We start from the raw sequence: 127,027 nt of genomic DNA, 5'->3' as shown, positions 1-127,027 counted from the left end.
TGTGGCCTTTCTCTGTGGAGTTTGCATGTTCTCCTTGTGTTTGCATGAGCTTCCTCCCACATTTAAACACATGCAGGTTAGCTGAATTGGGAACTTTATAATTGCCCAGGTCTTCCTTGCAAAACAGGTATCGATCTCAATGGGACAAACCAGGTGAAATAAAGGTTAAATAAAAAAAAAAAAAAATAGGATCATGTTCTCAGATTTGGAGGTGCTGATCCTCATCCCAGTCGCATCAGATTCAACCTTTCACTAGCCCAGTACTCATCGTCACTATCTGATGCGGCCAACAGAACCACATCATCTGCAAACAGCAAAGATGCTGTTCTGAGGTGGTGCAAACTGGACACCCTCCAATCCCTGCCTGTGCCTTTAAATCCTGCCCACAAACATCACAAACAAGATTGGTGGCAAGGGGTAGACCTGATGGAGTCCAACATCCACTGGAAATGGGTCTGATGAAATGTAGAGAATAATGCTGACCAGAACTCCTACTTTGGTCATTGAGAGACTTTATCATATGTTGCAGCGAACCCAGTACCCCAAACTCCTGCAGCACCTCCAAACAAGACACCTCAGGGTACCTGGTAGTAGGAATTTCCCAGTCCACAAAACATATGTAGACTGGTTGGGCATAATCCACTGTTCCACAACCAGGATGGAGTATGCTTTGCTCCTTCTGGATCCAAAGTTTGATTATTGGTCTTAGTCTCCTCTTGAGCACCCTGGCATAGGCTTTCCCAGGGAAGCTGAGAAGTGTGATTCCTCTATAACTGGAACATACTGTCAAGTACCTTTTTTTAAAAAAAATTTGGGAGCCACCACCTCAATTTACTAATTCAGAGGCACTGTCCAAAACATCCATGCGTCATTGCACAGGCATGCCAGCCATGACAGCCCAGCGATATCCTCCTGACTACCAGGAAACACACACACACACACATATATGTGTGTGTGTGTGCCTTTTTTTTTTTTTAGCTATTTAAGGGTTTTTATTAAAGTTGAGTATTTTTTATGTGAATTGATGCTTTAGAGCGATACGTGCATTATGGGACATGTGCAGCATGGGATAAGTGCAGGATGGGACAATGACAATGTGGGATCACTGCAATACGAGTTATGTTTTTCTCTGAGCTTGTCTTCCCCCTCAATCTCCTGATGTTTTTAATATTTACTGAAGTATGTGTGTGGGTAAGTTATGTGTGAGGGTGGGCATTGTTTTTGAGGATGCACAAGCAAATTTCTGGGTGCTGATTGCTGTGCAATGACAATAAAGGTGATTCTGATTCTGATGTCCTGGTAGCAATGGGGAGTCATGGTTGCACCCACCACAGCATGGAAATGCCCCAGATCCCGTGGCATCCACACAGGTGGAAAATTGGTTCATACCAAGTTCTCAAAAATAATCATCTATCCATCAGCCCCTTGGCCTTCTCCAGCTACTGGGGTCCTCAACATTGAGGCACCTATGTGTTGCCTCAATGTTGTGTGCACAGAGAAAAGTGCTTGAATGAATGTGTGCACAGAGAAATGTGCTTGATGGCCAAAATGCTATAGCTAACATTCCCTCAAAATGCAAGTGACACTCCTCATCTAAGTCATTCATTTGACGCAAACACATTCGAGCTGTACCTGAGGATCCTCTGAAGAGACCTTGTATGAAAGACTTCCAGTCATCATGATGTGTCACACAAAGTCTCACAACTGTACAGTAAGAAAGGAAGCACCAGGACCTTAAAGACTTGGACCTTTGTTCCCCACTAAAAATACCAGCATCACCAAACACCTCTATATGACTCCATATGCTTTTCCCAAGAATCTACAGAGGTCTGCAGGGTGAATCTACGAGCTACATAGTGACTCTACTGAGCTACAGGTTAGCTGGCCACTAGAGGTGGGCGGATCAATCCTAATATCGATAATATCGATACCAACGCTGGTACTGATATTGAACGATCCCCATGTAAAAAGATTGATACTCAAGCTTTTTTTCTCTCCCGCACGCACTGACTGCTGCGCACGCAGATTCATCAAAGTCTACACTGTCTGTAAGAGCAGCAGCGCTGCACTGTGTCACACAACACAGGGCAGCGCACCCTCCCCCCTCTGGTCTTTTGTTGTTGCGCCATCATGTGGCTCAGCGGTGCCAGCGAATTTTGTTGTGGTGTGTTAATTTTGTTGTATTGTGATTTGTCAGCCCTCTACCTCAGGAGATTTTGTTTTGTGTTGAGTGATATTTTTTAAACAAAAATGTTGATTGTGATAATAAAGGTTTTTGTTGTCATGTACAGTGCTTGGCGAAATTCTATGCTAGGCCTTTTGGATCCTTTGGATCTATGAAGCTTAAATATGAAACGTATCAGTATCGATATTGGCGATACTGGGCCTGTATTTACTTGGTATTGGATCAATACCAAAATTCCTGGTATCGCCCATCTCTACTGGCCACCTTATTGAGGCTGTCTAGTGTTGAAAGGCTGAAACACCCTGTGATTCAAAGTACACAACTGATGACGTGTCCTGAAATTTACATCCTTCCCATGTCTGAGGAACAGCTCCTATGCCACTCTCAATATCAAGGCAAACCTCATGTCACTACCATCCATTGGCACAATGGACAGTTTACCATCACATCCTGTGTTTCATGTGTCTCATCAGCCTTGAGTGATATGATGTGAAAATTCATGGTCTGCATGTTATGTTGGCAAAAATCACAAAGGGTGCCCTCAGTAGACTTAAGACTGGCACTCAGAATGCACTGGCTTGCGATTACGTTATACTGCAGCTTTTATGAATGACTGAAATTTAAGTTGACCACTTCATTTCAAAACACAGTTGTAAATCAGATATTCAGCGTTAAGATTTTGAATGTTTTCTGAATGAATTGAACTTGAACTGCCATGAAAATGATTTGTGCCTAAAGCTTATGCATCTGTACTTTTTGTTTTTTCTTCCTTTCTTCTTAAGTGAGTTGCTGTTGTTCATGTTGTATTTCTGTACAGTACCTTATGTAAAAGTACTTTGAGTCACTGTATGAAAGCGAAATAGGTTGTCTTTGCTATTCCCCAAGCACGCACGCACACGCACACACACGCACACACACACACACACACGCACACAGGAACATTTAGTGGGAGTCATGAAGTGGTTGTGCTTCACCATCTGTTTTGTGTATATTTATAGCGCTGTCTACACATCTGGGGACTTTAAGTAACATTGGCAAGTATTGTACCTCCTTGGCAAAAACAAATGTCAAAGCACTCACTAGTCACTATGAATCATAGCTGCTTCTTAGGCAAACTGTGCAAAGATAGTCAACTTCATTTCATTTGTTGTTCATATACATCTATTCCTACATTTAAGGCCTGCAATACATTGCAAGAATAGTTGGGATGGGGCAATTTATTCTAAATATAAAGCTTGAATCATCACTATTACAGCCAGTTTTCTGAAGACAAGTCAGTGGATGAATATACTACGTGAACATCTGCAAGTCACCGAATATGAGATGTACGTTACGCTACTCAATGCAGACAATATCAATCAGCACAGAGCGCACGCTCTGTTTTAGTATAACACCGTGCAAAATACTGTTTGTTTCAATCAGTTACATTATTGTCTGTGCCTTCACCATTCAATCATCGTGCCTCACTGAATTCTGCTGTAACCACCAGAATCGCAGTGTGTCTCTTTCAGACAATATCAAGCAGCGCAGTTTGCATGCTCTGCAATACTCATGTGTGAGAGGGAAAGGGGAAGATAGAAGTAAAGCCATCTTGGACTTCATTTACATCAATCATTAAGAAATACAAACACTATAGCACTGTTTGGTAAATCTGTGTCAAGTAGGTAGTGAGACGAGTGAGTAAAGCCACCGAGACAGCCATGCCAGCTGTTAAAGAATTACCTATAGCCTTTTGTTGTTATGAGTGTAGAAACTGTTGCATCCACATCCACTACTTCATGTTGGAATGGAGCAGAGAAGGATTGCAAAACAGGAAAACTGATCCAATCTAGGCTTGGGTTTCCTGTGCCTTCTGGCAAACTCCAGCTGAAATTTTGAATTTTCTTTTTAAGAAAATCTTCCTCTATACCACTTAATCACAAAGCTGTAGAACTGGTGATGCAACAAAGTTCCATTGTGTACAGTTCCTCCAACCACAAATGCACAAACCCACAATTCCTTCAGAAGTATCTGGGTGGCTTCCCTCACAAGTCTCCTTCCAGAACAGTCACTTAGTTTTTGAAAACTGCCTACGTGACACAGATTTACGAAACAGTACCATACTATTTGTATCAGTCTCACCAAACGCCTCTGTCCAGTGAACTCTTGTCTCCATAGACCTTTTCCAGGTGTATCTAGACCTCATAGACAGAGGACCCAGAGACTCAAAGTCACTGATGAGATAAGTGAATGTCTCTACAAATTCAGCACTTTCACCGCATACAAATAAATGTCTGATTGCTGAGTCTAGGAAAGTCCCTGAAAGCCTGGGTCTTAGTCTTGATCAGTATTGGAGGTCTTGAGACCAAGTTTTGGATGCCTAGGTCTCGCTATGTAATGACTACGTCTTGGCCTTGGCATTGTCTGGCCACAAAGAATAAGCCAAAGTTTTTTTTATGCTGTTCCCAACAAACAAAAAAGTGCCTGTCACAGTAACTTGCACTCAGTGGTCAATGTGCACAATGAATGTGTTGTTTCCTAGTCACCACAGTACTACACAGACTGACACATGCTGCTCTATCCTACATCTACATGTAAAAATCCAACCAAAACAGCCTTGTCACTACCCAAACATTATTATATTCGTTTGTTCGGGTATGTCTGTGATACAAACACATTGTGTCATGAAAGTATTCTAATGATGACAGAGGGCCGCATCCAACTCACTTGGCTGTACCTTGAAATTACAGAAGTCTATGGGTTGGCGCAGAACTTACACCGAGCGCCCTCTGGTGGCCATTTTTGGCCAATGAAAACATCACCAAGCTCAATACAAATACATGTAAGGGCCAGGTCACACAGCACACGGCGATAGCTGAACGAAGGAAAAAAGTCACAAATTGTCAACAAAAAGTGCACGAATGTGCCTGCACTTCTCCCATCACTGAAAAGCCTGTGAGTTCACAGCACATCAAAGAACGAAACAAAACCGAAATTAACAAAAGAAAAACTAAGCGAATGGCGACCTTGATGCTTTAAATAAAATCAGAATGAAACATTCATGATGACGTGACTTGACAGCGGGTATCAGACTGAGCGCCAGCCTGTGATCATTTCTGCAGCCAGTCTGTGCTGTCCACGGCACCTGCGAGATGTGGTTGTCTTAACAACAGGTTTGTCTTCACTAAAACAATGTGTGTGCACATGCACGTTTCAGCCAGAGATGCCTGCAACGTGCATAAATAGTTAAAGTAGCTGATAAAATGTCCTTGCCTGTATGAAAACGATGCTTTTCATCCCACACACTGACGAGTCATATTCAGCTCATCTGAGCTATAGTTATTGATCTGTTCAGATATCATCAATGTTCATGCAAGATGTCGGACTTGGGAGGTTGGACGAAGTTGGACGACAATCAAACAGAACCCTGACTGTACAGGAACTATGCAAAAGATGAGGAACCGTCAACACAGAAAGCAAAACGTAATACGGACTAATTGAGGTTGTTAGTTTGACACTTCTGATGAAGCACCAGCTACAGGAACAAAGCTGGACGATGGTTAAACGATGTCTCCAAAAGTCAAGGTCAGATTTCTTGTTTTGTTTTGGCTTCGGTGTCCTTCGTTAGTGCCTTGTGACCGGGGCTTAATTTGGTCACTTTTCAAAGGGGTCAGACTCATCATTAAAGTCAATTTAATGTACGATGGTTCATTTCAGGTCAGCTTGGTGTATAAATCTATCGTTCCAGGCAATGATACCTGTCAGCTGGCTGTTAGAAGCAAGTTAGCGACAAAACAAAACCCGCAGATTTCAATAGACAATCAATGCAGCCCGAGCATGTTTTCATCGAGGGAGCACTCGCGAAAGTACAAATTCTCACCTTCGGATTCACCAGTTTGCAGGAAGTGACATATACTCATGCCAACCCATGGGAACAGGCTGCAGCAACTACAATAGAATCTGTATAATACAATGCCTTGGGCTCAGGTTGTTGTGACTAGGTCTTGGCGTTGGCCTCAGAGATCCAGGCCTTGGTCTTGGGGAAGTTGTATTCAAATACAACACTGGTCTTGATCCAGGACCATCAGAAACCCAACACTGATTCCTCACTGAACTTCTCAAATGCTTCAGTCGGGGTATACATTGATTTAGTAAAGATCAGATGATTCTATGAATCAGAGCAAAGCTGAACACCAGACGTTATATTCCAGACATGATTAAAAAAATTCTCATGACCAACATTTCAGACAAGTCAGGGGACAGAAACCACACTTTAAAGTGGTTCTTATATAAAAGTGCGCCAGCAGGTGTCACCCAGGAGTGCGATTCGATGAACCCTGAAATACTGAAACAATTTCCGATACAAAGTTTCATAAAGGTTCACTGGCCGTTCAGCTGAATGTGTGACTGTCCAAAAAGATGCCTGACAAAATACACACGAGTGCGTGAAGATTTTACAAAGTAAAGATGCGCTAAACATGAAAAATAATGTCATCCATTTTAAAGCCTGTTTAAATATCAAACTGTCGTAACGTAATTTATTTCCACTCGTTTGTTTATTTGCGAAGCCAGCAGGCGACGACGAAGTTGTTACTTGGGTCCTTTTCGCTACACGAGGATATCTGTTCATGCCTCCCAGTAGGCGCAGCGTTTGTCGTATTTTTTGCTTTTTAAGTTGCTTAAAAGCTTAATTTCCGCATGGAAACAGATACAAATTCAGGCTCCGACGCTGTTGTGGGCACAAGTGAAACAGACGATTTCGTGAAAGTAAAGTCTAAAAAGAGTCAGAAGCGAAAACGTGACGGAGCGGATATGGAGACGGAAGATTCTGGAGCCAGCAAGAGGCCGCAGTTTGCGCCGATTTCAGGCGATAAATTAAAGGTTGGATTTTATAAGACATGGCATTAAAAATACTGGGCTATGGGTGTTTAAATTTATCAGGCTGATACAGTAAGTGTATTTAATTTACAGGCGTTTTTATTACAGAAAGGATCTCATCCAAACTGACTAGTGGAGTATTTTCGGTGATTTCGAATCATTTATCGAGTAGAAATGTCAAACATTCTGTGGTTTATGCTGTTTTTCATTGTTTTGTGTATAAATTGAATATGTGGATTGGCTAGGATAGGTGTTTGTGTGTCTCCACCCCCCCATAGAGGTGCCCCAAGGCTCAGTGCTGGGACCCCCTTCTCTTTGCCATATGTACTACCTCGTTGGGTCCGATGGCCTCATAGTGAACTCACCCCACTCTAGTAACACAATATTTCAATTGTGATATGTTCATGTAATGAATTATTTATACACACCAGTGGCATAATGCACTGTTATTATTTGACGTTTGTTATTATATGATGCTTTAAGGTAGGGGGATGTAATTGTCAGGTAAAAAGCCCGTTAATGGGAGAAGCAAGGAGCACTGCCCAGTTCTATACATCATACTGACAGGTCCCTAACTTTAAACTAGTCATTCTTAAATATTTTAAAAAATAACCATGGATAGCTAGGCCTAAATGGTTATTTGAAAGTATTGGAAGATGGGAACATTACAACCCCTGGCAATAATTATGGAATCACCGGCCTCGGAGAATGTTCATTCAGTTGTTTAATTTTGTAGAAAAAAAAGCAGATCACAGACATGACACAAAACTAAAGTAATTTCAAATGGCAACTTCCTGGCTTTAAGAAACACTATAAGAAATCAGGAAAAAAAATTGTGGCAGTCAGTAATGGTTACTTTTTTAGACCAAGCAGAGGGAAAAAATATGGACTCAATTCTGAGGCATAAATTATGGAATCACACTGTAAATTTTCATCCCCAAAACTAACACCTGCATCAAATCAGATCTGCTCGTTAGTCTGCATCTAAAAAGGAGTGATCACACCTTGGAGAGCTGTTGCACCAAGTGGACTGACATGAATCATGGCTCCAACACAAGAGAAGTCAATTGAAACAAAGGAGAGGATTATCAAACTCTTAAAAGAGTGTAAATCATCACGCAATGTTGCAAAAGATGTTGGTTGTTCAGTCAGCTGTGTCTAAACTCTGGACCAAATACAAACAACATGGGAAGGTTGTTAAAGGCAAACATACTGGTAGACCAAGAAAGACATCAAAGCGTCAAGACAGAAAACTTAAAGCAATATTTCTCAAAAATTGAAAATGCACAACAAAACAAATGAGGAACGAATGGGAGGAAACTTGAGTCAACGTCTGTGACCGAACTGTAAGAAACCGCCTAAAGGAAATGGGATTTACATACAGAAAAGCTAAACGAAAGCCATCATTAACACCTAAACAGAAAAAACAATGTTACAATGGGCTAAGGAAAAGCAATCGTGGACTGTGGATGACTGGATGAAAGTCATATTCAGTGATAAATCTCGAATCTGCATTGGGCAAGGTGATGATGCTGGAACTTTTGTTTGGTGCCGTTCCAATGAGATTTATAAAGATGACTGCCTGAAGAGAACATGTAAATTTCCACAGTCATTGATGATATGGGGCTGCATGTCAGGTAAAGGCACTGGGGAGATGGCTGTCACTACATCATCAATAAATGCACAAGTTTATGTTGATATTTTGGACACTTTTCTTATCCCATCAATTGAAAGGATGTTTGGGGATGATGAAATCATTTTTCCAAGATGATAATGCATCTTGCCATAGAGCAAAAACTCTGAAAACATTCCTTGCAAAAAGACACATAGGGTTAATGTCATGGCCTGCAAATAGTCCGGATCTTAATCCAATTGAAAATCTTTTATGGAAGTTGAAGAAAATGGTCCATGACAAGGCTCCAACCTGCAAAGCTGATCTGGCAACAGCAATCAGAGAAAGATGGAGCCAGATTGATGAAGAGTACTGTTTGTCACTCAAGTCCATGCCTCAGAGACTGCAAGCTGTTATAAAAGCCAAAGGTGGTGCAACAAAATACTAGTGATGTGTTGGAGCTTTCTTTTGTTTTTCATGATTCCATAATTTTTTCCTCAGAATTGAGTGATTCCATATTGTTTTCCTCTGCTTAGTCTAAAAAAGTAACCGTTACTGACTGCCACAATTATTTTTCTTGATTTCTTAGAGTGTTTCTTAAAGCCAGAAAGTTGCCATTTGAAATGACTTTAGTTTTGTGTCATGTCTGTGATCTGCTTTTTTTCTACAAAATTAAACAACTGAAATGAACATCCTCCGAGGCCGGTGATTCGATAATTTTTCCCAGGGGTTGTATATGATCAAGAGAGAGTGTTACCCAGATTGTGAAGAAAGCTGCTGGTGAAGAATAAAAACACACTGTTGAAACTATATGGGGACCTGTGAATGATGGCAGTTAGTCTACCCTGAACATTCTCTCTTTGAAGTACAAAACCATGGTTCAAACACTGATAAATGAGTTCTAAAACTACAGACCTGGATTAGTGAAAGTAACTCTTATGCAAGAATGTGCTACACAGTAAAATTTCAGTATAAGGAGACTCTTATCCTGGAAAATGAGGAACTATATAAAAACGTTTTGCAATGTGTTTTTTGTCAAAGTGGAGTGACTTCACTTGGGGTGAGTTCGCAGTGGGGTGACTTCAATCACTACCAGTCTGATGAACCATTATCATCGCTTCTCGTGTCACTACTATGCAGATGATATCCAACTCTATAGCTCCTCACACAGGAGTGTGTGTGTGGTGTTTACTGTCCGCCACAAATGCACTGCACAATGCCACAAGTGTTTTGAATATGAATGAAACACTAGAGACGTGGTTTGCTGCCTTACATGCTGTCTATGTGACAGGCTAGAAAGCACCAAGTTGTTCAGAAAATCCAAATCCATGACAAAATGAAACTTAAAAAGAGACATGATGACACACTGGCCAGAAAGCATCAACTGACACCCAGGTTACACACTACTTAATGGCGAATACAGCACACCAATGGTTGCCACTAGCAGGCTGTGCACGCATCTTTGTGAGAGGGTCTTGCTGGTTATTGCTGCCAGATGACTCCACTGTCTTGACACAGATCTCGGGTTGTCTCTCAGATGTATCTTCATAGATGGAGGAACACTACCTTCAAGTAAATCTCTCTAATGGCTGGTTCACATGGCAAGATTTTAAAATTGTTTCTAGGTCTCCAATACTTGAGAGAAAACACACAAGGAGATAAAAAATAAATAAAATCATACATCTAGTAGTTTTAGTCATACACTGTGTGGTGTGCAGCGACATGGCAAAGACAACACACCACACACGAACAGATTTCACACATGAACATTCCCAGGTCAGACAGGAAATCTTGCAAGACCTCTTGACTTCAAACTTTGTTTGTGGTCGGGGGACACCACGCTGTGATATTGGGTCAGGACAGTCCAACATGTTGAATATCCACGATTTGCGGTCTGAGTGCTCCTGACGTCCTTTCGAGCAGACTATAGCGCTCTTAATGCACCACACATGGCAGGAATATTTGATAAAATTATCTTTATCACCATCATGATAGTCGGGGCGTCCTTAAGCTTGTTGGAAGGGGAAGATCGGGTCTGAAATCGGCCTAATTATCTTGCCGTGTGAACCAGGCATAAGGCTGGTCTTCTTGACCAAACAGTCTTTTGCTCACAGTACCAACATAAATATCGCCTCTCTATTTCTCACTTCAACTAGCGGCAAGAAACCTGGGTGTCAGCATAGAACAAGACCCTGTTGAAGTTTAAAATTACTATTTTAAATAAATGCAGCAGCAGCAGTTTGACACTGAACAGTGATCAGCACTCTGATGAGATGCAGTATTTACTCAAAGTTCCAAGTGTTCCAGTGCCTATATATGTCAGGATAGTTTTGATGGTGTTGATTTTAGGGAGAAGTTAAATAATTTTAAAGTTTGTTTTTTTTTTTCTTTCACCACCAAGAAAAACTGCTTTTTCATGTTTTTAGGGACCCAATGAGGTGCGCAAAATCCCAGTTCCAGCTCACAGATACACCCCGCTGAAGGAAAACTGGACAAAGATTTTCACACCAATTGTTGAGGTCCTCCACCTTCAAATCAGGTTCAACCTCAAAACTAGAAACGTTGAAATCAGAGTAAGATTCCTCCCCACCGTTAAATTTTATAATTTTTAAAATTCTTTTTAAAACAAGAGAATATTATTTGTGCTTGTGTTTGTTGCAGACGTGTAAAGAGACGCAGGACATCAGCTCCCTGACAAAAGCAGCAGATTTTGTTAAAGCATTTGTGTTAGGATTCAAAGTTGAAGTAAGTGTGTGTGTGAGTGGCAAGTGGTTAGTGTGCTTGCTTTCAGTGTGGAAAGTTCCCAGTTCAAACCTCACCCCTGTCACATTTCTCTGTGTAATGTGGAGTTGCATCAGGAAGGGCATGCGGCATAAACCTTGTGCCAAATTCAACATGCAGATCCACCTTGGATCTGTTGTGGCCAAGGAAGGAGTGACTTACTTATATACATATAAAAACAGAATTTGTGAACCCACCTACCATGATTGGCAATATGACAGTAATTATGCCACAATACCTCCCAGTTTTATCAGAAAACCTCACCTGGGTTGGTGGAAGCTGGTTTGATTTATAAGTCAGTAGTCAGGAGTAGATTTTCGTGGAGGCAGAAGAGGAAATTTTGTGGCTTTGCCTGCTGATCACAATTCACATTCATTAACAAGGTGATAAAGCAGACCTGTTTTTAATGTTGCTGAATGGATTCTAGACTGTATTGTCCAAGTGGTAATAATAATAGTTGCAGTTATCCAGCTGAACAGTGGTGTCAGTGACTTTGGTGCTGCTGTTGTTTGTGCTCACATGCAGCTGTGGTATCAGCTGGATGATGCTGTGGATAAAATCTTGTCAAGAGCACTCGCTAAACAGAAAAATGGACTTGATCAGTATTTTATCTTTTCCCCATGTGGTTTGGGGCACAGTCTCAGTTGGACCACACCACAGAACACCTGCAAGTTGGGCAAATCCTGACCAGCAGGCAGGCCCTAGCCATGCCCGAGCGCTCACTTTGTGAGTTCACCCAAAATGAATCGTTCCATTGCTGCCAGTTTTACTGTTGATTGGGTACAGTACTTTTATGACTTTAAAAACCCACTTGTTTGGGCACTGCCCTCTGTCATGAACTTGTGGCACCCTTTTTTTTTTTAACCTTCTGTACACTGCCACCTTATTCAGAGACATGTCAGTGAGACACATGCGTTGTGGGGAAAATGTTTGGGTGTGTTGCATAGCGGGACGTCATAGGTGGGTTCAGTCCTTAACTCAAAAAGTGAGGGAAGAATTTTAAGTTTTGTGGAGATGGTGAGTCATTGAGGAGATGAGTACATGTTGGTCATCTACCCCCCCCCCCCCCAATTAAAAAAAAAACATTCTTTCTGAAAGATTGACTTTATGGCATCACAAAGATTTTATGGGTATATAAATATCAGCATTCTGTCAGTTGGTGGAGAAACTCACCTTCTGGCTGATCTCCGGTGAATGTCACAGACTTCAGTGTTGTTCTGGCCTTGTTGCCAAGGTGACGCCCACGCTTTTGTCTTCACAGGATGCCCTTGCTCTCATCAGATTGGACGAGCTTTTCCTGGAAAGCTTTGATGTTACGGATGGTAAGAAGCAGCCACGGTGACCATTGTTCTGGAACTCTTCACAAGTCTCCTAATGAGCTGCAAACTGAACTCCATCTGAGCTCTGCGTTTAAAGTGTTTCCTCCTTTCGTCTCATAGTGAAACCTCTGAAAGGAGACCACTTGTACAGAGCTGTCGGCAGAATAGCGGGTAAAGGAGGGAAAACCAAATTCACGATTGAAAATGTCACAAAGACTCGAATCGTTTTAGCAGATACGTGAGTACATTTGTGCTTTATGATGAAAACATTCTAAAGATGATTTTGTAAAGGTTTTTCTGAAACTTAAAACATTTAAAACCTTTGTACTCCACTGTTTATAATTAGTATGTGCTTTTATTTTAAATGAATTTTTATGATGTACAGTAGTGTTCAGAATAATAGTAGTGCTATGTGACTAAAAAGATTAATCCAGGTTTTGAGTATATTTCTTATTGTTACATGGGAAACAAGGTACCAGTAGATTCAGTAGATTCTCACAAATCCAACAAGACCAAGCATTCATGATATGCACACTCTTAGGGCTATGAAATTGGGCTATTAGTAAAAAAAGTAGAAAAGGGGGTGTTCACAATAATAGTAGCATCTGCTGTTGTATATGGCTTATTTGTTGTAATTGTCTTTTTTGCTTTAAATTGGAAAGCACTGTAATTTGTCAATTGTTTTATACATTTGTGTATGTGTACACGTGTATGCTCATCACAAAACATTGTTCCGCCTCTTTGTTTTAGGCCATAAGTCTGTGGAAATCTTTGACGGTCATAATTATTTAACACTCTCCATCTGTCAACAGAAAAATTCACATTTTAGGCTCCTTCCAGAATATCAAGATGGCTCGAACAGCAATCTGTAATCTGATTTTAGGTAAGAGGCAAAAGCTCTTAAATTGATCCCGGTTCGGCAGTTTTGATGTCTGAGGTCCGTTTGTTCTTCATCTCCATGTACAATGCTGAGAAGTGACCTTTTAACCCTTTTTTCCTCGTGCAGGAAGTCCACCTTCAAAGGTTTACGGAAACATCAGGATTGTTGCCAGCAGGGCAGCGGAGAGATTCTAAAAACTGATTGGCTGCTGTCTGCCTTCTTCCTTTCATGCTACTTTGTTGGTTACTCAGATTTCTGTGTAATAAGCTCGTGACGGGGAAAAAAATGTGAGACATCTACAAATGCTGTGCCGGTATCTGGAAATATGACTAAATAAAATCACTATGAACTCTAGAGTCACTGAATTTTTTTTTTTTTAATAAACTTTCCAATAATTTATCTAAATGTTGCTGAGCTGCAAGTGCTGTTCTTACTTTAATGGATATGCATCCCAGGTCGTCACTGTTAAAAACATTTTCTGTACCTTGGAAAAACCAGGAGCATGTGGAGAATATGCACAGCAGGAGCAGAATAGGTGCCCTCTGCTGGAAAGGATGCCTGAGGGTGTCTGATGCACTGGGGTCACCTGTCATCGTGCTATGGTCATGTTTAAAATTTTTTTTTTTTGACTGCAAATTGAACAAACTGCTAGATCATACCACCTTTCTGGGGTGTATAGCTGTGAAAGACCATTGGTTGGAAAGTTAACTTTCATGTTGTTGAACCTGTACTTGGCTAATATTTAGCATTTAAATGAGTAGTTAAGAGATTATTAGTTGTGCAAATGATTAATCATGTCGTTTCTGCAGCAGTGCAACCAAACCCAACGCTGAAGTCTCAAGTCGCAGAACGATGCTCAGACTTTATGATGACAGAATACAGACATAAGTTATCAGCCACGTCTGAAACTCTGCTCAGTGCTTCAAGGACTTGAACCGACACTGGGACTGCAGCTAACGATTACCTTCATGATCGATTAACCACTTTATTAGGGTGACCAATGTTACCCAGAGCCAAAGATGACTCCTTCAAATTTCTTGTTTTCTCTACAGCCCTTTACTGCCAGATAAGAGGGGGAAAAAAAAAAAGCTCTTAAAGCAGCAAAAATACGAGTCGTATTTACACAAGCAGCTGAAATAATTTGGATTTTTTTTTTTAAAGCAGCCAAATCAATTTTCAAAATAGATTATCGAATTAGCCAGAGTGACATCAGGGTTTTGTAGTTGGTCCAGTGTGTGAACAAGATGACTAAAACATGGATTTTTACTTAACTTTGAAATCAACTTTTGGAAACGATCAGACAAAAGGTCAAGAAAAACAAAAAACATTTTCCAAAGATATTTCCACAGCCAATAGGGGTGGAGTGATGATCTGAAGTTTATATCCATCCATCCATTTTCTTCCGCTTTATCCGGAGTCGGGTTGCAGGGGCGGCAGCTCAAGCAAAGCCGCCCAGACCTCCCGATCCACACATAGCTCCTCCGGCGGAACCCCAAGGCGTTCCAAGCCAGCCGAGAAATTTAGTCCCTCCAGCGTGTCCTGGGTCTTCCCCGGGGCCTCCTCCCAATAGGACGTGCCCGGAACACCTCTCCAGCGAGGCGTCCAGGGGACATCCGGAAAAGACGCCCGAGCCACCTCAACTGACTCCTTTCGACATGGAGCAGCGGCTCGACTCTGAGCTCCTCCCGAGTGACCAAGCTCCTCACCCTATCGCTAAGGGAGCGCCCAGCCACCCTGCGGAGGAAACTCATCTCGGCCGCTTGTACTCGCAATCTCGTTCTTTCGGTCATGACCCAAATCTCATGACCATAGGTGAGGATCGGAATGTAGATCGATCGGTAAATCGAGAGCTTTGCCCCCTACTCGGCTCTCTCTTCACCACGACGGTCCGATACAGCGACCGTATCACTGCAGATGCTGTACCGATCCATCTATCGATCTCATGCTCCATCCGTCCCTCACTCATGAACAAGACCCAGAGATACTTAAACTCCTCCACTTGAGGCAAGGACACTCCACCGACCTGAAGAGGCCAAAGCACTTTATTCCGGTCGAGAACCATGGCCTCGGATTTGGAGGTGCTGACTTTCATCCCGGACGCTTCACACTCGGCTGCAAACCGCCCCAGTGCATGCTGAAGGTCCTGATTTGATGAAGCCAACAGAACCACATCGTCCGCAAACAGCAGAGACGAGATTCTGTGGTTCCCAAAGACCCCCTCTACACCCTGGCTGCGCCTAGAAATTCTGTCCATAAAAATAATGAACAGAACTGGTGACAGAGGACAGCCCTGGCGGAGGCCAACGTGCACTGGAAACAGGTTTGACTTACTACCGGCAATGCGAACCAAGCTCCTGCTGCGGTCGTACAGGGACCGGATAGCCCTTAGCAAAGGACCCCGTACTCCCGGAGCACTCCCCACAGGGTGCCCCGAGGGACACGGTCGAACGCCTTCTCCAGATCCACAAAACACATGTGGACTGGTTGGGCGAACTCCCATGAACCCTCGAGCACCCGATGGAGCGTGTAGAGCTGGTCCAGTGTGCCACGACCAGGACGAAAAAAATCAGAGGTTCGACCATCGGTCGAATTCTCCTCTCCAGTACTCTGGAATAGACCTTACCGGGGAGGCTGAGGAGTGTGATCCCCCTATAGTTGGAACACACCCTCCGGTCCCCCTTCTTAAACAGAGGTACCACCACCCCGGTCTGCCAATCCAGAGGCACTGTCTCCGATCGCCACGCGATGTTGCAGAGGCGTGTCAGCCAAGACAGTCCCACAACATCCAGAGACTTAAGGTACTCAGGACAGATTTCATCCACCTCAGGAGCCTTGCCACCGAGGAGCTTTCTAACCACCTCGGTGACTTTGGCCTGGGTAATGGATGAGTCCGCCTCTGAGTCCCCAGTCTCTGCTTCCTCTTCGGAAGACGTGACGATGGGATTGAGGAGATTCTCGAAGTACTCCTTCCACCGCCCGACAACATCCCCAGTCAGGGTCAACAGCTCCACACCCGCACCGTAAACAGTGCTGGTGGAGAGCTGCTTTCTCCTCCTGAGGTGTCAGACGGTTTGCCAGAATCTCTTCGAGGCTGACCGATAGTCCTCCTCCACAGCCTCCCCGAACTCCTCCCAGACCCGAGATTTTGCCTCTGCGACTGCACGGGCTGCGGCACGCTTGACCTGCCGGTACCTGTCAGCTGCCTCTGGGGTCCCACCTACCAACAAAGATAAGTAGGACTCCTTCAGCTTTACGGCATCCCTTACTTCCGGTGTCCACCACCGGGTTCGGGGATTGCCGCCGTGACAGGCACCAGAGACCTTGTGACCACAGCTACGAGTGGCCGCATCGACAATGGAGGTGGAGAACATGGTCCACTCGCACTCCATGTCTCCAACCTCCCCCGGGATCAGGGAGAAGCTCTCCCGGAGGTGGGAGTTGAAGACCTCACTGACAGAGGGTTCCGCCAGTCGTTCCCAGCAGACCCTCACGATACGTTTAGGCCTGCCAGCTCTGACCGGTTTCCTCCCCTCCCAGCGGATCCGACTCACCACCAGGCTGTGACCAGTCGACAGCTCTGCCCCTCTCTTCACTCGAGTGTCCAAGACACGTGGCCGAAGGTCAGATGACACGACTACAAAGTCGATCGACCTCCGGCTCAGGGTGTCCTGGTGCCACATGCACTTATGGACACCCTTGTGCTCGAACATGGTGTTCGTGATGGACAAACTGTGACTAGCACAGAAGTCCAACAACTGAACACCACTCGGGTTCAGATCGGGGAGGCCGTGCTTCCCGATCACCCCCCTCCAGGTCTCGCTGTCACCGCTCACGTGGGCGTTGAAATCCCCCAGGAGAACAATGGAGTCCCCAGTCGGAGCGCTATCTAGTACCCCTCCCAGGGACTCCAGGAAGGTCGGGTACTCTGCACTGCTGCTCGGCCCGTAGGCCGAGACAACGGTGAGAGACCTGTCCCCGACCCGAAGGCATAGGGTCACGTCCCTGAAGTTTATACTGATAAGCAAATGTTATTGTCAGTCCATGAGCCTGTTGTCAATTTTGACCTAATCAGTGTGACCTGCTACACAAACGTGGCCATCAGTGGTAGCTGTAGCCAGCTAGAGGTCAATGAAGGATTACACGGGTCTAAGTTTCAAAATGCTCCAATCATGTAAAAAGTGTACCACATTATTTGTTCATGAAGATGCCAACCCCCGGCGTGCAGTGTTTGTGTCGGCCCCCTGACACCTTTCTTTTTTTTTTTTTTTTGGGTGGGTGGTACTACAGGAACCCATACAAATTGTCCACGGAACTCTGAGTTATCCAATTTAATTTTCAGAAAGAAAACAAACCCGGGAGAGTTGGTATTTGCAGTATTTTCAACATTTCAAAGTTTATTTAAATTTTATTTAATCTTCATAAGTATCAAGTTTCCAACAGTCCCACAGCATAAGATGCAGCATGCAGAAAAACGAACCAAAAAAAAACACCCCAAAGAAAAGAAAAACGGTTGTCAAACTTAAAAATCTTTTTCTGATATTCCCACACAAACTAAAAAGAACCCAAACAACCCCTCAGAGAAGAAGAAGCACTTACAAACTAAAGCGCGGTCTGAACTATACAGAGAACAGAGAGCCAGAACTGCATTGAACCAATACTTATATACAAAAGAAAGAGAGAAGAAACAAAAACATCTAATTTCCCCTTTAAGCTGAGTACAGTGTGTGGCAGTTTGAGACAGGATCAGATACGCAACCGTTACTGGAATAGAAGCATCTGGCTGACCCGAGTAAAATACAAAAAGATACATGTAGTTCAGTTCATTTGGATTATCTCTCATAATATGTGTACATTTACCAAAGTTTGGCAACATCCATATTGTATACCATTAAATTCTTAAATATATTAACATCACCATCCATGTGTAAACAAGAGGATTATTTTAAAAATTGATCTACATGCACAACAAAAAAAATATATTTCCATGTCATGCAAGCACAGGGAGGCCCAAGCCGTGCAGAGCTTTGGGGTAAAAAGACACCAGGGCGCTCCGGATTCACATCTCTGACGCAAAACTCCACTTCAAGCCAGCGGTCAGCCTCCGAAGCCAAACATAAAGTTTATCCCAATGCCGTGTTTTTATTGGGTTTATTTTCCCTCCCGAGCAGGAAGCATTTTCACCCTTTGAAATTTTAAATGCTTTCTCCTCATTCAAATTAGCGGCTGGGGAAAAGGAGGCGGGGCTAATGAAGTGACTGTGACAGAAAGAAGCCAACTTTTGAAATGTACACGTTCTGAATTAAAAACTTTAAAAACAAACAAACATATACAGTCTAGCCCATTGCACACGGATCACGCCAACAAGTTAAGTGTTCCGTGTCTGGAGAAACCGACCCGTCCCGCATCAGAGCGTCTGTCGCTGCACACGTGCCAATTTCCCAAAACACAAAGAAAAGAAAAAATGTTGCCTGCAAATTAAAGTCTCTAAAATCTCCATGTGCTCAACCAAACAGTGCACGGCGGCAACGGTATTCCATACCTCCCTTTTCTCACGGAGCCTCTTTTAAAGTTCTGATTCCATGTGCGTGTGGGTAGGTGGGTGCACAACTTATTGTTGCGTTAGATGTCGTTCTGACTGAAGATGCAAAAATAAAAAAAAAAATACTCAGCAAAAATGTCGCAGCCACAAATCGGTTTGGAAAGACATTTTCTTGGCTTTAATGTAACCTAGCTATAATTTCATTATCAGGAAATATAAATGTGACTGAAGCATAAATAAAAAGTTGTTTACAAAAAGAAAACAGCTGTGCGTAATCACGCAAATCGAACTGCTCAAGTGTACAAGGACAAAAAAAAAAAAAAAAAAGTCAAATTTAGCCTGTAAAGTGATTTTAAAGAATTTGAAGCGTCACAGTCGGGATTGTGTGGCGGTGATGATGGGTGATAACTTGGGACTAGTTACTGGATATGTTCTGGTTGGCACTTCATACCCTACGTTGTAGTTGTACTGTAAGTCAAATGTTAATATACTATACACATCCCCTCACCAAACAACCATAGATATACTTATTTTCTTCTTTATAAAAGACAAGAACAAAAAAATAAATATCAAAAACAATTAAACAAAAAAAAAAAGATGAAATATGAACAAGCCAACCAGCCTCTTTGTTACGCCCCCTTTTCCTCCCTCATCCAAAAAAGAAAACCAAAATACAGATGCTCTCGCCAATGATGAATGACGTCCTCCAGTCTCTTAAAGTGCTGCGGCCGGGTTATTGAGACGATTCGCAGTTCAATAACACTTCAAAGTTGGCTTCACGAGGCCTGTGGGTTTTTTTATGTTTTGTTTTTTAAGAAAAGAGAGAGAGAGAGAGAAGGGGGGGAGAGGGGGAAGAAGAGAATACTTCCATTGAGTTGCACAGAGTGTTTTGCCGGACGTCGAGCAGATCTTCAGAGATGGTGGAGAAAGCGAGTGTTGAGAAAGGGGGGGGGGGGGGGGGGTGCCAGTGAGCGGAGCAGCGCTCACACGTCCACCACCATCTTTTTGTGTATATCGAGGCCGCCCACCACCTGGAGAGCAAAGGGAGGAAACGCAGACGTTACTCCAAACAGGCGGGTGGCAATGGAAAAACAGTCACGTTTTAAATGTTTGACAGATAAACATGAAACCAAAAACATGGTCCTTATATCCATCAGCACTCTATAACAATAAAAACTACAGTGTGTAGGACAGGAGTGCCCAACCTAATTTGAACTAAGATCAACTTTTAAAGCTGAAAGTGTATCGAGATCTACCAAACCATATCGAAAGCCACAGCATAGCCACAATTTATTGTGCACCAATGCAGTAGTGTTCAGAATAATAGTAGTGCTATGTGACTAAAAAAATTAATCCAGGTTTTGAATATATTTCTTATTGTTACATGGGAAACAAGGTAGGTAGAACAAGTAAATTCAGTAGATTCTCACAAATCCAACAAGACCAAGCATTCATGATATGCACACTCTTAAGGCTATGAAATTGGGCTATTAGTAAAAAAAAAAGTAGAAAAGGGGGTGTTCACAATAATAGTAGTGTGGCATTCAGTCAGTGAGTTCGTCAATTTTGTGGAACAAACAGGTGTGAATCAGGTGTCCCCTATTTAAGGATGAAGCCAGCACCTGTTGAACATGCTTTTCTCTTTGAAAGCCTGAGGAAAATGGGACGTTCAAGACATTGTTCAGAAGAACAGCGTAGTTTGATTAAAAAGTTGATTGGAGAGGGGAAAACTTATACACAGGTGCAAAAAATTATAGGCTGTTCATCTGCAATGATCTCCAGTGCTTTAAAATGGACAAAAAACCAGACACGCATGGAAGAAAACAGAAAACAACCATCAAAATGGATAGAAGAATAACCAGAATGGCAAAGGCTCACCCATTGATCAGCTCCAGGATGATCAAAGACAGTTTGGAGTTACCTGTAAGTGCTGTGACCGTTAGAAGACGCCTGTGTAAGTAAGTCCCTTCGGCTGCTCCCTTGTTTGCACTCGGGGTTGCCACAGCAAATCCAAGGTGGATCTGCATGTTGAATTTTACGCCGGATGCCCTTCCTGACGCAACTCCACATTACATGGAGAAATGTGGCAGGGGTGGGATTTGAACCCGGAACCATCTGCACTGAAACCAAGCACATTAACCACTTGGCCACCACCCCCTTTAGAAGACGCCTGTGTGAAGCTAATTTATTTGCAACAATCCCCCGCAAAGTCCCTCTGTTAAATAAAAGACGTGCAGAAGAGGTTACAATTTGCCAAAGAACACATCAACTGGCCTAAAAAGAAATTAAGGAATATTTTGTGGACTGATGAGAGTAAAATTGTTCTTTTTGGGTCCAAGGGCCGCAGACAGTTTGTGAGACGACTCCCAAACTCTGAATTCAAGCCACAGTTCACAGTGAAGACAGTGAAGCATGGTGGTACAAGCATCATGATATGGGCATGTTTCTCCTACTATGGTGTTGGGCCTATATATCACATACCAGGTACCATGGATCAGTTTGGATATGTCAAAATACTTGAAGAGGTCATGTTGCCTTATGCTGAAGAGGACATGCCCTTGAAATGGGTGTTTCAACAAGACAATGACCCCAAGCACACTAGTAAACAAGCAAAATCTTGGTTCCAAACAAAATTAATGCCTCGCAGATGTGAAGAAATCATGAAAAACTGTGGTTATACAACTAAATACTAGTTAAATGATTCACAGGATTGCTAAAAAAGCAGTTTGAAAATAATAGTTTTGAGTTTGTAGCGTCAACAGCAGATGCTACTATTATTGTGAACACCCCCTTTTCTACTTTCTTTTTTTTTTTTTTTTTTTTTTACTAATAGCCCAATTTCATAGCCTTAAGAGTGTGCATATCATGAATGCTTGGTCTTGTTGGATTTGTGAGAATCTACTGGTACCTTGTTTCCCATGTAACAATAAGAAATATACTCAAAACCTGGATTAATCTTTTTAGTCTTTTTAGGGGAGGTGATGGTCTAGTGGCTAAAGTGTTGGGCTTGAGTCCAGAAGATCATGGGTTCAAATCCCCACCTGACTGGAAAAATCACTAAGGGCCCTTGGGCAAGGCCTTTAATCCCCTATTGCTCCTGGTGTGTAGTGAGCGCCTTGTATGGCAGCACTCTGACATCGGGGTGAATGTGAGGCATAATTGTAAAGCGCTTTGAGCGTCTGACTCAGATGGAAAAGCGCTATATAAATGCAGTCCATTTACCATTTAGTCACATAGCACTACTATTATTCTGAACACTATTGTATATTAACAATTTTCTGGGACAAAGCTAAAGTTTGAACAATAATAATACATTATTGAAGTAAATGTGCATGGTGCAAAGAATAAGCACAAGTAGGCCTAGGACTGGACTGTAACAACAATTTTTTTCAAAAATTGGACATAACTTTTTCTTCTCCAGACCTTCATGTTGGCATGTGGTTTACTCAGGTTTATGTTTGTTTAGGGTTTTTTTTGCTTTTATTTCACGCAAAACATTTTAGTCTTGTCTTTTTCATCAACAATAATTGCATGTTAATTTCGTTTTAGCCTTTTAGAACACTGACAGTGTTCTCATTTTTGTCATTAAAAAAATGGTTGTTGACGAAGCTATTTCGTCTCGTTTGATTAAATTAACACTATAAATCAGTGCTTCAGGTTTACTATGAGTGATTTGCAGTACTTATGAAAAACAGCAAATCAGCACCCGATGTGTAGTTTAGAAATCCTTTGCTTGCTAATCTCATCCTCACAGTTTATCCTTGTTTGGTTGTAGACCCTCCGATTGAAGCGGGAGAGTCGGTTCATCAAGACTATCAACAAAGGCAATGCAGAATCCAGTATAGCACCACTTACAGTTCTTGGGTAGTAACAATCCGATCAATACAACTGCAAGATTATGAACGGACCTTTCGTGCAGCAGACTTTCCTTCCAGTTAACTTTTGAGTTGTCAAACTGGTTTCTGGTGTTTTTGCAGCAGCACTGAAGTGGAAATACACCATCAGGCTTTGGACAGGATCTATTTTTATCTCCAGTCTTATTTTTACCCTCTTTGTTGCCGTTTCTTTGACCCTTCAGGAACATCGCAAGCGTAAAATCATGTCAGACAATCTCTTTGTTAAACCTCGACGTGTTTGAGCAGTGGCGCTTTTGTTTTATAAAAAGGAGCTCATGTTCTCGCGCTCCATCCTGAAAATACGCTCCCACAAGGCCGAGAGCCTTTTTAGTTCAAGGCTCCGGAGATGCAGTCGTCAAATTTGGGCCTCGTGTCTGTCAGAGCTGCTGTCTGTCATTTATGGAAACGTCTCGGGGGCGAATCAAACTCCGAGAAAAGTCACGTGGGCGATACTTTTAAAACAAGCGGGCAGTAATTGCTTGGAAGAAGACTTCAAGCTCAAAGATTTACAATGAGTGTTCAAAACAGGTTAAATCAAGGCAGCAAAAACACCACAGCAGCAAAATCTTAAACGTCTGGTTGTTGGTTTTGATTTGGAATGCTTTCGCACTTCGCAAATTTAATCAAATAAAATCTCAGAATTTTGAGTAGAGCATGCCTAGAATGTCTAAAATGAATTTGTCGCAACTTAACTCAAGTATTTCCACATTCCCTTTTTGACATATAAAAAGTATAAAATGTCTAAGAAAATTTATAATGAAAATATCTTGCAGTTTTCTTTAAATTTATGTTCCTTTATGAGAACCTGCTTCAAAATTTAATGAACCCTGTTCAGGTCCAAAATCATCACCTTTCATAAAAATCAATATTTTTTCCCCCTAGGCTTTGGATAGGCCTAGGCTGCACACTGTAAAATGCATTGAGTGAATGAATAAACGGATGGATAATATATAGATGATATAAGATGAATCAATATATAGATATAAGATGAATCAATTTTCCCCCTCCAGTGTGTTCATGACTCAAAAACACTAAATGTCACTATCTGGAACGTCTCCAGATTAAAAGGGCATAGTGATGGGAACTGATTAAAATCTGGTGAACTTTGATGCGTGAGCAAAATCCAATGAGCAATTTTGTTTTGCTTACATAATATCCCATAATTCTGCTGCCACCTGCTGGATGGATGGTGGAAATTAGGAGCAGGTGTGGTTGTCACAGTGGAGCTTGCAGGACAGATACTAAAAATCAGAGAAATAACCTAGAAGAATAAATAAGCAAATAGAATAAGAGTGTTTCACTGCAGCTATATCCTGAAACGTGACAAGCATTCCTCCACACAACCCTACAGAAAGGATTTAGTTGCAAAAGAAAGTGAAAGTGATATAGGCGTGGTCAGTCGAGGTACGCCATGAGTTAGTGAGTTTCTTCACATAGATTTACTAAGTCAGATAAATAATACTTTCATTTCCAATTGTTTCATAGTGGGTACGTTCCAAAATTAAACATGGACACTAACTTGGACAACTACAACTCTTCAGAAAGGATTTTATATGAGCAGAATCAAAGACATTTCTTCCTTCTCTCGGTCTTAACGTGTGGTTATGAAGTTTGTCACTTTCAAAGACGAGACTTGGCAGCCACCAAGGCCGCCACTGTGTGCGAGTAATTCTAGTTACAAATAGAGATGTGGGGTAATTAGCGTTCTGCTAATCAGTCTAAATGTTGACGCATAATTAACCACCTGTTAATTTAAGGTGGTGAAGAATCAGAAAGCTGTTTTTTTTTTTTTTTTTTAAATGTCCAGTAACGCCGTCCGTTGTAATTTCTTCATCTTAGAAATCTAGGCAGATTAGCGTTTCTACTTTTGCGGAGCGGCGCATTGGTGAGCAGCTTTAATTTGAACCAGACCAAACTGTGCCGCTCCATCAGCTGCTAATCCAAGGATACGGCAGCTTGGCTCTGGACTGTATCTCTGTGTCTCTGAATCCGTTTGTCCTGTCAGCTGCTGAACAGCAACATCTGTTGATTCTTTACAGAGCTGCGAATGACCTTTCACCTTCACACTGAGCTCATATTAAAAGCTGATCAAGCTTTGACATCTCAGCCAAGATGCTGCCCATCCTGAATTCTTTAAAATGCCAGCACAACCTCCAGCCATGTAAAAATATAGGCAGTGTATTTTAAAATTGGGCACGTCAACTTCCATTGTTATCTCACCCGGTTTGGCCGTTTTTGGAGAGCACAGCTTACAAGGGGTTCATTTATCAAATGAACTCAGATCAGATTTGGATTGGAGCCGAGAAGGTTACACATACAGTTTGTTTATTTTTTTGAAGGTGGGACTGTGTGCTTGACTGCCAACAGCTTTTTGTTTTGGAATGAGAAAACCAAATACAGGAAGTGAACCCAAGTTCGCAACTGTTAATTACAAAAACTCCCAACAACATTCCCCAAAAGGCATTTTCCCCCAAAGCTTGCTGTCTGAAATGTGCAATGAAAGTATCACGGAAGAAAGCATGTCTGAAATGTGCAAATTTCAAATGTCTGTGAGAACTGAAATATGGTCGCAGATTACTGGAAAAAAGGAGTTACAATAAAAGGAGAAAAAAAAAAAGACAATTGTGGAAAAGAAACAATTTTCTCTAACACTTTTTTAGAAGTGCTCAATGCAGTGTTGTCAGGTGGCGTGTTGACCAAGCGGTTATTGCGCTTGCTTTCAAAACAGAAGGTTCCTGGTTCAAGACCACCTGTTCCCGCGCTCCATGTAATGTGGAGTAGAGTCAGAAAGGGCATCCGGTGTAACACTTCTGCCAAATCAACATGCAGATCCATTTCTGATTTGCAACTCAGAGCCAAAACAAGAGAAGCTGAAATAAAGTACTTTACTTACTGCAGTGTTGTCGAACACGTCCACTTATGCATTCAAAAACAGGCTAATTCCCGATTTCCATTAATAAACAAAATAATTTAGAACACCCCCACCACTACCCCTGTTTTTAAAGATAAAACAAAAATAATTTCTCATTCCGTTTTTGTTGTTGCTCCATTTCTACACACACTGATGAAAGTGGGCCATTGGAAAACAAAGAAACAAACAAGCAAATCCTGAAAATTTTTTGCAAGAGCCAAAAGGTCCAAAACCCCTGGCGGGGGGTCTGGGGATTCTCCCCTACAAAAATTTGAAATCTCAGATCCATTCTGGTGCATTTTCAGATCTATTCCCCCTCCAAAAAAAAATTCCAAAAAATTGAATTTTTTGTTTGGTCAGGTCAAGTGTTCCACCCACGTCTTTTCACACAACTTGTATTGTGCTACGGGTCACAGAGCTTTCTCTTATCGTGCCCCTGTTCTGTGGCATGATCTCCCTGCGTCAAAAAAACAGATTCTGTGGAGATTTTCAAGTCCAGACTTAAGACGCACTTATTTTCCCTTTCATATGGCTAGCATACTGGTACAGTTTTGTTTTGTGCTTTTTACTCTTAATTCATTTATTAGTAATTGGAGCGGGCTGCGGCCTCAACTTTACCTAAATTCTGGGTCTTTTAGTGAAGTTTAGGGCTCGTGGCCGGCGATCACCTTAGTATTTCTCTGTTTTCTTGTTGTTTAATGCTGGCAAATTATACAGTATTTTTTTTGTCTTTCTGATGCCTGATTCTGTTTTTTTTCTCTGTTTAAGGTGCAGCTCCATCCAGAGATGGGAGTTGTATTCATGTTGGCAATCCTCCTGTCCTGTGCGCCAATAGCATTTCTTGTATATTTGTCCCTGAATTGTTCTGTAATTTATGTTTGTAGCATGGCCCAAGCAGAGGGTCACCCCTTTGAGTCTGGTCTCCTTGAGGTTTCTTCCTCAGAGGGAGTTTTTCCTTACCACTGTTGCTCTGGGGGTTGGTAAGGTTAGACCTTACCTGCGTGAAGCGCTTTGAGGCAACTCTGTTGTGATTTGGCGCTATATGTGAAAATAAATTGAAATTGAAAAATTTAATCCCACCAAAAATCTGCTGCTGTTGCCTGACAAACATTATGGAAATCACATTAAGAATTTGTTTACTACTTTTGGTTTTAAAAATGATACTTTGGATTTAACAGCACAGATGTCTCGTGTAAAAAGAATTTATTGAGACGTAATACAGCCCCAACGGAATGTGTGAATGAAATTGAAGCGGTGCAGTCTCTCTCTCTCTCTCTCACACACACACGGAGAGAAAAAGGTTTATTTTAGGAATGTATGCACCAGCCTTCATTTGAAGACTGGTGCATGTTAACAGTGCCAGTCGGGTTACCAGAAATATTTTAAATAGCAAGAGTCAGGAATGGGAAAACTAGCAAAAAAAAAAAAAAAAAAAAAAATCTTTTTTTTCCTAAATGGCATCTATATTATAATAACAAAGTGGCCTCTGTGTGCGTGCATGTGTATGGTTTCGATTACACAGAAATCATGGAGAGCTGACATTTCCCGTTTGGTATGCTTATGTATTTTGGGTCAAGGATGAACGCTGTGAAAACAGAAAGTTGATAGGACAAACATTTTTGGAGAAATTAGCAATTATATCTAAGCAGTAAACAATGGACATTGTACTGCAATGCACCATAACAAATGTTATTGTGGTTCGTGTTAGTTTAACAGTGTTGTTAGCACTATTGGGTTGTTTTTGTACTTCAATTGGTTTAGTCAGTTTAGTTGAGTGTCATGTTGCCATTACCATGACCGAAAAGTGTAGTGCGTTTGACGTCTTCTGCCACATCTGTTTCTGTGTGTCTAAAAATAAAAGCACCTGCTTGCGGCAGAATGCGGAAAAGATAAAAAGCTCTCTGTGTATGTATGTGTGTAACTTTGATCATGTAGAAACTGGGGAGAGCTGACATTTGCCGTTTGGTATGCGGTCAAGGATGGACACTGCCAAAACAACACACGTTGCATAATTTGTTACCACTTGTGAAAAATGTCAGTCACCTATTTTATTAACACCACCCAATCTAGAGCCCGTAGATCCCCATGAGCAACACGCTAGTTATTATTATCATAATAATATTACTATATTAAAGAAGAGTCTAAAGACGAAGTGTTTTTCATGTTTGGAAGAATGTTGCTCCTGTATATAATCCACTTAGATATTCTTAGTGTGGCCTTCGTGTTCTGCAGAGGCTCTCCAGCCTGTATTTCAACAGCAAACGTCAAAGTAAAGCCCTGTGAGTTTTTTCCAGCATTTCCTGCTTCTTTGAAATTTGCCAGTCACACCAGCAGGCTGCATCAGCAGAAATGCACCAGAAGGGGTTTGACTTACTGCACAGAACTCTTCAAAGGATATCCTGCCGTCTCCGTCCTTGTCTGCGTTGATGATAGTCTTGTCCACGATCTGCTGGAGCTGTGTGTCCTTCAGGTTGTTTCCTACCATCATCTTCAAAACCTGGAAGAGCTCGCCATTGGAGATGTAGCCATCCTTGTCCATGTCGTAGATCCTGAAGGCAACTGTGGTGCACGGTGTTGCATGAAGAGAAGGCGGCAAGGAACAGAAGAAGGGTGGAGAGGTAATCATTCAAGCCCAACAGGTCTGTTTAAACAGGTAAATGGAAAAAAATATTGGGGGGCGGGGGCTTGTTTTCCCCTTGAAAATATCAAACTGGAATCATTTTACTTCATGCACATCTTCACATGATGTGTTACAAGTGTAAGATGTTTCATTGAAATCCACCAACCAGGTTGGGAGGCATTACACTTACAAGACTCAGAGACAGACATATTGAGAGGACTGGGGGTGGGTCTAATAACAATTAGGGATGCCACATACCAATTTTCATTTCTGATACAATACAATACAATACAAACACCTTCAGTATTGGCCGATACCATCCCAATACCTCCCCATCGTAAAAAAAACTACTCAAAAATAATAAACACTGTGAAACAAATATTCTATGTCCCTAAATGAAAACATACGTAACCCACAACTTGAATTGACTCAGAGATGCAACAGAAAACATCAATATTTTCAATTTACAATGTTAGTCTGCTGCCACTGCGACCCAGACCCGGAAAAGCAGAAAAATAAAATGTTGGACTGATACTGATCCAAAACGTCGGATTGGTGCACCCTAATAATAGTAAAGCAAGAACTCTGACTGCACTTAAAAAAATTATATATATTAAATAAAAAAAATTAAAGTTACAGAAAGTTAGACACATGCTAAAATAAAATAAAAAAATATATAAAATTGACAATCTTTATGATTAAAAAACCCCCCACAAAATCTCTAATATATCTGTCTAATTTCTAGGTAAGATTTCTAACCTACAGTACACTTAATATCAGACACAATCAAGAAATAAAATTTCAGATAGATGGGACTTGTTTTTAGATAATGCATCTTAAATATCTCCAGTGAAAGCATATTTGAAACATCTTGTTTTGAGTTATATCAAAGACAAAATTACTTTTTTACTCCGGTTTTTAAGCTGCTGTTACTTGTAAAACATGTAACACTTCCTAATATTTCTAAAATAAAGCTCAAAATGAATTTTCACTGTTAATTTTCACATTATTTCAAGAAATATTGAGTATATACTAAGGTATATTTAAATATCTAAAAAGGAAGAGTAAAATAGAAGAGTAGAAAAGAGTAGAGTAGAGCCACTTAGGTGCCAGGTCTTGAGAACCAGGGATGGTAGGTTGAAAATCTTTTCATGTTTCAAAAATGTGCCAGTGGAGCAAGTGAAACTTCACATAATATTTCTCAAAAAAGGTGTTAAAATTGGCTGAGAAAACCCATTTTCAGATGCATTTTAACGCTTAAAAATCTCACTGCATATAAAACAAAAAAGAGCTAATTTAAAAAAAGTGGTCCTGCACAGGGAATTTTGCAATATCACAGCAGCAGCAGTAATGGTAATTGTGCAACAGTACAGCAAAGTAAAATGTCCAAAAGGAAATCAAAGTAACTATTGAGACATGACAAATCAAGATAAATGAAAATTGAAAAACACTGTATACACTTTAGGCAGGATATAAATTTCCTAAATGCTTCGGGTAGAACAAGTCCACTGTGTGAACTGTGAGGCAGCGTGAACAAACATAATGCAGAGTTTACTGACCTGGAATATACAATAAATAAATATATACACTTACTGGCAACAGTGCAGATTAAATGACTTTCGCTTAACATCTTTAAGATGTATTACCTAGAAACAAGTCCTTATATTCAACCGAAATTTTACTTGTTAAGTGACTGTGTGTTATATTAACTGAAGACTAGATATTCTGTCTCGAAACAAGACAAAATTTACACGGCAGGGTTTTGTGTTTTTGCAGTGCAAGCTGAGAATACAACACAAACACAAAACAGGTTTGGTCCTCCTGGATCACAGCACAGCAGAGACACAGGAGATAAAAGCCCTGGAGGATTTAAGTCCCACAGCAACAAAGTGCACTTGTGGATGAGAAGGCGTCGCCTGCGCGTGCCACCTGCGGTCAGAGGTGGTTTGCAGGCGCTAGTGAGTGTCGCTGGACTTACACCGAAGCTTCTGTTCTTTGTCCCCTTTGACACTGAACTGTGAGACTCCCTCAATGAACTCTGCAAAAGGAGAGGACATGAACAGTGAGTGTTACGGGTTCACACACACACTCTACACTTTAACATCAAGAGAGGTTGTAAACACGTTCTTTAAGAGATATACAGACACCAGCAACACAGCAAGAACACAATCACCCAAACCAATAAATGGTTACAGGTTATGACTAAACAAACAAACACCCTGGTAAAACGACACAACTGCTTGTTTTGGACATTCCAGTTGTTTCTCTGGGTCACCACTGTACATCCACATGTTTTACGCCAGACAAAACGTCCTGAAGCAACTCCAGTCATACATGGAGAATGTGGCACAGTTGGCCTTGAACTGAAGACCTTTGTGCTGCCTGGTAATACCAAGCTGCACTCTCCAGTGCTGAAAAATGAAGCAAATGTGGATGTGCCAAACCTTACAGTTCCATAAATGCCCATTTGAGACTGTCACCAAAAATGAGTTACTCCCCACAGACCCCTGTGTTAAAATGTCCAACTTTACAGTAGACACAAATGTGTACAGCCTGCTACAGCTTTGGTCTCCCTGGCTAGTGTCCTCATTCATAAAAACTGTACAGGAATTTAATTTTAATATACCAGTTTCACCTGTTTAAGAACGTTTACCCCCCAAAATTATGAATAATTAGGGACGTGGTCACTTTGAGCGACAGCTAGTGTCCGGGTCACACATTGCCACTGGTAGCGAGTTGCTGCAAGCTGCCGTATACTTGACAATGTTTGTCCTTGAGCATTTTATTACAAAATATCTGTGATAATATCTGTGGTCCACTAGTTCGGCTGAGTCTTTATTAATTTATTTCTGGAAAAATTAATTTGAATGGTAGCACCATTAGCACAAATTAGTGGGTATTGATAGCATGGTGAAGTTAACTACATTGCTGTTTACATGGTTACTGAGATAATACGCCGGTTATAAGTTTTAATAGCTGCACCCAAAGCATGCATTACAAGTTCCGCCCAGTCCACAAAAATATTAGGGGTGTTGGGGAAAAACGTTTAAAAAACATTTTCTTGCTTACTCGTTGCGTGTACCGTTTGTCAGGCAACGGCCTCCGTACTACAGCGTCCCCGCGAGGGGCGGGGGGTGTCCGGCGTGCTTCACGTGAGCTGCAGAGTTCAGTGGGTGTAGCTTAGCATGATGGACGAAGAGCTAATTCAGCCAGCACCGTCTTTGCTGAAGGCAAATGTTTGGGCGCATTTTGGATTTTTATTATTTGCTGCATAAGAAGGAGCTTGACATGACTTATGCAGTGTGCAAAATCTGCTAAATGAAAGTCAAGTACTTCGGAAACACTTCAAATCTGCAAGCCCACATGCTACGCCATCACCCGGAGCTAAACTGCCAGCCAACTCTGAACGAGCAAAGCAGATAAGTAAATTTGCATCCAGAATCACTTGATTAATCTTGTAAAGCTGCATTTTCTTAAACATTTTTAAGTAATATAACTATTTCTCAGAGCTCTTTGAATCGAAAAAATATGCATTAATCAAACACACAAACCAAAATTAGCTTAAGACTGTTTGGCAATTACAAGCTGGAGAGAGTATTCAGGCTTCATTTGTCCTGCCCAAGTCACGCAGGTCTCACCCACGTTCCACCTCTTTACCCATTTAATAGAGTATTTCACTGAGCTGCAACTGTTGGCACGAGAAAATGTGCAAATTAGCGACAATTTTCACTTGGAATCAGACTGACCTGTAGTTGCAATTCTGCTGTGCTCCCAGGGGTCCTAGTGCCGGTCTTCACCAGAAATATCAGATTCTTATTTTTGTCTCCAATCAGTCACACTTTAGCTTCACAGGTCACCAACCCCTAACAAAGCTGTCTCACACTTTGCACTTTTCTGACTCATGGAGACTAAACTGAAAATTGTTCAAGATTCATTTGCCCGCGATGACTGACTATTGAGGAAAAATTTTGACTACTACAATTTTTTTTTGACTATTACTACTAAAAATATTTTTAACATGTTCAAAATTCCAGTGACCCAAAAGCGAGGCCCTGCGACTCAGGCGAGGAAATTGAGAACCCCAAAAAACAGACATTTTGGAAAATCCCTTGTGAATGTCATTTGCAATTTGTCGCCAACAGTCACAGCTCAGTGAAATACAAGCTTTAGGGATCTGCCAACAGCTAGACAAAATTGGGCATGGCCAAGACCACGTTGTTTGGAGCCACTCCATGTGAGCTTCAAAATTGTTCTTCAAAAAAACACCACACCTATAGGTGGTAACACTGAACGTTTGCCCAAGACATATACAGTCTATGAACAACACATTGTGCATTCTAAATACATTTTCTTGTGATTCACTCAAACAGTAATGAGGCGTTGAGAGATTGCTAGTTGCAGAGTCCAGTTATTCCAGTTGACAGGGAGGCAATGTTTTCATGTCTCCGTCATTCATGAGTACACAAAAACAAATGAGCCAATTTTCATTAAAGGTGATAGAGAGAGGTTGAATGGGGCATTAATCCTTGTTCTGTGATGTGATATGTAGCCCCAAAAAAATTGGTTGGGTCTGTAATGGCTCAGAACCTTCCTAAAAGGCTCTCTGAAACAGCTATGTTACTATGCTGGGTTCAGAACGCCTCGTTTGCTTTTAATGGCGTCGTTTCGGAGCTTATTTGGCAACCTCATTATGAAATGCACGTAGGTGTTGGCGCTGATTGGTTGCCGTTGTTTGATTGGCTGCCCTTGCTCTCACTGAAAAGAAAGCGCGGAGGATCAGCTGTTTTTAACAGCAGATGCGGAGCGTCTCGGAGAAAAAAAAGCATAAAAAATAAAAATGTCTTTGTAAAGCTCAGTGCCGTTACCGGCATCACTGGTAGTTGTTGGCGCTCTTTTTTCTTCTGGGCGAGGTTCTTATAAACAGACACACGCAGAACACAATGCGCGTGCTCTCCCTTCGCGGCGCCGCGACCGGCTGCTTGATGAGGACGTAAAAAAACACATGCAAAACTGGACTACAAAAAAATCCGCGAAACTTCATTTGTTTTGTTTTACTTCGGTTACTGTGACTTCCAAAGGTTATGCATTGAAATAAGCAAGCTGCCCTTTGCAGGCTTACTTGCTGCCAGCATAATAATGCAAATAGCTAGCTGCTAAGGGGTTAGCTCATTCCCTTCAGAGGAACAAACCAAAGCTAACGTGCCATTCTAACGTGCAATTCTTACAACAGGAATATAGCGCAACACAAATTTAAAACAAAAGAAAATGTGATATTCACAGGCTGTACTGATTGCTGGGGTTGATTCTGTCGCAAAGTCGGAACTGACCCTCTACTGAGTATTAAATGCCGACTGAAGCCAGCTCGAAATTGAGCAAGGTTGGTGAAACAGTCCTCCGTGAAATGCGCAGAGCAAAGAAATAGTCGGCGGTTGTATGTCCTGGGGATGCGGTTAAAAATGAATAAAAGCCAGTGATTGCGTACATTGCTTTCCGTGGGAAGAATATGGAAAGATTGTAGTCCGCTATGACAGCCTGGGAAGGCACACCTGTAGCTCGCCATTACTCCTCTTCCAGTGGTAGGAATGGGTGAGCACAACCTTATGAATAATTAATTTCGAAGGGGCGTGTGTGAAAGGGTGTGTGTGTGTGTGTGTGTGTGTGTGTGGGGGGGGGGGGGCTATTGGTGAAAAAGTGACGCAAGTTTTCTCTCAAAAACGGATTGGCCTGTTTTCTAGGGGCAATTCAAAAAAGGAGAAATACTTGAAACAGTGGTTCTGAAACTTGCTGGCACTTCGTGTGTTTTCCCCACAGCGTGGAGACTCTGAACTAACACCAAAAACACGAAAAAGATGATTTTGATTCTCTATCCCCTTTAAATGCAAAGGATTTTGTACCATTTTCTACCACACTAAAGCACCAGCATCTCAGATACTTTCTTCTCTTTTTTCAGCAAGGTGTTATGAAGCCAAAAAACAGAAAGAGGCTCCAAACACAGCACAAGTGAACATTTAGGGAGAGCAATTTCTGTTAAGACGCTATTTTTCGCCATCTCAATAACACAGTGTTATTTGGGCGGTCAATACGGTCTTTTTATAAATGCAGACAGGAGTAATGGCTTCACACAGCAGGACACACACACACACACACACACACACACACACACACACACACACACACAGTTGTGAAAACAAGAAACAGAAAAGCTCAGACTGCAGCACAGATGGAGCTTTGCTTCAACCTCTGCAGGGGGCGCGGTTACTTTACGACATCATTACATGGAAAACAGCTGTTGGCTGCAATTGTAATGTTTTCCTGCACCACCTTACAGTCTCCAATTTTGTTTAGCTTGCATCATACAAAGAATGTAGTCCAACTGTGTGCACCTTCCTCCACTCTTATACGTCACCCTGTGCGCCTCCGTTTTCTTACAGCAGGTAACTCAGTCACAGGGGGTGTGTAGCCAGTACACTCTGAGTACTGGCCCCAAGCCCGCACAAATGAGTATGGTTGCATTAGAACGGGCATCCAGTGTAAAACAAACCAAAATTAAAGATAAAGAGTACAAATGGAATTATTTTTCTTTGCACACAGAAACAAAATTATTTCTCACACACATGCAAAATTAACAGAGTTAAAGTTATTAACCCCCCTGATGCCAATAGTCAACTGTGTGTCATTTTTGCTGGCTAACAGCCTGCAGTCATTTGTTGTAGTTTTCAACAAGTCTCAGACATGTCCCCTGAGGAATCCCACTCCATTCTTCTTTGGCGAATCTCTCAAGCTCCTCCAGATTTGATGGCCTTCTGGCATGGACCTTGGTGTTCAGTTCACCCCACAGATTTTCAGTGGGATTCAAGTCAGGACTTCATGCAGGCTAGTTGATACCTTTCACTTTGGTCTTTTGGAGGTGGTTCTTCACCATGAATGATGCATGTTTTGGGTCATTGCTGTGTTGGAAGACAAAGCCATGACCCAGACCCAGTTTTCCTGCTGACTGAGTTTTTCCTTCAAAATTTTCCTCATATCCTTCACGATTCTTTCCACCATGAGGAGATTCCCAATTCCAGATACACTGAAGCATCCCCACTGCATAATACTCCCATGGCCATGTTTTACTGCGGGGATGTGTTCTTTGGGTTATACGCCTCTCCCTTCTTTGTCCAAACAAAAGCAACATCCCTCTGGCCAGAGAGCTCGTTTCATCTCATCTGAACAAAGGACACACTTTCATATGCATAATTTTCTCCAGATTGTCTTTAACATAATCCATTCTGGTTTTAAGGTGTCTTTTCTGCAGAAGGGGAGTTTTTCTTGTTCAGCAACCTCGCAGTTCCTTCCTGTCCAAGGTTCTAGTGATCGTCTTCTTTGAGACTACAATTTCCAACTTGGCTAAGTCATAGACTAGGATGTTTAGAAATGCTGTGTTGAAAATTCCTTGCTCTGAGAAAAAAAAAAAAAAAAAAAAAAAAAAAAAAGAAAACGTGAAATTTCATACCAGTATCTACCAAACAACCTCAAGAATCTAACCAACTCATCTCAACAATAAGTCACCTCATCATCATTAATACACAAATATAGACACCAAACACACTTAAAACCAAATCAGTTCATCTCCTTTGCAAACAGCATCTATGGTCCATGTACTGAACATCTAGCACTTTTTGTTATTGTGCTATTGTGTTTGGAAGAATGTGCTGGCACGTGTCTGACGTAAGGTTCTTGCACAAATACAGATGAAATATGAGGTGAACAAATGGGGGATAACTGTGTACTTGTACCACCTGTGTTCCTGTAGTCTTAAAGTATCTCAGTAAAATCAGACTACAAAATAGAATACCAGTAGTAGTAGTCGTGGCAGAGTTGTAGTTACCTACCTTTAAAGTCCACTTCTCCGTTACCATCTGTGTCAAATATGTCAATCACCCTTTGCACCAGTGGGTTCTGTTGCAGCTCTGGCAGGGACATGAACTCCTCCACGCTGAGGGAGCCAGAGTTATCTAGGTCGAGTTTCTTAAACCTCTTCCCTAGCCTCTTAATCTCATCAGCATCGACTGCACAAAGAGAAAAAGACAATGAGAAGTACTGCATTAGACTTTTGCTCCGTTTAAACGCAATCAGACCCTTAAAAAAAAGGAAGAAAAAAAACAACCCCAAGAAAGCGGAATATAAGATACAAGAATGCCTTTGCAGAGGAATCGGAACTCAAAAGAAGAAAAGCATTTATACACATTACTGAAATAAAGAAGATGCTACAGCAAACTGTGCACCAGCAGCAACCTTTTCCCTAAATGTAAAAGCACTACGTGGTTATGAATACAGAAGCGGAACACAGAAATCCTCCCTAACACTTGCATGAACGATACTCATAAATTATAATATCCAGAACTGCATCTAGGTCAAGGACGGCACTTCCAGCTTTCACAGGACTGAACTAAACACTCCAAGCTGCAGACCTGCAATAACCACGGCACAGTTTGTTCTGCTCATTTCACACTCAATGTCAAAATAATAAGACAGCAAATGCTCCAAACACAACACTGCAAACACTACATGCATCCAACAACAGCAGCAACTGTGCTCCTGTAAGAAAACGCATTAAGAAAAAAAGGTAGAAAAATGCCAGATGAAGGCAGAATCCCGAGAACACACACAAACTGATTTTATTGTTCCAACTTACAGCCTTTGCCGTCTACTGTGGTGGATTTTCTGGAGGACTGAACCTTTCGTTGTCCTGCCATCACGTACGGCCCAATCGAGCTGGCCGGAGAGCACAACAATGCCAACGTGTAATCCATAACGTAACCACTTGGTAATTACTATATAAGCTCATCCACAGGGTCACATGATCCCACTGACCAACCATATTCAACTCCTTTGCCAGCATTCATCTGGTGTATTTTTGTTTCTAAACAATACAGACTACTGATTAATCTTTACACACAGCTAACACAGACACAGTGAACACAAAGACGTGCCGCCGCTGCAAGGCTCAGTATTCACCTCGGTCCAGTTCTACTGTGATTTATTGGAGGTTCACAGGGTCACAGAGTTCAGTAAATAAGAGGAAGAGATAAGACTGAATGCTTATGACAGTTCACAAAAAGTGAGGAGAAATTTTATCGTGTTCAGAAATTGAATTTCGGACAAATTCACAATTTATGTTGCCATATTTGTGCTTCTTGTGGTCACTATAAGAAGGACACAGGAATTCTCTCAGAATCTGATGTCACCAAAAGTGTCAGAGTTGTTAAAGTTGGAGACATCTCTTCAACATTGTGTTGAGGTCTGGGACAGTGCATAAGCAGTGGCAAACTGGGGTAGTGGTCCCCATGTTTAAAAAAGGGGACGAGAGCGTGTGGGCCAATTACAGGGGCATCACACTACTCGGGCATCCATCCATCCATCCATCCATCTATATATATATATATATATATATCTATATATATATATATATATAACTTCTTCTTTAAGAAGCTCTTCTGTCCTCCACCTGTTACATGTATTAATGGGACCTGTTAGAACTCGTTATCTGTATAAAAGACACCTGTCCACAGCCTCAAACAGCCAGACTCCAAACTCAACCATGGCCAAGAGCAAAGAGCTGTCGAAGGACACCAGGAAGAAAATTGTAGACCTGCACCAGGCTGGGAAAAGTGAATCTACAATAGTCAAGCAGGTTGGTGTGAATAAATCAAATGTGTTGTAAGGAGACAAAAAAAAAAAACAAATCAATGGAAGAAAATGGAAAGAAAATTAAGAAAATGGAAGAGTACAAGATCACTGATAATCTCCCTTAATCTGGGGCTCCATGCAAGATCTCATCCCGTGGGGTCAAAATGATCATGAGAACAGTGAGCAAAAATGCCAGAACTACAACCCCTGGCAAAAATTATGGAATCACTGGAGGAACATCGGAGGATGTTCATTCAGTTGTTTAATTTTGTAGAAAAAAAAAAAAAAAGCAGATCACAGACATGACACAAAACTAAAGTCATTTCAAATGGCAACTTTCTGGCTTTAAGAAACAGTATAAGAAATTAGGGAAAAAAACTGTGGCAGTCAGTAACGGTTAGTTTTTAGACCAAGCAGAGGGAAAAAAAAAAAAAAATGGAATCACTCAATTCTGAGGAATTCTGCAGGTCATTCATTCTACCTGATGAATGACCTGCAGAGAGCTGGGACAAAAGTAACAAAGGCTACACACTACATAGAGAGGGACTCAAATCCTGCAGTGCCAGGTGTGTCCCCCTGCTTAAGACAGTGCATGTCCAGGCCCATCTGAAGTTTGCCAGAGAGCATATGGATGATCCAGAAGAGGATTGGGAGAATATCATGTGGTCCGATGAACCCATAATGGAACTTTTTGGTAAAAACTCAACTTGTTTTGTTTGGAGGAAGAAGAATGCTAAGTTGCATTCCAAGAACACCATATCTACTGTGAAGCATGGGGGTGGAAACATCATGCTTTGGGGCTGTTTTTCTGTAAAGGGGACAGGGTGGCTGATCTGTGTTAAGGGAAGAATGAACGTGGCCATGTATCATGAGATTTTAAGCCAAAACCTCCTTCCATCAGTGAGAGCATTAAAGATGCAACATGGCTGGGTCTTCCAGCATGACAATGATCCCAAACACACCGCTCAGGCAACAAAGGAGTGGCTCCATAAAAAGCATTTCAAGGTCCTGGAGTGCCCAAGCCAGTCTCCAGACTTCAACCTCATAGAAAATTTGTGGAGGGAGTTGAAAGTCCATGTTGCCCAGCGACAGCCCCAAAATATCACTGCTCTAGAGGAGATCTGCATGGAGGAATGGACCAAAATACCAGCTACAGTGTGTACAAACCTGGTGAAGACTTACAGGAAACGTTTGACCTCTGTCATTGCCAACAAAGATTATGTTACAAAGTATTGAGTTGAATTTTTCTTATTGACCAAATTCTTATTTTCCACCACAATTTACAAATAAATTCTTTAAAAATCCTACAATGTGATTTCCTGGATTTTATTTCCTCATTTTGTCTCTGATAGTTGAAGTGTACCTATGTTGACAATTACAGACCTCTCTCATCATTCTAAGTAGGAGAACTTGCACAATCAGGGGCTGACTAAAACAACAAATCGGTCCACCTTTTGCATCTGCGCATGCGTCATTTCAGACCACAGCAGCACATCTGAGATGGAGTCTCTTCACCCAAAACAATCAAATGGATTAATGGGATTATTAACCATCAGATGATAAAGGTACAACCTCTTAAATCATTCTAAAGTCAGTTTTAAGCAGAAACAATGCCGTTTGAAGCAGAAACTCTACAAAATTCCGTGACGCTTTGCAATGACCGACGCGCAGTGAACACATCAGCTAGCAGGTCGTTCAGTTGTGGTGCTCTTATCGCTTCCGCCGCCTTTTATGATGAAATAATGCTTAGTTTATGTGGAAATGATTGTTGTACAAAAGCTTCAGATATCTGTCACTGAAACAGATGATGACTGGAGTGCAGTTTGAAGCAGAAACTAGGTGAAAATCTGTGAACCGTGTCATTGGGGGGGGGGGGGTGTTTAGGGGGACCATTCGGTCGGCGACACCAGCTTGGCCAGCAAGCAGAAGTTACGGTCCCTTGTGTAAAGGAAAAACAATAATCATATCCTTCGTGCAATTTCAGTGATTAAGTACTTCCCCCAAATGCTGTTTTCTACCGGTGACGCAGTCTTGTAATGCTTGTTACCAGCTGTGAGTTTCTTCTCCGTGCCACAGGTCCAACTGATGAGGTACACTTTCACTCTCTCTCTCTCCACTTGAGCCGGCTGCTCTTCCGGCTCGGTTCTGAATGTTGAGGTGTTTGCGTGCTTTAGGCTGTCTTACTCTCTTACTATGAGAACAACAATAACGTGTTTGTGATGACACACCATTTGTGAACTCATCACCAAAGAAGTTATCCTGGTACTGGTAGTTCATTGTACAAGTGAAAACTCTCCATCTCTGTTGAACTTTGCTAAATCCCAGACCATGTTAAAATATGAGTGACATGCACACATTCACCAACGTGGAAATGGCGGAGCTGTTGCCATGACATCATGCCCTGGACACCCTCCTTGATTGATTTTATTTAGTAAGGGAGAACCCCGATATAGCATTCTTAAGCTGTTCCTAATGTACAAATTAGCTGCAATAAGGAATGTAATCGAATTAATTTTCTTAAGTTTAGAAGGATCTCTTTATTTCTCAATGGGGGCGAGCACCCTCACGAAAGTCAACATGTTAGTACAATAGCACAAAAAGGACATAAGTACTCCACCTTTTACATTTTGTAACACAATCAGAAGACTGAAAACAAAAACACAAAGGTGAATGGGTGGTGAGTTACTCCCCTATACTACCCATGCCTACTGGTTGCTAATGCAGGCTAACAAGTATGAAGGATCACACATATTGCTCATCCCAACAGAAGGTGAGGGTGCATGAATCCCCACTGACAAAACTGCAAAAACGTGAAGGGAAACAATGTGACTGGTGACTGCCTAACACAATCTGCAACCTCACCACTAGATGACACTAAATCCTGCACACTGTAGCTTTAATAAACAAACAAACAAAAACAAGTCCTCGACTGGATATTTTGAAAATGATAGTACAGCTAAGATTTAAAATTGCAACATAATCCATGTTGAATATTGTAGCATCAATGCCATTCACTGGTAAAGTGGAGCTGAAATAAAGCATGACTAAAGATGTGCAGGCTCTTGATGAATGTGAGCAAAACATGACTGTAGCGTTTGATTTTTTTCTTCCTCCCCTCTGTGCATGAACAAGCACTGCAGTCTTTCAGTGCACAAATCCATTTTCAAATAGAGGTTTCTAATAAGAGTGCAGTATTGTATTGCTGATACGTGTGGAATCTGTAGAGGAGCATGCACGCTCTCACAATCTGATACGTGCCTGAGGTTTTGTGTCCACGAGGTGTGAGTTATCAGAGCTGAGCACACGGCTGTCCTGTGACACAGAACACTTCTTATCAACAGCCTCCTCTTTTCTCTTAACAGTAGATACACAAGTCTGGATCATGACCGTGTGGCCTGTGCGTGGAATGCACAGTCCCTGTGCTACATTTCTTAAAATCATGGGAGGGTGCATCACATGCTCCATGCTGTGACATTCTCCCAGTGTGCAAAATCAAGAGCCTTGTTTGCACCAATAATTCAGGACTCTACTTAGCTGGAACTGCTTTGATCAGGAACTATGTCTGTGTTAGCATTTGTGTTCAGTGACTTCCTGGATTCAACCACATTGTGGTGAAAGTGTCAAACGTGTCGAATGATTCACTTATCTCTGTAATCACAGCCTTTGAGGTTGCTGGACATAAATGTCATGTTTGGCGATGACAATACCTTTGCAGGAGGGCAAGTCTACGGTAACGGAACTACAATGACAGCAAAACCTAGTCATATGTTAGCTTACAATTAAAGGTTTGCGCCAATTGTAATTCCGTTACCGCAGCATTACCCAGGAGAATGAACATCAAAGTTTTTATGGTTCTGGTGCTTCTTGTCTTATTGTATGGATGTGAGATGAGATGCTAACCAGTCATATAAGGTAAAGACTGAATCTCTACAGAACTGTCTCTTTGGAGGATCATTGGGTACCATGAGGCGCATCACCTGCATGGTGAAGAAGTGGCATTCGGGCTGTGTATCACATTTCTCTGGGCATGATCCAACATGCGGGTGCCTCAGTATTGAGGACTTCAGCGGTTGGAAAAGACCAAGGAGACAACCATGTTCCACCTGTCTGTGGCAGACAGATGCACTGCTCTTTGCCTGGGTGGATGCCAACCAGCAGTGTGGCGATGTGGTGACTCCAGATGAAACAACAATTCTGGAACCATCACTGTGCTGCTTTGCACAATCTTGTTTGTTCAGCAACACCCAGCTGCTCCAGAGCCATTGGAAAAACTACCCCGGGGCAAGATAAATAATAATTATTGTACTAAATGGTTCTTAGCCGAGTTGCTGGAAGTCATGGCATTGTTCTATAGTTGAAGAACAAGTTCATAGAGCTTGAACTGGATTCTGTAGTGTCAAAGAGCTTTATGACCCAAAACAAACGGGATAGTGGCTCAACATTTTCACCGGCCAGCAATTTTATTACCGTGTTTTCTGCACCATAAAGCGCACCGGATTATAAGGCGTGCCCTCAATTGGCAGGTACTTAACCCTTACAAAAGGCGCACCGGATTATAAGGCGCGGCCTCAATGAGCGGGTACTTAACCCTTACAAAAGGCACACGCTAAAATATATAGTCTACAAAAAAAAAAAAAGTCACGGAAGCAAAACGATGAGTTTATTTGAACTTTTTAACAACTTTGAACTACCGGTATTTAAAGTAGACCTGCACTGAAATAAATGTGGTCAGATCTCAGAAAGAAATAGCTGATATGTATTTATAAGACCCTTATGAATGTAGTAAAGTAAATCTGCAAGCCCAAATTTGTAATTCAGTGGAGAAATGTTCATTTAAAAATGACAAATTTGCAGCTAAAATTTGGCCCTCTGCGAAAACTGTTTGTACATCCGGGACATTGCAGTGACGTCTAGCAGAAGACGGAGCGCTCCCGCCTTCACTCCGATCCCGCACTGAAATTGATTTTATCTGTTAGTAATGTTACTGTTATACACATCCTGGTTTCAGCATCCAAAAGTAAGCTGCAATGAATGTGAGATACAGCTCTGCATGCTCAGATCAGCGGCGACATCGACAGCGGGCGACGTTCTTCCCCGACACCTCGCTCTCTTCCTCCGACGCGCTTACTGAGTCTGCGTGCTCGATAAATGCCGAAGCGGGCCACTCACATCGCCCCCGTGTCTGCTGTGCAGCCGGCACCACGTCCCTGTCTACTGAATGGAGGTGCAGCCAACTTGGCAAAAGTCCAGAGACTACGCTCATTGTTTTGATGCGGAGCGACCGGTGACACTTGTAGCTGCAAGGACAGACTTTCTGCAGCGCCGCACGTCTCGGTAATTGGAGCCACAGAGCTCCATGGCCGCTGAGAGAGCTTTCTATCTTTCTAATGACTTGGATTCTTTGCGGGTCCCACCTCCATACCCCGCGACACCGGAGGCGAAAGACAGTAGATTTTCAATGCGACACCAATCAAACGGGCGTATGAAAAAGTCCCCCAAAATAATTTTCAAGCACAAATAAAAGAAATGTGTACTCACCAAACGTGCCGCAAGACAATATGAAGTTTAAAAAAAAGTAGATCCTTCCGTATAAGACAAGAAAAAGGTGCAGATGCAAACTGACGTAAATCCACAAATTACAGTTGGCGCGCGCAATGCATGCTGGAAGAGAGGGTCTTTTCCCTGACGTCTCGGCAGCGTCCAGGATGTGATGACAGTTTTGAGGAGGGCTAAATTGTAGCTGTAAATTTGTCATTTTCAAATGAAGATTTCTCTGTTGAATGACAGATCTGGGCTTGCAGATTTACTTTACTACATTCAGAAGGATCTTATGTGTAAATATAAGTAATTTTTGGTCCAAAGATCTGACTGCATTTATTTCAATGCAGGTCTACTTTAACAATATGGTACTCACATTATTTTTATTATGGTTCTGTCACAAATCCATCAAAGTCTTCATCTTCTGTGTCTGAACTGAACAGCTGGTCTTCTAGCTGTGGCCACCTCGCTTTGTTTCTGCGGAAACTCCGTTTGGTCTTTTTAACTTGGCGCAATTCATTTTCTTGTTTCCTCTCGCAGCTGCTCTATTCCCATGAACAACCGCGTAATTGATAGCCTGCAGTTTGAATTGTGCCTCGTAAGCATGTCTCTTCGCTGGCGCCATTTTCGGGGGTCCTTAGACAAACAAATGCTGTTTTGCAGGATATCTGTATTATACGGTAACTACCAGAGGAGTGGCGGAGGTAAGTGTACGTACCACGGACACACAATCTTCTCTGATTGGTTTATCGCTGGCAGCGTACGTACTCTATGCTACCAGCGTACGTACTTTACGTATTACGTAATGTTCTCCGATTGGTTTATCACTGCCAGGGTACGTACTCTACGCTGCAAGCGTACGTACTTTACGTATTACGTCCTTGTGTCAGCTGGAAATGGTCCGATATTCCGACGGTCAAAGACGGTCGTTTTTACAGATTTTGGAATTCAGTGTGCATATAAGGCGCACCAGATTATAGGGCGCACGGCCGATTTTTGTGAAAATTTAAGGCTTTTAGGTGCGCCTTATGGTGCGGAAAATACGGTATTTAAAAGTCGCAGATACGAGTGGTGGAAATGACATTCCTCCGGTGGCTATCTGGGCTAACACTCCGGGACAGTGCCTGAAGCTCGACTATCCAGGAAGGAGTCTTGAGTAGAGCCGCTGATTCTTTGCATTGAAAGAAGCAAACTAATATGATTCCAGCTTCAGCTGATAGGCCTTGGTCATCTCCCTCGGGAAACCTTCCAAGTACCTCCACCTGGAAGGAGGCCCCGGGGAAGACCCAGATGAGGCTGGAGGGATTTTATTTTTCAGCTGGCTTGGGAACACCTCACCCCCAAGAAGAGTTGGGAGACTTGACTGAGGATGGGGAAGTGTGGGATGTGCTGCTTGGTCTACTGCCACTGCAACCTGGACTTGCATAAGTGGCAGAATTAACAAAGTTGCTGCTTTATTGACAGAATAGTCCAGGAGGGTGGCTTTTTATTAATATATATATATTAATGAATTCTATATTTTAAAATGTGGACATGGGCACTGGGAATTAATTCGCAAAATCTGACTAACCGTTGTGGGGGTGTGGGGGCCTTGATACCATTAAGCCACTGCAAGTCAGAAAGAAACCAACAGATTTTAAGTTGAACCTTTCAAACAGTTCCACTGGCAGTTTAGGTTCATTTTAATGTCACACAGTGAGGATAGTGGATTAACTACAGATGGAAAAATCAGTGACATTTACAGCAAGTAAACTTTGTGCTGTCGCTGGGGGGTGGGAAAACATCTGAACATTGTGCCCACATCCCCTGTTGTGGTTGTAACTGCCAAGTGAGTAGGTACATTATTACTCATGCCAGCAGGGGAAACTGCTTTCTGACAGTCCGAGTTCCCTCAGTGGTCTCAAACCAACACGCCTCTTGTTTGCCCTTATCCCAGACAGACGAGATCCTAACACGGCCAAACAAAAACAGTGCTTCTAATTCAGATAAAGTGTTACATCGGAGTTGTACAGAGTGGATGATGTGCAATAATGCTATCCACTCCCTCAATACATACGTCTTTAACCGCTTATCCAGGATTGGGTCACGTGGGTGACAACTCCAGCAGGGGACCCTGAACGTCCCTTTCCTGGGCCACAAAAACCACATCTGACTGGGGGATCCCGAGGCATTCCCAGACCAGTGTGGAGATATACCATTCTGTAAGTGGTATAGAGGAGGATTTTCTTAAAAAGATGACCTTAAAGTTCAGCTACAATTTCCCAGAAGGCATATAAGATGCAAGCCTAGATTTATTGTCTTGGTGAAAGAAAATCCTCCTGTATACCACTTCATCATGAAGCTGTATAACTGGGGATACAAAATGCAAAACAAGCACTATGCACAATTTCTCCAACCACAGCGACACAAGACTATGACTTGTTCTGGGTTGTCTGGGTTTCTTGGTGGCTTTCCTCACTCTTCTCCTTCTCGTACAGTCACTCAGTTTTTGAGGACTGTCTACTCCACACAGATTTACCATGGAGTGCCATACTGTTTGTATTTCTTTATAATTGAAGAAAATAAAGTCCAAGACATATTCAGTGACTTGAAAATGTTCATGTATCCATCCCCTGACTTATCTGAATAAAACTGATCATTTATAAATATTATACCAAAGTGGCCCATTACTTATTTGATCCATCATCATCATCATCATCATCATCATCAATCAATTTTATTTATATAGCGCCAAATCACAACAAACAGTTGCCCCAAGGCGCTTTATATTGTAAGGCAAGGCCATACAATAATTACGTAAAAACCCCAACGGTCAAAACGACCCCCTGTGAGCAAGCACTTGGCGACAGTGGGAAGGAAAAACTCCCTTTTAACATGAAGAAACCTCCAGCAGAACCAGGCTCAGGGAGGGGCAGTCTTCTGCTGGGACTGGTTGGGGCTGAGGGAGAGAACCAAGAAAAAGACATGCTGTGGAGGGGAGCAGAGATCAATCACTAATGATTAAATGCAGAGTAGTGCATACAGAGCAAAAAGAGAAAGAAACACTCAGTGCATCATGGGAACCCCCCAGCAGTCTAAGTCTATAGCAGCATAACTAAGGGATGGTTCAGGGTCACCTGATCCAGCCCTAACTATAAGCTTTAGCAAAAAGGAAAGTTTTAAGCCTAATCATAAAAGTAGCGAGGGTGTCTGTCTCCCTGATCCGAATTGGGAGCTGGTTCCACAGGAGAGGAGCCTGAAGGCTGAAGGCTCTGCCTCCCATTCTACTCTTACAAACCCTAGGAACTACAAGTAAGCCTGCAGTCTGAGAGCGAAGCGCTCTATTGGGGTGATATGGTACTATGAGGTCCCTAAGATAAGATGGGACCTGATTATTCAAAACCTTATAAGTAAGAAGAATAATTTTAAATTCTATTCTAGAATTAACAGGAAGCAAATGAAGAGAGGCCAATATGGGTGAGATATGCTCTCTCCTTCTAGTCCGCGTTAGTACTCTAGCTGCAGCATTTTGAATTAACTGAAGGCTTTTCAGGGAACTTTTAGGACAACCTGATAATAATGAATTACAATAGTCCAGCCTAGAGGAAATAAATGCATGACAAGACCTTTCTAATTTTAGAGATATTGCGCAAATGCAAAAAAGCAGTCCTACATATTTGTTTAATATGCGCATTGAATGACATATCCTGATCAAAAATTACTCCAAGATTTCTCACAGTATTACTAGAGGTCAGGGTAATGCCATCCAGAGTAAGGATCTGGTTAGACACCATGTTTCTAAGATTTGTGGGGCCAAGTACAATAACTTCAGTTTTATCTGAGTTTAAAAGCAGGAAATTAGAGGTCATCCATGTCTTTATGTCTGTAAGACAATCTTGCAGTTTAGCTAATTGGTGTGTCCCCTCTGGCTTCATGGATAGATAAAGCTGGGTATCATCTGCGTAACAATGAAAATTTAAGCAATGCCGTCTAATAATACTGCCTAAGGGAAGCATGTATAAAGTGAATAAAATTGGTCCTAGCACAGAACCTTGTTGAACTCCATAATTAACTTTAGTCTGTGAAGAAGATTCCCCATTTACATGAACAAATTGTAATCTATTAAATAAATATGATTCAAACCACCGCAGCGCAGTGCCTTTAATACCTATGGCATGCTCTAATCTCTGTAATAAAATTTTATGGTCAACAGTATCAAAAGCAGCACTGAGGTCTAACAGAACAAGCACAGAGATGAGTCCACTGTCTGAGGCCATAAGAAGATCATTTGTAACCTTCACTAATGCTGTTTCTGTACTATGATGAATTCTAAAACCTGACTGAAACTCTTCAAATAGACCATTCCTCTGCAGATGATCAGTTAGCTGTTTTACAACTACCCTTTCAAGAATTTTTGAGAGAAAAGGAAGGTTGGAGATTGGCCTATAATTAGCTAAGATAGCTGGGTCAAGTGATGGCTTTTTAAGTAATGGTTTAATTACTGCCACCTTAAAAGCCTGTGGTACATAGCCAAATAATCAAGATAGATTGATCATTTATTTAAGATCGAAGCATTAAATAATGGTAGGGCTTCCTTGAGCAGCCTGGTAGGAATGGGGTCTAACAGACATGTTGATGGTTTGGATGAAGTAACTAATGAAAATAACTCAGACAGAACAATCTGAGAGAAAGAGTCTAACCAAATACCGGCATCACTGAAAGCAGCCAAAGATAACGATACGTCTTTGGGATGGTTATGAGTAATTTTTTCTTTAATAGTTAAAATTTTATTAGCAAAGAAAGTCATGAAGTCATTACTAGTTAAAGTTAAAGGAATACTCGGCTCAATAGAGCTCTGAGTCTTTGTCAGCCTGGCTACAGTGCTGAAAAGAAACCTGGGGTTGTTCTTATTTTCTTCAATTAGTGATGAGTAGTAAGATGTCCTAGCTTTACGGAGGGCTTTTTTTTAATAGAGCAACAGACTCTTTTTCCAGGCTAAGTGAAGATCTTCTAAATTAGTGAGACGCCATTTCCTCTACAACGTACGGGTTATCTGCTTTAAGCTGCGAGTTTGTGAGTTATACTACGGAGTCAGGCACTTCTGATTTAAAGCTCTCTTTTTCAGAGGAGCTACAGCATCCAAAGTTGTCTTCAATGAGGATGTAAAACTATTGACGAGATACTCTATCTCACTTACAGAGTTTAGGTAGCTACTCTGCACTGTGTTGGTATATGGCATTAGAGAACATAAAGAAGGAATCATATCCTTAAACCTAGTTACAGCGCTTTCTGAAAGACTTCTAGTGTAATGAAACTTATTCCCCACTACTGGGTAGTCCATCAGAGTAAATGTAAATGTTATTAAGAAATGATCAGACAGAAGGGAGTTTTCAGGGAATACTGTTAAGTCTTCAATTTCCATACCATAAGTCAGAACAAGATCTAAGATATGATTAAAGTGGTGGGTGGACTCATTTACTTTTTGAGCAAAGCCAATAGAGTCTAATAATAGATTAAATGCAGTGTTGAGGCTGTCATTCTCAGCATCTGTGTGGATGTTAAAATCGCCCACTATAATTATCTTATCTGAGCTAAGCACTAAGTCAGACAAAAGGTCTGAAAATTCACAGAGAAACTCACAGTAACGACCAGGTGGACGATAGATAACAACAAATAAAATTTGGATGGACAAGACTAAGAGTCAAGCTTTCAAATGAATTAAAGCTCTGTCTGGGTTTTTGATTAATTAATAAGCTGGAATGGAAGATTGCTGCTAATCCTCCGCCTCGGCCCGTGCTACGAGCATTCTGGCAGTTAGTGTGACTCGGGGGTGTTGACTCATTTAAACTAACATATTCATCCTGCTGTAACCAGGTTTCTGTAAGGCAGAATAAATCAATATGTTGATCAATTATTATATCATTTACTAACAGGGACTTAGAAGAGAGAGACCTAATGTTTAATAGACCACATTTAACTGTTTTAGTCTGTGGCGCAGCTGAAGGTGCTATATTTTTTCTTTTTCAATTTTTATGCTTAAATAGATTTTTGCTGGTTATTGGTGGTCTGGGAGCAGGCACCGTCTCTACAGGGATGGGGTAATGAGGGGATGGCAGGGGGAGAGAAGCTGCAGAGAGGTGTGTAAGACTACAACTCTGCTTCCTGGTCCCAACCCTGGATAGTCACGGTTTGGAGGATTTAAGAAAATTGGCCAGATTTCTAGAAATGAGAGCTGCTCCATCCAAAGTGGGATGGATGCCGTCTCTCCTAACAAGACCAGGTTTTCCCCAGAAGCTTTGCCAATTATCTATGAAGCCCACCTCATTTTTTGGACACCACTCAGACAGCCAGCAATTCAAGGAGAACATGCGGCTAAACATGTCACTCCCGGTCCGATTGGGGAGGGGCCCAGAGAAAAACTACAGAGTCCGACATTGTTTTTGCAAAGTTACACACCGATTCAATGTTAATTTTAGTGACCTCCGATTGGCGTAACCGGGTGTCATTACTGCCGACGTGAATTACAATCTTACCAAATTTACGCTTAGCCTTAGCCAGCAGTTTCAAATTTCCTTCAATGTCGCCTGCTCTGGCCCCCGGAAGACAATTGACTATGGTTGCTGGTGTCGCTAACTTCACATTTCTCAAAACAGAGTCGCCAATAACCAGAGTTTGATCCTCGGCGGGTGTGTCGTCGAGTGGGGAAAAACGGTTAGAGATGTGAACGGGTTGGCAGTGTACACGGGGCTTCTGTTTAGGACTACGCTTCCTCCTCACAGTCACCCAGTCGGCCTGCTTTCCCGGCTGCTCGGGATCTGCCAGAGGGAAACTAACGGCGGCTAAGCTACCTTGGTCCGCACCGACTACAGGGGCCTGGCTAGCTGTAGAATTTTCCACGGTGCGGAGCCGAGTCTCCAATTCACCCAGCCTGGCCTCCAAAGCTACGAATAAGCTACACTTATTACAAGTACCATTACTGCTAAAGGAGGCCGAGGAATAACTAAACATTTCACACCCAGAGCAGAAAAGTGCGGGAGAGACAGGAGAAGCCGCCATGCTAAACCGGCTAAGAGCTAGTAGCTGCGCTAAGCTAGCGGATTCCTAAAAACACAAAGTGAATAATGTGTAAATAATTTAGAGGTGATTCAGCAGAGGGAGTGCTTTAGTTAAGGCACGTGAAGATTACACTGTGAAGCAAATTGTTATCTAGGTAACTAGATCAATCTAACTGCGCAGATTAAACAGCTAACAGATGCAGCAGAACACCGCTGTGCTCCGGAACAGGAAGTGATACAATACCGCAGTGAGAGCCAACCACCAGTAGGCTTCATCTTGGCTTTTATATTTTTAATTAATTTATATCAAGATTTGCTCTCACTTTAAGGAAGATCATTTTAGAAAGTTTTATATTGAGAAGCCTGATTTACTTTTCGTATTTGAAATGGCATAAACAAATTAAAATGTGCAAAATATCAAGTGGCCCAATACATTTAGGGGGCACTCTGTGTGTGCGCATATATATATACACACACACGCACGCACGAACCTCTTTAACTCACGCAAATTGGGATCCACAAAATTGAACCGTGAGTTAATGAAGTTGACCAAAAACTTTCTACAGTAGTCACAATTTTCGTGGTCCACAAATCAACCGTGAGTAAAGCCTACATACGCATACATGAGTTAACATGGTTCACCTGTGTGTGTGTGTGTGCATATATATATATATATATATATATATATATATGCACAGGGTTCTCCCCAGACAATGGGATAACAGTGCTGCGCCATTATACTGCCATCCAGCACCGCTATACTGTGGTGTCATCTCAAGATGTTTTAACGCAAGACTTGGTGTGCATCTAATGGTGTGCAAACAAATTTTTGAAGGGAAATTTCACATAAACAACTTCAGCTCTTTATTTTGTCCTGCTTACATCCAAAGAACACAAACCATGACAAAATGCAAGCATTACATGAAACCCAATGATCAGAGGACAATCTGTGTTTTTTGTGTCATCTTGGCGGGGACCATAGATCGAGCGGGGTGCTGCGATCGCCGGTCCATCTGGAGAGAGGGCACGCCGGTGCCGAACATCAGGCCGGTGCACAGCTGACTCTATTGACACTGTATGCCGCGGGATCAACTACATCGGAGGTCAGCAACAATGCTGCAGCCCCCGTGAAAGTGAACAGGGAGGCTTTTGTGAAGAAAGCGCCACAACAGAAATTGAAATTATTCAAGTATGGAGACACACTTTCATTCTTTGAGATGTTGGTGCTGGATAGCAGTGTGCATCGTTTCCATTCTTCTATGTTTGAAAGGACATGTTGCACCAAAATCATAACATTTCGGCATGTTCCTGACAGCGTTTCTTTTAGGAAAACATCCCAGCGTGTGCTTGAATGGAATATAGCTGCTAACATTAAGAACAGAGCCACAGATTAAGTCCAAAGTTTACATAAGTGTGATGTCATGTTATGACAACTTGTTTTAAAGTGAGAACTGTTCATTTTGATGCAGTCACGGTAAAAACAGCAGCCACTTTTCACTGTGACTGTGTCTATTAATCATGAACGCAGTCCAGCAGAGGCTCAGCTCTGTGCACACTTACAAGTGTTATTATCGATACAACTGTGAAAAATCTAAGAAATAAATCTAAGAAATGCATCTGTATGATCAGACATTCTGAGGTGCATGTGCACATTGTACGAGTGCAGTGCGTGCTGCTCTGTTACAGAACAGACTCACATCAAGGCCGACTCTCTTACAGTAAAATAAAAATAAAGCCTAGTGCAGAGCAAGATGTTTTCCAGAAATGCACCAGCTGACTCATTTGAACACTTATTTTCCATGGTATGGACATTTTGACATTCCTTATTATTAGTTGAGTTAACAGGGTTTTAAAAAGGAATAGTTTGGACCACGTATCATGCTTAGTTATCACGTTACGGGGTAACATATGTCATGTCATAGAATTCAATGGACGTTGACCTTGTTTGACCTTTACTTTGGAGACCAAGCATTCAACACTGTCAAAACTATTCTATTTATTACTCCTTTTAGCTCAACCAATAATCTGCATCACTTTTACCAAAACTGGAGCAACTTTAACTTTTGACCCCTGAACAAACTGAAATTGACAGTCCAAACTATAGCTTTTTGGAATGTTTATGATCAAGCAAATAATGTGGTATAGTTTTCAATATGATTGGAGCAACTTTTACTTTTGACCCCTGTGTAATTCCTCAATTGACCCCTACCTGATTGCTGACTGAAAATTGAAGTGGCCAATCGGGTTTTTTTCCCCCTCAAAAGAGTAATGTCTAAGGTGTATTTGTGCCAAATTTGGTGCTTGTATCACCATTTGAAGGATTGTTTCAATTAGAGCGCTTCGCTCTCAGACTGCAGGCTTACTTGTAGTTCCTAGGGTTTGTAAGAGTAGAATGGGAGGCAGAGCCTTCAGCTTTCAGGCTCCTCTCCTGTGGAACCAGCTCCCAATTCGGATTAGGGAGACAGACACCCTCTCTACTTTTAAGATTAGGCTTAAAACTTTCCTTTTCGCTAAGGCTTATAGTTAGGGCTGGATCAGGTGACCCTGGACCATCCCTTGGTTATGCTGCTTTAGACGTAGACTGTGGGGGGGTTCCCATGATGCACTGTTTCTTTCTCTTTTTGCTCTGTATGCATCACTCTGCATTTAATCATTAGTGATCGATCTCTGCCCCCCTCCACAGCATGTCTTTTTCCTGGTTCTTTCCCTCAGCCCCAACCAGTCTCAGCAGAAGACTGCCCCTCCCTGAGCCTGGTTCTGCTGGAGGTTTCTTCCTGTTAAAAGGGAGTTTTTCCTTCCCACTGTAGCCAAGTGCTTGCTCATAGGGGGTCGTTTTGACCGTTGGGGTTTTTCATTATTATTGTATGGCCTTGCCTTACAATATAAAGCGCCTTGGGGCAACTGTTTGTTGTGATTTGGCGCTATATAAAAAAAAAGTTGATTGATTGAATTATCTGCTGCAATATAAAGGTTCACCAAATTTCCACATTTAGTCAATGGATTTTTTATTTTGCACCCTTGAGCATAAAATAATTGGGTTTTTTTTGTTTCAGTGCACTTTGTCAGAGAGTGCATGTCATTTTTACTTAATCAATATACAAACGCCTTTTTCAAGAACATAGAAAAGCCATTTAAGATCAAATTTTTAAATATCAAAGATGTTACCATGTGACAGAAAGGCTTGAGTGAGAGCTGCACAGTTGGAGAGGCTCACACCGCAATGCTAATGAATTTCTCTGAGGGAGACCCAATGTAACTGTGAGATGATTATGATAATCTTGTAGATTCCACTGCAGAGCACAATGCACACTTTCATCAATGCTGTGTGCACCCTCAACTGTGTTACTAGGCAACTAGAAGCTGTTAACCCCCAAAGATGTCCACACGTGTCGATATATACATGCACGCACATATGTACACATATGCACAGTACTGTAAAGTTAACGCTTTAGCTGTCACACAATTTTATTACAATTTTATATTATACACATTTGAGATAAAAAAGACTTTACGCCCCTTCCATACAATGAAAACGTTTCCACAACATGGCAAATTAAAGCTACAGTCTGTATGATTTAAGGGCATTCGCAAAAATGGAATATAGCATTCATAACCATCTGTTTATTAGTGTATAATTACGTGGAACAATGAATCGATGTGTTTCCATGAGCTTAAAATGAGCCCTTTGTATCTACATCGGAGAGTGCCCCCTCATGGAAGCCACCATGTTGCAATGCGAATGTTGATAAGTAGCACTAGAGAGACATACGTACATATACCAGGGCTGTGAAATGAAAACTGTGAAATCCGAGGAAAATTTGCAGGGGGTCTGGGTGGGGGGAGCACAGCCCCCCCAGGAGCCGGGGTCTAGGGCCCTCTGGGGCCCCAGAATTTAATTTTTATCTAATGATACTTTTTCAGCATCTCCTGGAAGAACAAATCTCAAAATTAGTGCATATTTAAATGATCCTATATTCAACCTTTTATTTGACCCGTCACTGATGTTGAAATAACATGAAAGTAGGACCTGGAATGATTTTCCTTTTAATTGTAAACCAAATTATGCATTAACTCAGAACAATTAAACTACATGAAATTTATGAAGACTGAAAAGACTGTTAAAGCATTTCAAAAACATGGTAAAATATCAATAACATACCTTATAGTAAAAAGTCACATATTCGTGTGTAAATTCATGCAGCCTAAGTCCATTCAAAGCCACGTCTTTTTTTACAATGAAAGAAAGCATAGATTAGTGAAAAAAAGTCACATCATCTTGTCTAAAATCCTGTTTGAACAGCAGAATGTTTATTTTCCAGAGAGAGAAAAATTCTTACCGTGTTTTCCTGAGAGGGCACAGTTCACTTTTCCTGTTTCTTTCATCTTTCAGGTGTGTTGATGAAGCCAGCGACAATTCCACGAATTCTTGTCCTTATCAGACTTCTTCAAACCGTCTTTCTCTCCATCTTCTCTCTGTGCGATGTTGGTCCATGACACAGACATGCTGCACAAATCTTTTAAAAACTTGAAAGCTGTAAAATTTTGGGATGTCCACATGCTACGTTTAGCTTAAGCGTCACACAGGAGCCACACAGAGTCGCCGCAGCAACCAACCAGTCCCGCTTTACGACAACTGTCATAACAGCTACACTTTGAGTGGCACTTTTTCCTCTGCGAAACTGTGCGGATCCAAGGAAACTGATTTGTATCTGTAACACACACATCAGTGTCCACGGACTTATAAAACTTACACGATGTTGTGAAAAAAGAGAACGCTTTGCGATAAGCATTTTAAAAACTCAGTGATGATCATGATTAAAGATTACAACACTTAACACCCCACCCCCCCGATGAAATCCACGGAATCTTGCGGATCCGCGGAGTTTTCACAGCCCTGATAAACTACTCGTAATTTTACAGTGTGGCAAGAAGATTGAAAAGGGGGTGGGGCAGGGGGAATGAGAGGAATCAGTTCTTGCTTCCCAATACACCATACCACAAGTTTGAGAACCCAATTTTTTGTGAAATGAAGGATCATACACATCATTTACCACAAGAGAAGGCAACGGCACATGAATCCCTATGAAGTCACAAAAGCAAATCATGAACAGAGTAGAGGTGCACCGATCGATCGGGCACCGATTATTATTGGCCGATAACGCCTTGATCGGTGATCGGCAAAATGTGCCGATCAAAAGGACCAATCACAACAGTGCAGACAGTAGCGCAGGGAGCGCTTGGTCCTGTCATGACACACCCAGCCAAGAGCATGTGTAGTTTCAAAATGGCTTCGCCGGTCTGGACTTTTTTTGTGGTGTCAAAAATAGACACAAAATTTGCTATTTGCAACACTTGCGACAAGGCTATCCCTCGAGGACGAGTAAACCCAAAAACATTCAATACTACAAATCTAATTCGACATTTGAAGAGTTGTGACTTGACAAAATACCAGGAGTTTCAAAAAGCGGCTAGCTCTCGAGCAGAGCAGAAGCTGGACCCGACAAAGAACAAACAATTTGCACAACTTTCAGTTACAGAGACACTACAGTGGCAGCAACCATACAGCAAAGATGGTAAGAAACAAAAAGAAATATCCTCTAAAATCATGGAGTTTATTTGCCTCTGCCACCAGCCTTTATCCATCGTGGAAAGTGCTGGATTTAAAAGACTCATGTCCTTTGTGGATCCGCGATACACCATGCCATCACGGAAATACTTCACCGATGTTTGCCTGCCACAACTTTATCAGATCGTGTATTCTCACATTGATACGCTTTTGAAAGACGACATCGCTGCAATAAGCTTCACGAGTGACATTTGGACTTCCAGTGTGTGCCCAATGTCCATGCTAAGCCTCACAGCACAGTTTATTTATCCACACTTTAAGCTACAGCAAGTTGTTCTACATTGCCAGGAGTTTGCAGGCTCTCACATGGGAGAAGCCATTGCTTCAGCTTTTGTGGACATGTTCAAGTCATGGGGGATCACGAAGGAAAAGGTGCACGTCATACTTAGGGACAACGCACGAAATATGGAAAAGGGCATGAAGGATGCCGATTTGCCAAGCCTCCCATGTATGGCACATACCCTCCAGCTTGTGGTGAGTGAGGGTATTTTATCGCAGCGGACTAATTCATGCCTATCTCGACTTTCAGTGGCTTACCAGTCGAGTGAGTATAAGAGAAATTGTGGAGTGCTGGGCATGTCCCAACTTGCCCTCTGACACTCCAAAATGGAGGTGTTCTTTGTCTCGCTCCATCAGCGAATCCGTCGTGACGCGTGATGCCTCCGCGCGGCTTTCCATGACAAAATCTCTTGTTAAGAGTGAAATCTGCCGGAAAATGGTTGATGTCCAGCTCTTGTGATAACCAGAGAAATTGCACACGATGGTCCCGGAGCCATACAGCCATCCGTTTAGAAATGAAATGGTCGTTTCTGCCTGTCGATCGTGGCTTGGAGCACGGCGTGCCGTGCGCCATTGTGGGCCGTCTTTAAAGCGGTAGTAACACTCCTTAATCTCTGTGAAGCCCAAAAAATTTTCACCGAAAGCCAAATGAATTTTCCGAATGGTTTCCAGCTGCCTGTCTCTAACAGTTTCTGAAAAAATTCTGATGGAGCAAAGCCCAAATCATTCCGCCATTTCCTCGCAATGAAAAAACGACGAGAGGGGTGGACCAGTGCTCACTCAAAGCCTGCCCACAGGTGAATGACGCAACTGACAGGCGTGAAAAAACTCACGCATACGCACAAAGGTTCAAGCCTGGCTGATGTAAAAACATATGAATCAAATCCATATATTTTTTTGCATAAAATAAAAATGTCTCTTACTTTTCTAATAGTCCTCGTACACTTGTTCTGTGCTATTGTTGCCATGTTTAAAATGCACAGAATGTTGCTGCTTGTTAAAACAAAACTTTTGCTAATAACGGCACTTTGTTTATATTAGATTTGTTTTTTATTATTTGTGGTTGAGCATAGGAATTGCTTGTGTTTGTTACTGTTAACTGTTAAGATTGTTATTGAAGTGAAAACAGTCCAAGCTGGAGCAATATGTACTGAGGTCTTTGAAAGTTATTGTTTACATTTAAGGTGGAATGATATGGGGTTAAAATTGTCTCAATATTTGTAAATGCACACAGGGTGATCTACAAATAATCATTGATTTGCAAATATGTTCAGATATCCACAAATGCAAATTTCATATTTGTAACTTGTAAATTGGTCTTTGCAAATAATGTATTTGCAAATATAAAACTTAATTTGTAAAAAAAAAAAAAAAAAAAAAAAAAAAAAAAAAAAAATACATTTGTGAATTGAGTTTCAGCATTTGTGGATCACCAATTACAAGCATTCATCGCTTTCTCTGTGACGTAAACTCATTTTGACTTCTGATATGAGCTGGACGGACAAGGAGAGCAGTCGACATCATCTAATGTAGTCCATGTCCGTCCAGCTCATATCAGAAGTCAAAATGAGTCAAATGGCTCTGAGAGATCTAAATAGACTGCTGTGTAATGAATGGAACCACACTGCCATCTAGTGGATATCCAGTGTGCGTGAGTGTGTATTTGTGAATCAGTAGGCATTTGTTTGTGGATTTCATGAAAAGAATGTCTCAAAATTACGTCACAGAGGAAAGCGATGAATGCATGTAATTGGTGATCCACAAATGCTGAAACTCAATTCACAAATACAATTTCCAGTTTTACAAATGTATTTTTTTTTTTACAAATTAAGTTTTATATTTGCAAATACAACATTATTTGCAAAGACCAATTTACAAGTTACAAATATGAAATGTGCATTTGTGGATATCTGAACACATTTGCAAATCAATGATTATTTGTAGATCACCCTGTGTGCATTTACAAATATTAATGACAATTTTAACCCCATAGAATGAGGGCTGTATTTTACATTCTCAACGTTCTGTAGGCTGTAAGCTGAGCAACATGAAACATGGAAAAAAAAGCTTGCTGGTAGAACAAAGTCAGTGTAATAAAACAAAAGTTGGCAGTTTATTCTAGTGTCTTTATTTGAATGCATGTTTTTTGTTTTCATCATTAAGTTTTAATGCAAAAATAGTCCTATACATTAGACCTATAGTCTTATTTTGGGCATGATCCAAATATGTACTTGATCGGTATCGGCAGATCAAAATTTCAGTAATCGGTCTAAACAAATCCTCATCGGTGCACCTCTAGAACAGAGTCATGCAATTTGCAACCTTACCACTAGATGACAGCAAATGCTGCATGCTCTAGCTTTAATAGAATAAAAACAAAACCCAAAAGCAATGGAATGTGTAAGTGTTGTGTATCTACAACTAAAATCCTAACTTTTACAGCCAGCTTCCTTTCGACAGTCAGAGGATTGCCACATGAACATCCACTGAATATTTCTTGGACATCATTCAATAAGAAATACAAACAGTATAGTGCTGAGTGAATGTGCAATAAGGACACCAGTGAGGGAAACCCCCAATTCACCCAAGACAACTCTGAAAGAATTATCGAGAAAAAAAAAAAAAAAAAAACCAAAATAAATAAACACAGAAAACAAAACCATAACTCCTGACCAAAAAAAAAAAAAAAAGTCTTACGGTGACACCACTATTGTAGTCAGCATTATTATGTATTCATTTCTGACAGCTTTGTGATCCATCTGTGCATACCCTGCCACTCGCCCTGGGTCGGGCCCCCTCGTCCCAGTCTGCTTCACACTGCGACAGCTTAGCAGTCGTCTAACTTGCCATGGTCCAGCTGTGTGGACTGAAACACGGAGAGAAAATCTGCTAAGTGCAAGTGGCTTTTCCTCTCCAGTTTTTAATTATAAAACACAATGTTCCAAAAATGTCATTAATGTGTCTGTCCTCTAAAGCATGCTCAGCTCTGAAACGGCTCACCCTGCACATTAGTGGAGCCATGTGACTGCATTAACACATTTACTGTGGACTGCAGCAGGGAGGGGAGGGCACTCAGGTACTGCTGATAACCACCACCGAGACCTCGTTGAAGGACGCACACAGCGGATACGGTGGTAAACACAAGCTTACATATACAGATCAGTAATTACACGTCTGAAACACAACATTGTGCCATTTGGCATAATGCGGTTTTATTGAGCCGATGTCAGCGAAATATGAGATCGACAAGAAACCAAAAACAGTCTGCTAAGATTTAACACCACATTTAAATTTCATGCCCAACAGGTTGAATGCAGACAATAAAACCGACTACGCCTGTGACTGTTGGTTCAAAGGACTGGAAACCTAACAAGGATACAGGTCAAACCACTGCAATCCTCAGAGAGATTCTTTCAGTATTTGGACCCTGACGTGCACTGAGCTTGCACCAGGCTGCCTCAAACTGAGTGCACAGCAGTGCACGATGTCTGCTTTAACATACTTTTAATGAATTGGCTGTTCTGTGCAAGATTCTCCCTGAAGAGGGCGTGAGTGGGTGCACGAACATGGCTAATACCAAATTTGTCTGGACGCCCACTCCTCCATATATTTCAATAAAATATCTGATATTATCACAAATAAATCAATATATCACATATAACTCACCCGTTTAGTGCCAGATCTGTTCTGCCCTGTGTGCGCAACTCTTGTACTGCAAACTCTCAAACTGCTGTCATTGTCATGTGACTACTACCAGCGCACACTGATGATATCATCACAGGTAAGACGGGGAAGCAATGAGAAAATCATTGTGAAAACTTTTTTTTTTGTTTTTACAATGTGTTGGGGTCACAAAATGAATTTATTATACGGTGGACATTTAGATCAATTTTCATTAAAGAAGGGGATAGACAGTCCAACACGGATGCGGTAATTGGTAAATGGATTGCATTTAAATCGCGCTTTTCCATCTGCATCAGAAGCTCAAAGCGCTTTACAATTATGCCTTACATTCACACAAACACACCCACACACAGACCAAGGCCCAAGGGTCCTTAATGATTTTATGGTCTGGCTGGATTTTGAACCATGGATCCTCTGGTCTGTAACCCAATGCTTAACCTCCCCCTCGGTAATTCAAACTCAAAGGCTGGTGGAAATGAGCTGGATGGACATGCAGTTCTGCCTTTATTCAGTACAGAGCAGACTGCATTGTTGACCTAATCTGAGTATCACCTACATTTCAAACACCCACAATAAATAAACAAACAAACTGAACAAAAATATAAATGCATCACGTTTGTTTTTTTTCTCTCCCATTTTTCATGAGCTGATCTCAAAGATGTACACAAAGGACCTATTTCTCTCTAACATTGTTCACAAATCTTTCTAAATCTGCGTTAGTGAGCGATTCTCCTTTGCTGAGATAAACCATCCCACCTTACAAGTGTGGCATATCAAGATGCTGACTAGACAGCATGATTATTGCACAGGTGTACCTTAGGCTGGGTACAATAAAAGGCCACTCTGAAATGACGGATTATCTCGGCAAAGGAGAAGTGCTCACTGGAGGTCACTTTGGGAGTGACGAGGATGGACAGGATTAGGAATAAACCTATCAGAACAGCAGCTCAGGTGGGACAGTTAGAAGAGAAAATCAGAAAGGTGAGATTGAGATAGTTGGGACATGTGCAGAGGGACCCAGGGTATATAGGGAGAAAGATGCTGAGGATGTAGCCACAGGCAGGAAGAGAAGAGGGAGGCCAAAGAGAAGGTTTATAGATGTGGTGAGGGGGGAAATGCAGGTGATTGGTGTGACAGAGGAAGATATAGAGGACAGGGTAGGGTTGGGTATCGAGAACCGGTTCTTTTCGGGTATCGTTAAGAAATGATTTGATCCACCAACATCAACAGCCTTTTTGCTTAACGATGCCCTTATGGATCCTTCAGAGTGGCCATTGTTTTTGAGGGTTTTTGTTGGGAAAATGATCATTTCTCTACGTTGATTGCAGACTTTGCAGTGGGTCTGTAATCAACCACTTCTACAGCACTACTGATTTGAAGCTTGAATCAATGAAGCAGTGCTTCGATCTGCTGATTCGTTGGTTCTTTGATTTGCTGCCCTTCAGAAGGAGAAACTCCTCTTCTTAACCCCTCTCAAAGCCATTAAAATGTGTCAATTGTGAGTCACTTTTGTGTGGATTAAAGTCGCTAACTGGGACTCTTGTCTTGTTGCAGTCAAGAAACAAGAACAGTCCTCCATTCCGTTTGCCCAGCTCCAAATGCTGCTCCACTCTCTGCCAAGTCGAGTTAGAGTCCGGTCGGAATAAATAACTTCAAAGCGAATCGCCGCTTTAAATAAAATGACACCTCTTTGCAAACGTTGTAATACAGACAAACTATAATCAACTAAAAAGTTTTTTCCTCCCAAAATAAGACATCCTGCATTCTTTATGAATTAAATTATTGCTGACGTGCAGCACAGCCAGCTGCAAGAGCTCAGCTCAGAGGTATGGAGTGAGATTCATGCCAATAATGTCTGAAAGGAAATGCTTTTGACAAAAACTACAGATTTTGTTAATTTCTATTTATGTCCAGAGATCAAAGATCCACCATGTAAAGTTTATTTATGTCCAGAGTTTAAGGATCTATTGACCAATTTCATATTTATTTACTTTAAGACTCAATAAAATGTTGACATAGGAAACCTGTAAAGCCTACTTTTAGTACACAGAAAATTCACAAGCGGAACTGATAGATAAAATCTTATCAATACCCATCCCTAGGACAGGGTGAGATGGAAACAATTGATCTACTGTGGCGAGTCCTAACGGAAGCAGCCGGAGGAATAAGAAATGTATTATTGAACTTTCCCCCCATGACCTAGTAATGCAAAAAGCAAATAAAAACTGTAATTGGAATATTAAATTGCAACACTAGAATTGCATTTGTTATGCATCGCAATACACATCATATTGGGAAAATGCATTGTCCTAGCCCTATAATATATTATCCAAAATTTCACTTCATACTCACCCAGGTAGAGTTAAAGTAATGACTCATGGTACTACTCCTAAATTTAATGACAGTTACAGGGGTGGTGGTCAAGTGGTTAATGCGCTTGGTTTCAGTTCAGAAGGCTCCGGGTTCAAATCCCACCCCTGCCACATTTCTCCATGTAATGTGGAGTTGCGTCAGGAAGGGCATCCGGCGTTAAAACCTGTGCCAATTCAACATGCAGCTCCACCTTGGATTTGCTGTGGCGACCCTGAGTGCAAAAACAAGGGAGCAGCCGAAGGGAGTTACTTACAAAACCAAACAACACACAACATGTTGGAGAAGGAAATGGAACAGATCGGGTTTTGAAAATCTTTTCAAATTTTGCCACATTTTTCACAGTTTTTGGGCCAGAGCAGCAATCATGATATCGCTTCCTCAGTTAATGTTTGCGTGTCAAATTAATATTACTATTGCGGCATTCCAAACTCTAGATGCAGCGCGTGATCCTCATCAAGAATGTTTTCATACACAGTGGTGTAGCAACAGACGGGAAATCTGATTTTTTTTTTTTAAAGAGACTTTTGAGTGTTTGATTTGATTTAACCAGGTACGTTATTAAGAAAAAAATTGTTATTTACAATAATGACCTGGTGGATAGGGAAAACACAGAGGTAGATCACAAATGTGGATCAAACAACACATTTTACAGTATATACAACATACTAGAATTAGTAAGAGACAATAGCATTCTCAGTCATAAAAAAAAAACCTAATTACTTCAATTTTAGCCAAAGCATGAGCAGGTTTCAGTCAGCAGATTCTTTAAAATACACTTAAAATTTCCTATCGACACAAAGGTGCTCAGGTTTAATGCCTTTTGAATCTCGTTCCAGTCTTTTGCTGCAGTATAAGTAAAGGATAGTTCTCCATATTTTGATTTTAGGTACATTAAGCAAGAGGAGTTGGGCTGAGCGTGTACTATATGGCGTTACAGAAACTTGCAGTGTTGAGCATCAGGTAGGCAGAGAAAAATCCTGGTAAACCTGCGTTCGAATCTCAGCGTACAAATAAACAAAAGAGAAAAAAGTGTATGCAACAAGGCACACATACATTAGCTCCTCCCTTGGTCTTCTCTCATTTGTAAGAGCAGCCTACAGAGCCGAGCGTGTGCACTGCAGAGGGGAGCTCTGACACACGGTGCATCAGGCTGATTACGGTGACACTGATAACGTACAGCCTGCCCCCACAGACCAAACAGACTGAGAACACAGCGACAAATCTCTGCTGTATATTTATAGAGGGGCCGTCATCAGAAAACCCCCAACTCACCTCACCTCACCCTCCCCCAACAATCCCTGGCTCCCGCCCTCAGGGAAACCCCTAGCAACAAGGAACTCCAGCGAGCTGCCCGCTGTTTATTTTAGGTGCCTGGATACAAGCCTGCAACGGTTTCAGACACACTGCTGTGCTTCTCTGAAAGGGTGCGATGCGTTTAAAGGTTGCATCAGTGTGCATGTGCTGGGTGACTGAGCACAGTGAGCTCGTGCGTGCACTTCCAAGGTGACATATAGTGTGTGTGTGTGTCTCTCTCTGACTGATCCATGAGCAGAGCAGAAAATTATACATTGATCTCAGTTCAAACTAATCTAACAGGAGCAAGATATTGTTATAACAAAAGGATGCACACCTCAAAAAAAAACAAAAAAACTTTTTTTTCTTTCGAATGTTTGACACAGAGGTGACGTCATGGTCCAAAGTTCAAATTTGATGTTTATGCGTAACCCCATGTGCAACACTACGGAGCAGCCATAGGCCCTAGTGCATGAACCAGTCATCAATTTTTACTTAATTGGTACCACTTAAGGGGACGAAACAACTCTTAAGCCCCGTTTACACATAGACGGTAAGAGCTCCCGGAAGCATCCCGGAAGAGTTTTTGGCCGTCTTAAGGATCACACGCCGTTGTTAACGCCGGCACTAGGGGGCGTGGCTTAGTTCCGGCTTTACTGGGAATCGTCGAAAAAAATATTCAACACGTCGAATAATTCCGGGAGCGCTCCGGGAGAATTCGCGTGACGACGGAGACAACGCGAACAACGGCGTTTGATACTTTTTAATCGCAGTTTCATCCTGCCCCTTCCTGTAGTGCCGCAGTTTACACCGCCGTAATTGGTGGCTGGCGTTGCATCCCTAATCAACAGCGTGTAAAACGGCGATAGAGCCCACATCGGCGTCCTCAAGGGCGTTTTAACCGGCGACAGAGACAGACAAAACGGCAGCGGTAGCGGACAGTACGCCGTTCTAAACGCCACCTCCCGGTTATTAATGGCGTTCGAAACAGCCGATAGGCGGCGGTCAGTATACAAATGCTAGCGCGCTGCATGCAGGCCTCTCACTCGCGGCCAGCTCCAGATATTTTTGCAGAGAAGCTCCAGTATGCCTCCTAAAAGAAAACTGGCAGCGGCAAGGACTTACCAAGAGGTCTGGTTCAGAAGCAGAGGGGAGGTGGAGACAGAGCAACACGTTGAGGAGGTGGAAAAGGAAAAGAAAAGGCTGAGGATGATCTCCCTCCCCCTGCAGTGACAGAGGCATGTATTCCTGCTGTTTCAGCCTATTATACTCTGGGGACGGTGCCTATATGCAAACGTTCCTGGAGTAACGCAGGATTTGCCTGGATAAATACAGCGGTACACAGGGCATTATCGGCGGCAGCAGAACACTGCCGTTCTCAAGCGCGTCTTAACCTGCGATTGTAAAGGATAGAACTGGGTATTAACCCCCGTTGCCTGACGTGTGCCGGATGCTACGGCGTCAAAACGCTGCTTTATTCGGCGGATTTAGCAGCGTTTTATCCGTGTATTTGCGGATAGTACGGCGGCCAAAACGCCGGCGAAATGCTCCGCCCCTTTCCACCGCGAAAACAGCCGGAACTACCACGAACTTCAGTCTACGTACTGCCCACTGACAAAACCGTCTACATGTAAACTAGGCTTTAGAATCCAACCTCAGTGTACCACGGCCTACACAAAAATGTATGATAGCCATTCCGTGGTGGCAGCTGTAGCTAGGTAGGGTTAATGAAGGGTTACACAGAGGTCAAAATTTAAAAATGCTCCAATCATATTGAGAAATATACTGCATTATTTGTCTGATCATAATTATTCCAAAAAGTATAGTTTGGACTATCTATGACTCAATTCTATGTGGGTAAAAACACCAAAAATGGCGTGATGCAAATTATTGGTTAACTCAGCCACATGGGGTGTACAGCCAGTACATTCTGAGTGCCGGTCCCAAGCCCGGATAAATGAGGAGGGTTGCGTCAGGAAGGGCATCCGGCGTAAAACAAGCCAACCCAACTATGCAGACTCAGAATCGAATTCCCATACCGGATCGGTCGCGGCCCGGGTTAACAACGTCCGCCACCGGTGCTATTGCCCAACAGGGTGCTGGTGGAAATTGGGCTACTGCTGGGCGAAGACGACGAAGAAAACGTTGCCACGAACAGCGGGAGAAGAAAACTAGAAGGGTGGAAATGAGAGTGGGGACTTTGAATGTTGGTAGTATGACTGGTAAAGGGAGAGAGCTGGCTGATATGATGGAGAGGAGAAAGGTAGACATATTGTGTGTGCAAGAGACCAAGTGGAAGGAAAGTAAGAGCAGGAGCATCGGCGGTGGGTACAAGTTGTTGTACCATGGTGAGGACAGGAAGAGAAATGGTGTTGGGGTCATTTTAAAGGAAGAGTATGTTAAAAGTGTGTTGGAGGTTAAGCGAGTGTCTGACAGGGTGACAAGTGTGAAGTTGGAAATTGAAGGGGTGATGATGAATATCATCAGTGCATATGCCCCACAGGTAGGTTGTGAGATGAAGGAGAAAGAAGATTTCTGGAGTGTGTTAGATGAGGTGGTGGAGAGTGTGCCCAAGCATGAAAGAGTGGTGATAGGAGCAGACTTCAATGGGCATGTTGGTGAAGGGAACAGATGTGATGAGGAAGTAATGGGTAGATATGGTATCAAGGATAGGAATGGGGAAGGACAGATGGTAGTTGATTTTGCAAAAAGGATGGAAATGGCTGTGGTGAATACCTACTTTAAGAAAACGGAGGACCACAGGGTAACATATAAGAGTGGAGGAAGGTACACACAGGTGGACTACATTCTTTATAGGAGATGCAAGCTAAAAGAAATCACAGACTGTAAGGTGGTAGCAGGAGAGAGTGTCACTAGACAGCATAGGATGGTTGTTTGTAGGATGACTTTAGAGGTAAAGAAGAAGAAGAGAGTGAGAGCTCAACAAAGGATCAGATGGTGGAAGCTGAAGGAGGAAGACTGTTGTGTGAAATTTAGCGAGCAGGTGAGAGAAGCACTAGTTGGAGGGGAAGCAGTTTTGGACAACTGGAAAAGTACTGCAGATATGGTGAGGGAGACAGCTAGGGCAGTACTGGGTATGACATCTGGACAGTGGAAGGAAGACAAGGAGACTTGGTGGTGGAATGAAGAGGTCCAGGAAAGAATAAGGAGAAAGAGGTTGGCGAAAAAGTTTTGGGATAGTCGGAGAGATGAAGAAAGTAGACAGGAGTACAAGGAGATGCGGCGTAAGGCGAGAAGAGAAGTGGCAAAAGCAAAGGAAAAGGCATATTGCGAGCTGTACAAGAAGTTGAATAGTAAAGAAGGAGAAAAGGACTTGTACTGATTGGCCAGACAAAGGGACAGAGCTGGAAAGGATGTGCAGCAGGTTAGGGTGGTAAAAGATGCACATGGTAATGTGCTGACAAGTGAGGAGTGTGTGCTGAGAAGGTGGAGGGAATATTTTGAAGAGTTGATGAATAAAGAAAATGAGCGACAGAAAAGGCTGGATGATGTAGTGAGAGTAAATCAGGAAGTAAAAGAGATTAGCAAGGAAGAAGTGAGGGCTGCTATGAAGAGGATGAAGAGTGGAAAGGCAGTTGGTCCAGATGACATTCCAATGGAGGCATGGAAATGTCTAGGACAGATGGCAGTAGAGTTTCTAACCAGATTGTTTAATAAAATCTTCGAAAGTGAGAGGATGCCTGAGGAGTGGAGACGAAGTGTGCTGGTTCCTATTTTCAAGAACAAGGGTGATGTGCAGAGCTGCAGTAACTACAGAGGCATAAAGCTGATCAGCCACAGCATAAAGTTATGGGAAAGAGTAGTAGAAGCTAGGCTTAGAAAACAGGTGAAGATCTGTGAGCAGCAATATGGTTTCATGCCGAGAAAGAGCACTACAGATGCAATGTTTGCTCTGAGAATACTGTTGGAAAAGTACAGAGAAGGACAGAAAGAGTTACATTGTGTGTTTGTGGACTTAGAAAAAGCTTATGATAGGGTGCCAAGAGAAGAGTTGTGGCATTGTATGAGGAAGTCTGGAGTGGCAGAGAAGTATGTTAGGGTAGTGCAGGACATGTACAAGAATAGTGTGACAGCGGTGAGACGCGCAGTCGGAATGACAGACTCATTCAAGGTGGAGGTGGGATTACACCAAGGATCAGCTCTGAGTCCTTTCTTGTTTGCAGTGGTGATGGACAGGTTGACAGATGAGATCAGACAGGAGTCCCCATGGACTATGATGTTTGCAGATGACATTGTGATCTGTAGTGAAAGTAGAGAGCAAGTTGAGTCTAGTCTGGAGAAGTGGAGATATGCTTTGGAGAGAAGGGGAATGAAAGTCAGTAGAAGCAAGACTGAGTACATGTGTGTGAATGAGAGGGAGCCCAGTGGAATAGTGCAGTTACAAGGAGTAGAAGTGGTGAAAGTAGATGAGTTTAAATATTGGGGTCAACTGTTCAAAGTAATGGAGAGTGTGGTAGAGAGGTGAAGAAGAGAGTGCAGGCAGGGTGGAGTGGGTGGAGAAAGGTGGCAGGAGTGATTTGTGACCGAAGAATATCAGCAAGAGTGAAGGGGAAAGTTTACAAAACAGTAGTGAGACCAGCTATGTTGTATGGTTTAGAGACAGTGGCACTAACAAAAAGACAGGAGGCAGAGCTGGAGGTGGCAGAGCTGAAGATGTTGAGATTCTCTTTGGGAGTGACAAGAATGGACAAGATTAGGAATGAACATAGAGGGACAGCTCAGGTGGGACGGTTTGGAGACAAAGTCAGAGAGGCGAGATTGAGATGGTTTGGACATGTGCAGAGGAGGGACCCAGGGTATATAGGGAGAAGGATGCTGAGGATGGAGCCACCAGGCAGGAGGAGAAGAGGGAGACCAAAGAGGAGGTTCATGGATGTGCTGAGAGAGGACATGCAGGTGGTTGGTGTGACAGAGGAAGATACAGAGGACAGGGTGAGATGGAAACGATTGATCTGCTGTGGCGACCCCTAACGGGAATAGCCGAAAGACGAAGAAGAAGTGATGCAAATTATTGGTTGAGTTAAAAGGGTTTTAAAAATAAATAGTTTTCACCATTTGTCGTGCTTGGTTATCACTTTACGGGGTAACATAGGTCATATCATAGAATCCAATGTACAGTGACCTTATTTGACCTTTACTTTGGGGACCAAGCATTCAACAAGGTCAAAACTATTTCATTTATTAATCCATTTATTTCAACCAATAATTTGCATTATTTCAACCAATAATTTACATGACTTTTTACTGAAACTGAGCAACTATAATTTTTGACCCCTGTACAAAATGAAATTGACCTGTCACAATTTTTGCTGTTTTTAACCCCATAACATTCAGTCATAGTTAGTCCAAACTATATATTTTGGGTATCATTATAATCAGACAAATAATGGAGTATATTTTGCAACATGATTGGAGCATTTTTAAATTCTGACCTCTGTGTTTATTGACCCCTACCTGGCTACAACTACCACCCTGGAATGGATATCCTACATTTTTTGGTAGGCCATGGTACACTGAGGCTGGATTTTAAGTGTTGTTTAGTCTTAAGTGGTACAGATTAAGTCAAAATTGATGACTGGCTCATGCACTAGAACCCATGGTTGCTCCGTGGTGTCACAGATGTGGTGATGCATAAACATTAAATTAGAATTTTGGACCATTTCTCTGGACAAACCAAGCAGTCTGAAGATATCCACACAGGCCATCATCGGAAAAAATCCTGATCATCAGTGACAGTGTTCTTATTTCCATCCTAAATCAAATGATTCATAAATCCTAAACAATAATCTGGGTTCAAGACTTTATGAGAATAGAAAAGTAGAAGTGCAGCCAGATGAGTTCATTTGAGGCCAGAGCCAATTTCTTTGAGGCCAATGCCTGCCTGTCCAGACTTGTGATGAGGTGAACAGCTGCACAGACAGCAGAGGGTGAGAGACGGAGGTGAAATGCTAAAAACTCAGAGGGGATAGCTTGCACACACACACACTAAACAAAAACATGAAGAAAGGGCAAATAAGAGACTGCACAAAACAAAGAAAACCTCAAGTAGCAAGAAAAAAAAAATAAAAACACTAAAGAATTCTACAATAGAAATAATATATGCAGATGCTTGATCAAATCTCTAAATTTAGTAACTACTCAAATACATTAAACAAATCTTATGCACAAAAATTTAAACTAAGACAAGTAAGAAAAGTAAGTAAGCAAGAGGTAAAAATAAACATAAGAAAAAAGTAAGTGGCAGCAAAACACAAAGCCGTAAATATCCAGGGGTGAGTAAAAGCAAAGGTCCTCGATGGTTTTGGTTCACGGCCATGAATCATCCAAATCCACCTCCCTCAATCATGGCAGCATAATTCTGGAGGGAGTGTGGTGGGGGGGACAGAATGCCTCGGAGGCTTGGCAGGCCAAGGTCCTGCCTACCCCCCATGTTAGAGTAGTACAATCTAAGTCTGGACAATCCACAGCGGACCACACAAAGGTGATACATGAGGGTCAGAAGTTTCAGCAAGTACAAAAGCAGGTGGTGAACACACAAAAGAAGACCTTTTTTTTTCCCAATGCATGTGTCCTTTTTAGCAGCAGCCCTCTCTCTCAGCATATGATGATGATGATGTCTGAATTATTATGCACCTGTGATTTCGCAAAAAGACGATGATGTCAGTCTAAACAGGAACATGGTCCCTTAAGTGCACTCCACTACAGAGGAACTCCTCATAGCTTCAGCACTCATTCACTACCTGAAACATGGCACGTTTCATCAAACAGCCTGATCAGTCGCAATTACTTGGTGAAAAACGCACAGATTGCATCAAAGCAGGCAACATAGAAGTCAGACTGCTCACTCAACTGCAACATTATCCACAATTATCTAATGCAGCAATAACAACAAGATCTCCTGTGAGGCATTCACTGTCACTCAATGAGTCCCATATATCACATCCATAAACAACAAATTTGTAGAGGATTCAGATATCCCTCTTTTGTATGTGTGTGTGTGTGCGCATGTCCTGACCCCGGGCCAGACGTGGGAAATGCTTGTATGCTTAGCAGCCCATCGCCCATATGTTTGAAGCCTCTTGACCCTATTGTTAGTGAACGTCAGCAGCAGACAAACAGCAACCTCTGGTACTGAAAATTGAATGCAATATGGAAGTGCCTAACCTCACAGTAACATACATGGCCACTTGTTGCTGTCAACAAAAGCAAGCCAATCACCATCAAAGCCCAAGTTAAAAGGGTCAGCTTTACAGCAGAAGCAAACATGTTTACATCCTGGTACAAACCACAATTTTGGTCTCTATAGCTAGTTTACCAGTTTATGCCCCCCTCCCCCACCCACCGCAGTGTATTTTTATATAATAGTTTAAGCCATTTTAAACCGTAAAGTTATGAATAATTGGGACATGGTTGCTTTGAACGTCAGCTTGTGTGCTAGACCAGTGGCTGGTAGCTACTGTGAACTCCCCATGTGTTTGATCATTCTGCGAACTATTACAGATTTCTGCGATAATATGGGTTACTGTGTGGCTAAATGTACAAAAGGACCATCTATAAAATCTGTAGTCCAGTATTTCCAGAAATTATATTACCATCACAATTAGCACTAATGAGCAGGTATCAATAGCTTGATGACATGACCTCCACTGATGGTGCCACAGGTACGGAAGCAAAATGCAAGTTGTAGTTTTTAATAACCAGCAGTTACAAAAACCGCCACCCAGTCTGCAAATATATGCATCACACACAGCTGAATAAAGTTAGCCTGTTAGCCATAGCTTGCTTGGTAACTACTACATGGGGGGCCCGGGGGATATTCAGGCTTAATTAATAAAACATATATACATACATACATATATATACATACATACATATATATACACATATACACACACACACACACACACATACATACGTGCGTGTGTGTGCACGCGCAGTCTATGGTTGCACCTCAAGAGCAATAACTGTTATCTAGAAGCAGGCCATGTGGATGCTGGCCATGCAGTCAGGATCATTTCAATGCACAGAGGGCGGGGTGCTAAAGGTAATAATCTATGACATTACAAGTTAGACATGTGCACTTGCCTCACAAGATCAAAACATTAATAAAGAAGAACTTAAAAAAAAGAGAGGAATGATTAAAGAAAGTGCACATGAGAACCGAGACTAAAGGTCTAAACACCAAAAACAAAACCCCCCACTAATTTTAAATAAAATAACTTAAATACTGTTCATGAATTAGACATTAAAAGAAAAACGTAATACTCAAGAAAATCTGCCTCCAGCAGCTGACAAACCTGTCAAGTCATGAAAATGTAAAACAAACACTTCAAATACTTACAATGTGAGCACATTTCCAGGGGGTAACTGGCTTCATTTCCCTGAAAGAGAGAGAAAGAGAGCTGTCAGCTACCGTTTCAGAATACAGGAACAACATCCAGGTCTGTGACATACACATGACACAGATGTTCAAATGACACCTGCTAAGCTCATTTTAAATATGTTGCTGGATACTTCTCATGTTACTCAGGTAGGGACTTTAGACATAATGTAATATTTGCTTAAAATCCCTTTGTGTCCATTTTCCATTTCGCCACGTAGTGTCCTGCACAGTGTACAGATTCTCATCCCTCAGCATAAAGCGCTGGCTTTACTGAGCTCTGCCTTCCGCAGATACTGCATAGTGGTGTGTATGTGTGTAATGCTGGCTCACGGACAGCAGCAGTCACATCCACATCCTGGCCAACACTGCAGTATTCACCGCGCCACAGTCTGACTGTTGGCAACGAGAGGCTGAACACTCACAGTGAAAACTCCCTGTTGCAGAGGAGGAGGAGTGTCAGGAATAAAGATGGCCCGAGTCAGCAAGAATTCAAGCAGACCTGCCACTACAGCTCCGGGGCATCATGGTGACCTCTGTGTTTAAGATGCTGACCGCATACCACAAAGCCCCCAGCCGGGGTCACCTTGTTGGACACCTTTCTTCTTTCCTGAAAGTCACTTCTCTGCAAATAAAAACTAAAGCACCACAAGAATAAAACACCAGACTTTAAACAGCAGACACACACTGTGCAGCACGTGCACAAAATAAATACAGAAATAAAAAAATATACATGTAAACTAGGCATGTGAATCTCATCATTGACAACGATTCGATACGCATCTCGACACACTCCCGGCAATACGATACATACAGCAATACATGATGATACGATGCGATTCACCCCTGTTCCCAATTCGATACCTATTTGATGGTGATTCAATTCCTCACAATGCAATACAATGCGATTTGGTGCGATATGATGTGATTCAACATGATGCAAAATATAACAAAAATTTAAATAGAAAATAAGAAGCTGCAATTCAGTATGGTGCTATGGTATTCTTCTTCTGATTCTACTAGAGGCAGAGAAATTGTTTTACTCCTTATAAGCAGTAAATTTACAAGATCGGTTCCCTCATATGTGGAGCCTGTTTGATCGCACTGTCAGAACTTAAACAGTACAGTAAACAGTACGACAACATCACTCAATGAGTGACTTAAAGTGAGTCACTCATTGACAGAGTACCACCTTGACAAAAGTAGTTTGAGATACTTTTCCACACCAAATTTACAATGTGCCATAGTGCGGCAGCCACAGCATTCTTCACAAACGACCTGCCCCTTTTCAAGTTCCCCATCTTTTTAAAATATATCCCGATTTAAATGCCGATTTAAATGTTTTAAGTGCGTCAAAAATCTCCAACTGCTTGCGCTGTTGTCGCAGGTCTCCATGTTGAAATGTTCCTGTAGAAATGTGTTTTCAGGCTACCATTGAAGCAGTGATGATGCATTCAATGTGCCTTGGAGGGGAGAGAAAAAAAAAAAAAGAAAATCAATGCAAGCATGCAGCGTGCAATACATCACGATTTCACCCACCTATTGAATTGATGCACACTGAAAGAACTGAGGCACTTGCATCGCGCACGTTTGTATCTCGATACCTATCGTACTGATTAATCTCCACATGCCTAATATATATATATTTTGGATGGACAACATATTGGATGTTATTTGATGGTCCATACAAAGCGCTCACTACACACCGGGAGCAATAGAGGATTGAGTCCATACAAGGTGCTCACTACACACTGGGAGCAACAGAGGATTAAAGGCCTTGCCCAAGGGCCCTGAGTCAGGCGGGGATTTGAACCCATGATCTTCTGGACTCGAGCCCAACACCTTAACCACTAGACCACTGAGTCCTGGAGAAGCTGCAAACAGAAATGCGCGGTCCGACCCACTGTTGAGATCTGTGCGCATGTCAGTGGATCCACCTGCTCTGGTTGCTCATCCAGAACAAAGGATCATCTCCATCAGAATCCTCACTGTCTGGTTCAGACTGACAACACGCTGCACGTTCCATCTTGCTCCAATTTAAAAAAAAAAAGCTGGTGTGCCGTGGCGGTTGCTTTTTCACTGTATTACGTTACTAAGCCATATATATTGATCTATAACAGAAAACTGTCAAAAGGAGGAATAAATATAAGTGCAAAGATGATTGAATATATCAGAGCAGTAAATTGATCAGACTGTGTAAACACTGTGCATTGACACCCCATGTGCGGTTATTTCCACCAGCTAACCACTGATCCACAACGTGAATTCTGCTTTCCAGAACATCTCTTATATAACCATCTGAATCATGTACCTATTGCCACATGTACAGAAGGGCTGGATTGTCATTCCTACACTCATATTGTTCTATTTAATAAAAAATAATAAGCACACACAGGAGGCGATCACTGCTGCTGCTACGTTCAAGTACCGGTGGAAATTACATAACTTTTTTGTTGTTTCAAATTGTGTTTGCATGGACCTCGCTGGCACTCTGTCCGTACTTGCAACTTGGCCTGATATTTTCCCCATACAGACCTCACGTTTGGCTAATAATCCTTTAGTATCCACACAAAAGATTGATTCTGGCCTATATAAGGTGCCTGAGCCCAGTGAAGCTGACGCCCCCATCCAGATAAAAGTTTAAAAATCCTGACGAAGCGCCAGCTGCAGGAACGAAGCTACGCGAAGGTTAAACGATGCCAACGAAAGTCCAGATTTCTTGTTTCGCTTGGGCTTCATTGCCCTTCATTAAGTGCCGTGTGACCAGACCTTTAGAGAACTCAAACTCTAAGTGGGAGTGGTGTACTATTCAATTACCGGTGAGACATCCACAGTTCTTTACATACCAGTGGGTGGGTGTTTGGAGGTAAAGAGACTTAGAGCAAAGCAGATTTGGTGTTTAGGATTACAGGTTTACTCAACAAGGCTGGCCTGATGTCTGTGATGAGGCTCACACGGTGTCAGGTGTGAGAAGTCAGCTCTTCTGGAACAAACCACATTATACCTCCAATAATAAAACTGGTTCTTTAAATGGAAACTCATCATTTACGAGAATATTGGTTTTAAAAACAATTGCAGAAAAAAGGTGCAGAGAAAGTGAAAGAAGTGAATGAATAAGAAAGCGATTTTCATATAGGCAGGGAGAAGAACAGAGGCAGGAAGCGAGAGACTCATGTAAACTAATCAATAATGCATGCTTCATTCAGAATCAATTAGGCCTACACACACACACACACGTTTTGCATAACGAGAAGTCTGGCATTGTCCCTCAGCAGCAATGCTACACGCGACCCAAAAACCCAGCTAATTATAGGCCTGCAGAACCCTCTAACAACATGAAAAACTGGGCAGCCCAGAACATCAGGTTACAGACTCAGAGGGCTTTTCTATAGTATAGCATTCTGTACTCACAGGAGAACAAGCCAAAAATAAATAAATGAATAAAACATTCTGACAATTGTAGTCAGACATTTACATACACTCGTACTACACATGAAAGCCATTGCATTATTGGGCTTAAATTGATTTTGGTGTACTACAATTTTTCTGAGTAGAATTATGGATCATCTTCTGAAATTGCTAAGAATTTGGTCTATAGTTTAATTTACAGTGCATCCAGAAAGTATCCACAGTGCTTTACTTTTTCCACATTTTATGTTACAACCTTATAAATGGATGAAATTCAAAATTATACACACAATATCCCCTAATGACAATGTGAAAAAGGTTTTTTGGGGGGAGATTTTTGCAAGTTTATTAAAAACAAACAAACAACCCCCCCCACTAATATCACATTTATATAAATATTGGCAGCCTTTGCCATGAAGCTCAAAATTGAACTCAGGTGGATCTGGTTTCCACTCATCTTTGAGATGTTTCTACATCTTAATTGGAGTGCACCTGGGGTAAATTCAGTTGACTGGACATGATTTGGAAAGGCACATGCCTGTCTACATATAAGGTCCCACAGGTGACAGTGCACATCAGAGCGCAAACCAAGCATGATGTCTGGGGAAGGTTACTAAACATTTCTGCTGTTTGAAGGTCCCAATAAGCACAGTGGCCTCCATCATCCATAAATGGAAGAAATTCGGATCCACCAGGACTCTTCCTAGAGCTGGCTACCCATCTAAACTGAGCAATCGGGGAGAAGGAACTTAGCCGGGGAGATGAACAAGAACCTGATGGTCAATCGGTCAGACCTCCAGCATTCCTCTGTAGAGAGAGAACCTTCCAGAAGGACAACATCTCTGCAGCAAACCACCAATCAGGACTGTATGATAGTGTGGTCAGACAGAAGCCACTCCTTAGTAAAAGGCACATGGCAGCCCACCTGGAGTTTGTCAAAAGGCACCTGAAGGACTCTCAGACCATGAGAAATTAAATTCTCTGGTCTGATGAGACAAAGATTGAACTCTTTGGTGCGAAGGCCAGGTGTCATGTTTGGAGGAAGCCAGGCACCATCCCTACAGTGAAGCATGGTGGTGGCAGCATCATGCTGTGGGGACGTTTTTCAGCAGCAAGAACTGGGAGACTAGTCAGGATTGAGGGAAAGATGAATGCAGCAATGTACAGAGACATCCTGGATGAAAACCTGCTCCAGAACACTCTTGACCTCAGACTGGGGCGACGGTTCATCTTTCAGTAGGACAATGACCCTAAGCACACAGACAAGATGTCAAAGGAGTGGCTTCACGACAACTCCGTGAATGACCTTGAGTGGCCCAGCCAGAGCCCAGACCTGAGTCTGACTAAATATCTCTGGAGAGATCTGAAAATGGCTGTGACGCTCCACATCCAACCTGATGGAGCTTGAGAGGTGCTGCAAAGAGGAATATGGAAAACTGCCCAAACAAAGGTTCACCAAACCTATGGCATCATATTCAAGCAGACTTGAGGCTGTAATTGCTGACAAAGGAGCATCAACAAAGTATTGAGCAAAGGGTGTGAATACGTATATACATGTGATTTCTTAAGTTTTTTTTTTTATTTTTAATAAATTTGCAAAAGTACAAAAAAAGAAAAACAAACAAACAAACAAAAAAAAAACACTTTTCATGTTGTCATAATGGGCTGTTGTGAGTAGAAACTTGAAGGAAAAAAGGAATTTACTCAATTCTGGAATGAGGCTGTAAAATAACAAAATATGGAAAAAGTAAAGCGCTGTGAATATTTTCTGGACGTGCCGTAACAGCTTCTCACTTCAACCCGATACTTACAGTTTGGGACTTCGACAAGGGCAGACTTTTGCTGCTGGCTCCACCCACTGTCTAAATTAGGACGACGGACTGTTTCAAGTTTAGCGCACATAAACATTATCAAATTATATGTTTTTAAATTCTGATGTGTGCCATTATTACGTTTAACTAGTAATAACTGTGAATTTATTCCTGTATTTTTGTCTGAGGTAATTGGGTGTGAAGATAATTTCATTGCACTTGTTGTAATGACAAAGAAATCATCATCGTCGTATTTGTGGTAGGGGTTGCCAAACCTGTGGCAAGAATTTGGTCACTTGTTGGCAGAACTGGTAGAGTTCAATTAAGTTTGCTTCCTGGCACAGACCCAACATCAATGTACTGTCCAGTTACTAAATAGGTGTAAGGTCAGGACCTCAGGAAGGCCACAACCAACATTTTCATGTCCATACAGTTAGCTGTGAAGTTTAGCTTGCAAGTGAGTTTGGAGCAGGGGCAGACTGACTTTCCGGTTTGACAGGGATTTGAAATGATGGTCACAAGCCTCTCTCTTCAACCACTTGACTATCATCTTTCCAAAATAGTTGACGAGGCACCCTTCCGACTTCAGGGTACATTGCTGGAGTACCGAAGTGGGAAATTCCGACCTTGGAGTACAAAGAATTCATCATTATATTTCAAAGCAACTCATATGCCAAAAATATTATTACATATCATCTATAGCTATAGGGTGGCACAGTCTGTGTGTGAAGCTGCTCCTGTATGCTGATCCAAACAAGCGCAGATGGTGGCAGCAATGCACCATTATGCCGCGTTCACACCGGATGACACAAATTCGCTTCCCTCGCCTGGCGATGGACGCGCCACCATCGCCCGGTGTGTCGCTCTGCTTTCGCTGTGAAAATTCACCCCGATGCATCATCAAATAGGAGGACCTTCCATTCCGCTCGCCATCAAGTCAACATGCCGGACCTTGATCACATGGAGCGAGTTGCCGTGCTCTATTTGTTGTGGAAAGCTGACAAACGTCGTCAGTGGTGCCGTCCCTGGGTTCACAACATCCTCATGAGACGTTTCCAATTTGGGGAGTTTCATTATTTGCTGCAGGAGCTGCATCTGGATGACGGCTGCTTTCAGTGGTACTTCCGCCTCTCCAGTACCCAGTCTGAGGACCTGCTGTCCCGTTCACACGTGCACATGTCTGCTATTTTATGAATGTGTTTTTAATGTTAAGCACTTTGGACACTAGTCAGTGCTGTAAAGCGCTTTATAAATAAATGCTGATTGATTGACATGTGAACAATAAAAAACAAAACAAAAAACAACAACAAAAAAAAACTGGCTGCCGCCGCTGCTGCTCACTCTCCCCTCACACTGTTATAATTGTGTTATAAACCAGTCACCATTTCTTTTATTATACATCTGTGTAGTTAATAAAATTATCTTCACGGACGATTCAGTCGCACGAGCACGTGAAAAAAAAAAAAAAACTGGCTGCTGCCGCTGCTACTCGCTCTCCACTCCAACTCTGTCATAACTGTGTTATAAACCAGTTACCATTTGATTTATCATACATCTGTGTAGTTAATAAATAAAGTAATCTTCATGGTTGATTTGTTCGCGCGCATGTAAAAAAAAAAACAAAACAAAAAAAACATGCTGCTGCCGCTGCTGCTCGCTCTCCCCTCAAACTAAATAAAGGACAAAAGGGACATACGTCCTGCTCACAGGCTGGCTGCCAGAGACAGGACATGTCCACATCAAGTATAAACTCCAGACATCTCCACGTCACTACATATCCCGTCTGATTGGTCATCGCTACGCAACAAGATGAAAAAGTTCAGATTTTTCAACTTGGGGAGGAGGGCAACGCGATGTGATATCACTCAAAATCGCTTCATTCGCGTCCATTGTGTCGCATTGCGTGGCTTGAACTTTTGTGGCACCACAACGCGTCCTTCCATAGGGATTACATGGCAACTTGCTCGCATGCCGTCCTTTGTGAACGTGGCATTAACCTGTATGCCAAATGCCGTAAATAAGAAGGTAAAGAAGATCTGAATGAAGACGACCTGCTGAATCTTACACAGAGTGAGCAAAATTAATAAATCATGCTCTCAAAATTAATGACCACACTTGAATAAAAATCAATCAATCAATCAATCAACTTTTTTCTTGTATAGCGCCAAATCACAACAAACAGTTGCCCCAAGGCGCTCCACATTGCAAGGCAAGGCCATACAATAATTATGAAACACAGTCTACGTCTAAAGCAACATAACCAAGGGATGGTCCAGGGTCACCCGATCCAGCCCTAACTATAAGCCTTAGCGAAAAGGAAAGTTTTAAGCCTAATCTTAAAAGTAGAGAGGGTATCTGTCTCCCTGATCTGAATTGGGAGCTGGTTCCACAGGAGAGGAGCCTGAAAGCTGAAGGCTCTGCCTCCCATTCTACTCTTACAAACCCTAGGAACTACAAGTAAGCCTGCAGTCTGAGAGCGAAGCGCTCTAATGGGGTAATATGGTACTACGAGGTCCCTAAGATAAGATGGGACCTGATTATTCAAAACCTTATAAGTAAGAAGAAGAATTTTAAATTCTATTCTAGCATTAACAGGAAGCCAATGAAGGGAGGCCAACACGGGTGAGATATGCTCTCTCCTGCTAGTCCCCGTCAGTACTCTAGCTGCAGCATTCTGAACCAACTGAAGGCTTTTTAGGGAACTTTTAGGACAACCTGATAATAATGAATTACAATAGTCCAGCCTAGAGGAAATAAATGCATGAATTAGTTTTTCAGCATCACTCTGAGACAAGACCTTTCTGATTTTAGAGATATTGCGTAAATGCAAAAAGGCAGTCCTACATATTTGTTTAATATGCACTTTGAATGACATATCCTGATCAAAAATAACTCCAAGATTTCTCACAGTATTACTAGAGATCAGGGAAATGCCATCCAGAGTAACGATCTGGTTAGACACCATGCTTCTAAGATTTGTGGGGCCAAGTACAATAACTTCAGTTTTATCTGAGTTTAAAAGCAGGAAATTAGAGGTCATCCATGTCTTTATGTCTGTAAGACAATCCTGCAGTTTAGCTAATTGGTGCGTATCCTCTGGCTTCATGGATAGATAAAGCTGGGTATCATCTGCGTAACAATGAAAATTTAAGCAATACCGTCTAATAATACTGCCCAAGGGAAGCATGTATAAAGTGAATAAAATTGGTCCTAGCACAGAACCTTGTGGAACTCCATAATTAACTTTAGTCTGTGAAGAAGATTCCCCATTTACATGAACAAACTGTAATCTATTAGACAAATATGATTCAAACCACCGCAGCGCAATGCCTTTAATACCTATGACATGCTCTAATCTCTGTAATAAAATTTTATGGTCAACAGTATCAAAAGCAGCACTGAGGTCCAACAGAACAAGCACAGAGATAAGTCCACTGTCCGAAGCCATAAGAAGATCATTTGTAACCTTCACTAATGCTGTTTCTGTACTATGATGAATTCTAAAACCTGACTGAAACTCTTCAAATAGACCATTCCTCTGCAGGTGATCAGTTAGCTGTTTTACAACTACCCTCTCAAGAATCTTTGAGAGAAAAGGAAGGTTGGAGATTGGCCTATAATTAGCTAAGATAGCTGGGTCAAGTGATGGCTTTTTAAGTAATGGTTTAATTACTGCCACCTTAAAGGCCTGTGGTACATAACCAACTAACAAAGATAGATTGATCATATTTAAGATTGAAGCATTAAATAATGGTAGGACTTCCTTGAGCAGCCTGGCAGGAATGGGGTCTAATAAGCATGTTGATGGTTTGGATGAAGTAACTAATGAAAATAACTCAGACAGAACAATCGGAGAGAAAGAGTCTAACCAAATACCGGCATCACTGAAAGCAGCCAAAGATAACGATACATCTTTGGGATGGTTATGAGTAATTTTTTCTCTAATAGTCAAAATTTTGTTAGCAAAGAAAGTCGTGAAGTCATTACTAGTTAAAGTTAATGGAATACTCAGCTCAATAGAGCTCTGACTCTTTGTCAGCCTGGCTACAGTGCTGAAAAGAAACCTGGGGTTGTTCTTATTTTCTTCAATTAGTGATGAGTAGAAAGATGTCCTAGCTTCACGAAGGGCTTTCTTATAGAGCAACAAACTCTTTTTCCAGGCTAAGTGAAGATCTTCTAAATTAGTGAGACGCCATTTCCTCTCCAACTTACGGGTTATCTGCTTTAAGCTACGAGTTTGTGAGTTATACCACGGAGTCAGACACTTCTGATTTAAAGCTCTCTTTTTCAGAGGAGCTACAGCATCCAAAGTTGTCTTCAATGAGGATGTAAAACTATTGACAAGATACTCTAACTCCCTTACAGAGTTTAGGTAGCTACTCTGCTCTGTGTTGGTATATGACATTAGAGAACATAAAGAAGGAATCATATCCTTAAACCTAGTTACAGCGCTTTCTGAAAGACTTCTAGTGTAATAAAACTTATTCCCCACTGCAGGGTAGTCCATCAGGGTAAATGTAAATGTTATTAAAAAATGATCAGACAAAAGGGAGTTTTCAGGGAATACTGTTAAGTCTTCTATTTCCATACCATAAGTCAGAACAAGATCTAAAATATGATTAAAGTGGTGGGTGGACTCATTTACTTTTTGAGCAAAGTCGATAGAGTCTAATAATAGATTAAATGCAGTGTTGAGGCTGTCATTCTCAGCATCTGTGTGGATGTTAAAATCGCCCACTATAATTATCTTATCTGAGCTAAGCACTAAGTCAGACAAAAGGTCTGAAAATTCACAGAGAAACTCACAGTAACGACCAGGTGGACGATAGATAATAACAAATAAACTGGTTTTTGGGACTTCCAATTTGGATGGACAAGACTAAGAGACAAGCTTTCAAATGAATTAAAGCTCTGTCTAGGTTTTTGATTAATTAATAAGCTGGAATGGAAGATTGCTGCTAATCCTCCGCCCCGGCCCGTGCTACGAGCATTCTGACAGTTAGTGTGACTCGCGGGTGTTGACTCATTTAAACTAACATATTCATCCTGCTGTAACCAAGTTTCTGTTAGGCAGAATAAATCAATACGTTGATCAATTATTATATCATTTACCAACAGGGACTTAGAAGAAAGAGACCTAATGTTTAATAGACCACATTTAACTGTTTTAGTCTGTGGTGCAATTGAAGGTGCTATATTATTTTTTCTTTTTGAATTTTTATGCTTAAATAGATTTTTGCTAGTTATTGGTGGTCTGGGAGCAGGCACCGTCTCTACGGGGATGGGGTAATAGGGGGATGGCAGGGGGAGAGAAGCTGCAGAGAGGTGTATAAGACCACAGCTCTGCCTCCTGGTCCCAACGCTAGACAGTCACAGTTTGGAGGATCCCAAAAAATTGGCCAGATTTCTAGAAATGAGAGCTGCTCCCTCTAAAGTGGGATGGATGCCGTCTCTCCTAACAAGACCAGGTTTTCCCCAGAAGCTTTGCCAATTATCAATGAAGCCCACCTCATTTTTTGGACACCACTCAGACAGCCAGCAATTCAAGGAGAACATGCGGCTAAACATGTCACTCCCGGTCTGATTGGGGAGGGGCCCAGAGAAAACAACAGAGTCCGACATTGTTTTTGCAAAGTTACACACCGATTCAATGTTAATTTTAGTGACCTCCGATTGACGTAACCGAGTGTCATTACTGCCGACGTGAATTACAATCTTACCAAATTTACGCTTAGCCTTAGCCAGCAATTTCAAATGTCCTTCGATGTCGCCTGCTCTGGCCCCCGGAAGACAATTGACAATGGTTGCTGGTGTCGCTAACTTCACATTTCTCAAAACAGAGTCGCCAATAACCAGAGTTTGATCCTCGGCGAGTGTATCGTCGAGTGGGGAAAAACGGTTAGAGATGTGAACGGGTTGACGGTGTACACGGGGCTTCTGTTTAGGGCTACGCTTCCTCCTCACAGTCACCCAGTCAGCCTGCCTTCCCGACTGCACGGGGTCTGCCAGGGGGGAACTAACGGCGGCTAAGCTACCTTGGTCCGCACCGACTACAGGGGCCTGGCTAGCTGTAGAATTTTCCACGGTGCGGAGCCGAGCCTCCAATTCGCCCAGCCTGGCCTCCAAAGTTACGAATAAGCTGCACTTATTACAAGTACCATTACTGCTAAAAGAGGCCGAGGAATAACTAAACATTTCACACCCAGAGCAGAAAAGTACGGGAGAGACAGGAGAAGCCGCCATGCTAAAACGGCTAAGAGCTAGTAGCTACGCTAAGCTAGCGGATTCCCAAACAGGGAATCCGACACTAGACAGGCTGTGGAGCAGCACAGGTAACGCACGGCAACAGTGCTAAAATAAAATAAAAATCCACTAGACAGGCTGTGGAGCAGCACAGGTAACGCACAACAATAGTGCTAAAAAATAAAATAAAATAAAAATCCACTGGACAGGCTGTGGAGCAGCACAGGCAACGCACGACAACAGTGCTAAAACAAAATAAAAATCCACTAGACAGGCTGTGGAGCAGCACAGGCAACGCACGACAACAGTGCTAAAAAATAAAATAAAAATAAAAATCCACTGGACAGGCTGTGGAGCAGCACAGGCAACGCACGACAACAGTGCTAAAACAAAATAAAAATCCACTGGACAGGCTGTGGAGCAGCACAGGTAACGCACGACAACAGTGCTAAATCAAAATCCACTGGACAGGCTGTGGAGCAGCACAGGTAACGCACGACAACAGTGCTAAAACAAAATAAAAATCCACTAGACAGGCTGTGGAGCAGCACAGGTAACGCACAACAACAGTGCTAAAAAATAAAATAAAATAAAAATAAAAATCCACTGGACAGGCTGTGGAGCAGCACAGGCAACGCACGACAACAGTGCTAAAACAAAATAAAAATCCACTAGACAGGCTGTGGAGCAGCACAGGTAACGCACGACAACAGCGCTAAATAAAAATCCACTGGACAGGCTGTGGAGCAGCACAGGTAACGCACGACAACAGCGCCAAAAAAAAAAAAAAAATCAAAATCCACTGGACAGGCTGTGGAGCAGCACAGGTAACGCACGACAACAGTGGTAAAAAATAAAATAAAAATCCACTGGACAGGCTGTGGAGCAGCACAGGTAACGCACGACAACAGTGCTAAAAAAAATAAAATAAAATAAAAAAATAAAATAAAATAAAAATCCACTGGACAGGCTGTGGAACAGCACAGGTAACGCACGACAACAGTGCTAAAAAATAAAATAAAAATCCACTGAACAGGCTGTGGAGCAGCACAGGTAACACATGACAACAGTGCTAAAAAATAAAATAAAAATCCACTGAACAGGCTGTGGAGCAGCACAGGTAACACACGACAACAGTGCTAAAAAATAAAATAAAAATCCACTGAACAGGCTGTGGAGCAGCACAGGTAACACACGACAACAGTGCTAAAAAATAAAATAAAAATCCACTGAACAGGCTGTGGAGCAGCACAGGTAACGCACGACAACAGTGCTAAAAAATAAAATAAAAATCCACTGGACAGGCTGTGGAGCAGCACAGGTAACACACGACAACAGTGCTAAAATAAAATAAAAATCCACTAGGCAAGCTGTGGAGCAGCACGACAACAGTGCTAAAAAATAAAACAAAAATAAAAACGAAAGCGTTAGCAAGCTAGTTAGCCTGCCAACGCTGATGAAGGCCAGCTGATAAAAGAGCTCCGTCGCGATGCTTCGACCGTTAGAGGTCTTCCTTAGGCGTTGGAGCACGGTGAAAAAGTAAAAAAAAGTAAAAAAGTCTTGAAAAAGACTGTTAATTCAAAGAACTCAAACAGCTCAGTTCAAACAGCTAACAGATACAGCAGAACACCGCTGTGCTCCGGAACAGGAAGTCAACTGTGATGTATCCAGGTTCAACAATACACTGTCAAAAAACCCGGGAACAATCATTATATTACTCCTCATTCCACTTGCTTGCACTTTGTGGAACAGCCGGATGACAACAAGAAGGATGGCTATGCTAAGGTAAGGCTGCCTATAATACACTCAACAAAAATATAAACGCAACACTTTTGGTTTTGCTCCCATTTTGTATGAGATGAACTCAAAGATCTAAAACTTTTTCCACATACACAATATCACCATTTCCCTCAAAAATTGTTCACAAACCAGTCTAAATCTGTAATAGTGAGCACTTCTCCTTTGCTGAGATAATCCATTCCACCTCACAGGTGTGCCATATCAAGATGCTGATTAGACACCATGATTAGTGCACAGGTGTGCCTTAGACTGTCCACAATAAAAGGCCACTCTGAAAGGTGCAGTTTTAATCACAGCACAATGCCACAGATGTCGCAAGATTTGAGGGAGCGTGCAATTGGCATGCTGACAGCAGGAATGTCAACCAGAGCTGTTGCTCATGTACTGAATGTTCATTTCTCTCCCATAAGCCGTCTCCAAAGGCGTTTCAGAGAATTTGGCAGTACATCCAACCAGCCTCACAACTGCAGACCACGTGTAACCACACCAGCCCAGGACCTCCACATCCAGCATGTTCACCTCCAAGATCGTCTGAGACCAGCCACTCGGACAGCTGCTGAAACAATCGGTTTGCATAACCAAAGAATTTCTGCACAAACTGTCAGAAACCGTCTCAGGGAAGCTCATCTGCATGCTCGTCGTCCTCATCGGGGTCTCGACCTGACTCCAGTTCGTCGTCGTAACCAACTTTAGTGGGCAAATGCTCACATTTGCTGGCGTTTAGAACGTTGGAGAAGTGTTCTCTTCACGGATGAATCCCGGTTCACACTGCCCAGGGCAGATGGCAGACAGCGTGTGTGTCGTCGTGTGGGTGAGCGGTTTTCTGATGTCAATGTTGTGAATCGAGTGGCCCATGGTGGCGGTGGGGTTATGGTATGGGCAGGCAACTGTTATGGACGAAGAACACAGGTGCATTTTATTGATGGCATTTTGATTGCACAGAGATACCGTGACGAGATCGTGAGGCCCATTGTTGTGCCATACATCCAAGAACATCACCTCATGTTGCAGCAGGATAATGCACGGCCCCATGTTGCAAGGATCTGTACACAATTCTTGGAAGCTGAAAATGTCCCAGTTCTTGCATGGCCGGCATACTCACCGGACATGTCACCCATTGAGCATGTTTGGGATGCTCTGGACCGGCGTATATGAAAGCGTGTAAAAGTTCCTGCCAATATCCAGCAACTTCGCACAGCCATTGAAGAGGAGTGGACCAACATTCCACAGGCCACAATTGACAACCTGATCAACTCTATGCGAAGGAGATGTGTTGCACTGCATGAGGCAAATGCTGGTCACACCAGATACTGACTGGTATCCCCCCAAATAAAACAAAACTGCACCTTTCAGAGTGGCCTTTTATTGTGGACAGTCTAAGGCACACCTGTGCACTAATCATGGTGTCTAATCAGCATCTTGATATGGCACACCTGTGAGGTGGGATGCATTATTTCAGCAAAGGAGAAGTGCTCACTATCACAGATTTAGACTGGTTTGTGAACAATATTTGAGGGAAATGGTGATATTGTGTATGTGGAAAAAGTTTTAGATCTTTGAGTTCATCTCATACAAAATTTGAGCAAAACCAAAAGTGTTGCATTTATATTTTTGTTGAGTGTATTTGAAAAATATGTAGTCAATTAAAAATATTTACATTTAATGAGGGAAAGGTCCACGTGTTCAGCTCCGTATTGACATTTTCATCTGTTTGGTGGAGACAAGAAGCAGTTTATTTTTGAGTTCTTTGTGCCTCATAAAATAGCTTCTGCTCACTAACAGCATTTTCATTATAAATAAAAGTATCAATTAAACTCATTTTGTTTCTTGTTGCATGATGCAATAACATAAAAAAAAAAAAAAAAAAAAAAGACCAGTGTGACTTTTTCCCCTCTTATGGCTCATTTTTCTACAGATACAAATACTTTTTACACATCATATATAGTAGTTACTTGACACAAAACCTATTATTAGTAACATCACTTGTTCTGTGTTCATTTGTGTTTCTACCTGCTTTTAGTTCAAGAATTACAAGATTTCCCTCCTCCACACAAGCCAAAGGTTGCTGTATAGCAAAGGTTTATGATAAACATACTCAGCCCTCCAGAGTCACAGCAGACTGCAGAGCTGCACTGAACTTTCAGGTTGTTCTTTAAATAGAGAACTCACCTCTGTTGCTCAACCCAGCTTTGTACAGCAGACGAAACCCAGGACAATAACTGGCTGACTGCAGATAAACACTAATAAGCTCTTAGACAGATGTAAAGCCATGGAGGACACGTGAAATAACCCAAATGCAGCTGCGCAGTTTTACACTTATTTTCTCTTTCACGGTCATCCGATTTGTCTCCTGTTTGTGAAAATGTGTCTCCCTGATCTGTAACAGATTGAGGAGTCAAATGCAAAAAAATTCTAAAAATCCCAGCTGCCTGCAGGAACTGTGGCAAAGCAATTCCTCTTAGTCATTTTTACACCTGATTTGGGCTTACCTACAAAAGGGGGCTGTGAGGAAAACAAACCTATGTAAAGCAATGATTACATCTTTCCTTTGCGTTTTTCTCCAAGCGCTGCTGAAGCAAAGCTGAGAAATCATTTAGCTGTAGGCTTTACTTAACAGCTCGGTATCGACTTGTTCGCTCGTCTGGGAATTTGCTCTGGTGTCAGTTTTGCAGGGACACACTGACTAACATCATGACAATCAGTAGACTGCAGACAACTTAAAACTGCAATTGATCCGTTCATTTATTTATCAGTACAAGAAATCTGTCCAATATTTACTGGAGAACACAGAGAAAACCTTTTATGGATTACCGCTTTGTGCATACAAGACCACAAAAGTGTTCAAGTTCATCTGTGAAGGCCACATGTACTGGGTAAGTTTCAGGCGGCCATCGGGAGGAAGCCATGGTGTAAACAGGTTTGATGGGGTTACAAAAAGCTAGGCGTTGTTTTGTTAGTCAAAAATTACAGTACTTCTGATGTTTGTGCTGTACAAATATGACAAATGACTGGTTCAATGTGTTTTAGTGCGCAACCTCACAGCAGTAGTGCCATATTTGTAAGTACCAAATTATTTTGCAATAAAATAATAATAATGGAACTGAGGACAGTATTAATTTCAAAACTGGTTTGAAAAAGAATTTCTTTCTAAATATAGTTATACTATACAGGTAGGTGAAATAGCACCAAACACAGGCCTGACGGCATTTCACAATAAAAGCATTTTAATGCAATAACAGCACCATAAGGACAGCAAACACTTTTACTGTGAAAGTCAGTGTCAATGTTCTGCACGACTAGCTGTACTTTGATAGTGCTTACATTCAAAAGAACATTTTGTCAGAAAGACATTTAGAAATGTCGCAGGCCTGATCACCAGCTAAAATAAGGCAATCATAGCACCCAGAAGCAAAAACTAAACAGCCGACATTTCAGAAAGTGTAACCAATAAAACCCAATTCATTTTTCCCTCTTTATCAATGATTTAAGGATACTATAAAAGGATTTATGGTCACTAGATATCACACCAACACATCAAGACCAAAACACCAGCTTCCCTCTTCAGGCACACCTCTCAAATTCTCATGCTTCCCTACCCTATTGAGGAGAAGGAACGCCAGTTGGAGCCCTTTAGTAGCTCAAAGGGCTATTCCTCTCGGAAAAACCAGTACTTTTTAAATTCTTGTCCATCCACGAGCTTGTTCAGAGACCTTGTTAGCCTCTGAATATGACTTCTTAAGAGGCATTTCTACAGAGTTGTTAGTCTACAATCTTAAATGTACAGTGTGGTGGGAGCAGTCACTAGACAGTAATTTTTGCAGAGTAAAATATACTCTGCCAGGATAACTCTTATCACAGTGCTAAATCATTTCTATCACAGAGTAAAATCAACTCTATCATGCTGTGGATGACTCTTATTGGAGTTGCTGATTTCACTCTATAATAGAGTATATTTAACTCTATTTGGACTGATACCAAATGTTACCCTGGCAGAGTATATTTTACTGTGTACTGTCTCTTTATAAGTGTGAGGAGGGGTAGTAATTTTACAAAGTGGGACTCGTGGATCAAACATACGTATGCATAGTGTGGGGTGACATAAAAGCTATCACTACCACACACCCAAGGGGAAGTTTTGGTTCATTCTCTGTACAGGATGCCATTATATCCTGACAACGATTCCTCAGTCAACAGAAAATAAATAAACAAACATCCAGTATTTTGACAATTAATTAAGACAAAACACTAAACTGTCTGACTACAGGTTTTCCAAATTTGTCAAAACGGAACTGAATAACTTCAAGGTTATTGTACTGCTGGTAAGAAACAAAACTAGAAATTTGAAGGCAGCTGTCTAAACACTGGGGAAATGTAATAGGCATCAAACATATTACAAAATAAAAGATGATCAGTCAATCACAAAAACAGAGTAATGAACCATGAAAATAATCAGATGTAGCGTTTGTCAAGTTGACTGATTCAGCTTGGAATGAAACAAATGATTACTGAAAATAATGAACTGTTAATTAATAATTTACAAAACATGCCAAAAGCTTTAAAATGGACTTTAGATTAATAGTTCTTTAAAATTCATCACAATATCCAAAAAGTGTTATCTATGTGTCTTCTTTTATCTGACTGACTGTACAAAAGTAAACAATGTTAAATATACAATGAACAAACAAAAATCCTCACATTTAAGACACTGATATGATAGAAGTCTGACACTGTCATGACTCGATGCATCAATCATTCCTGATAAATTTTGCATGTTTCCTTGTGCATGATTTCTCTGAATGCAGAGTGTTAACTACAAAAGCAAAAAACCCTCGAAATGCAATTTCCACGTTCATGTGAACTGTGCAGTCACAGGGTTCAGAGGATGACATTCTCTGGAGGTGCTTTTACAATTATACCTGACAAATAGGTATTTGTTGGCAGAGTGTTTGGCCCTGAACACTGACTGCTGGCTTCGGTAAAAGCCAAGGATTGCAGAGAAGCCAGACAGTGAGGAAAATTAAATCCAAACTGAGTGGGCTGTTTGGAAGTGCAGCGTGTTGATCATCACTTCTACTGTGGTTCGCTTGGGCTTTCATCTTCTTTGCATTAGCTACAGCTCGACCCATATGTGGGCGGTGCTTAATTGCTAGGCAGCATATGGTCCCGTTAGCATCAGATCATTCCAGTATGCTAAAGCAACTGTGTCCCAGCTCCCACCTCCGCCTGCAGCTGAGAAGAATACATTTTGACAGGCCAGAAGATAAAACAGTCTGTGGGACTCTAGTATCCTGCAGCAGAAAGTAAAGTCTGCTGAAGAACACATTAGCAAGGTGAGAGGCTAATGTGGATTAACCATATTTTAACTCATATGAAACACCTCAAAACCATTGGTGAATGGGATTAAAGAGCTAAACTGGCTAAATCTGAGGAAAAAAGTGATCACCTAACCATTAACTTCAGCAAATGCTTACTTTCACTATTGTTATTTCAGACAGTTTTACAATTATTTGAATAATTAGTCTAAAATGCAAGCAACAACAACAACCACCACCACCATACAGTCTCAGCTGTCTGAACAGGACTTCCTCACATGCTTTTGGCCTTGCAGTGCAAAACCAGCTATTTAATTTGGGACTGTGTTGAAACAGAGAAAAAGGTAGAATTCTTATAGCTAATAAGTTGAAACAAGTCAAAGACTGATAATATTTTAAAAATGATAGTTTGACTTGCACTCTACCTGTGTCAAATCATCTGGATCAAATATTTATCTTGTTGGTAGAAGTACAAACATATCCCATACATTTGTACTTTAATGTAACAGTCAACCTATTGTGATGTTTTGAGGATATACGTGAGTTGTGCATTAAGATTCACATCCCAAAATACAATACAAAGCAGTGTTTTGTGAACTGATCGGATGCGTGTGGCCTGAGCTTGGGGGAGGTGATAGTCTAGTGGTTAAGTGGTAGGCTTGAGACCAAAGGATCCTCGGTTCCATTCCCCATCTGGCTGAAAAATCAATAAGGGCCATGGCGAGGTAGCTCAAAGGCCCAAGGCACTCACTACACACTAGGAGCAATCCCCAAGTTGCTCTTAGTGTGTAGTGAGTAGGGGTGGGTATTGATAAGATTTTATTGATAGATGCCATTATTGATTCTGCTTATCGATCCGATTCCTTATCGATTTCCTTATCAATACCTCGTGAATTTTGTCCTAAAAGTAGGCTTTACAGGTTTTCTATGTATTTCATTGAGTCTTAAAGTAAATAAATATGAAATTGGTCACTGTATCCTTGATCTCTGGACATAAATAAAAATAAACAAAATGGTGTTTCACTTTGAAGTTATTAATTCAGACTGGATTCTATCGTTCTAACTTGACTCAGAGAGACGCGCAGCGTTTGGAGCTGTGTGAACAGAATGGAGGACGATTCTTGTTTCTTTCTCGCAACAAGACAGGAGTTCCAATTAGTAACTTTAATCTGCACAAACGTGACTCACGATTGACATATTCAGGGATGAAAGTGGTGAAAAACAAAAAAAGCTGAAACCCAAAATTACCCCCCAACACCACCTGCATGAAAATGTTTCAATTCTAGAAGCTCTGAAATGCAATCTGGGACTATTCCAGACAATAAACTGCAGTGAGTGCAGCATCCATTTAGGTGAGGGAAAAAACAAACAAACAACTTTCCTTATTCAAATTCATTCCAGTAGTGTTCTACTCTTACTAGGATGCAGCAGTTTTCTAGTTTGGCAGATAGTTCTGGAGGAAATCACTGAAGAAATTAACACATTGAAAATATGGTTTGGCCGAAACAAACTGTTATTAAACTTAAATAAGACAGGGATGAAGTGGAGGTGTGCGAGTCACTCGGTGTTCACAGGAAACATTTATTTCTGTATGTTCATTGTTATGCCCCAGTCACACGGCACTTAACGAAGGGTGAAGAAGACCTGATGAAACAAGAAATCTGGACCTTCTTTGACTGTCATTGGCATCGTTTAACTTTCGCGCAGCCTCGTTCCTGCAGCGGGCGCTTCGTCAGGATTTTTAAACTGTTGAAAATTTTGAACGAAGGGCAACGAAAACCTCAATTCGCCTGTGTCTTGTTTTGCTGTCGTTCTTGACGTTTTTTTAAGCGTTTGTATAGTTTTTGTAACGTTACTGTTTAATTTGACTTCGTTGGAGCAGCTGAACGTTTTCACACAGCGCAGAAGCCAGTTTGTGAGCGCTGAGGCTGCTGCTGCGTTCATGTACATCGGAAATTACAGGGCAAACTCAGCCTGCTTGCTTGGATTTTTTAGATCTGTGTGGGGGGGCAGCTTCAATGGGTTCAGGAACCTTACATACGCCAAAATTAATCTTTTGTGTGGATATAATTAATTATTTTGCCACAAGCAACTGTTGAATTTGAAACAAAAAAGTTGTGTAATTTCCGACGGTACTTGAATGCAGCATCAGCGGCAGCAGGAGCTCCTGCATGCGCTTATTATTTTTATTAAATATAACAATCTGAGTGTAGGAATGACAATCCAGTCCTTCTGTACATGTGGTAACAGGTAAATTAATCAAAAATGTGAGTCAATGCGAGCGTTCACACGCACTGATTAATTTACTGTTCTGATATATTCAAACATCTTTACACATATTTATTCTCCCTTTTGACAGTTTTTTGTTATTAAATAAATATATATGGCTTAGAACATAATACTGTGATACAGCAGTGACCACAGCGCACTTTTTTTTATTTTTTTTATTTATTTATTTTTAAATTGGAGGAAGACGGAGCGCGCAGCGTGTCAACAGACAGTGTGGATTCTGATAATGATGGACATGATCCCTCTTTTGTTCTGGACGAGGAACCAGAGCAGGTGGTCCACCGACGTGCACACAGATCTCCACAGATTCTGTTTGCAGTTTCTCCAGGACTCAGGTGCTATGAGCTCCGTCCCAGCGCCGAGTCCTGGAATGCAGAGACGCAGACATGCGTCTGCTGCTCCAGCTGTGGCTCCAGGTGCGTTTCGTCGAGAACGTGAGCTTCGGTTTTGTTAATTTCCTCTTTCGTCCCTTTTGCGCTCTTGCTTCGCAGACTGTTCGGTGATAAAAGCTCTTTCGTCCATCTTTTCTCAACGAATTGTGACTTTTTTTCACTTTTTCCCTTCGTTCAGGAATCGTCGTGTGCCGTGTGACTGGGCCATAAGTTGCTTTTATATTTTCTGTTGTGTTTCTATTCAGGTTCTTTTTGTCTCTTTCTCTAAAATTGTATATAATAATCATTAGATTATTAATATATAAACAAAAATAAATTTAAGAAATATTACAATTTGAAAACAAATTCATCCGAACGTGATGACAGCTGCAACTGCTTAATGCTAACTTTTAACATTGAAAATGCCATAGACATGCTAACACGTTAGCATCACTCCTGTTTTTAAGTTATAAAATACATCTATCAACTGTTTCAGAAGACCATAACAGGTCGGTTTAACATAGAAAAGGTAAATAATACTCAGACGTATGCTCTTTAGGGTTTTAGCAGGGGAAAATTAAGCGAAAGAAAGAAAGAATAAACAAAGCAATAGATCGAAGCATTGCTTCAATCTGTGAACCACTGCTTCAATTGGTTCAAGGTTCAAAGCAAGGCCGCGCTGCAGAAAAGTTGATTACGGACCCACTGCAGGGTCTGTAATCAATGTAGAGAAATTATCATTTTCCTGACAAACACCCCCCAAAACAACGGCCACTCTGAAGGACCGGTAACAGAATCATTAAGCACAAAGCTTATTGATGTCGGTAGATCGAATCATTTCTTAACGATACCCGAAAGGAACCGGTTCTCGATACCCATCCCTAGTAGTGAGAACCTTACGTGGCAGTACTTTGACACTGGTGTGCAAGTTTGTGTGTGAATGGGTGAATGTGAGGCATCACTGTAAAGCGCTTTGAGCTTCTGATCCAGATAGAAAAGCACTATACATAAACGCAGTCCATTTATGAAAGAATCTTTGCTGAATGGCATGGGTATATTTCAGTGAAAAAAGGTCTACACATTTCAATGTCCCCTTCACTCCATCAGTTTTGACTTCATAGTCAATTTTTCAAGGAAAAAAACAAAAAAAAAAAACCCCGACTGTGTTAATCTGGTTGGATGGTTCGTTTGTTTGTTCATACATCAATTACATTTTACAGGGAACATGTCTAGGCTTTGGAAAAACCAAAAAACATCTGGGTATTAATATTATACAATAATACTGTGGTATCTAAGAGCAAGACGCGTGCATACACACACACACACACACACACACACACACACACACACACACAAGAACGTTGCTTTACACCCATCAGAGCAGAGTGGAATTTATGTTTTACAAATAGAACAATGGCAATGGTAGTGAAAGTTTTATATGAGGTTCAGTTTGTGTCTAAATAAAATGCTACAGTTGTTGAAGCAGCAGTGTGACTGCAGGCAGTGACAGTGTCACAGACCGAACGGTCCCCCCTAAAAATCGGTCCGGCCTGCCTTCACTGCGCATGCGCGATCAGCCGCGGTTCACCGATTATCACCTCATTTCTCCTTCAAACTGCACTCCAGTCATCATCTATCTCAGGGACAGATATCTGAAGCTTTTGTACAACAATCATTTCCACATAAATTCAGCATTATTTCATCATAAAAGACAGAGGAAGCAATCAGAGCACTGCAGCTTCACGAGCCGCTAGCTGATGCATTCACTGCACCTCCGCCATTTCAAAGCGTCACAATTATCGCCTCATTTCTGCTTATAAATGACTTTAGAATGATTTAAGAGGTTTCACCTTGTCACCTGATGGTTAATAATCCCATTAATCCATTTGATCGCTTTGGGTGAAAAGACTCCGTCTCAGAAGAGGTGCTGTGGTCCAAAACGACGCATGCGCAGTGGAGGCAGGGCGGACCAATTTTTAGGAGGGGACTGTTAGGGCTGCGACACCGGCATTACCGTAATCATGTCAGTGCTGTAACAATGTGACAAAACTCCTGTATGTCATCACTGAAATTATTCAGCAGTTATATATTCAACATATTTTATGTAATCGTGAATTTTTATGAGTTTGCTGTGCAAAATATTAAATATAACACAATGCTAAAATACCCTCGGCTGTATGAGCATGCAATCAATGAAAGTGTGTTGAAAGAATGGGAACTTTTGACCTCTTAGAATAGGTCAAGGTTACCCATCTTTGAACCTGTCCAAGGTCTGTGTCCTGGCAGTAATAGAACTGAATTTATGCTAAGCATGGACAGACGGATGCAAAGTCTTTGCAATACCCAATGGCCATATTTTGGCCTCAGGTAAAAACATACTCAAAGGCTAATAAAAAGACAATATAGGTCATCAAGACCCGGTGTCGCACTCCACTCATCATCTATCTCAGAGACAGATATCTGAAGTTTTTGTACAACAATCATTTCCACATAAATTCAGCATTATTTCATAATGTTTCTGTGTAGGCTCTCAGTTTTAGTATTATTTCATAATAAAAAAATGTTGGAAGCGATCAGAGCACCACAGCCAGACAAGCTGCTAGCTGCTGTGTTCACTGCGCCTCTGTCATTTCAAAGCGTCAATAGCGACGCACCGATTATCGCCTCATTTCTGCTTAAAACAGCCTCGTTCCTGCTTAAATATGAATTTAGAATGATTTAAGAGGTTTTATCTTGTCATCTGATGGTTAATAGTCACATTATTCTCGCTGATCGCTTTGGGTGGAGAGAATCAGTCCTAGACAAGCTGCTGTGGTCCCAAATGATGCATGTGCAGTGAAGGCAGGGTGGACCATATTTTGGGGGAGGACCATCCGGTCGGTGACACCAGTTTCATAAAGCAGTCTAATCTTGTTTAGTCAAATAAACTCACTTAGCTGACTAATTTTTTGATGTTAGTCTTTGGACAAAGTGCTTAGTTGGATAAAGTTTTGCGTTACCCGTCAAACGTTTTTAGCCTGGTACAGAGGAGGCTAATCTTATTGTAGTCAACAAAACTTAAGCGCCTTACCTGAAAAAACGGCAGCTATCATGTACCACCACTTGATGGAACACACAAGAGCACCCTTACGTCACTTGTATTCGTCCAAAAGGAGAGCTTCCTTCACTTTTGGCCATGGTTGTAGCAGACGACTGTCATGTAATGTGTTTGTGACAGTTCTCACATTAGCCACCAGGCATTGCTGTTACACTGAGCAGCGTTGTGTGCACAAAAAGGCTCGACAGAAGTGCTGTAGAAGAACTGCTAGGCTAAGAGCTAAGCACGTCATTCTGCAGCTTGTACAACCCCTGGCAAAAATTATGGAATCACCGACCTCGGAGGATGTTCATTCAGTTGTTTAATTTTGTAGAAAAAAAGCAGATCACAGACATGACACAAAACTAAAGTCATTTCAAATGGCAACTTTCTGGCTTTAAGAAACACTATAAGAAATCAAGAAAAAAAGATTGTGGCAGTCAGTAACGGTTACTTTTTTAGACCAAGCAGAGGAAAAAAATATGGAATCACTCAATTCTGAGGAAAAAATTATGGAATCACCCTGTAAATTTTCATCCCCAAAACTAACACCTGCATCATATCAGATCTGCTCGTTAGTCTGCATCTAAAAAGGAGTGAACACACCTTGGAGAGCTGTTGCACCAAGTGGACCGACATGAATCATGGCTCCAACACGAGAGATGTCAATTGAAACAAAGGAGAGGATTATCAAACTCTTAAAAGAGGGTAAATCATCACGCAATGTTGCAAAAGATGTTGGTTGTTCACAGTCAGCTGTGTCTAAACTCTGGACCAAATACAAACAACATGGGAAGGGTGTTAAAGGCAAACATACTGGTAGACCAAGGAAGACAAAGCGTCAAGACAGAAAACTTAAAGCAATATGTCTCAAAAATCAAAAAATGTACAACAAAACAAATGAGGAACGAATGGGAGGAAACTGGAGTCAACGTCTGTGACCAAACTGTAAGAAACCGCCTAAAGGAAATGGGATTTACATACAGAAAAGCTAAACGAAAAGCATCATTAACACCTAAACAGAAAAAAACAAGGTTACAATGGGCTAAGGAAAAGCAATTGTGGACTGTGGATGAAAGTCATATTCAGTGATGAATCTCGAATCTGCATTGGGCAAGGTGATGATGCTGGAACTTTTTGGTGCCTTTCCAATGAGATTTATAAAGATGACTGCCTGAAGAGAACATGTAAATTTCCACAGTCATTGATGATATGGGGCTGCATGTCAGGTAAAGGCACTGGGGAGATGGCTGTCATTACATCATCAATAAATGCACAAGTTTATGTTGATATTTTGGACAATTGAAAGGATGTTTGGGGATGATGAAATCATTTTTCAAGATGACAATGCATCTTGCCATAGAGCAAAAACTGCAAAAACATTCCTTGCAAAAAGACACAGGGTTAACGTCATGGCATAGGGTCAATGTCAATGAGCAGATCTGATTTGATGCAGGTGTTAATTTGGGGGATGAAAATTTACAGGGTGATTCCATAATTTTTTCCTCAGAATTGAGTGATTCCATATTTTTTTCCTCTGCTTGGTCTAAAAAAGTAACCGTTACTGACTGCCACAATCTTTTTTCTTGATTTCTTATAGTGTTTCTTAAAGCCAGAAAGTTGCCATTTGAAATGACTTTAGTTTTGTGTCATGTCTGTGATCTGCTTTTTTTCTACAAAATTAAACAACTGAATGAACATCCTCTGAGGCCGGTGATTCCATAATTTTTGCCAGGGGTTGTATTTGTCATACCTGCCAACCAGGGCTTTGAACCGGTTCAAGGAACGAAAACGAAAACTGGGAACTTTTCCTGTTTTACATGGAACATAAATGAAACCAGAAACTTTATTATTTTTTTATGTTCCGGAACAGAAACACTTATTAAAAATAATGGTAACCGGTTAATATTGGTTTTTATTTCATTCCTCAAAGCTTCAGTAGCCTACAAAAAAAAAAAAAAAAGTAATTCTTCTCCTGCACGTTTCTATTCGGGGTTTTCACGTATCCCATAATCCCTTGCGTGCCAGAGAGTCGCTGCAGTCAAAACAACATAGAGAATCCACACGATGACAATTGTAAATGAATATTATAGTACAAAAATGTCTTTTTTATGCTTTTCATCACATAAGAGACTGCTGCATGATACCCTGAAAACTTGCTAAAACAATTCTAACAAAAAATCCATCTGCTATGTTTAATCTGCCTAATTTCAGACATATTATATATAATAGTCTAGAACAGAGGACAAACAGTGTTGTAAAGAACAATAACACTATGCAACAATTTTTGTTCCTGGCTTCTAAGTGTTATATTTCAACTGCTTATGTCTAAAGTCTATGGAAAAATGACTACAAGTACATTCAGCACAAACTTTGATTTTTTATTTTTTTTAACATTCTAGAAAGTTCTAAAAGTTTCTTGAAATTTCTAGATAATTCTGGAAACTTCTAGAAAACTCTGGACAGTTCTAGCAGTTAAAGAATATTCTAGAAGACTACTCAGTAGCAGTGAAGGCGAATCGAGAATATTCTTGAAAACAGAAATTTCAAAATATCATTGTCCTGATGACAGAAGCAAAGTTTCTGTGGAATAACAGCTATTTTCTATTTATTTAAGGCATAACAGATTAGGAAAACACACTGTGTACCCAGGAACAAAACAAAAATAAAAATTTGTTACATAGTGTAATTAAGACGTTAAAGAGCAAACTTCACTTTCCCCCAGAACGACATGATCAGGAAGCGAGCGTAGCTCACAGCAGCTCCCATTGAAAATAACAGAGAGACAGCCTGTGATTCTCACATGTTTACATAAAACAAACTCAGTAACAACATCTATAAACCCAGAGAATATATTCACAGGAGTTTTAGGCACAATATAAAAATAGTTTTATGTTGCGATGTTAATTGTGTTGTCCGTGTGCAGCGGTTAAAGTGCAGCCCGATCAGAGCGTATCAATGCAGTTCTCAATGTTACTGAGATCTCGCAGCGCGGCGACCTCTCCGAGGTTTTGCGGGATTTGAAACCTGAAAAGCCTCAATGACCCGCTGGGGTTCACTTCCTGTGTGACGTCGTTCGCTGACTGAATGGAGAGAGCGGGAAGTTGGACTACTATCACATCTCCACATCTTAAATAAGAGGTAAATATTGCAGTCTATCATTCAAAAACACCAATTTCAAACACGGTATCAATATATTTGTCCACGTTAATGAGAGGCTCACGAACATTAAATGACAACCTCTATTATCCTATCAATGCATATGTCTGACTAGCCTCATCTTTGGTAACACACTAAATGAATTATCTTTCATTTTTGGCACTTTTTCTGTTTGTGTAGATGGGAAGACATACTGAGAACCCAAATCGCCAACATTTTTTCCTTTGACCCAGCAACAAACAAGTCGAAGTGCAACACTGAGGAATATGGAGCCGAAATAGCGGGCAACCATGGGGGGAATTTGCAGAGGCATATCCAAAGACGGCACCCGGACCTGTTGAACAAGTCTTCTACTGACACTGCACAAAAAAGACCCGGCACAGGGCAAAGTACTCTAGATGCAGTCGTTGTTAAGAAGCCAAAATTGCTCAATGTACCCATTACATCCGAGGCCCTAGTAGATGCGTGTATGGAGCTCGTCACAGTGAACGGCAGACCATTTTCCTTAATGGAGGACAGTGGCTTTAGAAAAAGAATAGACCCACTACAACAAACAATCGGAAATGGTTTCGCAATTAATTCAGCCAACATTTGTGAGAGGGTAACAACACTCGCCGACAGCGAAAGGAGAAAACTGATGGATGAGCTTAGTGGCAGGCTTATCCTGCTGAAAATCGACAGCGCCACTTGCAGGGATTGCTCTGTTTTGGGGATTAACGTGCAATATACAGCTGGGGATAACATTGTGTTATGGACGCTGGCTCTTCGAGAATTGTGTGAGAGACACGTCCTCCTACATATCCTCTGTGGTACAGGAGGTACTGGCAGAGTATAAAATCAGCCTGAAGCAGGTGTACTCGATCACTGCGGACAATGGTGCCAACATGCAAAAAGCAGTGCAAGTATTGTTCGACCTGCAAACGACAGGCCACGATGAGGAGGAGAACAACGATGCGGACACAGAAGCTGACGACATGGAAAAAGAACTTGATGTTGTTGTTCAGGGGCAGGTGTTGCGAAGGGTGCGTTGTTCAGTACACACTTTACAGTTAGCAGTAGACGATGCATTGAAAGAAAAAGGGGTGTCTAACATCGGTAAAGCACGCCATGTTGCTAAAAAGTTGTGCACTCCAAATGTTGTGGCCGTTATCAAAAGAATGGGCCACAAGAGGGCCATAGTTGACTGCCCAACGCGCTGGCATTCCACGCACGATATGCTGGAGTGATTTTGCAAGCTCCGATCATTTTGTGATGACATGTCGCCTACAGTTAATGAGCTGCATTTAACTGAATCCGAGTGGCAGGCCATTTCAAATCTAGTCAATGTGTTGAAACCTGCAAAAATTATAACTAAATGCATCCAATCAGTACAGCTTACTGCAGGTGACTTTTATGGCCTGTGGCTGAAGTGTGTGTTAGATACCGACAAAATTGACAGCCCCTTTGCCAAACGATTGGTCCAGTGCATGAAAGAACATCAGCACACACTGTTTGAAGATGATGCATTTGTGGCTGCTGTATTTGTTGATCCTAGATATAGGCTATTTTTTGACAGATAATCAGGCTGAGATGGCGAAATTACACCTGTGCCGCACTTGGGACATGATCCAAAAACTGTCCACCGCCCCAAACACAGACAGTGTAGCTGAGCGTTCATCATCTTCATCTGAAGATGAAATTGAGAAGCTGCTGGTGGCTAAAAAAAGAGAAACCACCGTCGTACAAAAGGGCCGAGTTCCCATTGCATTGGTGTTAGACGCCTATTCCAGAGAAGCGCATTTAAAGCGCACTGAGAACGTCCTTCGTTACTGGGCATCCATGGCCGCTTCAAAAGCAGATATGCACAAACTCGCAACATCTGTCATAGCGCTCCCCGTGACCCAAGTCAGCGTGGAGCGTGCATTTTCATCTTTGAAGTTTATTCTTTCTCCGCTTAGGTCGTCCCAGAATGACAAAATTCTGGAGGATATCCTTTTCATCCGCTTGAATAAAAAGTTTGGAATGTAAGCTAACCCACTTCCACTTCCATCTTTATTGGTTAATTTTTAATGGGTACTATAGCATGGGCCTGGTTTTTTTCCCCTCCTTTCCTACTAACCCTACTGTGAATGGTCACGACCAGGTTTTAAGTTGGTGTAGCAAATGCCTAAGAATTTAAAGAAATGACCTGATGACTGAATGGGCTGAAGGATTTTGTGGTTGCCCACCGAGTGGCATAGCCACGTGACATTATAATGTCGACGTTTGTGTTAATCATTCGGTTAACAATAAACACCACATTTGAAATAATAATTGTTTTGAATTATTTCTTGTCTAATTTACTGAAGGTTGTAATAGAATTTGCCTACATCTGGCTTAAGCTGGATGAGACAGAGGCATAATTTTATAGCCATTTGTTAAACAGCTGATGGAATGTAATTAACCATTCCGGGAACAAAATTTTTTTGTTCTAACCGGTTTGGGAACATCTATTTAATGCTGGAACCCAAAACTGGAAACGTTAAAATTCAGTTTCTGTTCGGAATGAACCAATTGGAGAAAAAAAAATCTGGTTCAAAGCCCTGCTGCCAACATCTGAATTTACCAATCTGGGACAACCACACATGGCTGCGAGCGCCAAGGGTGCAAAGCGTAACTGTGTATGGGGCTCTGGGGGCATGCCCGGACCCACACAACTGCGGGACTAATGGGCATCTGGCATACACTAGGGCTGTGCAATTAACCGAATTTCGATCGCGATATCGATATTTGTATCAAACGATCTCCAAACTCGTATAATCGAGTGAAACGATTTAAGGGCCTTTCATCAGGCCAATCTGTCAACGTGTCCCAAGACGCATGACGTCAGACGCGTCGCTTCGGAAGCGGCAAGGGGGTGGGATTGCTACGTCACACTCTGGCTATATCCACAACCCAAAAAAAAAGTTCAGCGATCGCCTTCTTGAATTTGCGTCGCCTGAACCACAAAAAAGCTTTAAAAAAAACAGCAGAACGATTCTCTCATCACCCTGCTGGGAGAAGCTTTTTTTCAGCTACTTTTCGGAGTGACGCCGACCGAGGAGGACTGACGACTTGGTGGGATATCGATGGAACCGCGACAGCGAGCCAATCCACACGGAGAAGCCGGCCTTCAGGCATCATTCCTGGGCAGAGTGAGGCAGGTAGCCGGGGTGATGGCGCAAACCCACTCAGTCCGAAATCTCCCACTTTTTGGATATATGCGAAGTCCCGGTTTGCCCGAAGGAGTTTAGTTCTGCAGCTTTATCGAGGTGAGAATAATGTAAAAATAAAACGTGACGTTTACTGAACTGCTGTGAAGGTTTAATGATCGGTTAACATTAGCTTAGCCTTTTAGCACAGTTGATCTGTGTGAACGCTTTAATTTGTAAATGTTCAGTCTTTTATTTTTACCAAATAAAGCTACAGCTTTTTTCAGACACCACAAAAGCTTAACTTTAAATAACTTATTTTTTCAGGCGTTTTTTTCCCATTTTTTTTCCTTTTTTTTAATATATAAACTGTTTAGTGTTTCTTTATATTTAAAGAAATATTTTTATTTGTCCTAATCAGGAACATTTGCTGTGCAGACAAACCATCTTCCATTGATGAGCTGAACACCACGTCCAGTTGAAAGAAAACATCTCTGCTCTTCAAAATAGGACAAAAGTGTCTTCAGCAACACCACCAGAGTTCAAAGCTGCAGAAAAGACCTTCATCTGGTCCCGAGAATCCACCAGAACATCACCTGCTTCTAAATAAAAGGCTCTTTCAACAGCAACTATTTTATTATTTTTAAAAAAGCTGTTTCATTTTATATTTTAACAATAAATGAACGGATAAATTTCTCCAAAAGGAGATAAGGAGAAGTGGTCAAGGGAATGACGACAAAAACACAAACTAATGAACATAAATTGAAACAAAAACAATGCAGCCGCACTATGTCCTAGTAGCACAAGTCAGGGAGATGCCCAAAGACACTGAACAACTGGTCAGTGACAACAGGGAAGGGAGAGGAAAACAGAAAAATAATATATAATATGATATTTTTAATATTTATTTTATTCATTTTGTTTTATACAGGTAAGGTACAGTACATTTTCAATTTGGAGGTTTTGCGCACATTGTCTATAACAATTTTTTTTTAGAGTGAGAAATGCTGAATAAATGTATTGTGTAACTAAAAAAAAAAATAATCGTTTGAATAATCATGATTTCAGTATTTACCTAAATAATCGTGATACTGATTTTTTTCCATAATTGAGCAGCCCTAGCACACACACTCATGCAGCACATGAGGGTAAATACCAGAACTGTCCCGCCCAATGTGGGATGGTTGACAATACTGATGTATCCATAAATGTTAATAAAGCCAGTTATCGAAACAAAGGCTGGATAGTTCATGACAACGTCCAACCTGGGAGTAAACAAAACTGTTGCGCATTGGAAGCAATAGCAATTGCACTCGCGAGGCTATTATGACCACAAAACTCATCAATTAACTTAAGATGGCTAATCTATAAGTTTACCCATCGATGTGAAATGCAGACTAGATGGATAATGTTGGGCGACTAACTGTAGACAATAAGTAAGTTTAATAGACTAAAGGATTAGACTGCTTTATGAAACCGGGCCCAGGTGTCCCACACACATCCATCCATTTTCTAAACCCGCTTATTTGAGTGAAGGATCGAGTTAAGAGGGTGGGGTGGTGGGGTACACCCTGGACAGCCAGCCAGTCCATTGCAGGGCTGACACACACACACACACTTGCGGTCAATTTAGTCATCAATGCACCTAACTTGCATGTGTTTGGAAGTCGGAAGAACCCAGAACCCACAGCGGGAATGCACGCAAACACAAGGAGACCATGCAAACTCCACAACCAGCTTAGAAACAAACCTGGGACCTTCTTGCTGAAGAATACCACAGGGACTTTTTCCTTAACACTAGCTGCGTTTACATGGACCAAAAGTAATCTGATTGAAATAGCCCAATCCGATCGAAATTATGATTGCGTTAGAGGAGGTGGCGTAACCCTGTTTTTAACCCGATCGCGTTCCATGTAAACGGCACGTCGGATTGTCCGCCTGTGAGGAGCCTTACTGCGCATGTCTGTTACGTCACATCACCACGTGACGCTTCCTGCTCTGTGTTCGCGGAAATGGCGACAGAAAAAACAGAGCTGGACTTTACAAGAGCCAACACTCCTCAACGTTTTAAAAGAATTTATAATAAGTGGAAAAGTTTGACGGACGTAGGTTGGCAGCACAGACTTCTTGTGTCCGGAGTCAGTAGGTCAGTAGAGCAAATTAAAAACCGCTGGGAAGCAACAAGCGGCGCAGCTCCAACCAGCTTCACTTATTATGAATTAATGGATAATAATCGGAGGTCGACCCTCTCCAAGGAGCACACTGGAGTAGAAGTCGGTTTTCCACCGGAGGAAAGTTCACCCGAGACACCGGAAAGTCTGGAGGTAAGTCCTGATAAAATCACGCTAACTCAACATTCCTTTTTTCTTTTTTCCCCAAGACGTACTTTGAGCCAAATGTGTGGCTTTAGTTCAAGTTAATGTTGGGGATTCATGTTATCTCATAAGTTTATTCGCAGAGTAAAGTGCATGAACACAGTCTGATCATCGAGTTAACCGACACTCTTTATCCTCGTTCACTTTAGTGCATCGCGTTAATTTCTGTTCTTATATACAATGATGCTGTTGATGATGATGTAAACAGCACGTCGGAGGAGATTGATGACAGCAGCTTAACACAACCTGAAGACCACACAGAGGAGGCTCCAGACAAAAAAGTGAGTTTTTTTTTTTAAAAGAGTAATATGCTGCAAAATAAGACCGCAGTGAGTTACTGAAATTTCCTGTAGAGCTTGTTGAAAAAAATAATGTTCAAGTCACTGCATATTTATTTATTTATTTGGAGTGCTTTATTTTTTAGAAATGGTAATATTACAAACTTCCAGCAGAATATGACAGTTAATATCCTTTAGACAGTTGAGACACAAACATATTTTCATTTCAATTTTGTTTTCCTGTTTTGAGCTTTGTGAAGTCAAAAGAAATGTGGACGAGTTACAACATATTTGAATATAGAAGCAGGATGATTCTTTGGTATGACAGAGATTCACAAAGAGAAAAACATAAACCCTCTTTTTCTTCGCTAACTGAAATTATATTCTTTCTAGCTCGAAAGCCATCATCTGGTGATGCCATGCTCCTGGGTGATCGATCAGCCCAGCAGAGATCTTTCCTGGACAACATGCAACAGCAGTATGAGAGGAATCTGGAAAGAGAAGAGAGGCTTCTTTCCAGGTTTATGGAAGAAAGTACCCGCTCAACTGAAAGCATTATAGGGCAATGGTTTGATGGTCTTCAGGCTCTCCTTTCTCAATCCTACTCATCAGCTCCACATTTACATGAACAAAGTTAGTCTGGGACCTCGCTGAGACAAGCATGTAACAGCCCGAAAATGACCACTCGTCCTAAGTGTTACTTCAAATACAGCTGGATTTTCTAAACTGCAGCAGCTGCAGGTTTTCCAAGGTACTCGGTATGCTCAGAATGACCAGTACATGTTTAGAAGGGCCATAGAAGAGTGTAAAATTTCTCATTTTTATATTTTAAGAAAAAAAACATTAGGTCAAACGACCTACATACAGTCTGGAATCGCCACATATTTAGTATCTTAAACTTTCTGTTGTGGATGTTCCCTGATAATCTTTAAAACATTTAAGACCTCTAGATACTGCTGTTTGCCAAAGACACAAGGTTTGTTTTGTATTTTCCACTTTAAATGCATATTCCATTGATAACAGGACTGAAAACAAAAATTTCATATTTGGAAAATAGGTTCAACACCTTGGAAAATCTCTAGCTGCTGCTGTTTAGAAAATACATCTGTATTTGAAGTAACACTTGGGATGAAAAAGGGTGTGGGCATTTTGGGCTGTTTGTCCTGGATAGAGATTTTGGCACATATCTCAAGTTGTTCATTGGGGTCATATTAGTCCGGAACAGGTGAGTTAATCTCTCCTAAATGATGTGCAAACATCTCACCTTGGTCCTCTACTAAGTCCACTGTTTCATCACCAATCACAGCAAGCCACCTGACCACCCAACCCAAGTTACCACCTGCCACTTCAGCACACGCAGAATAATCAAAATAACAGTGGAAACATTGATTACAGCTTACACAACATGTAGAAACTGAATATAAGAAACTGGCCCTGATGTTTAGTTTCTTCAAATTTTTCCTGATAGTATGTTATTTTGCTCACAAAGAGCTGCCTTTAGGGTTTGGTTTTATGATCTGACATCACAGTAATGCCAGTTGAAGAAGTAATGCCAAGCTCTGATGTAAGTGATTAAACGTTTTTAGCACTATATTTTATTTTTAACCAAATTGTTGTGGTGCTGCCAGGTTATTATTTTATATATGTGTTTGTCAGATTTTTTTTTTTTATGGAGATGACCATTTCGGAGAGGGAAGTGATTGAACATGTACTCCTTCAATGCCATCGTTGTCCTGCTCCCACTGGAATGACTCTGCATCGAGACTTGTGGTCCAGGCTGAGGAAAGATGCCATCAAAGTGACCAGCGTTCTCCAACCAGTTGTTGCTTGCGTTGTTTCTCTCATTTTGACAGAAATTAGGCAGTGCACAGCAGGTTGCTATCACAGCTGGTGTAAAGGTGAAGTGAAAATCTCTTGTCTTCAGTAGCACCCTCCACCTCGACTTCAAAATCCCTAAAGTGTTTTCTACTGTTACAGAGTGAGCTGAGGTTCACATTAACAAATTTCTCCTCTGGGTTCAGATGTGTAGAATTTATGCAGCTTTTCAGCAACAAGTCGAGGAGTGGATCTGCAGGGTCACCAATGATTTGTAGCCGTACGTCTTCGCCCTCAGTGTTTTTCACACCCTAAAACAGAAAATGGTTATGTATTTTAAAATTCTGATGCTTAATGAGTCATATTCTTAAGAATAAATCAGGCGAACAAAGCACAGGGTGTAGCGGATATGACTTTTTTCCCCTCTTAAGTTTGAAAGGTATTTGGCAGTTGTTGAGCTCTCAAAGGTCTGAATGGCACAAAACATTGGAATCTTGGGCTTTTCCAGGCATTTTGCAACTGATGTTGCAAAATCTCAAAGCAAATAACTTGTTTTAGTTGAGTAAAGTAAGTAGGAAATGTAAAAAGGCCTCACACACAAGGTTTGTTTCATTTTTTCATGAAACTGATTTATTGTCATATTTTGCAAAAGTTCATTGTTTAAAATAAGTTTTGTGAGATTTCATAGCGGATTCTACCTAAAAGCCACAGAAAAAAAAGTTAGCAGAAGTCATAAAAGTGGTAGCTGTGACGTTATTGATTGTGGGTCAATGAAAACGACAGACATTCAGAAGTAACCTACCTGCATGTGTCTGTGAGTCCCGTCAGTTATTTGAGGAATATGATGCGTTTCCTCAAAGCTCCATCTGATCTCCAAGGCGTCTTTTTCATTTGGCTCGTAAATCAGCTGTTTAATCCGTCGGTGTTTTCATTACGGCTTTCCGTTATACATCACGTAAAAACACATTCCGTCGTGCTTGTTTCTTTCTGAACAAGTCCTGAAGAAGAAGCATGTTCCTCTGATGCTGCAGTTTAAAAAAAAACGCGCAAAAAAATAACAGTAATCTTGATTACGCCGGCTAACAAATCCACTGTTTATACGGGCGGGCTTCCGGGTACAACTCATTTGCGTATGTCACAAACGGCAGACGTCACAACGCAAAGCATTATGGGATTGCTCTACTGACTGAATCGGATCGTAACCACGGCGCATGTAAACACGCACAGCAAGCGGATCACTTTAGGGCACGTTCATGTAAACAACACAATCTGATCCACCAATCGGATAGAATTCAATCAGATCAGAAATAAAGTGTCCATGTAAACGTAGCTACTGTCACCTGTGTGCTTGCTCAGGGGGAGTTAGTAAGGTTAAACCTTACTCATGTGAATCGCCTTGTGGCAGAATTGTTGAGATTTGGCGCTATACGAATAAAATAAACTGAATTAAGGAAACAGTGCTAACCCCCATCACAGAAACAGATCATTTAAATTAATTAATTAAATAAATAAATAAGTAACAGAATACTGAGGTGATGCAGGCTTTAAGAAAATGCTCTTTTCCTTTCAACGGTAAGGAGATGCAGCTAGCTGCACCCCTATCACCCTTTTGAATGGGGGCGTCTCTCGCCTGTTTTTTCCTCAGGCTGTGTGGGTGTGTCAAGGAGTGCAGACTGGTTCACTGGGTGTGTCGCACTGAAGACTGTTGAAAGCTCTGACTGCCAACTTTAACTGATGCGGACAGCAGAGGGAGTTTTTACACATTGCACTGCGCTCTGACCGCTGGGAAGATAAAAAAATAAAAATAAGCCAATCAGCATGTTGTCAGAGCACTATAAAAATAACAGTTTTTCCACAGAAGACTGTATGTGAGTACAAGAATCAAAGTGCTGCACATGTGCTGAAATGATTATTGACATCCAAATGAATGGATATTTGGCAATATCGTCGACTGACGTTAAAGCCAATAATTCTGGCCTGGTGGGGGTTCTTGTTGGCCTGGCGAGATGCCAGGCCTATGATACTGTAGGTGAAACACTGATATACATTTTCTCACCATATCATCCAACCTTAGCAAAATGTCTAGCAAAAGGACACGTGGGCACAGTAACAAAAGTAATCAGGATCAGACGTAGATATGCTAACGACACCCCTGATCCTCCATTCTCTATTTTACAGATATTTGTCTTGGAAGACCACAGTCTATACCAGTAACAAACTGGCCATTTAAAGATCAAGACTGCCCAAGAATGCAATTTACTGCATGGTTTAATGACACAATGCACCACACTTGCTCCACGTGATGTGTGCAAAGACAACTGCAGCCTGCCCATCGTATAACGTGACGCCACAGACTCAACTAAAATGCAAGTGATGATCAAAGTACGTTAGCCGTATGCCAGCCATGTTGCACCAGGATACCCACTAAGAGACAATGGAACTCCACTTTATAAAAGAAACGTGGTTTCCGCCCACTTTAACACCAACTCTTACTCAAATAATTGCTCCAACAAACAAAACCTCAACGATGATCTGGGTCTGAATACAGCATAGCCAGAGACTCATGTGACACTGACCATGGGCAAAAAAACAAACAAAAAAAAAAAACAATTTGTAACATCATGAAAAAAACTGCCAATGTTACAAGAACACCACAGCACAATGGCTCAATATCCCGACTCATTACGGACACCCTCCCAGACCGTTTAAGGGTTTCCAAGGTATAAACAAGGTTTCAAACTACAGGCTTTAGAGATGAATATGTTTGTGCATTTGTTTTTCTTTTAACTCCCAAGTCTGAATGCCATTTCTGGGAGCACTTCTGGGATCGGAACAAGGCTGTAAACCAGTCTCCAATGCCTAGCAACCTGGCAAATTATTTTAAGTTCAATAGTTTTGGGTTAGTATTAGAATAAGGGTCTGGGTTAAGGTAGCCTTGGGTACTGCTGGAATGACTGGGTCAAACAAGAGGCTACTTACTTATGGAGACTAAGATGAGAAGTATCACTTGCATTATGAGGGAGCATTGCTTTGACATTTTGGCTGTGTGGCACATTTCTTTGCGCTTGATCCGGCACACAGGTGCCTGAGAGTTAAAGGTCCCAGTGGCTGGAGAAGGCCAAGGGGATGCCTACGCATCACCTGGCTATGACAGATAGATGGCTATTTTTGAGAAGGGGTGTTTCTACCCAAGCGCTCATGACATCTGAAGGCCTTTTGTGGGGATGAGGGTGCCATCACCCCAAGAGGGTACAACACTCAGCTCCAAAAATACACACCCCTTCTCCAGCAATTTTTGGTTTGCACATGCACTACACTAGTCAAGGTGAGCAATTCCCCTCCCACAAAGAGGGGATGGGGTTTGGATCTGGACCTGGAAGCTGCTTCCCAGTCAGGTCAGGTCTACTCCGATTGGTCACATCATGGATGTCTAACGGTTACTAGGCAACTCACCTTATTATATGGTCCACTGACCACATAGTTGTGACAGCAGGAGCTGAGAACCTTCACAAATGGATACAAATGTAGCTTTGGCCTCTTTCACAGAGCAAACATCAACACAGGGAGAATAAATAAATAAGTAAATAAGATCACCACCACCACCACCAATTTAAATGAATATAATTTTCTTGGTTAGTCTGGCACAGGCCGAGACATAACACGAGCACGCTATATTTTGCTTCCTGGTGTGTAAAAGAAATATGCCAAAATTAGTTCCAGGCCTGTGTGCACACACACGCGTGCTCGCGCATACACACACATACCCCCCCACACACCCCCAAAAAACAAAACAAAACAAAACCAAACCTTAATTTGCACAGGCCTCGCTGCTAATAGGAGTGCGGGAGAATACATATGTGGCCCACAGGCTTCAGGCTGCTGTCAGCTCCAGGCTGCTGCACACGGGGAGCCGGAGAGGAGGCGCACAAAAGCGTTTCCGCCTCCCCGCGCACTCGCGCCGTGTGCTCGACGCCACTTTAGCGCTCAGGCCTGCCCGCTGCCGTGTGCACCAGGCAGCGGGGCGACAAAACGCGAGTCTTACCATCGTGCAGGTCGGATGATGAAATCCAGGCGGTGAGAAAGGAGAGGAGGAACGACGGGGGAGGGAGTCTGTAGGCCGCCGAGCTCAGGAGCAGAACGAACAGGGGTTAGCTTGTTTGTTTGGTTTGTATCGCTGCTCTCCGACGCTCCGTCCGGTCTTTCCGCCCAGCTTCAGGCTCTATCTCTCCTTTAGCGAGGAGGCTTTCACCGCAGTGGCACAGGGAGGGAGACCCGCTGGGAGGGGACAGTAAAGCGGAGGAGGAGGAAGCTCGATTTGACAAGCAGGCGGTGGCGAGGGGGAGGTGCAGTACTGTACATCCGGGAACTCGCTCCGCTATTATTTATTTATATTTTTTCCTCAACCGGGCTTTTTTGTACGCGTGCGCCTCCCACTGGCGGGATCGTTGAAGTGAAAAAGTGGCCAGATTGAATAATTTATTTCATTTCTCCACGTTTAAATTTGTGGAAACTGAAAATAATAGAATACCGCTGAAACAATACAAACACAGCCGAAGTTATGAGCCTGGTAATTAAAAAAAGGAGAATTTTATTTTTTTCACTTAATACTTTTAACATTCACTTCCATAATGAGAAGCTAACTTGTTTCAAATGATGTCCAATAATGAAGTCCACAATTATAGTTAATAACAATATTTTAGCTCAAAGCTTAAAAAAGTTATTAAAAAAAATTGTCAAGAGTGTAACATTTAAAAAGCTTATGGCATTACAATCCTGATATATTTAAAATATCACATCTGAATATCTGAAGATTAATATAATTATATGTTATAGTTATATAATTATAATAATTTATGATTATAAAAATAATTATAATTTTTCTTGTTTAATAGCAGACCTCACCACAACTCCTGAAAGAAGGTAGAAAGCATCGGTTGTGCATGAATAATAATCATGATTGTAAATTGTGTTACACTCCTGACAATTTTGTTCACTTTTTTGTAATAACTTTTTAAAAAGCATCCAGATAAAGTACTGTTATTTATCATAATTCTAGACCTCATTGTTGGACATAATTTGAAACAAGTTAATTTTGCTTTATGTAAGGCACTGCTAAAATATAAAGGTAAAAATAAAATTAGTAATTTTATTTTAAAAATTACCCAGATAATAAAAAGGTGAAAATTTTATTTTCTAAGTCGTTGTATGACATAGTGAAAATGTGACTTTCTAAATCCTAATTATGAAATTCAAAATTTAAAATTATAAATCAACTTAATCTCAAAATTTAAAATGCCCAGTCACAGTTATGGATAGAGTTGAAAATCTGACTTTCAAAATCAGAACTAGTAGATATAAAAAGGCAAAAATTCTTAAATCAAGACTTGCTCTCTTGATTATAACTTAGAAAGTCAAAATACTAACTTTTTATCTTAGGAAATCATCATTTCCATTTATTATGACTTACAAACCTCAAACAAAGTTATGATCTGTAAAGTAAAATTTTGAGTTTTTCATCTTGTAATGTTTTACAAAATTGTAATTTCAATTTAGTATCTCATAGTTGACTTAAAGTCAAAGATTTACTTAATATTTTGTAATTATGACCCAGAAAGTCATAATTTCATTGTATATCAGGAATATGACTTCAAACTTAAAATTGTGACTTTAGTGTCTCATAATTGTGACACAGAAGAAAGTAGTCATTTTGACTTAGTAACTAATAATTATGACTTTAGAAATCATAAATTTAGTTTCATATTTTGGCCCTGTGATAGACTCGCAGCCTGTCCAGGGTGAATTCTGCCTCGTGCCCTTTGACCACTGGGATAAGCAACCTTAATTTGAATATGGTTTAGAAAGGTAAAGTTTTGACTGAATAACTGACTTAATAATTCATTACTCTGAGCTACAAAAACCTAAATATAAATTTCATAATTATGACCTAATTTTTGTTTATTTAACATGATAGTTATGACTCAAAATAACAATTTGTACTTACAAACATATTTATGACTTGGAAATAAATACCACAAAAAACAGAGCATTAAAATTCCAAAATATACAAAAACACATAAGACCAGACACACACAGCTTAAATTGTATTAAAAGCCAAAGCATAAAAATGGGTCTTAAGAACATATTTAAAAGACTCTAGAGATGGAGCAGCTCTGATGTGCAAAGGCAAACTGTTCCAAAGTTTAGGCGCAGCCACCGACAAATCCCGATCACCTCGAGTTTTTAATCGAGACCTGGGCACATTTAATAAAAGCTGGCATTCTGACCTATGACAAGTGTCTTATGACAAACTGTTGCTGAACTTTCACATATTTCTCTGTTCCACTCCACTAAGAACTGTGTAACTGATGTCACAAGACACAAGTTACACTCAGCACAGTTTCTGAAATCATACTGGATATGTAGACAGATGTGTGTCTTTCCAAATCATGTCCAACCAACTGAATTTACCCCAGGTGGACTACAGTTAAACTGTAGAAACATCTCAAGGATGATCAGTGCTCAACTTTGAGATTCATGGCAAAGATTGTGAATACTTATGTACATGTAATTTCTTAGGTTTATTTTTTTATGTTTAATAAATTTGCAAAAATCTAAAAAAAAAAACAAACTTTTTTTCACATTGTTATTATGGACTATTGTATATAGAATTTTAAGGAGGAAAAAATGAATTTCATCCATTTTGGAATTAGGCTGTGACATAACAAAAAGTGGAATAAGTGAAGCACTGTGAATACTTTCTGGATGCACTGTAGATATAGAAGCCTGTAACTCCTTCAGCATTGTCATGTCTTAGTGTCTTCCCTAGTTGTCATTTTGAGAAGTGCCTACTTCAGGGAGATTACCCATACATTACCAAACTGTCTGTATTTCATAATGGGTTCAAGATATATTCAGTGACTTGGAAATGTTAATGTATCCATCTCCTGACTTCTGTATGTAAAACTAGCTGCTAAAATAATTTGTATTCACAATAATCGTTATATTTATTTTGTCCAATTGCATACTTATGTGCTCTGAAAATGGAGGGACTGTGTATAAATATGGTTGCAATTCCTCAATGGTTCATGCAATAGTTTTGTGTAACCTCTTGAATTAACAGTAAAAGGCTACACTATAATCACATCTTTATTGTTTAATGTGAACTCCATTCAGGTGATGTACAGAAACAAAACTACAAAAATTGTGTCATTGTCAAAAATACTTATGTACATGGCTATACGGTCTACGATTCCCCCTGGATGGGATGCCTGTCCATCACAGGTTAGTTTTCCAGCCAAGGCCGGTGCCCATTTACATTTGGGTGGACTCTGCACAATATAAAGTGTCTTATTCAAGGTAGACAGGTTGCATGACACTGAACTGAACCTAGCTCCCAACTCGTATCCCACTAAGCAACCTGGTCTAAAGAATCAAGCCAAAGTAAAAGCATGTTTTTACAACCTGAGAAAATCATTCTGGAGCTTCTTGTAATTAAGATGAAGTGAGAATTTAAATAGCTACACTAAAGTCAAAGAAAAGCAGAACAACAAATACACTTTTTTGGGTAACATTTAGTATGAAAGATTTGCCTTAACTTCACCATGGTCCATAGCAATACCGCATTTTTGATTTTTTTTTTTTTTTTTTTTTTTTTGGCTCATCATCAGACAAATGTCTCCTTGTTGACCCACATCAGCATGTGTGTGTCGTTGGGTTTGCACTCGTACTCAATGCTGGAGAAGCTGTTGCCCCACTGGCAGTGGTCCCGCTTGTTGTAGTTATAGTACTTAACCTGCCACACAGTTTCAAACAGGCCTGCCTCTGTGAACTAAAGAAGAAGCATGTATGAGTCCACAAAGTGACCTTATTTCATGAAAACATTCTAAAACAGAGATGGATGTGAGATCATGCATCTGAACAGATGTGTATAGTAAGATACAAATATGTACAACATAATACATATAGATAGATATTTACACAGTTCGCATGCATGTAGAACTAAAAGCTATTTGGAGTTGGACCCAGCAAACTTCACAAAATATTCTTAGTTTGTTTACACATATTTCAAATTTATTGGAAGAAATCATACGATGTGAAACTGTGAACTGTGTATTATTTTTTTGTAAACAAACACTTTTTGAGCATAATACATCTGTTAGGTACCTTTTCTCAATCCTCAGTTCATACAGACAGCAATTACAGTGTTACAGAACGCAACCAGAAACTTTATATTTTTTGTTCCAGAACAGAACCGTTTATATAAAATAACAGTAACTGGTTAATAACGCAATTTTTTTTTCATTCTTGAAATGATTTACAATGACCAGGTGAGGACATCATGTCAGGATTTCCGTCAGAGCCTGGTTTTAACTTGTTTTACCAGTGTCATGTGTTAGTTTCTCCACTAGATGGTGCCCTTAGTTTTGGTTCACACCTGGATCAGATGAGTGATTGATTATTGATAGACTATTTAAACACTGACTTTCTTTTCATATATGGCCAGATACTTGTGTGCCATGTTTGTCTGTTGTCTTGCTTGCCTTGTTTTGCCTCGCCAGCTTCCAGAGCCACCTTCGATGATCCAGGCAGTCTCCAAGAAGATCAAACCAGAATGCTGCCCTGTGACCTTGACTGTGTCTTCCAGCTGTGCGCTTAAGACGCTGAAGCGTCCCGCAGCAAAAGCTCAGGTAACCTGCCCTCCCCTCTAATTCCCGTATTAGACCGAACTGTCTTTTCCTGATGTTCCAGACGATTCCGGTAGGGCTCCCAAGTGGACCTGGATCCTGGCTCTGACTACCTGCACAGCAACGTCACTTTGGAACTCCTCAGCTCTTGACGCAGAGTGTGTCTCTACTACACGCCAGTTAAGTTCCTCCTTGTCTCAGTGAGATCCCATTCTCACTTGTACCTGTTTGTGACTGTGCTATGATAAAGAACTCTTCCAACAACTCTTCTAAGAACTGCATAAATTCTGATATCAAACAACTGAGAACCCAGCTGTATCAAGTCCTGCTTAATTCTGCATTACAATACGAAGCACTTGACCTCTGACCTTTGGATACAACTTATGAACTATGAACAATTCCTGAACAGTGAACTTTATGTCTTAAGAAGAGAACTTTATTTCCTGACCTCTGAAACAACCTGTGTTAAACCTTTTATGAACTGTGATTGTTTTGAGGCTCCAGCATTACGAGTGCATTCACTCACCCTGTGTGCCGATATTCTCCATAGTTCCTGGTCTCAGAGGCAAGCATTCCACCTGGTCCTGAACCCTGAACCCTGAGTTGACATTATCCTTCAAGACTGGCTTGGGATCCTGCAGCTCCCTCATTTCACCAACAGGAGGCGGGCCATCTCTCCACACTGCAGGCATCCCAGCACAGCACCTTTATTTATTATAAATAAATATTTTTTCCTTTGTACTCTTCTCCGTGTCCAGCTCCCTGCATTTGGGTCCATTGCCTGCAACAGTTTGGTTCCATCCGAACCTCTAACCATAATACATCAAACTCCATAAATGCTCCACACCCAAACAGTTGGTGGCGGTAATGCACCGGTGGTAATGCATACAAAGCCATGTAAACAGTGGCTAGCGAGGATGTGGATGGCGCCGATTGAGCGAGTTCACGAGCGATTATTATGATGACACATTCTCTCAAGTGGAGAGGGTTATCTAGCACCTGTGATGGACTTCTGCTGTGTACCGATATTGTCTTGTTGATCATACTTCATGTGGTGTGTTTACATTGTGCCCTAAACCGGAACTCTGCTGAAACCAACCTGTCGCATGAGTCACGGACCACAAGACGATGCGAGATTCACACCTGTGAGATACCGATTGAGAATCTACTAGAAATGCATGTGGCTCATTTTTGACCCACTTATGGAAGCTTAGGGCAGTCATACAAATATTTGAATATTTCTTAAAATGTACAAAAAGATAACTTTAAAAATTTTAATGGAATGGTTTCAAAAACATGTTTTTTGAGGAATAGCTGGAATGTGAAATGATAAGACCTTTTCATTACAAAGATATTGCAAGAAAATGACTTCAATGGATCATTTCATTCAGAACAATATTGATTCAATCTACTGAACTTCTGTGTGCCCTCCAGCCATACCTGTATGCTGGCCTGAACCGACGCCTCTCCCCACTCTTGGTGTGTACCACACCCTCTGTGTCATACTGACCCCTATAGACCACTGACTGTGCATCTTTAGACTGTTGCTCCAAAGGTAATGTCACTCCACCCACAGCCATTGACCTGGACACACAAACACAACTGAGTCAACAAGATTTGTTCCTCTTATGATACTTTCCAGATCTGGACTCAGACTTCGCTTTTGTCTTTTTTTTTTTTTCAAGAAATCTAACAGCCATGTGTTCTGCACACATTTGCCTCTGACTGTCACAGTGTTAATTAAAGAGTGTTAGTTAAGCCCTCTCAGAACTTCTGCCAGATGTAGGTCTGTAGACCATCCGGATGATTAGTATTTCTTACACGGTGAGGGAACATCAGCTGTTTAATCACATGGCATGTTTCTCTCAGCCTAATCTAACATACGGGAGTGTTGAGGACACACACAGCTGGAGAAGTCCAGGGAGGAATTCCCTTGTGTCACTTTGCTCCTGCAGGTAAATGGTTACTTTTGAGAGCTAAGGATGGACAGTTATCCACTTAAGTGGTTGCCATCCAGGACCCAAGGTGGCCCAAAAGTGTGGTGGGTGTGACAGCACGTGGCGTCACTGCATACACTGTAAAACAAAACAAAAAAAACAAACAAAAAAAAAAAACTGGCAGCAGTGGTTGTCATAATAATTCTGTACAAATAAATAGATACAGTAAAAACTATGTAAATACCTTTACAAAACAACCTGTAAATATTATGGTATAAAGCTGTTGTCATTTAAAGAAAACAAAACCAAAAATAATTACATTTTAACCCCCCCCCCCCAAAAAAAAATCGAACAGCATTTTTTCAGTTAAATTAACATTATCATGCTGTTTTAAATATTTCTGTAGATTTTAAATGCAGTTGTTACTTATTGTACATGGAATCCCATTGAATCCCACATCAAACCCACCACACGAGGATTGGTGTGGGATCCACATGTTAATCTGTTTTTTCTAACAACTCTAGCTGTCATTACAGTCACCCTCATCAGGTCAGCTCTGAGAATACACTGCAAAAAAAGTCTGTGAAATTAACAGGTAAATCCTGTGAACTCACAACATAAAAAACTGTAAAAACAAAACACTGGAGTTGTGTTTAATTTACAGCAACAATGTCTAAAATGTGGAGCGAAACTAAACTGTGAATTTAATAGTACAAATATGTTAAAATAGTCATATATCATCGTAGAATTTACAAATGACTGCCGTTTAAACACAGACAAACCGTAATACCAAAAACTGTACAATACAGTTAGATTTTACATATAAGAATTTTCACAAATACAGTAAAATACTGCTAATTAAGGGTTTAAAAAAGAGGTGATGTGTCTGTTTAAACTACATTTTGAGGATATTTAAACATAAGGTGACTCTTTTTTTTTTACAGAATTCCCCTGGCAACCACAGCTGCCAGAATTTTTCCGTAAGAACAATTACTTATTTATTATTTATTTTTTCACAGTGTGGTGTGTTTTTTTTTTGTTTGTTTGGTTTTTTTTTTTGCATAATTTGAAGAAAAAAAATCTGGCCTGGAAGCCTGCCAGGTCTGTGCAGTTATAGAGGAAACATAGACTACGTTTACATGCACCCAATAACCCTTTCATAACCGGAATATTAGCAATAGTCCGGTTGCGCACGGCCATGTAAACACCCGCAAAAACCTGAATATGCTCATATTCGGGTTTTTAAAAACCTGAATATGACCGCTGGGTTACTCCTTTTCTAACCCGAATATCAGGTCATATAAACGCGCATCGGAATATCCCCATAGAAAGGAACATTATTTTGTGTTCTGCGCATGTCCTGTCCGCAAGGAATCTTGGTCTTTTGAGTACGGCAACTACTTGTATGCGGCGCACGCAACCCACCGGACACCACAGAAGCAGATGTAAACAAATATGGCGAAATCCAGACGGGGCAGCACAGCACCACACTTTTGGAGCGAGGAGGAAACCGAGTACTTCATTAGTATCATGAAATACATGAATATAATGTCTTTTATTGACAGTAGAAAGAGGAAGAAGAAACAGAAATGATGCATATTTGCGTCATGACATTCTCCGTGCGTCTGGATGTTGTCCATGCGTCACTGTTTAGATGGGGATATTCCAAATGATACCAGTGACCATGTATACAGGACTAACTCTGTCTGCTTAAGCATGTAAATGGGTTATTCCTAATGATTCAGAAACCAGAATATTGACCCTATCCCGAATATTAACGGCATGTAAACGTAGTCACTGTTATGTTGTTGAAAGGCTGAAATGCTGTTATGGGCAGCACAATGGCTTAGTGGTTAGTGTTGCCTCACAGCAAGAAGGTCATGGATTCCCCACCTGTGGCCTTTCTGTGTGGAGTTTGCATGGGTTTCCACCAGGTACTCTGGTTTCCTCCCACATTTAAAGACTTGCAGGTTAGGTGAATTGGAAACTTTATAATTGTCTAGGTCTCTTTTGCAAAAGAGATCTCGATTTAACCTGGTTAAATAACGGTTAAATAGCGGTTAAATAAAATAAAATATTATCCCAGGTGGTTGTTTTTTGGTTTGCGTGTCAGTCAAGATTGCAGAGAAGGTTTTCAGGAGCTCTGCATGTCATTCTATGGAAAAATCAGTCTTATTCAGAGCAAGAACCAAATTTATTTTAGGATTGAACCGGATCCTTTTTTTTTTTTTTTCCACAGGGCTCCACATTTTCAGCATTTTCCCAAAATGTAATGCACTGTTTAAACCTCTCAGGTCTGCACATCCCATGAAAGCAATGAACATATTAAACTTTTTTGCACATTTGGATAAGGATGTGGATTTGTTACACCTAAATATATATTGTGATAAGTGTGATGTGAATGAAGTTGCTGTATTATAGTAAGAAACAGAGCTGTTACTGTGCAATAACACTATATTAACTGTTTGTCATTTGTTTGAGTCATTGCTTTACAGATAACGTCAGTAGGTCAGCATCTGTGTTTTTGTGACCATGCTGTGCATCATTCACTTGATTACATTTCTTGCGCGTCGTGACACGTGTCGCCTATTTTTCCATGCAAGATTACTCTTTCAGGCTTAAATTTTAAATAGACAAAAACTAATCTTTATTTATAGACAGAATTAGGCTACCAACAATACAGTCACACATGCAAATGTGGAGATCTGCTTCTGTCACACAAAGCTCATGTAGTCGATTGGCCTTCATGCTGCCTTCAGGTGCAGCTGGTAAAAGGCTGCTTCTACACTTGAAAATGTAAAATAAGGTTGTTGTGGGTTCTTTATTCTGAAGTAATAAGACTGAAAAATGCAAGAACAGCAAGAATATAAGTTTTGTGATAGTAAGTGGTTATCGTTAGCTGCATGGTACTTTTAAAGGTAAAGTGAATTAAGACAGCTGCAACTAAAACAAGCCCATCACGCTTTTTTCGTGCTCCCGTCACAAAATGAGCCACATTTTTAAAAATGATTTTGCTATTTCTAACCCCTAACTATAACCATAACCTAACCCTCCTCCATTGGGTTGACTAAAACCTATATATGTCTCCCTCAGCCCCAACCAGTCCCTGCAGAAGACTGCTGGGACTGGTTTCTTTTTTTTCCACCTCCTCGTGTCCTCTGTATCTTGAGAATCATGAAAAAAAAAAAAAAAAACGTGATTGCATTTACAACAACGTCTGTCCAATGTTTCCCATTAGAGGTGGGCGATACCGGGATTTTTGGTATTGATCCGATACCAAGTAAATACAGGCCCAGTATCACCGATATCGATACCGATACTTTTTCATATTTAAGCTTCAGAGATCCAAAGGATCCAAAAGACCTAGGATAGAATTTCACAAAACATTGTACGTGACAACAAAATACTTTATTATCACAATCAACATTTAAAAAAAAAAAAAAAAAAAAAAAAAAAAATATATATATATATATATATCACAACACAACTTAAAATCTCCTGAGGTATGGGCTGACAAACTAGAATACAAGGGTGTGCTTCTCCGTGTTGTGTGACACTGCACAGTGCTGCTCTTACAGACAGAGAGTAGACTTTGATTAATTTGCGTGCACAGCAGTCAGTGCGTGCAGAAGAGAAAAAAGCTTGAGTATCGATTTTTTTACACAAAGATCGTTCAATATAAATACCAGTGTTGGTATCGATATTATTGATATTAGGATCGATCCGCCCACCTCTATTTCCCATATTTTCCACAATCCGTGAACGCCACATTAAATCCGCACGCACGCAGTCACAGTTGCGGTCGCGCGCCAGGAAATCCTCATTTTCGCTTCTTTCAATTAATTAACCAATTTGATTTGGTGCTTTCTGGGAAATGTCCAAAAAAATCTGCATCGCAAAGGTTGCATTCTGCAGCAGGCTGCAAAGATGATTTTGCCAAAATAATATCAAAGAAAACTCAATATTTGATCATTTGTGGATCCACGAAAATGTAATACCCGCCACAATTCCACTTGATGCACGGTATCTTTATTTTTGTTTTAAAGGAATCATGTCATTAGTTCTTTTGGACTCTCATGAGTAAAATCCACACACCAAACACTCCTCTAATAAAACGAAATGTGTGTTGGCGGCGTTTCAATGTGTGATTTTATTCCAATTATTATGCATGTCAAATAAAAAAATTAATTTGATACCTACGTGGCCTCAACCGCTCCAGGTTTAACGACCACTTCGATTTTGTATTTGGATCCGGTCAGCAGTTTAATGGTCCGGGTCTGCTCGAACCGGGATCCGTCGGACTTTAAGTACACAGCGCTGTTTGGAAGCATCTTCAAGGAAATTGTTGTGTGTTGGGGGGGGTGTGGCTGGACATTTTGGTGTTCTTTTCTTTTCTTTGCTCTCCAGGTGGTATGAAAACTGATTTGTCTGTGGAGAAGGTGCTGGCTGAAGAATCCTTCACCCTCATCAACATTATGTGCAGCACCTGTGGATGGTGCTCACATGCAATCTTAATGACTTTCAGCTGAAGCAGATAATTAGATGGCGTTCTGCATTTAAGTCATGTGTGATTCAAGCAGAATTGCCGGGAACTTGACCTTGTGATGTTCATTTGTGAGACGCTGAGGACCGCGCCTGGGTTTGACACATCGTGCCTGTGAAGCAGGAAGGGTGAGGGACACATGCTGTCAGCACACATCAGAGGTGATTAATTGTTTGACTACTTGTTGATAGTAACTTGGTATTTTGTTACGCAGTATATTTGAATTGTGATGAGAATTGTGCAGCTCGCTTCTCACTGCTGTGGCGTCCGCACGCCACAGCAGTGAGAAGCTTCCTTCTCTTCTGATGGGAGCCGTGTTTCATATGTGACAAATTTGCTCCGAGGTGACGCCTTAGCTTGGGTCACAGCGTTGTGGAGTAACAACTCGCCATTGTTAGGATCCTTTAAGGATTTCTCCCGGGAGTTCCGACTGGTTTTTGACCATTCGGTGAAAACGAATACCGTTGCCCAACGGTTGCTGAATCTCAGGCAGGGGAGGGGGAGTGCGGCGGAGTATTCCATGGACTTCCGGATTTTTTCTGCTCAGTCAGGTTGGAACGCCGCAGCTTTACGAGGAGTGTTTGTAGATGGGTTAAATGAGTCATTAAAAGACGAGCTGGCAGTCCGTGACGAGCCAAACGATTTAGATGAGCTAATATCGTTGGTGATTCGTCTAGATGATCGGATGAAGGAGCGTGGACGCGAGAGAGGGCGGCCATCAGAGCGGGTTTTTTTGTCTCGGGGCTTTCCCCGACACAGATCTGGGCCGCCTCTTCTTCGCCCCACTGAGGCTCCTCCGACGGGACCTCTGGCTCCTCTTGCAGATGAGCCCATGCAGCTCGGACGAGCAGAGACCACTGTATTGCCCCGACATATAAGCGTCAAGAAAAATAATGGTGACATATCTCCAGGTGTTCTGGGACAGGCGAAATAACACACACACACACACACAAAAAAAAAAAAAAAAAAAAAAAAAACTTGTAGGGGTTAATGTTTTGTTTCTTTGAATAGGGGTTATAATTTGTTTGGGGAGTCAGAGGCGTGTCTGGTGGAGTGAACGTTAGGCGGTTAGAAGCCTGTCTGGGCTCACTTGATCGTTATTTTTTATGTGTATTTAGGTATTTTTGTTTGGGGTTTGGGGTCGTTTTGTTTTGTTGTTTTTTATTTCCCTACATCCCTAACCCCAACCTCACTTGCCCCAAGACCGTTCGTCTTGTGGGTTGTGGGGTGGTGCAGGTTGGTCACGCTGAGCGTTCTCAGAAGACCTCTGCACCTAGGGGGGGGTTGTTAGGGGCGTTTTTCTTGGTTTGGTTAGGGCCCGGTTCCACTCCAGCCTCGGTGAGCCTTTGTACCGTTCGTCATTGGTGTTGCCGGGGTGTGGTGCAGCGGGAACATACCTCAGTCGGAGGGGTGGGCCGATCTGTTGCCGTTCGCCATTTCGATAGTTCCTCCCCTCCCGAGAGGCTGGGGTATGGTTGAGTTGGGGCACCGGGCGTATTTCCGGTTTTCTGCTGTGCCTTGGGGTTGGGGCTGGGTTAGTTTTTCCTGTTCCCTTCCCCGGCTTAATGTTTTGAGCCGTTCGCCAAAATTGAGCCGCCGAGGGGCTCTGGGAGGGACCTGGGGTCTTTCGGGGTGCCGGGGAAGGTAACAGGGTTTAACGGTTGTTTTATTTGCCCCCGGGGTTGTTTAAGGTAGTCCTTTGGGGCTTGGACTTTGATTTTGTTTTTTTTCCTTCCGGGTTCCACCTCCAGGGTTGATGGGACGGTCCTCTGGGGGGGAATTGGCTTGTGGGCCGACTAGCCAGGTGTGGCCGGGTCTGGGGTTCCGGGGTTGTGGGGAGGGTGCCTCCTGGGGTTTGATGGTACGGTCCTCTGGGGGGCGCCGTTTGCTCCATGTATACCTGGGGACCTTTGTGGGATTCCGGTTCTGGCTATTCCTCCTGGAACCGGCGGTAAAGGCCTCCTGGGGGGGGGGGGGGGGGGGGGTTGGGCTCTGCAGGTCGTTCTGGGGGGTTGTTTGTTATTTTTCTTTTATGCATTTATGTTTGTATTGTGTTTGTGGGGCTGTGTTGGGTTTTTGCGTTTGGGAGTTTTTCTTTCCTTCCCGGGGTTGGATGGGACGGTCCCCTGGGGAGGTTTTGGGTGGGTTTTATGTTTTTTCTTGTGTGTTGGATTGTACTGGGGACTGTTTTGGGGTTTTTGTTGATGCCAGCCGGCCTTCCAGCTGCGGTGCCCTGTCCTGCTGTCTGTGGTGGACCTTGGGGGCGTTGTGCTGTCTGCTTCCTGACGAGGACCCCGGAGGGAGGTGCTGTTCTCGGGCCTGGTCTGTTCGGTCGCCGGGAGGTTTCCCGTTAAAGGGGGGGTACTGTTGTGTGTTGGGGGGGTGTGGCTGGACATTTTGGTGTTCTTTTCTTTTCTTTGCTCTCCAGGTGGTATGAAAACTGATTTGTCTGTGGAGAAGGTGCTGGCTGAAGAATCCTTCACCCTCATCAACATTATGTGCAGCACCTGTGGATGGTGCTCACATGCAACCTTAAAGACTTTCAGCTGAAGCAGATAATTAGATGGCGTTCTGCATTTAAGCCATGTGTGATTCAAGCAGAATTGCCGGGAACTCGACCTTGTGATGTTCGTTTGTGAGACGCTGAGGACCGCGCCTGGGTTTGACACATCGTGCCTCTGAAGGAAGAAGGGTGAGGGACACATGCTGTCAGCACACATCAGAGGTGATTAATTATTTGACTAATTGTTGATAGTAACTTGGTATTTTGTTACGCAGTATATTTGAATTGTGATGAGAATTGTGCAGCTCGCTTCTCACTGCCGTGGCATGCGGACCGGTGATCCTCCACCTGTTGTGAGAAGCTGCTCATTTGCATAAAGCTCAAAATACAGACCTGAATGTGTTGCTGATGGTGTGTGTCTTTTGAAGGATATTGGTTGTAACTGCTGACTTACCTCACCTCTTCTATCCTTCGCAGAGAGTCGGTTTGTCGTGTCCACCTGGGGGGTGTTTGGCGGTAACAGTGAGTCCAGAAGCGCCGGGCTTCGATCCTTTTGGGCACTGGAGAGCGTGCCAGCCTTCACTCCACCAGAATGACGCTGTTTTAGTTTCTACACTTTATTATGCACCAGAGGGTGAAAGAATAAATTGTTTTTGTTATTGGAACCGCTTTCTGGTTATTTTAGCGCTGGGTTCCGTCGGACGCAGGTCCGCTCCTCAACCCGCGTCGACACATAACAGAAATCCCAATTTTGACTGTCTGAGGGATCCGAGCCATCTTCTCAAATTTCCAGGATTGGCTGGACCGACGCCGGAGGTGGGCGACAAGATGTGGATCAGAACAACCGGATAGTAGAGGAGATCCGTGCGGAGGAACCCATCGGAGAGCGCACAGGACCGACGAGTTGCTGCGCTCCGTGATCCACCTGAACGCACCAAAGGCGGCAGGCCCGATAATAACAGCCCCTCCCTTCTCTGTCTCAACTTTTCAATTTCAGTGGAGCTTTATTGACATGGGAAACAGAGCAAAAAATAAAATTAAAATTAAGAAGATGTACATACAGTTAAAAATATTCTGCAGAAAATAAATGTGTAGACAGGGGATGTGAGATTGAAATAATAGTAAAACTTGTGCTTTCGGTGTAAAAATATACTATCCTATAGACTGTGTCATCTAATATATATACAGCTGACCGTGTGTGTGTGTGTGTGTGTGTGTGTGTGTGTGTGTTCTCTATGCAAAGCCACAGTAATTAAGCAATCAATACCAAACTTGCTATGGTGACTGGGGGCACTAAGGGTGAGGTCACTGGGGCTCTTAGGTTGAAAATGTATGTGTATGTACACACACACACACACACACACACACACACACACACACACACACACACACACACACACACACACACACACACACACACACACACACGGTTAGCCTTATATATTAGATCACGACCCACTGGAGCCCTTATTTTCGCAGTTCACGTGGTACTCAGGTCAGGTAGCAAGTTTACTTACTATGTAGTAGCGGCTGGCTAGGGTGCACTTTAATTACAATTTGAACGGGCGCATGCTGCGTGTGAGTTAAAGCGCATGTTTTTTTTTCCAATTAAAATGTACCTGCTGTGTACAGAATGCCAGATCATTGCAGTGTTATGAAATGCTATCACCTTTTATAAAGAAAAAGCATAGCACACTCAAAATATTGATGTCCTGCCGCTGTTTGATTTCATAATAACGTTTCGGCCATAGGCCTTCGTCAGATTTTTGAACAC

At 41.6% G+C, this 127,027-nt stretch overlaps 3 protein-coding genes and 1 long non-coding RNA gene across 4 annotated transcripts; 1 reads left to right on the top strand and 3 right to left on the bottom strand.

Moving 5' to 3' along the window:
* Window positions 1-6,765: 6,765 nt before the first annotated feature.
* pno1 (partner of NOB1 homolog) lies at window positions 6,766-13,914 on the top strand. Its single transcript, XM_034185379.1, has 7 exons — window positions 6,766-7,045; window positions 11,081-11,227; window positions 11,316-11,399; window positions 12,697-12,757; window positions 12,875-12,992; window positions 13,567-13,637; window positions 13,761-13,914. The coding sequence occupies exons 1-7, from the start codon at window positions 6,863-6,865 to the stop codon at window positions 13,826-13,828; spliced, it is 732 nt and encodes a 243-aa protein (XP_034041270.1). The 5' UTR covers window positions 6,766-6,862; the 3' UTR covers window positions 13,829-13,914.
* Window positions 13,915-17,995: 4,081 nt separating this feature from the next.
* Window positions 17,996-111,917, bottom strand: LOC117522794 (calcineurin subunit B type 1). Its single transcript, XM_034184187.1, has 6 exons — window positions 111,629-111,917; window positions 72,462-72,501; window positions 36,475-36,651; window positions 30,579-30,638; window positions 28,355-28,539; window positions 17,996-20,204 (listed from the first exon to the last, which is right to left on the bottom strand). Exons 1-6 carry the CDS (start codon window positions 111,629-111,631, stop codon window positions 20,157-20,159), a joined length of 513 nt encoding a protein of 170 aa, XP_034040078.1. The 5' UTR covers window positions 111,632-111,917; the 3' UTR covers window positions 17,996-20,156.
* LOC117522796 lies at window positions 107,370-108,514 on the bottom strand. Its single transcript, XR_004564333.1, has 2 exons — window positions 108,389-108,514; window positions 107,370-107,897 (listed from the first exon to the last, which is right to left on the bottom strand). It is a non-coding gene; the product is annotated as an uncharacterized LOC117522796 (long non-coding RNA).
* A 3,332-nt stretch (window positions 111,918-115,249) lies between the features above and the next one.
* Window positions 115,250-126,030, bottom strand: cnrip1b (cannabinoid receptor interacting protein 1b). Its single transcript, XM_034185144.1, is given in 6 exon segments — window positions 115,250-115,414; window positions 117,711-117,730; window positions 117,733-117,854; window positions 122,408-122,538; window positions 125,291-125,296; window positions 125,992-126,030. Coding segments are annotated over 6 exon segments (483 nt in total).
* Window positions 126,031-127,027: the final 997 nt, after the last annotated feature.

This window comes from Thalassophryne amazonica, chromosome 13 (assembly GCF_902500255.1).
Source record: "Thalassophryne amazonica chromosome 13, fThaAma1.1, whole genome shotgun sequence".
Lineage (NCBI taxonomy): Eukaryota > Metazoa > Chordata > Actinopteri > Batrachoidiformes > Batrachoididae > Thalassophryne > Thalassophryne amazonica.
Note: the sequence above shows the minus strand (reverse complement) of the source record. Positions and strands in the feature narration are given on the sequence as shown.

Bases quoted from the DNA above. Each gene is read 5' to 3' on its own strand.
- pno1 (XM_034185379.1), top strand. From the start codon at position 6,863: ATGGAAACAGATACAAATTCAGGCTCCGACGCTGTTGTGGGCACAAGT. The intron at 7,046-11,080 runs GTTGGATTTTAT...TCATGTTTTTAG, and splicing joins TTTCAGGCGATAAATTAAAG to GGACCCAATGAGGTGCGCAA. The intron at 12,993-13,566 runs GTGAGTACATTT...ATCTGTCAACAG, and splicing joins CGAATCGTTTTAGCAGATAC to AAAAATTCACATTTTAGGCT.
- LOC117522794 (XM_034184187.1), bottom strand. The intron at 30,639-36,474 runs GTAGGTAACTAC...CTCCTTTTGCAG, and splicing joins CGGAGAAGTGGACTTTAAAG to AGTTCATTGAGGGAGTCTCA. The intron at 20,205-28,354 runs GTAAGTCAAACC...TTTGCTCTCCAG, and splicing joins CCTTTGAAGAGTTCTGTGCA to GTGGTGGGCGGCCTCGATAT.